At 42.9% G+C, this 114354-nt stretch overlaps 1 protein-coding gene across 1 annotated transcript; it reads right to left on the bottom strand.

Moving 5' to 3' along the window:
• Nucleotides 1-22454: 22454 nt before the first annotated feature.
• Nucleotides 22455-105142, bottom strand: LOC124616177 (cytochrome P450 6k1-like). The gene is made up of 8 exons (XM_047144463.1): nucleotides 105071-105142; nucleotides 97180-97462; nucleotides 96819-97057; nucleotides 81143-81405; nucleotides 68780-68973; nucleotides 54207-54428; nucleotides 36425-36676; nucleotides 22455-22782 (listed from the first exon to the last, which is right to left on the bottom strand). The coding sequence occupies exons 2-8, from the start codon at nucleotides 97409-97411 to the stop codon at nucleotides 22613-22615; spliced, it is 1572 nt and encodes a 523-aa protein (XP_047000419.1). The 5' UTR covers nucleotides 97412-97462; nucleotides 105071-105142; the 3' UTR covers nucleotides 22455-22612.
• Nucleotides 105143-114354: the final 9212 nt, after the last annotated feature.

The raw sequence follows: 114354 nt of genomic DNA, 5'->3' as shown, positions 1-114354 counted from the left end.
GGAACACATCAAATATGGAGCCAAGATTGGGAGACTGCATACAACACTGCATTCATAAAACAACACACAAAGAACGTTGAAACATATGCAAGAGAAAATTAACCACTACCAACCGATTCAATTTTCACCCAAAGAAGGTACGTTCGTAGCACAATCCTGTCCGTCATGTAATTACCACACACTGGTATACTAAATTCATATTAACTCTTTGTGAAATCTTCGCGAAAAGAATAGCTGAGGGCTACTTTGATGATTACACCACATGCTTCACGTGGTCAACTTGGTTTACCCAAAGAGTGTAACTCCACGATAATTTTGATAGTTAAAATAAATTAGATCGAAAAGCAATTTACAAAAGAAAAACCTCGAACTGGTTACTATCGTCTTACTATTAACCTGATGGGTCAAACAATTGTATAAGCACGTGGTACTGGTTTCACAAAGTACACCCCACGTGGTTTGAACATAAAGAAAAGTTGCTATATTGAAAAATATTGTCAAGACGAGACGTTATAATCTCACGCACATTCGCATTTAAGATTGATGAACTTAGTTAGAGTTACTGATCAACACGTGGTTCCACTTTACTCACAAAGTAGTGACAAAGCAACTACCGGAATATACTCTGAACTTCACACGAGAATTACACTGCGCTGCAATTTAAGATAACATTAGATATTTTAGAGCTAAACCTGAAATAAAGGTGATTAAATTTTCAAGTAGGCTGAACTTAAGAAATCCATTGTCCTACGGACTTAGCAGACACGCGCATAGCCGGAGATCTTACCACTTCAGACGCTCGCCACGGACCGACTGACCTGGTCCCTTCCTGAGGGCTGGCTCACAAATACAAACGGAAGTGGCCAGAGGGGCAGCTTCCTATACCAACATGACAAAGGACAGACAGGACCATACTAAGGAAAGAAACCTCTTTGCTTTTAGAAAGCGTAGCTACCTGTTCCGACGTTGGTCCTACTGTTCTCTAGCAGACAGGCTCGTCTGCTACCCTGAGGCATGCAACTAGAAATACATTTGCTCATTCATCCTCTCACACAGAAGGGAAGGGGGTTGACAGTATCTTATCATATACAGTATATAAAAGAAAGCGGATGTAGGTTCTGTATGAGACTGTGTGACATGAATTACATATAAACTGTGTTTTAAAGTGTAGTAGTGTGACAGATCGTTCTTGTTTATGTGTAAAAGTAACACGTTCCACTACTCAGTCTCCTCCCAGATAGTCAGAAACGCCACAGTAAATTTAGAAGAGTAATTTATGCCGTAAATGACAACATATTTAAGAAGTCAATCATGAAAGGAATAAAACAAAGACCTTTCATAACCCCAACGCTCCGGGAAAAGACTCTGCAGGGAATTTTCTGGCCATGCTAGGACATTCCCAAGCAGGCTTCTCACACCCAACTTAAACCAAAAATGTAAAGAAAAGGCAAAAGGTCACCAGCTACTTGCTAAAACACAATAATTTCAACACATCTTTAGAATCTACCAATTTCAAAGAGAAAAAAAAACAATCTGTGACACCAATTTAAAAGATAGTGTAGACCTAATTCGGTCAGCAAGTAAAAACAATGGTTCCTGTGTCATTTATATGAAAACAATTTCTGGTTGTTACCCTTATGGAGTTCACCAGTATTTGCTCATTGCAAGAGCCAACTGATCACAGGAAAATTTATGACTGTTTATTAACAAGCAAAATTTATGAAAATAGCAAAGGTGCCACAGCAATTAAAAAAGAACATGAAATAACATCAGTATTATAAAGCAGAACATTACAATGGACAATCCGCATAAGCAAAAAAATGATAAGAGAAAAAACATGTTTTACAAAGTGGTTATCGCAAAAAAATTCTATATCTTATAAAACTAATAAATTGTAGAATTAAAGTAACTTTGTGGAACTAATTTAATCACTCTGCTATATTTCAGTTAGTTAGCAAACAATGACCACTGTGTCATTATACTGAAACTACAATTAATTATCTGATTATTACCCTTAAGGGGTTTCTCACAATAAGTATGCCCCATGCAAAGGCTAATCGATCACAGTCCAATGAGAGTGAATAGCTATCTGACTGATAAACGAAGCAATGCCACAGGAATGAATTTACGAAACAAAATATCACAAATCTAATACATCACACAAGAACAAACATTGATCAATAAAACAGCTCTGAAAGTACCATAGTCAACATCTAAAAAAAACACCAATGAGTTAAACACCTGCAAAATACAAGAGTCAAAGTCTAAAAAAAACAATAAATAGAACACCTGCAAAATACAAGAGTCAGTCTAATAAACACCAATAAATCGAACCCCTGCAAAAACACACGAGTCAAAGTTTCTCTGACAGAAACACACATATATGCATTGAACTAAGAACTGTATAATCACTGTTCACTGACGCACTCAGTAGTTCCACTGTTCCGAGGCACAAGATAAGGGGGGGGGGGGGGGGGTCGTCGCCGCAGCTGTCACTAGGGATTATTTTGCCCATCTGTTGCGTGCAATCCCGCCGATTCTGCCCTCTCATGAAGTTTCTCTTGGTGGCCCGTGTCACGTACATCTCGATTTGGTTCCATGTTTGTGTTGTCAAATTCATGCGGTATCCTCGTTTGACACGCCAGGTTGATATTCCTGGGCAAGGATGACACTTAATGGCTCTTCTTTGTGCCACCCTTAGCTACCAGAGAGCATCGAACTATGATTTACTGTCGCTTGACAGTGGGCATCCGCCAGGAAATGTTGATAGGCGTCGTTGAAGTCTGCCAGTTTCTCTGGACAGTATGTGTCAAAAGGCTCCATGCCCCTTGTGTCGTTACACTCTTGAGTTATCCTCAAATGGCTCGCCGGTTTGATATTCCTGGGCAAGGATGACACTTAATGACTCTTCTTTGTGCCACCCTTAGCGAGCAGAGAACATCGAACCATGATTTACTGTCGCTTGACAGTGGGCATCCGTCAGGAAATGTTGATAGGCGTCGTTGAAGTCTGCCAATTTCTCTGGACAGTACGTGTCAAAAGGCTCCACGCCCCTTTATCCCCTGTCTTTGGTCGTTTCACCGCGCCCGTCTCGCCACGATCGCGTGCGTGTGGTGCGTTGCCAGCAGATGGATTTCCGCGCGGTGGACCGCTCGCCCATCTCAGGTCATCGCCTCCAGGAAGGGTCGCACGGGGCGGCCGCCCATTAGCTCCAGGTGCAAGGGCAAGTGTTTGTCGCGTGCCCTTCTTTTGTTGTCGACCGCGCTCCCGAAGTAGCCCGGTTGACAGCGTGTCCTGCTGGGAAACCCGCCACTTTACAACTAGCCCTCCTCCTCGCTGCTCCCGCTGTCTCGTAAGAGTTTAGCCGGTTCGCTTTCACGTTCTCAACTGCATTCACAGAAATTGTTCATCATACTTATGTGATTACAAAATGTCATACATAATACCACTTCGTATTGTCTTTCTCAATTTTTAAGAACGAACGTGAGACTTAATTTTTTAAAAAAAATTACATGAATCGACAATATAAAAATTAAAGTTAAATGACTTGATAATATAAAAAAAATAAAAGTGAAATGACTTAACAGTATAAAAATAAAAATTAAATGAACTGACAATATAATATTTAAATCCACATCACTAATGTGGTTCACTTACGTTTTAATAAATCAAATGCTACTTATTAATTCACTACAATGAATAGGATTATGCCTTGTGCAAGTATAGGTCAGGACAGCATAGGGTTCACATGTTATTTACACACACACATGCACACCTGTTGTCTATTCTACAAACTAACTACCCATAAACATGCATTACTCAAAATTCTACTTCTATCCACTACTAGTTAATCCACCAAGCTACTTCAATGCTACTTCAACAAAGTGTTTACACCACTACAACATTGTTCTAATTCGTCCTCTTCTTGACGCTCGCGGCATGTCTTGTTACTTGATAAATATGGAGAACTTTCCTTAAACATACACAGTAAAAAGAACAATGGTTATTTACACGCCAAAACATTTATACCAGTTGACACACCTGATAAGAGACTCGCAATAATACATTTATCATACTCATACATTCACACATGAAACAGTAAGAAAATTTCATTTAAAATTACGTTATCACAAGAATTAATCACGCAGATGACTCTGAGAACGGTAAAAATATCTGCATTATACAGGTTATGCTACATTTTCTTACCCATTTTGCTGCGATTTCTTTCCTTCTTTAAGTTACCTTTCGCTTCCAAATCAGTTATTTCGCCTGTGGTGGTTATTCTGGATTCATTTCTCATGAATGGCAAAATTGTGGTCACCTCTATTCTGTAAAACAGTTTCATCTTAACATGTTGAACTCACAACAGACACGAAAGATCCGAATCCTCCTGTAGTTTAAATGACAAATGTTTTGCTTCATCCTTATTACCTTAAACCAAGCTTTCCTTCGGTCCCATAATCAAAATTATTTACTCTTCCTCTACATTCAAGAGGGAAATTTCCTCAGTACAAATCATATAGGCTGCAGTGCATCCCGCACCAGCGAAAACAGTAAGCTGTAATGCTCACAGCATCAGCAAAACACATAAACGTCGCTTTTCTAGGACAAGTATTAACGCAGAATAATTTTTCAGGCTTTGACACAACATCAATCAAGACTACAAAAAGGATCCATATTTCCGTTCCATTCTCCATTTGCTTGAAAACTGCTCGTCATTTGATTGCCATAATAATATTTCAGGGCCACGTAAATTACACAAACCACAATTCTTCTTTCACCTTGAAGGGAATCAATACACTGACGAAATCCACAGACAGCACTTTACATACTCAGCCATAAAGAACAAAAAAGACATATATCATCAATATTAACATATTAGCGTATATTGGGAAGCCATTGGTTAAACAATCGTGTTATCGCATCCTGTTTTCAAGACTCCAAACTTACTCATTCCTTTCTCAGAGTTCTCCTATCTTAAAATATTTATACAACACGCATACTATAGTAAGAGATCCTCATTTATACTGACATATATAGAATAGTAATAGATAGATAGTAGCACTGAAAGCAGAAAATCTGAAACAAGGCTACTAACAGCTGGGGACCTGGGTTTGCCAGACCCATAATACCCACAGATCGGATATTCCCCTGAGTTTTGCATTAATTCAACACAGATCCTGCTTCCCTCAGGAGCGACTCGTTTCAATTTACACAAAAAAACATAAACAACATCTCACTCGTTCACAAAAAAACCTTTTATCTTCACATTTGAACCAAACTAAATCCTAATTGCACAAGGAAAGAAAAAAAATTAAAACATCACTTCAATCAATCACATAGAAACATCTTTATCACTATTTTTACCAACATATTATTCAAAATGCTTGTGTCACAAATGTAAACTAATCAATTCATTCTCCTCTCTATAAACCCTATGTACTCGTTTGCCATGTCGCTCATTTGTTCCGATTGGGCGCCTTCTGCGCTAATCGTTTGTCATTGCCGGTTTTGCTCATTTCCATTTGCTGGATTATGTCTAGGGTTATCCGGCCGAATTTCAACATCACGTGGTGCTCCGCCTACAGTCCTATTCCCACCGTGTTCACCGTAGTATCGATTCTGGTTGCCGTACCTGTTGCGTTCACGATCTTGTCCACGCCCTCGATCATTTCCGTTGTTCCACCTGTGTTCGCGACTGTTATCCCAGTTTCTATACGACCGGTCCCGATTACTGTTCCGTTCCCGTCGCGATGACCAGTCACGCCGTTGACTAGTACTACGGCCACGACTGCGGTCGCACTGCTGTGCCCCGTAATAACTTTGTGCCCGATTAGGCGGGCATTCTGCTGTATTATATTCCAACTCTTGGAGAAGTGTCTTAAACGTATCCACGTCCTCTTTGCATCGTCCTGCAAGAATGACGTGGCGCAAGTACATCGGTAATTTGGTGATGCATATCCTAATTAGTTCCGTAGGTCCGTATGGATCGTATAGAAATTGATTCGCCTGCAGCATGTGGTCGAATAGGCGTGCTGGGCTGCCAAAACCAGACTGGTTCAAATTTGGCAGCATAATTATGCCATGCTTGACCCTGTCTTGTGCCGCTTCCGACCAATAGGCGGTGAGAAAGGCTTGTCGCAACTCCCTAGTGGAGTTGCAGTGACGCGCTGCCGACCTCATGCGAATCGCCGGTTCGCCTTCCAAATAGCCACACATATATTCTATCTTATGTGACCTTGCCCAGTCGGGGGGAAGGCAGAACTCAAATTGCTCGAGCCACGCTCGTGGATGTATTCCTTTTTGCGAATTTCGAAATATCGCAAACTTTCTCACCATAAGGAAATGTTTGAAATCAAATCCCCGCATTTCCTCCTGGCGAGGCCCTTGAATGTTTCTATTTTTCTCATGTCTGCCCCTCAAAATACATTCTTCCCTGTCGTCAAAATCTCCCTCGGGGCCGGAGTCCCTCTCTGTACTGTCTGTATGGCTATTTTTAGTGCTATTGGCGAGTTCGTAATCACACGCCATGCGGTTTTCCAGATGCGCCACGCGTTCTTGTAATTCGCCTGTTACAGCTTTGTGCCGCCTGTTCATTTCGAACTGTCCCTTCTGAAATCTAAGAAGCGAACGCACTTCTTCGGTCTCTGCGGCCGCTACCAGTGTAGTATTGTTCTTGCTTTCCGTCACCTTTATCGTGCCTACGCTGTCCGCTAATGCCGCAATCTTATCATGTATTTGTCTGTTGTCCTCCGCCCCAGTCTGCTTCAATTGTTCTACTTGCTGTTCGAGAGCGTGAATCGCTTGACTGTTGTCCGCTACTGTGTTGCTAATGGACGCTGGACAATGCGTTTCCGCCTCCTGGAGCCTCGAGAGTACCTGTTGGTGTTCTCTTTGGCATTCTTCTCTCAGCGCTTGGAAATTCCTAAGTATCTGTTCTTCGCGCTCTTTCGATTCCACATCGCGACTCCGCTTGCCCTGTTCTAAGGCTTGCAGATGATCACCGATTTGTTCAAATGTATGGCCTAATTCTTTCATAATATCACTTTTTATTTCACTTGGCAGATTGTTTATTCTTTGTGAGATATCATCGGACACTCTCTGCATCGACTTGTCGACTTTATTTGTCTGCAGGATTAGTTTTCCGTCTATTTGTTTGCCTAGCTCACCTATCGATTTTTCAGATTTCTGCGTCATTTGTTCGCCTAGCTCACGGATCGATTTTTCAGATTTCTGCGTCATTTGCTCGCCTAGCTCGCGGATCGATTTTTCAGATTTCTGCGTCATTTGTTCGCCTAGCTCTCGGATCGATTTTTCGGATGATTCTTTTTGTTCTCGGAACGATTTTTCTTATTTCTCTGCGTTTTCTTTATTTTGTTGCAATAAGGCTTTCATGAGTTCTGCCAAATCAATTTGGGTAGTAGGAGGCAAATTAATTTCTGGCTCTGCTGTGAGCCCGTTCGTCCTGTTTTGCATTTCGTCTGAAGTATTTCCCATTGCATTTTCGGAACCGTCCGACGCGTTAATATTCGAAATCAAATTATCCCGTTGGTCCATGTTGCTTAAGTTGTCGGACCGCTTACTTTTAGCTTGGTTACGTGTCTGCATTAGTTCAATTTATACCCGGTACGCAACACACTAATCACAATAAATGTATCCCCCAAAAATTACGACAGTTACACGAAATGTACCAAACCTAGTACGCACTTTTTCACACGCAAAACAAATTTTTAACTTTGATCGAAGCAGTGCAATTTGCAAGCGAGAAAAAGAAACACACACACATATAAAAAACACAATATAGAAAACAAAACAACAAAACAAACAAGACAACGCCGCTCAACAACGCCGTGAATCATTTGAAAGTCTGCTCAGAAACAACGCAGAAGTTGTTTGAGCGCTGCAGGGAAAAAATTAAGATTATACAACGCTCGCAATCTAACGTTTCAGTGATTCCAGAACAGGGTCGCCATGTGTAACGTTGTTGCATTAATTTGATCTGCAAGCAGTGCTGCTATTCAAGACCATAAAAGTGGGTTAAAGCTGTGAGCTGTCTGGGGAAGTTAACCTTGCCTTACTGAGCAACTGTTTCACCAGATATCCAGTCTAGCTTACCAAATTCCCAACCAGACTAACATTAATTATAATCTTTTAATAGTCATACGACAACCGGTGATATGTATACAAAAAAGACAATTTAAATAAAAAGAAAGAAATCAGTTTATATTTGTAAATTTATTTTAACATTGATCATTGAAATTTCAGCATATTAAACTTGATTCCTAACTAAACTGGTGCCTTATTTAGGATTGTGAAAATGTGAGATTGTAATTTTATGGAATACATCAAATATGGAGCCAAGATTGGGAGACTGCATACAACACTGCATTCATAAAACAACACACAAAGAACGTTGAAACATATGCAAGAGAAAATTAACCACTACCAACCGATTCAATTTTCACCCAAAGAAGGTACGTTCGTAGCACAATCCTGTCCGTCATGTAATTACCACACACTGGTATACTAAATTCATATTAACTCTTTGTGAAATCTTCGCGAAAAGAATAGCTGAGGGCTACTTTGATTATTACACCACATGCTTCACGTGGTCAACTTGGTTTACCCAAAGAGTGTAACTCCACAATAATTTTGATAATTAAAATAAATTAGATCGAAAAGCAATTTACAAAAGAAAAACCTCGAACTGGTTACTATCGTCTTACTATTAACCTGATGGGCCAAACAATTGTATAAGCACGTGGTACTGGTTTCACAAAGTACACCCCACGTGGGTTGAACATAAAGAAAAGTTGCTATATTGAAAAATATTGTCAAGACGAGACGTTATAATCTCACGCACATTCGCATTTAAGATTGATGAACTTAGTTAGAGTTACTGATCAACACGTGGTTCCTCTTTACTCACAAAGTAGTGACAAAGCAACTACCGGAATATATTCTGAACTTCACACGAGAATTACACTGCGCTGCAATTTAAGATAACATTAGATATTTTAGAGCTAAACCTGAAATAAAGGTGATTAAATTTTCAGTTAAGCTGAACTTAAGAAATCCATTATCCTACGGACTTAGCAGACACGCGCTTAGCCGGAGATCTTACCACTTCAGACGCTCGCCACGGACCGACTGACCTGGTCCCTTCCTGAAGGTTGGCTCACAAATACAAACGGAAGTGGCCAGAGGGGCAGCTTCCTATACCAACATGACAAAGGACAGACAGGACCATACTAAGGATAGAAACCTCTTTGCTTTTAGAATGCGTAGCTACCTGTTCCGAAGTTGGTCCTACTGTTCTCTAGCAGACAGGCTTGTCTGCTAACCTGAGGCATGCAACTAGAAATACATTTGCTCATTCATCCTCTCACACAGAAGGGAAGGGGGTTGACAGTATCTTATCATATACAGTATATAAAAGAAAGCGGATGTAGGTTCCGTATGAGACTGTGTGACATGAATTACATATAAACTGTGTTTTAAAGTGTAGTAGTGTGACAGCTCGTTCTTGTTTATGTGTAAAAGTAACACGTTCCACTACTCAGTCTCCTCCCAGATAGTCAGAAACGCCACAGTAAATTTAGAAGAGTAATTTATGCCGTAAATGACAACAGATTTAAGAAGTCAAACATGAAAGAAATCCAATAGAGACCTTTCACATTATACCAAAAGGACAGTAATTATTCGAGACATTAAACAGGCACTTCCAGGTAGACTTCATGATTTTCATAAGCATTTGCTATTACCTAAACATTTATTATGATCCTTGTCTTCACTCACGACCCAAAACTATCCTTCGAATTATATTCTCTATGGTGGGACTTATAAGTACAGTATTATGTAAATAGTGTGCTTAAATGAAATGTGAAGTTTTATAAAAAGCAATACATACTCAAACACGGTTTTCATTTATTTTAAATGTCGTTACCATTTTTATATTACTACAATCATATTATAATTTCCTGCCAATTTATAAACGGACCAGCGTACTATAGTACGTGATATCATAGGCATATTATGCGTGGAGGTCCATCAATGGAAGGCGGTGCTGATTTTGACGTGTGTAGTGTTGGACCAACTTTCACAGATGCCCTCAACACGCCCAGTGCATCCTATAGCTGGTGTGTTTATGGTTGGCAGAAGGATGTACCTCCGGTGGACAAGAGCTGGGGGAACTGTAACCGACAGGAAGGTTACCCCTGCATATCACTCAGAGGAGAGGTGACTGGCATTGGGTTTGTTTTTTACTTACCGCGACACACAGTGTGTGAAATGATGTACCAACTGGCCATTAAAATGGAAACAGACAGATGGACACTAACGAAAAACCCGCCCATAATGTAGCAGCAAGTAAAAGACTAAATTTTGCATCCATATCAACAAGTAAACAAGTCACGGTAATACATTAAAGCGTGTCCCATCCTCTTGTCACAGAGCTAGCACCCAGCATTATGCTAGAAATAGTGATGTAACTTCCAGAAAATCATCTGAAGCTGAACCTCAAAAGATTCAAAAACCGATTCATAGAATAACAAACGACTATTCAAAAAAGTTACTGGCAGCATCTTATGTACTTACACTAACATTGTATTCTTCTATGCGTGGACGTTCTATGGCAGCTTTCGACAACTCTCAAACTGCGAAGCATATTAGCCCATTCAACGAAGACCAAGAAAAGGTCGAATAGGGAAAAAATTCATGTAGTCTCAAATTTTTGCGCTGTCTGATAGGAGGTAGTGTCCTAAACAACGTACAATGAATCCTGACCGGTGGAGTGTGAGCATGGAGCTGTGGATGCGTTTAAGTGGCACTTTTTAATGTTTTTATTGAATACCTCGAAAGTCGCGGCTTCTAACGAAAATGTTTCCCAGTGCAAAATTAAATTACATTGAATTTCCTAATAAAAGGTCAATTCATTTATTTCTCTAGGACCAATAGTGTCCGCGTTGCTTGGGCATGAAACAATCACAGATTGTTAAAAATGCTGTTTTAATGGTATAAAATTAATGTGAGTTATTAAATGAAGAGGATTAAGAACAAATATTAAATCTGTGTACCGCACCTAAGTACAGTAGAATCGTACCAAGGGATAAACTGGGGTCTGGGGCTGTGGCAGGTTTGAAAGACGGAGGGGGTGGAGATTAGAAACGTGAGGTCGTCAGATTGCAGTCATGCACCTCCCTCCTTCACAGATCTGCAGACTGAAATACCAGCAGGCGATTCCCCACGCTGTCTGATGCACCAAGTCACAAAAAGCCACTACAGGGTGTTTCACAAAGTTACACCGCCCCTTCCACAACGAGCCTTACCACTCACTTCATTTTTATAATCTGCGATTTTTCCACGCCTTGCAACGCGATAACTATTAGTCCTAGAGAAATAATGGTAGGACCCATTTTGTAGGAAATTTAATGTAGTTTAATTTTGTACTTAGTATCCGTGGTTCTCGAGGTACTCAAGTATACCGTAAGAAAGTGACGCTCACATCCCACAGGTCACGAGTTTTAGTATGTTGATCAGGAAACTCCTTACTACCACTGTACAAAAGATTGTGACCACATGAATTTTTTACCCCTAATATTCGTTCGTTGACGGGACTGTATCGAGAGGCCCCTGAAAACCAAGGGACAGCTGGTGTCTCTATCGTGTGTGGAATGATCTGTTGCACAACTTAAATGACTTTCAAAAGTAGACACATATGTTGTCGCGGAGCGTCTAAATCCCTGGAAGGTATGGTTCGCTACACCAAATGAACAGAGCCATGGATCTAGAAACCAAAAGCTAGAACGGCTTCCTGGCCAAAAATCTTCGAGGCTGTCGGGTATGTTATGTACTGATTCTCGGTATATGACTGCGACCACAACTTGGCCCTCCAGTAGAATAATTTGTATTTTAGTAGTTGTTTATGCATCCCTTGAGATTTCCAGGAGGCAACATAGCTTACAAATCTTCAGTGGTGATTGTACGCAGAGCGTCTCACATTTGACAGTAACTTAACTCGAGTCTGTTTGCAGTGTCAGAGTTTTTATTAGCTTACTCGGGTCGGAGGTTTTGTATTGAGGGTGGGTACCACACCGTTGAAGTGTAAGTGATGTGGATGACGACACGAATGCATGTGCTGAGGCTGATGTTAAAGAACAAAGATCATGTGTTCTGTGTTCTTGCGCCATTGTCCCACCACTTTCCACTGTTGGATATTCCTACACAGATGCTTGTGAAAACTTTTATGACGCTACTGGTGTGGATTTCGACATCACGGTGCTGCTATGCTAATTCACTGCCCAGGCAGAGACGCTACAATTACTGTACTTGCGAGATGATGGAGCCTTCATCAGAGACTGAGAGCCGTAATCGGAAGACAGGAAGCATCATACCAAAGATGACGATCAGCTACTGAGCCGTGGCGGCTCATATCGATAGTGCCACTCTGGTGGTTTATCTTTCCAGCTACGGTCAGGTCGGTAAGCAACGCTCTCTGGGGTCTACGCGAGGAGTAACGAGGCGAGGTCCTGTGGGGGGTGTGCTCCGGGACGTGGTGGAAGACGGTTGTTGGGTTGGCACAGCGAGTGTAGGACCGGACCTATCACATGGAGATATACAAGTTGGCTCTGAACGGAAGGCGGCGTAGCAAGCAGCGGGAAGCGGGCGTCCTGTAATTTGTGTGAAGGAGTAACGATTTTTGCATTGGATGTCCCAGAGGTTCCCGAGAGTTGCGGTGGCTGCTTTCGGGGAAGAGAATTGGTAAGAGCATGTGTCTACGCTCTTTTCCGTGCGATGTTGCTGCCTGCCGTAATAAACGGCTGAAAATAAGGCGCCTGTATTGACTATACGGGAACTGGTGATGTAAAATTACATTTGTGATTGAGTCTCACTTGTACTGCGACAATTTAGAGGCGAAAACTGTGGTGGTTTCATTAGGTCTGGTTCTTTGCTGTGCAACTAAGGGAGTCAGTTATTTGGGGTAACTGAGGGAGCACCATTATGTTGGTCTAAGTGATACGTTCTCCACGTTTTGTCTATGGCCTTGCGAATCGGGTAACTGAGGGAGCACCATTATGTTGGTCTAAGTGATACGTTCTCCACGTTTTGTCTATGGCCTTGCGAATCGAAATCGTGGGGGAGCACATGTGTGAGTAATTTGCTATTGTATTGGTGGTTGTGTTGTAAAGACTGTTCTCTGGTGTGTTAAATCACACGCTGATTTGTAGCCAATCTAAACAGAAGTTACCATTGCTACTTTCTTATGTGCTACTGTCCTTATGATTGGCGTTGTTTGTCTTTTGCTTGTGGGTGTGCTCATGTTTAAAAAAAAAAAATTACGGCTACTATTCACAAGGGTTGTCTAGTAAGGAAATTGCTTATGCTTTATCATATGCTGGTCTGTTTGCCTATCACATTGGCTTTCTATGCAGTAACTGAAGGATGTGTATGGTGGTTCAAGATTGTAGGCTGACTAGTATTTGAACTGGTGTTGAGGTTAGGGGTGAGATCAGCATCCTGCAAACCCACACACTGCGCGTGGTTAAATGTTCCACTATTGGGGGGGCCGGCTCTCTGTTCTTGGATTTTGTAAGGATACATGATGAGTGCATCGCTATAGTTTTTCGCGTGCTAAATTGCTGGGTGTTGGTGGCGTCCTAGGGCTAGACTTGTGATTTATGTTATGTTGAAAGGAATTAACTGTACCAAACTTAAGAGAGCTTTTAGTTTGTTTTAGGTCTGTACATGGAATTATGTTGATGTTTTGTCGATTGCGGCAATAACTTTCTGTGTGGGGAGATCGTCTGAGGGACTTGTATTGTACTGTTGCAGTGCAGTCCATCTGAAACGTCCTGCTTAAAATTTGGGACTGCAGCTCTCTGATGTTCTATATTACTGTTTAATCTTAAATGTCTTGGATGTAATATGGTTGTTGAGGATTATGTAATTAATTTTGATCGCTGGTTCCTTAAAGGAAGTATTTCGTTTTAAAATATGTGCTCGGTCAGAGCCTATTTAAATATGATTTTAACTCATCATTCAAATTTTCTAGTCTTGCTTTCTTAAAAGGCTTTCAGTTAAATGATTGCTATTTGCCTCTTTGAATGTTTGAGTGACTTAAAGGAAAAGAATATTATTTTGTAATTTGTACTGATTGTTCCTTTTGGGTAATACCTGACATGTGTTCAATAAATGAGCGTCTAGTCAATGGTGATGCACTGTTCTATTGCTAGCCTACCCCTTCCACTCCACAGCCTACTGAGGTGCTTTGTGTAGAAATTGTGTTCAGAAAACCCCTCTGACCTGGCACCTCAGCTACATCTATAACTTGATTTCTGTTTGTGTTATTTACAATGTGGAGCGATTAATTTGACGTCCAAAAAGGCACGGTCATTGGCTTTCAGGCAACGGTGGAAGCTGTTCGTGTGCATCCGTGGTTAAAGTACCTAATGCGTGGCAAAATGGCGCTATCCAAACAGGGCGGCCAGTCAGCTGTGGTGCAACACGGGCTATAAATGATAGGGGTAAACTTCGGCTGTGAAGATGTGTACTGGCGAGTAGACGTGCAACTGTTGAATAACTGCCTGCCCAAATGAACCAAGGGGCTTCCATCAATGTCTCCTCAACGACTGTTCAGCGAACGTTGCTGTGTATGGGCCTCTGTAGCAGAAGCCTGGTTTAGGCACCCATGCTGATTGCTGTTCATCGGTGACGAAGGCTGGAATTTTCACGTTAAAATCTCAACTGGGTGTCCACTGAGTGGCGACAGCTGGCCTTTTTTGGCTGAATAAGATTTTATACTGCATCGGACAGATGGCGTTTGGCGTTTACGACTCTCCAACGATCGTCGGAACCAGGCCTGAGAAGGAAGCAGTATGCACTGAGGAATAGCATTCCCTGGGTGATCTTGTCATTCTGGAAGAGACAATGGATCAAGACAAGTGTACATCTATCCTTGAGGCTCATGTACGACCCTAATGCGGTTTGTTTTTCCTCGGCGCAATAGTATCTACCAGTAGGACAATGCAATGTGTCACGCAGTTCGCAGTGTACTACTTGGTTCGAAGACTAGGAGGATGAATTTACCATACTCTGCTGCCCACTAAGTCCCCCCAGATTCAAGCCCAGTCGAGAACCTGTGGGAACCGCTTTCACAGGGCTGTTCGTGCCTTGGATCCTCAACCGTGAAACAAGGTCATGGCACTGGAGTTGCGTGGCTCCACGTCCCTGTCAGTAACTTCAAGAAACTCACTGACACACTTCCTACACGTCCGCATTGCTAAAGGTGGTTATTCAGGCTTTTGACAGGTGGACACATTAATGTGACTGGACGCGTAGCTAACACAGTCTCATCTATGTGGGGCTTGAGTTCCTAATTGTTCAAGGGAATTTTAAATCTCGGTATGCGTGGTATTTGCTGGCAAATAACATACACATACCCACCGCAAACATTAACGCCACCACACAACGAAATGCGACCAACATGAAAAGTTATCGATACTGAATGTTAATTATCAGCAGGTGAGTTATCATTACTTCTGTCCCTCGGTTGCCAGCCGCTGTGGCCGAGCGCTTCTAGGTGCTTCAGTCTGGAACCGCGAGACCGCTACAGTCGCAGGTTCGAATCCTGCCTCGGGCATAGATGTGTGTGATGTCCTTAGGTTAGTTAGGTTTAAGTAGTTCTAAGTTCTAGGAGACTATTGACCTGAGATGTTAAGTCCCATTGTGCTCAGAGCCATTTTTTGTCCCTCGGTTCTTTGACCAGGAAGAGGTCAGGATTCCATGCACAATTTAAGCAGAAACCTTCATAGCTATTTACGAGGGGCGTTTGAAAAGTCCGTGCAAAGTCCGAGAGGTGCCACCACCAGCGCGTATCAAGCTCTGAGCACTATGGGACTTAACATCTGAGGTCATCAGTCCCCTAGAATTTAGAAGTACTTAAACCTAACTACCCTAAGGACATCACATACATCCATGCCCGAGGCAGGATTCGACCCTGCGACCGTAGCGGTCGCGCGGTTCCAGACTGAAGCGCCTGGAACCGCTCGGCAGCGCGTATCGAGGTCATGTTTAGTTAGTAGCATCTTTGGAAAGAACGCACAGCAAGTTTCAGCCATATTGGCTTATTTCTTTGTGTTTGGCATTCGTGTGAATCAAGGAAGTCGAGTGATTGTCAAAAAATGGACGAAAAAGAATTTCGTGTGGTGATGTGGTGATTAAGCATTACTTTATGAAAGGCAAAACGCCTCACTAGACTAATGAGAAGCTTGATAAATATTATTGTGACTCTGCACCTTCTTTTAGAACAGTTTATAAGTGGTTTCAAAATTTTCGGAGTGGCCATATGGTCACAAGTGATGCTGAACGTTCTGAACGCCCTGTGGAGGTTACGACTCCAGAAATAATTGGTCAAATCCATGGATATGGTGATGGATGACAGAAGAGTTAAAGTGCGTGAGATTGCTAGTGCTGTGGGAATTCCGAATGAACGGGTACATAATATTTTGCATAAACATTTGGACATGAGAACGCTATCAGCAAGAAGGGTTCCGCGATTGCTCACGCTTGACTAAAAACGGAATCGTGTGAAGTGTCGCCAGGATGGTTTGCAACTGTTCCGGAAGAATCTGCAGGACTTTAAGCGTCGTTTCGTCACTGTGGATCAAACGTGGATACATTACTATACACTTGAGACCAAAGAACAATCTAAACAATGGGTTACCAAGGGAGAATCTGCACCAAAAAAGGCGAAGACCATTCCTTCGGCCGGAAAGGTTATGGCGACTGTCTTTTGGGACTCGCAAGGGATAATCCTCGTCACTATCTGGAACAGGTGCATATTATTCATCGTTATTAGACCGTTTGAAAACCGATCTGCAAGAAGAACGCCGGCTGATGGACCGCAGCAAAGTCCTTTTCAATCACTACAATGCAGCAGCACACACCTCAGCAGTAGTACTCGCAAAATTAGTGAAAATAGGATTCTAACTCGTGTCATACTACCCCCCCCCCCCCTCCCGGTTCCCTATTCTCCAGACTTGGCTCCCTCAGGCTACTATTTGTTCCCCAATTTGAAGAAATGACTTTCGGGACAAAGATTTTATTCAAACGAGGAGGTGGTTGCAGTAACTAATAGCTATTTTGCAGACTTGGACAATTCTTACTATTCGGAAGGGATCAGCAAATTAGAACAACGTTGGACGAAGTGTATAAGTCTAAAAGGAGACTATGTCGAAAAATAAAAAAGGTTTACCCCAAACACGTACGTAGTTTTTATTTTTGCACGGATTTTTCAAACGCCCCTCGTATAAAGTCACTTGCTAATTCAGTCTCCACTCCTTGCTGAGCGTGTGAGACGCGTATGCTCAGTTCACCGGTCCTCCACAGTCCTGATGGCCTCACCAGTGTATAACATGCCACAACTGCAAATCGTCCGCCTTACGCAAACCCTTATTATCCTTTACAGGTACTAAAAGAGCCCTAATCTACAGACCCTGGCCGAAAAACTCACGTGACGTGATGCTTCTGCACAATACGACCAATCCTGTTGAAACGCTGCCTGCATAAGGCAAAAAGGCCTCAGACTTTGGTGCCACCTCGTTATTTTCATCAATCAGGCGATTCACGTTTAGTCGATGGTGCAACGCCTGTCTGACCTGTCCTCCACCATAACCATTCTGGTGAAAGATGACTTCGAGGTGCGCTAACACTGTTGGCAAAGTTTCAGGGTCTGAGATGACGTGGGCCATATGTACCAAAGTACGAGGTACCCCTCCACGCTGAGCTGGATGGTCACAACTATCAGCTTGAACCAAAATCAGTATAAACTGGCCTCGAATAAACGGCATATCCCAATTCATCACCAATCTTCCTATTGGACAAAACTTCAAAAAAGGGAAGGCAGCCATCCTTCTCCACTTCCATCGTGAAGCGAATATTCGAGTGGATTAAATTAAGATGTTCTAAAAATGTAATTATGAGTGACTGTAGTCAGCTGAATATGGCATACTTGGGGAAACTTGTCTTTCTCGGCGAAATGAAATGTTATACGGTGTTGGCGTGATGTATCCTTGGCGGTAACAATTTTTTGTCCGATGTGCTTATTTTGTATTATTGTTTGCCTCGGCAGGTGATTGAAACGGAGATCATGGTGCTCTCGCCGATGCAAGTTCTTCCTGTGCAATATTTCAGAGTCGGTGCATTTATTCCGACGTTCCCATTGACGCACTAACATTGAACATAAAGAAAACAAACCTCCAATTTCAGCTTGCTTAGGGTAAATAATGTAGTCCAATGAAATTGTGGCTCAAATGGCTCTGAGCACTATGGGACTCAACTGCTGAGGTCATAAGTCCCCTAGAATTTAGAACTACTTAAACCTAACTAACCTAAGGACAACACACGCATCCATGCCCGAGGCAGGATTCGAACCTGCGACCGTAGCGGTCACGCGGTTCCAGACTGTAGCGCCTAGAACCGCACGACCACTCCGGCCGGCAATCAAATTAAGTCATAAATACATAGTTTATGAAACAAACGAAATAATTTTAGAGATAAAGATTGACTGCCAGCAGTAGTGGTATGAGCACCAAGACTGTCAATATCTTACGTCTTAAGGACCTTGACATAGGACCGTAGCAGCAGCTGCCTCGTAGTTACATACAATTATCATGTAGTCCATATTACTAGTATACTTACCCTATTTCAAATTCCTAAGCTCTATCGTTTATTACGAAGCGTTGCATGAAGTATGTATGGTTAATGTCTCGTTGTGCACGTGCGGGAAGGAAATAGGATTTCAAAACAAATAGGGTATGTGTGAATTGGTTGAAACCATGTACTTCCTTTTGATCATGGAATAAACTCTAATGAAACTGAGTGATTATTTTTAATATTCCAGTGAGACTTTCACATAAACTTCTGCCCATTATAGTTCATCCCACATAATAATGGCATTTCTCAGCGGAAGGCGTCCGCCCCCAGAAGCTGAGTGGCTTCGGCAGGGTAGCTTAGCGTGTTCGGTCAGAGAGTTATCAGCCCTCTGTAATAAAAAGAACTGAGTCAACGGCTCAACACTGAACTAGAACGGGTGTCCTGGGACATCCACATCGAACAAATGCAACGAACAACATCGAACAAAATTATAACAATTAAAAAAAAAGTGGTCAGCGCGCCAGAATGTCAAACTCGAAGGGCCCGGGTTCGAAATCCGGCTGGGTCGGAGATTTCCTCCGCTCAGGGACTGGGTGTTCTGTTGTCCTAATCATCATCATTTCATCCCCATCAACGCGCAAGTTGCTGAAGTGGCGTCAAATCGAAAGACTTGATCCCGGCGAACGGTCTACCCGACGGGGGGCCATAGTGACACGACATTTACACTTTAGCGCAAGGTCATATCTTACAAATAATGAGAAATTTGGACAAGGGGTTAAGGCTGATTGCTTACATTATAGAAGGTGAATGTTTGTCTTCATCAGGGTTCGTAATGCAAGTCTTTTATTTTTAGGAGCGCTTTACGAAAGATGAATGTCTTAGTTTAATCTGAGTTAGGATTACACCGAAAGAATATGACAGAGTAGATGGACGAAAGCACCTAGATGTTTAGTTCCGTTTGACCTGCTCGTTCGTTGAATAAAACGACAGATCTTTATGTATTAAAAAACAACACCTCGTGGACATTGCTTCATTTTGGACACTTTGAAGTAGAAACTTTTATTGGAAGATATCACTCGAAAAGAAATTACCAAACGTGACTCAAAATTTTTCGAAGCAAAGGTATTTAAACAGAACTAATTTTAGCCAGCTAATTTTCACAGTACTACGTTCGCTCGAGTAAGTACATGTAACGCCGTCGAGCACTCTGTGTAATATGTACACCCTTAACGATAAAGAGTAGATAAGTTCAAGTGGTCATTTCTGATCCATTTAATAAAACAACAATTTGCCTCTGAACTTTAAATCATTCTCCCTGTTCCACGCAGCGTGTCTCATAACATGACTGATTCTTTATTGTACGTAATGTTGTAATCTGACGTTTGTGTAAAGATTTGTTGTCGTTAAGATGGTGAGACATCCTTCACGGCTATTGTTGAAGACGGAAACAATGGCGGCTGATTGACGGTGCATTCGGTGACGTGAAATTATGTCCACTTTCCAGGAGCATTGGACACCCTGCCGTAGTCTATTAGGCCGCACCGTACTGTGGGTTTCCCGCGTGGGCCTCTGCCCTACTCAGTCCCCCTTTGTTATCAGATGGTGTAAGTCACTATATTCAGGTTAACAGGGTTTTATTGATGCTTTCAGAAGACAGCCTTTCTTTAGTAACAAGAGCATTGTCTGGAAACTGTTAAACACAACGAAATTTCTTTCTGACTTCAGCCACTGGAAAATGATGGCGATAGTAAATAAAAGAACTTTCAGCATTGTAGCGCGTCAGCAATCGTAAGTATCGAAATACACTCCTGCAAATTGAAATAAGAACACCGTGAATTCATTGTCCCAGGAAGGGGAAACTTTATTGACACATTCCTGGGGTCAGATACATCACATGATCACACTGACAGAACCACAGGCACATAGACACAGGCAACAGAGCATGCACAATGTCGGCACTAGTACAGTGTATATCCACCTTTCGCAGCAATGCAGGCTGCTATTCTCCCATGGAGACGATCGTAGAGATGCTGGATGTAGTCCTGTGGAACGGCTTGCCATGCCATTTCCACCTGGCGCCTCAGTTGGACCAGCGTTCGTGCTGGACGTGCAGACCGCGTGAGACGACGCTTCATCCAGTCCCAAACATGCTCAATGGGGGACAGATCCGGAGATCTTGCTGGCCAGGGTAGTTGATTTACACCTTCTAGAGCACGTTGGGTGGCACGGGATACATGCGGACGTGCATTGTTCTGTTGGAACAGCAAGTTCCCTTGCCGGTCTAGGAATGGTAGAACGATGGGTTCGATGACGGTTTGGATGTACCGTGCACTATTCAGTGTCCCCTCGACGATCACCAGTGGTGTACGGCCAGTGTAGGAGATCGCTCCCCACACCATGATGCCGGGTGTTGGCCCTGTGTGCCTCGGTCGTATGCAGTCCTGATTGTGGCGCTCACCTGCACGGCGCCAAACACGCATACGACCATCATTGGCACCAAGGCAGAAGCGACTCTCATCGCTGAAGACGACACGTCTCCATTCGTCCCTCCATTCACGCCTGTCGCGACACCACTGGAGGCGGGCTGCACGATGTTGGGGCGTGAGCGGAAGACGGCCTAACGGTGTGCGGGACCGTAGCCCAGCTTCATGGAGACGGTTGCGAATGGTCCTCGCCGATACCCCAGGAGCAACAGTGTCCCTAATTTGCTGGGAAGTGGCGGTGCGGTCCCCTACGGCACTGCGTAGGATCCTACGGTCTTGGCGTGCATCCGTGCGTCGCTACGGTCCGGTCCCAGGTCGACGGGCACGTGCACCTTCCGCCGACCCCTGGCGACAACATCGATGTACTGTGGAGACCTCACGTCCCACGTGTTGAGCGATTCGGCGGTACGTCCACCCGGCCTCCCGCATGCCCACTATACGCCCTCGCTCAAAGTCCGTCAACTGCACATACGGTTCACGTCCACGCTGTCGCGGCATGCTACCAGTGTTAAAGACTGCGATGGAGCTCCGTATGCCACGGCAAACTGGCTGACACTGACGGCGGCGGTGCACAAATGCTGCGCAGCTAGCGCCATTCGACGGCCAACACCGCGGTTCCTGGTGTGTCCGCTGTGCCGTGCGTGTGATCATTGCTTGTACAGCCCTCTCGCAATGTCCGGAGCAAGTATGGTGGGTCTGACACACGGGTGTCAATGTGTTCTTTTTTCCATTTCCAGGAGTGTAATTATGAAAAATCCGCCTCGATTGTACAAACTTCCTGGTGTTTACCTATGTTTCAACGTGGGTAACCACGCCTTCTTCAGAACAAATATATAACAAGCTCTTTTATATTTGTTCTGAAGAAGGCGTGATTACCCACGCTGAAACCTAGGTAAACACCAGGTAGTTTGTGCAATCGAGGCGGATTTTTCATAATTATTTCGATAGTAAATAACGTAACACAGCTGCCTCCTCGACAATTCTGCTGTAGTAATTGAACAATAAATGGCGTTTGGCTTGCGCCAGAGATACGATTAGAGGCAGCATGTTTGCAGTGCTTGCTACGATAACAAGTACCGCCCATATGGCGTCTCAAGGCCAAGGCAGACGACCCTTGGTACAAGGCGATTGAGTATCTAATCGCAAATTATCACGGCTTCAGTAATTATCTGTGGGTTTTTCCGCACTGCTCTGCCTGCCATACTCTATTAGGCTGCACGAGTACTGGGGATTCCCCAAGTAGGCCTCTAGTTCACGCAGTTACCTTTAGATATCAGAGGTAGGGATGAGATTTCCTTATTTCATTTTATTTTCAGACACAACCATACACACACACAATTGAAAAAGACACTGATAGATTGTTGGCTTTCATAGAAATGACGATTGTTAGAGATTTATTGACGATACACGTGGTAAACAGATATAGAGTATACGGTCTTCTCGTAAAAGTTCCTGTTAGGACAGTTAATCTTCACTCTTCACACAGATCTCTTCTTCGCTCGCAGATGAAGCCCAGTTGCGGGCATAAACACTATGGTTAGTGGATCGAATTCAATTGGAATTTCAGTCTCATCGCATTTCTGGAATTCGATCTTTGACATCAGGTGAGCGAGGCCGATTTTGGACTGCAGGAGACCCAGTCTCATGCCTGTGAAAAGAAAACGGAACAATTTATGTTTCACTGTCTTAACGTTTAATACGCAGTATAGCGATAACAGCGGGTTTTTACGATGACTGCTGTAATAAATATACAACGACGATGATACTTTGCGATAAGGGCGCACAACATTATCATACAACCAAGCTCTCACAAGATACGTATTCAAAAGAATCCACAACTGTAGATACAAGAAAGTATAAAGGAAGCAGTTCAGATTACGTGACAGACTACTTCGGATAATAAACTCCAAACTTACAATTTTCACTCCACAAATGAAACTATTGTCTAACAGTTTTAACCTTAAATTCACTCGTAGTGGAACAAGAGACGCCGAACATTTTCTCCATTCGGGCTACCACAGCAGCATATTTGCTGTAATGTTCTCGGCTCGGCTGTTGTTTACGCGTATTTACTTTATTTAATTTTTCCCGATTGCCCAATTCCGGCCTTATAGAACGTTCTCCTGCGCTGTGTGTGCCTACGCGTCGTAATATATTCGATGCCGGCTGCTAAATAATTGGATATATTATGACATGCCGACACCTACAGCACTTGTGAACGGACTATGAGGCCGAAATCGGCCAATCGTAGGAAATTAAATAAAGCACATAAGTGTGAACAGCCGAAGTGGAACAATTACAACACCAAATAGTCGCAACGGAAAAAGTAGAGTATTTCGACAATTTTTAACGCAAGAGGGGGAATCCAAATGTAATTATTAGAGCCCGGATTTCATGTAATTGCATGTTTTATTCCTTTATATGTAGTTATAAGAAAAAAAAACCAAGAACCACGGACCTTGCCGTTGGTGGGGAGGCTTGAGTGCCTCAGCGATACAGATGGCCGTACCGTAGGTGCAACCACAACGGAGGGGTATCTGTTGAGAGGCCAGACAAACGTGTGGTTCCTGAAGAGGGGCAGCAGCCTTTTCAGTAGTTGCAGGGGCAACAGTCTAAATGATTGACTGATCTGGCCTTGTAACACTAACCAAAACAGCCTTGCTGTGCTGGTACTGCGAACGGCTGAAAGCAAGGGGAAACTAAGGCCGTAATGTTTCCCGAGGGCATGCAGCTTTACTGTATGATTAAATGATGATGGCGTCCTCTTGGGTAAAATATTCCGGAGGTAAAATAGCCCCCATTCGGATCTCCGGGCGGGGACTACTCAAGAGGACGTCGTTATCAGGAAAAAGAAAACTGGCGTTCTACGGAGCGGAGCGTGGAATGTCAGATCCCTTAATCGGGCAGGGAGGTTAGAAAATTTAAAAAAGGAAATGGATAGGTTAAAGTTAGATATAGTGGGAATTAGTGAAGTTCGGTGGCAGCAGGAACAAGACTTCTGGTCAGGTGAATACAGGGTTATAAATACAAAATCAAATACGGGTAATGCAGGAGTCGGATTAATAATGAATAAAAAAATAGGAGTGTGGGTAAGCTACTACAAACAGCATGGTGAACGCATTATTGTGGCCAAGATAGACACGAAGCCCACGCCTACTACAGTAGTACAGGTTTATATGCCAACTAGCTCTGCAGGTGACGAAGTAATTGAAGAAATGTATGATGAAATAAAAGAAATTATTCAGATAGTGAAGGGAGACGAAAATTTAATAGTCATGGGTGACTGGAATTCGGTAGTAGGAAAAGGGAGAGAAGGAAACGTAGTAGGTGAATATGGATTGGGGCTAAGAAATGAAAGAGGCAGCCGCCTGGTAGAATTTTGCAGAGAACATAACTTAATCATAGCTAACACTTGGTTCAAGAATCATGAAAGAAGGTTGTATACATGGAAGAAACCTGGAGATACTAAATGGTATCAGATAGATTATATAATGGTAAGACAGAGATTTAGGAACCAGGTTTTAAATTGTAAGACATTCCCAGGGGCAGATGTGGACTCTGATCACAATCTATTGGTTATGAACTGTAGATTAAAACAACGAAACTGCAAAAACGTGGGAATTTAAGGAGATGTGACCTGGATAAACTGAAAGAACCAGAGGTTGTACAGTGTTTCAGGGAGAGAATAAGGGAACAATTGACAAGAATGAGGGAAAGAAATACAGTAGAAGAAGAATGGGTAGCTTTGAGAGATGAAGTAGTGAAGGCAGCAGAGGGTCTAGTAGGTAAAATGACGAGGGCTAGTAGAACTCCTTGGGTAACAGAAGAAATACTGAATTTAATCGATGAAAGGAGAAAATATAAAAATGCAGTAAATGAAGCAGGCAAAAAGGAATACAAACGTCTCAAAAACAAGATCGACAGGAAGTGCAAAATGGCTAGAGGACAAATGTAAGGATGTAGAGGGTTACCTCACTAGCGGTAAGATAGATACTGCCTACAGGAAAATTAAAGAGACCTTTGGAGAACAGAGAACCACTTGTATGAATATCAAGAGCTCAGATGGAAACCCAGTTCTAAGCAAAGAAGGGAAAGCAGAAAGGTGGAGTGAGTATATAGAGGGCCTATACAAGGGCAATGTACTTGAGGACAATACTATGGAAATGGAAGAGGATGTAGATGAAGATGAAATGGGAGATACGATACTGCGTGAAGAGTTTGACAGAGCACTGAAAGACCTGAGTCGAAACAAGGCCCCGGGAGTAGACAACATTCCATTAGAACTATTGACGGCCTTGGGAGAGCCAGTCCTGACAAAACTCTACCATCTGGTGAGCAAGATTTATGAGACAGGCGAAATACCCTCAGACTTCAAGAAGAATATAATAATTCTGATCCCAAAGAAAGCAGGTGCTGACAGATGTGAAAATTACCGAACAATCAGTTTAATAAGTCACGGATGCAAAATACTAACGCGTATTCTCTACAGACGAATGGAAAAACTGGTAGAAGCTGACCTCGGGGAAGATCATTTTGGATTCCGTAGAAATGTTGGAACACGTGAGGCAATACTGACCCTACGACGTATCTTAGAAGCTAGATTAAGGAAAGGCAAACCTACGTTTCTAGCATTTGTAGACTTAGAGAAAGCTTTTGACAATGTTGACTGGAATACTCTCTTTCAAATTCTGAAGGTGGGAGGGGTAAAATACAGTGAGCGAAAGGCTATTTACAATTTGTACAGAAACCAGATGGCAGTTATAAGAGTCGAGGGGCATGAAAGGGGAGCAGTGGTTGGGAAGGGAGTGAGACAGGGTTGTAGCCTATCCCCGATATTATTCAATCTGTATATTGAGCAAGCAGTGAAGGAAACAAAAGAAAAATTCGGAGTAGGTATTAAAATCCATGGGGAAGAAAAAAAGCTTTGAAGTTTGCCGATGACATTGTAATTCTGTCAGAGACAGCAAAGGACTTTGAAGAGCAGTTGAGCGGAATGGACAGTGTCATGAAAGGAGGGTATAAGATGAACATCAACATAAGCAAAACGAGGATAATGGAATGTAGTCGAATTAAGTCGGGTGATGCTGAGAGAATTAGATTAGGAAATGAGACACTTAATGTAGTAAAGGAGTTATGTTATTTGGGGAGCAAAATAACTGATGATGGTCGAAGTAGAGAGGATATAAAATGTAGGCTGGCAATGGCAAGGAAAGCGTTTCTGAAGAAGAGAAATTTGTTAACATCGAGTATTGATTTAAGTATCAGGAAGTCGTTTCTGAAAGTATTTGTATGGAGCGTAGCCATGTATGGAAGTGAAACATGGACGATAAATAGTTTGGACAAGATGCGTTCTAAATGTGGTGCTACAGAAGAATGCTGAAGATTAGATTGGTAGATCATATAACTAATGAGGAGGTATTGAATAGGATTGGGGAGAAGAGATGTATGTGGCACAACTTAACTAGAAGAAGGGATCGGTTGATAGGGCATGTTCTGAGGCATCAAAGGATCACCAATTTAGTATTGGAGGGCAGCGTGGAGGGTAAAAATCGTAGAGGGAGACCAAGAGACGAATACACTAAACAGATTCAGAATGATGTAGGTTGCAGTAGGTACTGGGAGATGTAGAAGCTTGCACAGGATAGAGTAGCATGGAGAGCTGCATCAAACCAGTCTCAGGACTGAAGACCACATCATCATCATAAGAAAAACCGAAATGTCGATGAATTACACTAAAAGGACCCTTATTTCATGGTTTTAAATTACATATTTTGTACATTTTCTGGTACAATATATATTTCACACCGTTTTACATAATTCTACTTATTTTAATATTATTGCGGGATTATTATAGATTTTCGGAAGTCCCATACATTTTCGTTGCATAGGAAGAAAGCGGAAAAAATTAAATTGTGTTATTATGTTTCTCACACAGTCGTCACAGCCTTTACATTCAAAGCTAAACTGCACAAGTACGATGCGGACAACTATGACTTGTTTTAAACCGTTTGCTTTCTTGTTATCAGACGCTTCGCTATGTGTTAACACTCACTTGCATTTACGTTAACTATGGTACCGTTTGCGTCTTCATTGTCATCAAAGCTCTAAACATGGATTTCTATTGACAGTGCCTTAACAACTGATGGCAGATTAGTTCTCTGCCAACTTTGTGATAAGCGTACGGTAACGTATCATACTGAACAACATTTACTGAGCAATCTACATATAAGGAAGAAACAATAGATTACTTCAAAGAAACAGGTCCTAATTAAATAGTTGCACGGAGAATCTACACCATCTAACAGAGAATTTGAAAAAGAAACGTGTCTTGCTATGGTTGCAGGAAACATAGCCTGGAACAAAGTTGAAGTACTTGAATTTAAACATTTCTTACAGAAATACCTGAAATGCAGAAGAACCTGAATTTAAACATTTCCTACACAATTACTACAACTGCAACATCACCGACGAGTCAACTCTCAGTAAGAATTACCTGAATTGCTGTTACGTTGACTTGTTAGAAAAAATCAGGGCTGACGTTGGCAAATCACCTACTGTAAACGGATTTCTATGAAGAGACGACGCATGCCGCAGGTTGTTTCTTCACTAATCTAACGTTGGGCAAGCTGGACTTTAAGGCTGCATCCAAACGCTATTTAATTTATTGTAAACCTTTGAATGCAACAAATAGTGCAACATTTCATTAATGATAGACTTAAGATACTACGGCCAGATGGCTTAAAAAGATAGGGTCTTACTGATATACACATATGCAGCTCCATACATGTTGAAAGCGGGGAAATCGTCTAATGTACTTTATCTAAACTTAGTGTACGTTGCGTGAACGGCTCATACAATGCAACGAGTGGCAGAGACATACATAAATTCCCAGACGTAAATTCACTGACATCAGCAATGAAGAAGGTTTTGCTGAAATGTCCTTATCGTGTAAAACGCTACAAGCAGCAGCTACTTGATGCATCTTTGCATCGGGAGCCGTGATAACAACGTGGGCAACATGGATTGAAGCTGTTGCTTTGTGCAGCAAGCACTCTGAAGCTGAGAAGTCCATGATGGAAAACTTTTCTTCTGATCCAGCAGTGTCTGTGAGTAAATCCTTGTCAGCATGCAACAGTTCTAAAGTGCTCAGTTCAGTTTCAGCTAGACAGTATCAAGAAACTGGAGACGTCAAATGTGGGTCTCCAAGAGGCAAAATGAAGTTCGGAAGGTCATTATTGTACCAGGTGAAGGGGGTGATGTAGTTTCTAGTAAACTGCAACCTGTGCTGAGTAAGAACCCTGGGTATTCAAAGTTTTTTATTTTGTCTCGCTTATTTAATGATGAAATCGTACATAGAACCTCCTGAGAACATTATACGTAGCACCATCACTCTATATAAATATGCACCGTTGATTTCTTGCGAAGGTGAGGGTTTTTCTCTTTTTATAAAGAAATGTTGTCAGACATAAGACTGTACGTGGCAACAGAACATCTGGAAAAGCGTATTATAATTAATTGTGCATCCCCTTCCATTCTGGCTCAAAAGCTTGAGTAGGAGACACTTGTACTTCAGTACTTTGTACCAGAAGTGAACTAATTAAGAAGTCGCATAGGGATATTTGTGGTAGCCTGCCTGTGGACTTACATTTTCTAGAAACAAAATAAAATTTGGGATTTTACATATAATTTTTTATTACATATTTATTTATATGTTTAGAATCTCAGTTCGATGCGCAAGTTGCCGAAGTGTCGTCAAATAGAAAGACTTGCACCCGGCGAACGGTCTGCTACGCGGGAGGCCCTAGTCCCTCGACTAATCTTGGTTGAATAATTATGCACATATTTCTTAATTTGATATTACATGAAATCCGAGGTCTAGTAATTACAATTCCCTAACCTGCCAATGGAGAGGCAATACTGACAGATTCTACTGCTGCGCCTTTATAGCGACCCAGCCATTATAATCTCGTTGTTCACCGTCTCGTAGATCTCTTCTTTCTTTCTTGTCCTAAAGCGGGATGCGGAGTGGAATAGGTGGGGAAATTGAATTTTATTGTCCGACTGATAATAGCCATTTATTCTTGCTGATAGCTTTTTCCTCTATGATAATACTTGACGAATATTATATGCCACAGTCTTCAACTGTTCTGTCTGGTCAGCAGTATAATTAAACCTTGGACCATTCCGCACGACGAACTTACATTTCAGTAAACTTCGTTATCATCCACAGACGAATCAAAGTGTCGGGACCAAAGCATACCTTTCTTTACTAAGACAGCTCGTCAACGACTCTGCCGACCCAGTCTTGCCAGTCCTCCAAAAGGAAATGAGCTAAATGCGACTCCAGTTATATGAAAAAAATTGATCAATTTTTACTCACACACAACCCAGAAGGTAATCAACGCTGACATAATTTTGATGGATTTTCTTTGTTACTTTGGAATCAAGTTCTTCAAAAAAGTTATTCGAGTTTACTCTCATCAGGTGTGTAATTCAGTTTAAAGCAACGACAGGAAATAATTATTCCACGGGATTTTGCATCATGTCTTAAATGGATGTCTGACGCTTCAATTTAATGGCTTTAAGAGCCAGCGAGAAGATGTATATTTGTTCAATAACGCAAAGCTTCCAGAATGATTTCTAGATGGACTTCTACTTCGAATGCAGTTATAACAATTTGAGATTTTATTTCCGAAACATGAATATCAAGTATCACACCATATTTAAAACCTCAATATTTTTATCCGTAAACGTATTTAAACTTCTTCGTGCCAGTTTCTTTCTCATAACTTCCTTTTTCTCACAATAAAAATCTGAATAATCTTTCTGCTAGGTGGACCAACTTAAGAATAAACTTCAAAATAATTGCACTGTAATAATACGTTATTTGTCACTCTTAGGAAACTACCGCGCTCAATAGAGATTCGATGTTCATCTCCTAAGTCAGTTGCTGGCATATTGTTTGCTGTAACTGTGAAGCGGATGGCTTCCGATTCATCGTGCATAAATTAAACTCTGCTTTGCCTAGAACAGTTTCCTTCATTATTGTGAAGTTTCGATAATTTGATGATGTCACTTTTGTTCCAAACTGTTTCTAGTAAGGCCCTCAACCGTTCACATTTCGTAGTTGTGGTTTTGGTGTTCTGTGTATGTATGCTGACAAGCCCAGAACACACGCCTATACAGTTTTAGTTTGGTTTGATGTGCTTTATAATAAAATCTAATAATAAATTTTCATGGAATATTGAAGCGGGTTTCGAAATCTTAGTTCAATGCAAACAATTTTCCTTTAATCAATATGGGTTTTAATGCTTTCCTACAATCAAGGAAAAAAGCTAGACAAGAAGTCAAATGATTGTGATAAATCCATACTTCCGGACCCCAGCATAATCACTTCTCTGCGAGCTAAACAGTGTCACAAAGAAGCCACAGTTAAGTCTTAAATCAGTTTTTTTACTGATTTGGCAGAACTATGCCGACCGACTGTTACTGCCCAATCCATTTTTATGCAAACGAACCCACTGTTGTGGCCGGAGACGCAGTTTCACTTTTCTCAATCCTCGCCAACACTGTTGCCGGCTAAGCTCGTATCTAAACATTGATATTCGGACGAGTTGTGAGAATAGCAGCCTTACGTCTTCAACTATACTCTTCCCAGCTAAATGGCGCCGTGGCAAACGCTGGACGGGAAATCGGTTCAAAAACGCCTTGCAGCCATCCAATTTGAGTTTCCGTGATTTTCCTAAACTACTTAAGCCAAAAATCGGGATGGTTGCTTGGAAAGGGCACTGCCAATTTCCTTCCCCATTCTTTCTCAGTCCGAGCTGGTGTTCCATAATTATTCAATGACTTTTTCGTCGACGGGACGTTAAGCTTCAGTCTTCTGATTTTCTACTACACACTGTTTTGTATCAGCTTACTAACGTCACCCCACCAAAAGCTTCAGCTAGGTCGGCGTGCTGGTTTTTATAAGCACTGTTTATCGTTTTCAGTACTTTTGCCGTTGCGGACTCCAAAGAACAGTGTGCTAACACGAATAAAATCAAGGGCCTAATAAGAAATTCTTGTCAAAAATCACGAGGGACGATGTGAGCTCTTACTCCTAAGACACTAAGCAACAGTACAGCAAAGGGAAGCTCCTTCGGTACGGTAAGTGTAGAAAGCAAAACAGGTGGAAACTAACACTAAATCAGATTCTGTTTTTTTTTTCGACATTAAAGACGGATCACAAGCTAGGGTTGGGAAAGAACGACAAAGCAAATCAGCCGCCCCCTGTCAAAGGAATCATCCCTGCATTTGCCTTATCCTAGCGAGGGAAATAGCGGAAAATTTGAATCTGAATGAAAGGCCGCGGATTTGGAGAGCAGGTCATCCAAATACGCGTCCAGTTACACAGAACTGTGATTCGTCCCTCGGAGAAATCAGAGATTACGTAACACGACCAACAGGGTGTTTATAGACACTATTGCTTTAAAAATGAGACTCCCCACGGCGTATCAAGAAGAGTGACTGTTTATATCCTCATAGTTTCATCTGAAGGTTCCCCGTGCATAGCTTTGACTGCCAAGGCTTTTTAACATTTACCTGTTCCGCTGGATCCCTCAGTTGAAGGAAGGGTGCTGGAGCTCTGATCGAAATCCTTTTAACTTCTTCTAATATGGGAAAACACCACCAACTAGACTGCTATGCTAACTATAGCTTCTTGTCAACGGAAAGTTAGGAGACTACTAGAAACCTCACATTGTTGGTAGCAACCTATGACGCAAAACAGAGAGAAATATTTCGTCGTGGGATCTTAGCGCACGGTTCTCTAGTTATGGATTAACCTTCCTCCTTGGATCAAACGAAATGCACTCGTAGATCGAAATATACCACCAACGAAATATTTTCCAAATCATCCTACGTCGATTATAATGAAACTGTCGTGAGCATCTACCACAGCTTCTAATACAGCTGAATGACTATTTTTATAACTGAAAACACTTGTTTTTCTGGGAGTTTTAAACAACTGTATTGCTTCCTGCTAACTTTTACTGAATAGACAGACCATTTAATGTTCTATTTGACATACATTATTACAAACGATAAAACCTACGATACAGTAAGTGGATACACATCCTCAATTAAACATTACGCTGATCGTGAAATTATAATACCATCTCTTTAATAGAATCTATAAGATACAGTAAGTCGAGCGATCACAAAAGCCAGTGCGAAATGAACAAAGTGTAAAATTCAGATCTGGGGGTGGGAGGTGTCATACAGGGGCCGGACAAAAATATGCAATACCCGCGAGAAAAGGTTGGTTCAACATAATGCTAGCCAAGCCTGCAGGTCGATCTGTTGCATTTGGCAACGAACGGCACCTGTGCAACGTCCTCAACACGTTGCAAGGGTCATTCGTGGTCACAACAGTTTTCTGAATAGTTGCGAGTGCATTACGTCGGAGAGAGGTGTATTCTAAAGTGGCAAATTGTTGGTGTTCGTTTGACGGGTGCTTGCGTAACCAAGATAGCCGAAGTGTCTGGAGTGTCAAGAGGCACCGTATCGAAGATTTATACCGCATACAGGGAAAGTCAAGATACAAAGCGGACGAAAGTATGTTTTGAGTGATCGTGACAGACGCTCAATAAAGAGGATTGTAACGAACAATTAAGGCGACAATAACTGCAAGAGTCACTGTAGATATGAATGTTGCATTCTCGAACCCTGTCAGCACCAAAACAAGACGAAGAGAGCTCCATAACCAGGGAATTGCAAGGCGAGCTGAAAGTCGAAAACCACTCATCAGTGATGCTAATGCCAGAGCAGGGAAACGTTGTGCTGAAGCCATAGAAAACCTGGACTATGGAGCAATGGAAAAAAGTTATTAGCTCGGATGAGTCTTGTTCGTTACTGCTTCTGGCCGAGTTTACGCCCCAAGAGTGAAGCACGGAAGGGGTCCGGTGATGGTTTGGGTAGCCAAACCGTCGTACACCAAGATCCCTTGGTTACTTTGTAAGATCACATTACTACCAAGGGCTATGTGACCATTTTGGCCGATCAGGTACATCTCAGTGTACAATGTTTGTTCCCCAGTGGTGATGCTATGTTCCAAGACGACAAATGCCCTCTTCACACAGCGCGCGTGCTCAGAATTGGTATTGTGAGAACGAGGATGAATTCTTGCATCTCTTTGATGACCAATCACAGTCACCAGATCCCAATATTACTGAGTCTATATCTACATCTGCATCTACATGGATACTCTGCAAATCACATTTAAGTGCCTGGCAGAGGGTTCATCGAACCACCTTCACAATTCTCTATTATTCCATTCTCGCACAGCGCGCGGAAAGAATGAACACCTATATCTTTCCGTACGAGCTCTGATTTCCCTTAGTTTATCGTGGTGATCGTTCTGCCCTATGTAGGTCGCTGTCAACAAAATATTTTCGCATTCGGACGAGAAAGTTAGTGATTGTATTTTCGTGAGAAGATTCCGTCGCAACGAAAAACGCCTTTCTTTTATGATTTCCAGCCCAAATCCTGTATCATTTCTGTGACACTCTGTCCCATATTTCGAGGTAATACAAAACGTACTGCCTTTCTTTGATCTTTTTCGATGTACTCCGTCAGTCCTATCTGGTAAGGATCCCACACCGCGCAGCAGTATTCTAAAAGAGGACGAACAAGCGTGTTGTAGGCAGTCTCCTTAGTACGTCTGTTACATTTTTTAAGTGTTCTGCCAATAAAACGCAGTCTTTGGTTAGCCTTCCCCACAACATTTTCTATGTGTTCCTTCCAATTTAAGTTGTTCGTACTTGTAATACCTAGGTATTTAGTTGAATTTACGGCTTTTAGATTAGACTGATTTATCGTGTAACCGAAGCTTAACGAGTTCCTTTTAGCACTCATGTGGATGACCTGTCACTTTTCGTTATTTAGGATCAACTGCCACTTTTCGCGCCATTCAGATATTTTTTCCAAATCGTTTTGCAGTTTGTTTTGATCTTCTGATGACTTTAGTATTCGATTAACGACAGCATCATCTGCAAACAACCGAAGGCGGCTGCTCAGATTGTCTCCCAAATCGTTAACATAGATAAGGAACAGAAAAGGGCCTATAACACTACCTTGAGGAACGCCTGAAATCACTTCTGTTTTACTCGATGACTTTCCGTCAATTACTACGAACTGTGACCTCTCTGACAGGAAATCACAAATCCAGTCACATAACTGAGACGATATTCCATAAGCACGCAATTTCACTACGAGCCGCTTGTGTGGTACAGTGATCTACTTCAGGGAGAAGACCTCGTGATCGCTCTTCACCTCCATCATCGTTACCTGAACAACCTGGCACTATTTTGCAGGAGGACAGTGTAACATTCCCTTGAAAGCAATACAGGACCACATTCAGCCATTTCGCTGAAAGCTGTTTTGAATAGCAATGGTTTTCCTCCGTATCAGGCATGATAATATGTTTTTGGTGTTTCCATAGTTTTCTGCTCTCCCTGAAAATAGGCAGGCTATGGAGGTACATTGTTCACGTTGATTAGTAAACCAGCAAAGACTTACTTTCACGAATTGTTGCGTTCTAACGATACTTTTTCACGTAGATTTAAAGTTGAGAACCATGAGATACGAGGCATGTTTGCATCAGGCAATACGACCAGGCTCGTTACACAACAAATACTCACAGTTAACGTCTACTTAAAATGTCCTATTGGTTATAAATTACGAGCTGCAACTCAGAACAAACATTAAGACACGGAAAAGGGACATTTCACAGGTTGGATCAGTGAAGAGAGAAGACGTTTTAGTTCAAAATTATTGGTAATAGCAGCGGGACAGCTACCGTCCAAGGTACCTTCTAACAGCCGTGTACCGCAAGTCTATAGAGGAACGAAAGGTTCCAAATGATTGGAAAAGAGCACAGGTAGTTCCAGTTTTCAAGAAGGGTCGTCGAGCAGATGCGCAAAACTATAGGCCTATATCTCTGACATCGATCTGTTGTAGAATTTTAGGACTTGTTTTTTGCTCGCGTATCATGTCATTTCTGGAAACCCAGAATCTACTCTGCACGAATCAACATGAATTCCGGAAACAGCGATTGTGTGAGACCCAACTCGCTTTATTTGTTCTTGAGACCCAGGAAATATTAGACACAGGATCCCAGGGAGATGCCATTTTCCTTGACTTCCGGAAGGCCTTCGATAGAGTTACGCACCGTCGTCTGATAAACAAAGTAAGAGCCTACGGAATATCAGACCAGCTGTGTGGCTGGATTGAAGAGTTTTTAGCAAACAGAACACAGCATGTTGTTATCAATGGAGAGACGTCTACAGACGTTAAAGTAACCTCTGGCGTGCCACAGGGGAGTGTTATGGGACCATTGCTTTTCACAATATATATAAATGACCTAGTAGATAGTGTCGGAAGTTCCATGCGGCTTTTCGCGGATGATGCTGTAGTATACAGAGAAGTTGCTGCATTAGAAAATTGTAGCGAAATACAGGAAGATCTGCAGCGGATAGGCACTTGGTGCAGGGAGTGGCAACTGACCCTTAACATAGACAAATGTAATGTATTGCGAATACATAGAAAGAAGGATCCTTTATTGTATGATTATATGATAGCGGAACAAACACTGGTAGCAGTTACTTCTGTAAAATATCTGGGAGTATGCTTACGGAACAATTTGAAGTGGAATGATCATATAAAATTAATTGTTGGTAAGGCGGGTTCCAGGTTGAGATTCATTGGGAGAGTTCTTAGAAAATGTAGTCCATCACCAAAGGAGGTGGCTTACAAAACACTTGTTCGACCTATACTTGAGTATTGCTCATCAGTGTGCCATCCGTACCAGGTCGGGTTGACAGAGGAGATAGAGAAGATCCAAAGAAGAGCGGCGCGTTTCGTCACAGGGATATTTGGTAAGCGTGATAGCGTTACGAAGATGTTTAGCAAACTCAAGTGGCAGACTCTGCAAGAGAGGCGCTCTGTATCGCGGTGTAGCTTATTGTCGAGGTTTCGAGAGGGTGCGTTTCTGGATGAGGTATCGAATATACTGCTTCCCCCTACTTATACCTCCCGAGGAGGTCACGAATGTAAAATTAGAGAGGTTCGAGCACGCACGGAGGCTTTCCGGCAGTCGTTCTTCCCCGCGAACCACACACGACTGGAACAGGAAAGGGAGGTAATGTTAGCGTTTACTTCGGGAAAACGTTAAATTCCTCCTGTTTCTCGACTCCAGCAATTACAGCAAAACACACCAGCCTGACAGAGGTGAGGACAGTGAGACTTACCTACGCAATTGCGTGGTCCCTCACCGAAGGGAAGATGCACGTAGGGGTGCCTCTTGGCTTTCTCCTCTTCTGAGAAGCGCTCAGGGTCAAAACGCTCCGGGTCAGGATAGTACTTGGGGTCGTGGTGCAGCGCGTAGTTGGACACCGCGACCGCCATGTCCTTGTCGATGACCACCTTCGTGCCTCGAATCTGGTAAGGGCGGGTGGTCTTACGTGGGAGGAACGCCACCGGCGGGTACTTCCTCAAGGTCTCTGTAACAAAAAGCCAATAACATTGATAAGTCTATTCTGTGACAATTAGTGACATTTTAAATTGATTATGAAAAAAAGTAATTAATCTACCTTTTCAGGATGCCACAGTGTCATTAAATTTCCAGAAGGAATGCATTCCGCCACTACTTTTCAAACTTTTACTTTCGATGATTGGCAAGTTTCGACAGAAATACCATTAGCAAGTGGCAACTGCAACGAGAGACCCTATCTGAAACTAAATTCAGTTTTCGTTCCATAGAACTAAAAATGATATGATTGTTCTGGATGAGGACCATATCAAAGTATAACATAAAAAACATAGAAGATTTTAATATAATGCTCAGTTTCCCGATCATTTTTCAGTAGAGTGTCAAGATATGCGAAGACATTACAGTAAACTAGAAATGCTAATATTTACAGAATTAGTACAATGTCAGAATGAAACAAAGTTATGCACTTTTAATGAATTTATCATAACACGAAATACCTAATCTTGACTGTTGTGACCAAGTGTTGTCAAAACTGAAATCAAACAGAAGGAGTTGCCTACCAAAGAGTCTTTCAAACTGTGCTTTAACTGGAACGAAGTTTTTAATGCTGCTGGCAATTTATTGAAAATGTGTGTTCCTGAGTATTGGACCACTTTTTGGACCAAGATAAGTGATTCTAGTTCTTTATGTAAATTGTTCTTAGTACTAGTATTGATACTATATATTGAGCTATTGGTTGGCAATAGAGACGTATTGCCGGCCACGGTGGCCGAGCGGTTCCAGGCGCTACAGTCTGGAATTGCGCGACCGCTACGGTCGCAGGTTCGAATCCTGCCTCGGGCATGGATGTGTGTGATGTCCTTAGGTTAGTTAGGTTTCCGTAGTTCTAAGTTCTAGGGGACTGATGACCTCAGAAGTTAAGTCCCATAGTGCTCAGAGCCATTTGAACCATTTGAATAGAGACGTATTATTTGCAACAAATTTCATTAAGAAATACATATACTGAGAAGCAGTTAGGATATACAAAAAGTCCATTCAACAGGTTTCTAAATAATGTTCTTGAATCTACACCTCAAATGAGTCTGATTACATGCTTCTTCATTCTAAAAACTTTTGCTCAGTTTCATGAGTTATCCCAAAATATGACCCCACATGAAATAATAAAATCAAAGTAAGTAAAGTATGCAAGACTTTTCAGAGTAATGTCTCTTGCATCTAACACAATTTACGTTGTAAATACTGACTTGTTTAGGCGCTTCAGTAATTCTATGGTATGCCCTTCCCAACTAAATTTATTATAGAGTTGTACTTCCACGAATTTAACGCTGTTAGTCTCTTCTACCTGCAAGTCTTTATATGTTATACACATGCTGGAAGGAAATGTCTTATAGGTTCCGAATTGCATATAGTGCCTTGCAGACAAACAAAAACTACACGAAGCGAAATGTAGTATGTGGAGGGCTAAGCGAGAGGCGTTCAATGAATTCGAAAGTAAAGTTCTTTGTACTGACTTGGCAGAAAATTCTAAGAAATTTTGGTCTTATGTCAAAGCGGTAAGTGGATCAAAACAAAATGCCCAGACACTCTGTGACCAAAATGGTACTCAAAGGCCGAAATACTAAATGTCTTTTTCCAAAGGTGTTTCACAGAGGAAGACTGCACTGTAGTTCCTTCTCTAGATTGTCGCACAGATGACAAAATGGTAGATATCGAAAGAGGTGACAGAGGGATAGAAAAACAATTAAAATCGCTCAAAAGAGGAAAGGCCGCTGGACCTGATGCGATACCAGTTCGATTTTACACAGAGTACGCGAAGGAACTTGCCCCCCTTCTTGCAGCGGTGTACCGTAGGTCTCTAGAAGAGCGTAGCTTCCCAAAGGATTGGAAAAGGGCACAGGTCATTCCCGTTTTCAAGAAGGGACGTCGAACAGATGTGCAGAACTATAGACCTACAACTCTAACTTCGATCAGTTGTAGAATTTTGGAACACGTTTTATGTTCGAGTATAATGACTTTTCTGGAGACTAGAAATCTACTCTGTAGCAATCAGCATGGATTTCGAAAAAGACGATCGTGTGAAACCCAGCTCGCGCTATTCGTCCACGAGACTCAGACGGCCATAGACACGGGTTCCCAGGTAGATGCGCCGGCCGCGGTGGTCTAGCGGTTCTAGGCGCTCAGTCCGGAACCGCGCGACTGCTACGGTCGCAGATTCGAATCCTGCCTCGGGCATGGATGTGTGTGATGTCCTTAGGTTAGTTAGGTTTAAGTAGTTCTAAGTTCTAGGGGACTGATGACCACAGACGTTAAGTCCCATAGTGCTCAGAGCCATTTGAACCATTTGAACCCAGGTAGATGCCGTGTTTCTTGACTTCCGCAAGGCGTTTGATACAGTTCCCCGCAGTCGTTTAATGAACAAAGTAGGAGCATATGGACTATCAGACCGTTCGCAGCTCGTGGTCGTGCGGTAGCGTTCTCGCTTCCCGCGCCCGGGTTCCCGGGTTCGATTCCCGGCGGGGTCAGGGATTTTCTCTGCCTCGTGATGACTGGGTGTTGTGTGACGTCCTTAGGTTAGTTAGGTGTAAGTAGCTCTAAGTTCTAGGGGAATGATGACCATAGATGTTAAGTCCCATAGTGCTCAGGGCCATTCGAACCATTTTTTTTACTATCGGACCAATTGTGTGATTGGATTGAAGAGCTCCTAGATAACAGAACGCAGTATGTCATTCTCAATGGAGAGAAGTCTTCCAAAGTAAGAGTGATTTCAGGTGTGCCGCAGGTGAGTGTCGTAGGACCGTTGCTATTCACTATATATATATAAATGACCTTGTAGATAACATCGGAAGTTCACTATGGCTTGTTGAGGATGATGCTGTAGTATATCGAGAGGTTGTAACAGTGGAGAATTGTACTGAAATGCAGGAGGATCTGCAGCGAATTGACGCATGGTGCAGGGAATGGCAATTGAATCTCAGTGTAGACAAGTGTAATGTGCTGCGAATACATAGAAAGAAAGATCCCTTATCATTTAGCTACAATATAGCAGGTCAGCAACTGGAAGCAGTTAATTCCATAAATAATCTGGGAGTAGGAATTAGGAGTGATTTAAAGTGGAATGATCATATAAAGTTGATCGTCGGTAAAGCAGATGCCAGACTGATATTTATTGGAAGAACCCTAAGGAAATGCAGTCCGAAAACAAAGAAGTAGGTTACAGTACATTTGTTCGCCCACTGCTTGAATACTGATCACCGGTGTGGGATCCGCACCAGACAGGGTTGGTAGAAGAGATAGAGAAGATCCAACGGGTTGGTAGAAGAGATAGAGAAGATCCAACGGAGAGCAGGGCGCTTCGTTACAGGATCATTTAGTAATCGCGAAAGCGTTACGGAGATGATAGTGGAAGACTCTGCAAGAGAGACGCTTAGTAGCTCGGCACGGGCTTTTGTTAAAGTTTCGAGAACATACCTTCACCGAGGAGTCAAGCAGTATATTGCTCCCTCCTACGTATATCTCGTGAAGAGACCATGAGGATAAAATCAGAGAGATTAGAGCCCACACAGAGGCATACCGACAATCTTTCTTTCCACAAGCAATACGAGATTGGAATAGAAGGGAGAAACGATAGAGGTACTCAAGGTACCCTCTGCCACACACTGTCAGGTGGCTTGCGGAGTATGGATGCAGATGTAGATGTAGATGTAGATGTAGTGGGTCTTTTCAAAGATTAATTTCAGTGTACTAGCTTTAAACCATTTATTAATGTCAGTGAAAATTTGATTAGCAGCCATTTCTAAATCTGTACTTGACTTGCTACGTATTTCAATGTCTGTATCATCTGCTAACAAAATAAACTTAACATGTGGCTATGCAACAGACGAGAGGTCGTAAATGTAAACAAGAAGAAACAACGGACCCAAGATGGAGTCTTGAGGAACACCACATGTAATTAATTCCCTATCAGATGAAGACTGATTGCTTACTCCACAGGTATTTTGCAACGACACCCTTTGTTTCCTATTAGTTAGGTAAGACTCGAACCATTTTGCTTCACTGCCAATGACACCATAAAATTCTGATTTACCTAAGAGAATACTGTGATTCACACAATCAAAGGCTTTTGACAAGTCACAGAAAATGCCAGTAACATCTAATTTGTTATTTAATCAATCAAGTACAGTGTTACTACATGTGTAAATAGGCTTCCCTATATCGAAACCCTGGAACATAAACTATGACTTGGACAATATGTTGGTTGCAGTAAGATGCTTAAGAATATGGTTGAACACAGCCTTTTCAAATATTTTTGAAAAAGCTGGCAAAAATGAAATTGTCAATAGTTTAATGGTATCTCACTATCCCCTGCTTGAAAGAGACTTAGCTTCAGCATATTTCAGCCAGTCTGGAATTGTTCTGCTGATAATAGATTGATTACACAAATAACTTAACATAAAACTCAACTCACATGAACATTCTTTGATTAACTTTGTTTATATATTATCATAACTACTAGAATAATTTGATTTTAAGCATTTTATGATGGATGCTACTTCTCTGGGAGAAGTGAGTGTTATTTGCATTTCACTGAAGTTATTTGTAGAGACTGGTCTCAGATCTCCCATTGCACTGTTTGCTGAACCTGATAACCCCAAGCTGTCAGTAACAGAAACAAATCTTTCTGACAAATGCATGTAGTATTATCAACACTACATACATTTCTTACCAATGCCTGATTTATTTTTAGAGCTGTCTGTTCCCCTTCCTTTCTGGCCCCATCTGTCTATGCCTTCACTGAATACCATGTAGTTTTTATCTTGTCTGCTGTAATTATGTTTTTCTCACAATAAAACTGCTTCGCTTTCTGTACTAGTTGCTTCAGTAGTTTGCAGTATTCTTTGTAATGCATTGCAGTGCTTACATCAGAGGTGTTCCTAGATAGTAGAACCAGTTTCCTTTTTGTCCCACATGATATTTGTATTCCTTGTGTAATCCATGGTCTATTTTTAGACTTCTGTTTGATTTCAGTTACCTTTAGGGAAAAACAATTTTTTTCAGATGAGGTAGTAGCTTTATTAATGAATTCCTCGTATTTGTATTTGACGCAGAAGTGTCATAAACATCTATCCAGTTCTAGTCTTCAACCAATCTCCTAAAATTCTCAGTGAGGAAGTAATTTTATTAATGAATGCCTTGAATTTTTATTTGACTCAGAAGTATCATAAACATCTACCCAGTTCATGTCTTCGAGCAATCTCCTAAAATTCCCAATTTATGACCGACTTTTACCCTTCTGTGCTCAGACTTAATAAATTTTATATCCTGACAAGTTTTAACACTTAACAGAAAATGCTGCATGTCATGATCAGATAGGCCATTTGCTATTGGTTTTGTGATATGATTTTTTCCTCTAGATTTGTCTATGAAGATATTACCGATGGCAGTCTCAGAGCCTTTACATACCATAATTGCAAGGCTCACAATAGAAATTAAACTGACTTTCAGTGCTACTGATTGCAATAATTGTTCACTGTCAGAGCTTTTCAATAAATCCACATTAAAATCATCAGCAACCACTATTTTCTTCTTTTATATTGTGAGATGAGACAATAGAGCTTTCAGATTTTTTATGAAGAGATAAAAGTTTCCTAAAGGTCCCTGTTCTCTTCAAAATCCAATATATATGACATCTGTACAATGTTTGGTTCTTGTGCTATAAATAATTGAAAGTGTTCCCAGACTTTATGTACACCCTGTACTTACTACTATAAAGAACTTATTATGAAATGCTACTTCTGTTGCACAAGCTTCTAAGTGCTGCTCTGAGCAAAACTTGTTACTATCAGTATTCTTCAAACTAAAACAGTTTAGGACAAATGTGGGAACTCAGGCTTTTCCATTTTTTCTGTACAGAAGTAACAGCCTAAGTTGAATCCTATAACATTTAACATATCTATACTATTGGTCCCATGATGTTCAGAGAGGCAGATTATATCAACTGGTTTGCTCAACTCTAATTCTTCAACATAAATAAGCAACTAATTAAGCTTACTCCTCAGTTCCCAGACATTCTGATGCAATAAGGATAAATGTTTTTATGCTCTGGCTGAATTACAACTAGATGAATCTAATTTTTCTGTCAATTCCTGAACATCTCCTGTTTCAATTAGGGGCTATTTGAATGAATTGTACGTATTAAAATGTGCTTTCTGGCTGCCTGTTTTAACATATGGATGTTATTTTCAGCCAGTCTCTGAACATCTTTTGTTTCGGCCCTCCCTACCCTAAAAAACTGTTATTCTGTCACTTGTAACCGCTGGTACTTTACCACATGTGATAGTGCCACACCCCTTCTTAAATTATTTGAAAAACTGCTTATTGATAAGAATTGTAAGGTAATGGGCATTTTGGAGGAAGTTGAAATCCAGATCAACTTCGGAAGGATTCAACAGATCTTTTAAATGAGCGAACTGATGTATGTCGTAAAAGGTATTTGGAAAAATTCGCTCATATTATACATGAGTGGCATTGATACCTTACTTTCTAAGCTAATTTATCTGTCTGATACGTAAGTTGCTCCAATCACTATTTTTAAATAGGGCCGTATTCGTATACTTTTACGTTTGAACCACAACGGTTTCCATCTAATGTCTTCTGCATTTTTTGGTTTATACACTGAAGCGGGAAAAAGGTCATGGGATACCTTTTAATATCGTGTCGGATCTCCTTTCGCCCCGTGTAGTGCAGCAACTCGACGTGGCATGGACTCAACAAGTCGTTGGAAGTGCCCTCCAGAAATACTGAACCATGTCGCCTCTACAGCCGTCCATAGTTGCCAAAGTGTTACCAGTGCAGGATTTTGTGCACGAACAGACCTCTCGATTATGTCCAACAAATGTTCGATGGCTGGCCAGATCATTCGCTTGAATTGTCCAGAATGTTCTTGCAAACAAACGCGAACAATTATAGCCCAATGACAAGGGCGCACTGTCATCCATAAATACAGGGTTATTACAAATGATTGTAGCGATTTCACAGCTCTGCAATAACTTTATTATTTGAGATATTTTCACAATGCTTTGCACACACACATACAAAAACTCAAAAAGTTTTTTTAGGCATTCACAAATGTTCTATATGTGACCCTTTAGTGATTCGGCAGACATCAAGCCGATAATCAAGTTCCTCCCACACTCGGCGCAGCATGTCCCCATCAATGAGTTCGAAAGCATCGTTGATGCGAGCTCGCAGTTCTGGCACGTTTCTTCGTAGAGGAGGTTTAAACAATGAATCTTTCACATAACCCCACAGAAAGAAACCGCATGGGGTTAAGTCGGGAGAGCGTGGAGGCCATGACATGAGTTGCTGATCATGATCTCCACCACGACCGACCCATCGGTTTTCCAATCTCCTGTTTAAGAAATGCCGAACATCATGATGGAAGTGCGGTGGAGCACCATCCTGTTGAAAGATGAAGTCGGCGCTGTCGGTCTCCAGTTGTGGCATGAGCCAATTTTCCAGTATGTCCAGATACACGTGTCCTGTAATATTTTTTTCGCAGAAGAAAAAGGGGCCGTAAACTTTAAAACGTGAGATTGCACAAAACACGTTAACTTTTGGTGAACTGCGAATTTCGTGCTGAAGTGTCGTTGCACTGTTATGACTGACGGATGTGAGTGCATTTCGAGCACGACATACGCTTTCTCGGCTCCTGTCGCCATTTTGTCTCACTGCGCTCTCGAGCGCTCTGGCGGCAGAAACCTGAAGTGCGGCTTCAGCCGAACAAAACTTTATGAGTTTTTCTACGTATCTGTAGTGTGTCGTGACCATATGTCAGTGAATGGAGCTACAGTGAATTTATGAAATCGCTTCAATCATTTGTAATAGCCCTGTATTTCATCGTTGTTTGGGAACAGTACGTCAATGGTTGACAGTGATCTCCAAGTAGCCAAATATAACCATTTCCAGTTAATGATCGGTTCAGTTGGACCAAAGGACCCAGGCCATTCAATGTAAATACAGCCGACACTTTTATGGAGCCACCACCAGCTTACACGGTGCCTTGTTGACAACTTGGGTCCTGGCTTCGTGGGATCTGCGCCACACTCGAACCCTACCGTCGGCTTTTACCGGGACTCGTCTGACCAGGCCACGGTTCTCCAGCCGTCTAGGGTCCAATCGATACGATCACGAGCCCAGGAGAGGCGCTGCAGGGGAATTCGTGTTGTTAGGAAAGGCACTCGCGTCGGTCGTCTGCTGCCCAGCCTATTAACGTCAGATTCCCTAGCACTACCCTAACGGATACGCAGATGCATTTATCGTACGTCCCAGATTGATTTCTGCGGATATTCCACGAAGTGTTCCTTGTCTGTTAGCACCAGACAACTACGCACACACCGTTGATCTCAGTCATTAAGTGAAAACCGTCGGCCACTGTGTTGCCCGTGGTGAGAGGTAATGCCTGAAATTTGGTATTCTCGGCACACTCTTGACACTGTGGATCTCGGAATATTTAAATCCTAACGATTTTCGAAATGAAATGTGCCATGCGTCCAGCTCCAGTTACCATTCAGCGATGAAAGTCTGTTAATTCCCGTCGTGGGGCCATAACCACTTCGAAAACTTTTTCACCTGAATCACCTTCCATATGACAACTTCGCCAATAAATTACCTTTTTATACCTTGTGTACTCGGTACTGTCTCCATCTATATATGTGCATATCGCTATCCCATGACTTGTGTCACCTCAGTGTATGTTGCTCACAGTCCACTAGATGGCTCATCTTAGTAATGAAAATTGCGCCTTTGCGTCATGTCTCTCTAGACTCTGTGCTTATATCACTTATCATCTGGATGGAGATGATCTCTGCCGAGCCCTACTTCTCTCTGTGAACCGCTAGCTGATGTTCATCTGTGTGCGAGACATGTGGATATCAGTGCTTGTTGGTGTTTACTATTGTCAGGCAGTGCCTGATGTTAGTTCTCAATTTTAACTGTTCCTGATTAACAACCCTATGTCAAACTTTTACTCTGTTTGAACTATCCTAAGTGAGGAAAATACGTCATTAATTTTACAATATGACGCATGTATGGGCAACCATATGATAGATAAGCACTTTTTTTTTATTTCGTTTGGCATCAAGGATACATTACTTGAATTGAACAGCAATGATGTTACTGGTAACACAATATGCATATACTACAAATAAAATAGATTACATTCGTTTATGGTAATAAAAGTCTTAGATTAGATCGATAAATCAATAATATACATATGGATAAAAACACTAGGATGAGTTACATGTAAAAGAGAAAATGTGGTTCTTATAAACAGTAATATTGACAAACAGAGCTTCAAGTTGTAATAAAAACTATAGGTTAATATCTAAAGTATCCAGCTAGGAGATTGCTTCCTCAGAGACCTCATGTAGACTGGTCAGAGTTCCAGCATATTTCCGTAGGGGACACTCTGTGACTATATGGTGTATTGTTTGTCGTTGGTGTCCGCAGTCACACTTTGCACTTTCAGCGATTCCCCACTTATGCTTCAAGTCCTGGCATCTTCCGTGCTTGGTGCGTATGCGATTTAGGGTGGTCCACGACCTCCTAGGTAGGTGGAATCCAGGAGGGACTAGTGTAGGATCAGCAATGAGACCTGCAGAATCGGGATTGGCTGCGAACCATTCTTCCCGCCATGCTGTTTCTGGTTGGAATCCTTCAGAAGTAAGCCTTTTTCCAAGTCTCCAGGAGGGTTTCCTGGACTTAAGACGTTGCCTTTGAGTGGCATCACAGTTCTGGTGTAGCGGTAGCTCGGGATTCTTGGAGCATTTCTCCCATTCCCTTTTCAACGCTGCTTGACGTCGTAACTTCGGTGGTGCAATATTAGACAGAACAGGTAGCCATTCTGTGGGTGAGGATTTTATTGTCCCGAATACGCTTCTCATGGCTACTTTTAGCTGCGTGTCTACCATGGCTGTATGAGCGCTATTCAGCCATACTGGGCTGCAGTATTCCCCAACAGAGTATACAAGTGAGAGGGCAGTTGTTTTGAGTACTGATGCCTTAGCTCCCCAGCTTCTTCCCGAGAGTTTGTGTAATATATTGTTTCTGGTTCTCATTTTTAAAGCTGTTTCAGTTAGATGTTTTCTATATGTTAGCGAACGATCCAAGGTCACGCCGAGATATTTTGGGAATGGGTTATACAACAGCAACTGATTCTAAAGGAAATTTGCGGTTTATAGCGAGCATGCCTATTACTCAGATGGAAGGTGGAGGATTCAGTTTTATTTCTGTTTACTTTGAGTCACCATCCATTAAAAAATTCGTCTAGAATTCGCAGATCCTGAGTGAGAGTCATTTCTGAAGTTGTAAAATCGTTAGTCTGCGTCACCAAGGCTATGTCATCAGCATAGATAAATGTTCTTGCTTTCGTTTCTGGCAAGTCAGCGGCATATAAATTGAAAAGTAGGGGGGCCAATACTGATCCTTGTGGTAGTCCGTCATTTAAATTGTATACCTTGCTTACTTGACCTTTTAGGTGAACTTGGAATTTCCTGTTGGACAGCATGTTATTGAGTAGTTGTGCAATTCTTTCACATGGAATTATTCTTAAGAACTTAAGAAGCATGCCTTTCCGCCACACTGTATCATATGCTGATGTTAGGCCAATAAACACGGCCATTGTTTTCTTCAGGTCTTCGAAGCCCTTCTCTATGTATGTTGCCAACGCTAGCACTTGACAGCTACAACTGCGGTCTCGTCTGAAGCCAGCCTGTTCTACAGGAATGTGTTTCAGGATAGTTGGTGCAATTCTATTATAGAGTACTCTCTCCAGCAGTTTATAGCAGACACTTAGAAGTGCAATGGGTCTATAGTCTTCAGGTTTGTTACCAGATTTTGACGGTTTCAGGATGGCAATTATTTTAGTTTTCTTAAAAAGATTTGGCAGTCTTCCTGTTGCGAGAATTTCATTAAACAGTGCAGTTAGCCACTGCACTGCACCTTGGCCAGCATGTTTAAGGAACTCCGGGTATATACCATCACAACCAGCCGCTTTACTAGATTTCAGAGTACCTAGGGCTGAAACAACTTCGGCTGCAGAGATTTTCTGTGCAAATTCAGAGGGCTGTGCTTGAGACATTTTAGACTTTAGCTCATATTTTATTTCTTTGGCTTTCTGTTTGTTGTTGTTGTTGCTTGGTGTTCTTGTTATATTAACAATCCTGGCTGCTATTTTGTTAGGATTTAATTTGTCTGATAAGATATTAACTTTTGTGGCACTGCCAAGCTTTCTTAATAAATTCCAAGCTTTCTTACTCGAGTGTTGGAAAGACATGTTTTCAGTTAGTTCCATCCATTTCCTTTGCCTAGCTGAATCTAGGGCCGAAATCAATTCATCTGCTACCTTGGTGTCTCGAGTCGTTTTAAATACGTCATACAATTCTTGACATCTAGGGCTCCATCCAGGAATGTAGTTGTCTCGGTAGCCTCTTGGAATATGTTTTCACTTATGTACACGATACAAGTCTTACGTTTAAGATTACTTTTCCTATGACGACTGAGAGTGTTTCCTCTCTTGTCTTCCCCCTTTGCACGTACGTTTGTTTTTTCGTGTGCCTTACATTTAAGTAAAAAAACTGTGATTGCTGTTGCCACTGGAAAATGGTATTTTTGTCGCATTTGACCAATTGTGGAAACGTGGTGAAAAGTATTCTTTCACGAGCTGAAAAGAAAACGTGATATAACGAAGATTTTAATATGTATGTACTGTTGTTTCCAGGCAATGAGGATGTACACTCATGTATGGTTTGCATACATCTGCAGTGGCGGCACCTAATGCTATCACACGAAGAGAGCCGCTTCATATGCACTAAAAATAACCAAACTATCCATGTATGTATGTGCTAAAATAGTTTAAATACGCACTAAAATGACTCAGATATTCAGTAAAATACCGGAAATATGCACTACATTATATCTACATCTACTCGTAAATCTATATTCAAATCCTGCAAACCAGTGTGAAGTGCAGGGCATTGTACCTTGTATTACAGTTTTATAATCAGTCTTACTTTGTCTTCCCAGTCCCCAAGGGCGCGATACATAAGGACGTGAAATAGGATATATTCCTTGATTTCTCACCTACTACTGGTGTTTGAAAATATGTGTATGGTCTTTCGCGAGCTAGTTAAATACCTTCAAGAATCTCTGTAGGCAGACAAATTAAATATCAAATATACGTCTAAGCTCTTCGACAGCTAAAACGACAGTGTCCTTCGTCAGCATTATTTTTGTCATCTTCTTCCTCATTCAGAGGCAGAGTGAGTTCAAATGGTTCAAATGGCTCTGAGCACTATGCGACTTAACTTCTGAGGTCATCAGTCGCCTAGAACTTAGAACTAATTAAACCTAACTAACCTAAAGACGTCATTCACATCCATGCCCGAGGCAGGATTCGAACCTGCGACCGTAGCGGTCACGCAGTTCCAGACTGAAGCGCCTAGAAACGCACAGCCACACCGGCCGGCGGCAGAGTGAGCAACGGAGGTACAGGGACTAAATACTTTTCTGATTCATAACAACAAGTAGCGTAATGTAGAAACGGGTACTAATCACATGAATTTAAAGGAAAGATTTCTGGTGCAAGGTAACGAGAAACTGCAAACGGAACCGGTGGAACAGATAGCCAGCCACAGTATCGCAGCAGAAACGTTAAAGCTAATACTATACGTAATGCATACGTTACCCGTCCATTGAGTCTCAGAAAGTTGTGAATGGTGAGGGATCGGAATGCCATTGCCGTGCAGCTCTTGCTCGTTAACTTGGGAATGAAATACTTGGGTTGCTCATCGCACGCAGGACATGCTCCTGCATCGCGAATGTGGATTACACACAGGGTTTGGACAAAAGTATGCAAAAACCGCGAAAAATGAGTACTTGAACATAAATCCGAATGCTAACCAAGCCTGCAGGTTGTGTAGTTCTGTCTGGCCGCGAACGACATCTGTGCAATGACCTCAATACGTTTCAAGTGTCATAAGTGGCCAGAACAGAGTTCTGTGCAGTTGTGTGTGCGTTTTGTCGGAGCTTAAGTGAATTCGAATGTGGGCAAACTGCTGGTCCTCGTACGATGGCTGCTTCCGTACGAAGGTCCCCGAAGTGTCTGGAGTTTCAAGAGGCACCGTATCGAAGATTTACACCGCATAAGGAAAAGCAAAGTCGCAACGCTGATGGAAGCGTTTTGCTCAGTGATCATGGCAGACGCTCATTGAAGAGGACTGTGACGAGAAATAAGGGGATGACAGCTGCAAAACTCACTGCAGAAATGAATGTCGGACTCGCGATCCTATGCAACACCAAAACAACACGAAGGGAGCTCCATAACCTGGGAATTGCAGGGCAATTAGGAGTTCCAAAATTACTCATCAGTGATGCAATTACCCATGACGGAAAAACATGATGCCGAAGCCATAAAACTTTGACTATGGAGTAGTGGAAGAAAGTCATCGACTAGTATGTGTCTTCTTTCAACTTCTGGCAGAGTTTGCGTCCCAAGAGTGAAACTTGGCGCGGGTTCGGTGATGGCTTGGGCTGTCATATCGTGGTATTCCATAAGCCACGTGGGTTCTGCGAAAGGTCTCTTACTGCTAAGGATTACGTGACTATTTTGGCTGATCGGGTCAATCCCATGATACAATGTTTGTTCCCCAATGGTGACGCGACGTACCAGGATGATACGGCGCCTGTTCTCACCGCTCTCATAATCCAGTACTGGTTTTGTGAACACGTGGATCAGTTGTCGCATCTCCCCTGGCCACTACCGCGACCAGATCTTAATACACTACTGTCCATTAAAATTGCTACAACACGAAGATGACGTGCTACAGACTCGAAATTTAACCGACAGGAAGAAGATGCTGTGATATGCGAATGATTAGCTTTTCAGAGCATTCACACAAGGTTAGCGCCGGTGGCGACACCTACAACGTGCTGACATGAGAAAAGTTTCCCACCGATTTCTCATACACAAACAGCAGTTGACCGGCGTTGCCTGGTGAAACGTTTTTGTGATGCCTCGTGTAAGGAGGAGAAATGCGTACCGTCACGTTTCCGACTTTGATAAAGGTCGGATTGTAGCCTATCGCGATTGCGGTTTATCGTATCGCGACATTCCTGCTCGCGTTGGTCGAGATCCAATGACTGTTGCAGAATATGGAATCGGTGGGTTCAAGAGGGTAATACAAAACGCCGCGCTGGATCCCAACGGCCTTGTATCACTAGCAGTCGAGATGACAGGCATCTTATCCGCATGGCTGTAACGGATCGTGCAGCCACGTCTCGATCCCTGAGTCAACAGATGGGGACGTTTACAAGACAACAACCATCTGCACGAACAGTTCGACGACGTTTGCAGCAGTATGGACTATCAACTCGGAGACCATGGCTGCGGTTACCCTTGACGCTGCATCACAGACAGGAGCGCCTGCGATGGTGTACTCATGATGGTCGCATCCGTGTTTGGCGACATCGCGGTGAATGCACATTGGATGCGTGTATTCGTCATCGCCATACTGGCGTATCACCTGGCGTGATGGCATGGGGTGCCATTGGCTACACGTCTCGGTCACCTCTTGTTCGCACTGACGGCACTCTGAACTGTGGACATTATATTTCAGATGTGTTACGTCCCGTGGCTCTACCCTTCATTCGATCCCTGCGAAACCGTACATTTCAGCAGGATAATTCACGAATGCACGACCGCGTGTTGCAGGTCCTGAACGGGCCTTTCTGGATACAGAAAATGTTCGACTGGTGCCCTGGCCAGCACATTCTCCAGATCTCTCACCAATTGAAAACGTCTGGTCAATGGTGGCCGAGCAACTGGCCTGACGCAATACTCCAGTCACTACTCTTGTTGAACTATGGTATCGTGTTGAAGCTGCATGGGCAGCTGTACCTGTACACGCCATCCAAGCTCTGCTTGACTCAACGCCCAGGTGTATCAATGCCGTTATTGCGGCCAGAGGTGGTTGTTCTGGGTACTGATTTCTCAGGATCTATGCACCCAAATTGTGTGAAAATGTAATCACATGTCAGTTCTAGTATAAAATATTTGTCCAATGAATACCCGTTTATCATCTGCATTTCTTCTTGGTGTAGCAATTTTAATGGCCAGTAGTGTATTATTGAGCGTTTCTGGTCTACTTTGGAGAAAAGGTTGCATTATGGCTATTCAACTTCAGATAGTTGCGTGACCCTGTCGCTGTTTTGCAGGATGATTAGAAACGAGCGATTTGGAGTGGTGCGTCACGCTATACCCTGCAGCCATCTTCTAGAATGGTTTGGATTCGTGGAATGCCTGGAGGACGCTACTTGCTAGCAGCGTACTTCCAACAGTGATATACGAAGGAGGTGGCGTTACGATATCGGAGTTTTTCGCGGTTGGGGTGTGGTTCCCTTATTGAGCTTAAGTAAACGCTAAATACGGAAGGACACAAACTTATTTTACGTCACTATGTACTACATACAGTTGAGGAACTGTTCAGAGACGATAATTGTTTGTATAAGAATAACAATGCTTTCTTTTGTAAAGCAGCACATGCGAGACAATGGTTTGTGGACAATAACGTTCCTGAAATATACTTGCCTGTCCAGAGTTCCGACCTGACCCCAACGGTACACTTTTGGGATGGGTTAGAATGTCGACTTCGCTCCAGATTTCAGCTTCCAACGTGACTACCACCTCTGGTTTCGGCTTTGGAGGAAGAATGGACTGCCATTCCTCCACGAACATTGAAACACTTCGTTGAAAGTATCCCCAACAGAGTTCAAGCTATCATAAAGTCAAAGCGTGGACACACCACACATGGAAGTGCATTAATAGGTACGCTATCAGATCGTGTACAAACGGTGCAGACACTGTCGCTAACAAGTCATGCTACCGAACCCAGATACTGCCAGTCTCGGACCATCTCTTCGAAAGCATCCAGCGAGCTCTTAGGTGGTTTCTAACGAGAAATAACTAATTCGTATTAAAATACGACACTAACAATGCCTGTAGCGAAGTGTTGTTTCAATCTCACGAACATGCGATAGCGGAACACAGAAGTCGAGTTTGATAAAATGGTTCAAATGGCTCTGAGCACTAAGGGACTTAACATCTGAGGTCATCAGTCCCATAGAACTTACAACATCTTAGACCTATCGAAGCTAAGGACATCACACACATCCATGCCCGAGGCAGGATTCGAACCTGCGACAGTAGCGGTCGTGCGGTTCCAGTAGCGCCTAGAACCGCTCGGGCACATCGGCCGGCCTAGATGAAAACCAGGCCATTTGGAGTCCTCTGAAAATTCGTGTAGATGTAGATGTAGAACATAGCACCGTTATGGTCAGTTTCCCGTGACATCGGGCTATACTACTTACGATCTAGCTACCTATACAAGCTCAACAACTCGCAGAAACCGTTAAAAAACTGTAACTTGTATGAAATCTTTAATGATTCTAATAAGAGAAATCGTGTCGAAGAGCAGTGGCCGTTGTTGAAATAAAATATCATAAGCAGAAACATCCATAAAATGCATATCTACCAATTTTCGGAAGATAGCACTGGTACCTCATTGCAAATGACAAAATCAAGACAAACGAGAAAAAACAAAATTCGTCTGTGTCCTACATCAACATCCGAGTTTTGTGGGCAGAAAATTCGGGTGCGGAAACGTCACCACAATAGTTTCATTTCTGCGTCGCAAATCGTTTATTATAGACCTAACAAATCGAAATTATATCGACATGAAGGAATTTTTTCATCCCGATTAATTTCGATACCTACACACTAAAAACAATACATCAACTTGTGTGATAGGATACACACTGACAAAATGTACATGACCACTACGCCAACCTCGACGATAATTACTGATACACCGAATGTGACAATCATGAAATAAGAACCCAGGAAAAGTATCAAGACACGTACGGTAGCATACCAAAAATTATGACTGGCCACTAACGACGCCACTATATTAAACAAAAAGGATTGCAAGAAGGTAACAACCACAGGAGTCTTTAACACCGTTCAGATTGTAGCCGACGCTGTCCGGCACCGTCGGATAGTAATGGTTTACAACGTGTCCAGTCAATTGAATACGCGACGAATTCGTTTGCCAAACACTGTCACGGATCTCCACCTACAAACTGTTGGTTGACTGTCCATGAATCTAGGATCTTCCTGAAACTAAGTATTATTTGTATTCCATGCAATCTGTATAAGAAATGCTATTCAGCAAAAGAGGGGCACAAAGAACCACCAGGGTGTGCTTAAGCAACAATGAAGCGCCGCCTGGAATATGGCACGCAAAGAAGTATTCTTATTATTATTTATGATTTGATTTGCCTCATGATTGTGCGCTAAGTGCAGAGTATCTTACTAACACATAAAGGCATACGGTAAAATGCTGAATAAATGGGTTAATGGACTGTCGTAAACTGGGGAAGTGCGTGCTGTATCCTGTGTCCTTGACTGGTGGAGCTACAGCACTGACCTGAGACGACCTTGTCGAGGTAGGGCATCCCCATGACGGCGTCGTACGTGAAGCGGCCGCCCGTCCTCTGCAGGGTTTCGTCCACCTCCTGGTGGAGCCGCCGCTGCACCTCCGGGTTGAGGGCCAGCTCGTACAGCGCGTAGCTCATCGTCGTCGACGACGTCTCGAAGCCCGCCGCGAAGAACAGCACAGCCTGAGCCGCCAAGTCTCCGTCGGATAGCTCTGCCAACGTAGAGGTCAACATGTACAGTAAGATACGATACCGTGTAAGGTAGGCATGTCGTTTTGATTTTTGTATGTTATCGATGTGCAAATCGGAGAGAGAGCAAGCTATGTTACTGTTAAACAGACTTTGGTCTTGTTGTGTGGCACAGTCTTCACCTCTGCGCAATCTGATACATTCTTAATTGAAAAGTCGTAGGTGATGCGCGTATTCAGTAGTGATGTGTTGACTTGTAATTGTATCTGTTAGCTGAAAAAACATATATCGTAAGGGACGGCAAAGATGAATACGATGTATATATTGGAAGGCGAAAATAATATAAATTTTGAATAATATTATTTTTGAAAAGAAGACGTACACCAGTGGCAAAAAAAAAAAAAAAAAAAAAAAAAAAACCAGTCAATACCTTCACTGCGCGATAGCGATGGAAATGTTACCGATTATGGTATCACTAAAGCTGAGTTACAAAATATTGTTTTCCGTAATCCCTTCACGAAAGAAGACGAAGTAAATATTCCAGAATTCGAAACCAGAACAGCTACAAGCATGAGTGACATAAAAGTAGATATCTTAGGTGTTGCGAAACAACTGAAATCACTTATGAAAGGCAAGTCTTCCGGTCCAGATGGTATACCAATCAGGTTCCTTTCAGAGTACGTAGACACAATAGCGCCTTTCTTAGCAATCATATACAGCCGTTCACTTGACGAAAGATCTGTTCCTAAAGACTGGAAAGTAGCACAGACCACACCAACATTCAAGAGAGGAAGTAGGAGTAACCCATTGAATTACAGACCCATATCACTGACCTCACTTTGCAGTACGATTTTGGAGCATATACTGTACTCGAACATTATGAATCACCTTGAAGAAAATGACTTATTGATACATAACCAACACGGATTCAGAAAATATCGTTCTTTGTGCAACACATTCCCATGAAGTAATGAGTGTTGTCGACAAGTAATGAGTTCTGTCTCAGATCGATTCCATATTCCTAGATTTCCAGAATGAGTTTGATACCGTTCCTCACAATCGACTATTAATCAAATTGCGTGCATATGGAGTATCGTCTCAGTTGTGTGACTGGATTCGTGATTTCCTCTCAGAGAGGTCACACTTCGTAGTGATGGATGGTAAATCATCGAGTAGAACAGAAAAGATATTTGGCATTCCGCAAGGTAGTGTCATAGGCACTCTGCTGATCTGATTTATATAAATGATTTAGGTGATAATCTGAGCAGCCCTCTTAGACTGTTATCAGATGACGCAGTAATTTACCGTCTCGTAAAATCATCAGTCGATCAATTCCAATTACAAAATGATCTAGAGAGAATTTCTGTATGGTGCGAAAAGTGGCAACTAGCCCTAAACAAAGAAAAGTGCGATGTCATCCACATTGGTACTAAAAGAAATCCGATAAATTTGCGTATGCGATAAATCGCACAAATCTAAGGGCTGTCAATTCGACTAAACACCTAGCAATTACAATTACGAACAACTTAAATTGGAAAGACCACATAGATAATATTGTGGGGAAGGCGAAACAAAGATTGCGCTTTGTTGGCAGAACCCTTAGAAGATGCAACAGACCCACTAAAGCGACAGCCTACATTACACTTGTCCGTCCACTGCTGGAATATTGCTGCGCAGTATGGGATCCTTAGCAGGTAGGACTGACGGAGGATATCGAAAAAGTGCAAAGAAGGGTAGCACATTACGTGTTATCGTGCAATAGGGGTGAGATTGTCACTGATATGATACGCAAGTTGGGGTGGCAGTCACTGAAACAAAGGCGGTTTTCTTTGCGGCGAGATCTATTTACGAAATATCAATCACCAACTTTCTCTTCCGAATGCAAAAATATTTTGTTGACACCCACCTACTTGAGGAGAAATGATCATCATAATAAAATAAGAGAAATCAGAGCACGAACGGAAATATTTAGGTGTTCCTTTTTCCCACGCACCATTCGATAGTGGAATGGTAGAGAAGTAGTATGAAAATGGTTCGATGAACCCTTTGCCAGGCACTTAAGGGTGAATTGCAGAGTAACCATGTAGATGTAGATGTAGTTGTAGAAGTCTGAGGTGACACTGTAGCCCTGTGCTAGTTGCTTTTCGGATTGATTATTGTCCACTAGTTGTCTTTGTTAACTTACTCACAGTTGAGAGAAAGACCACCCCACTTCCCTGAGTCATGGATTAAGATATCAAATGATTAAGCCGTTTGGTTTTATAGAAATTCTCTGTTAACATTGTACCCTTTTCAAATCATTGTTCACTTTTTTAAGCATAGTACTGTTCAGACCAATGTTATATGTGAAGATCACGCGAAATTTTTCTCTGTCTTCCTGAATACGTACTTCATTCTAAAATCGTTGTCTTGGTATATCACTTTATAGGAATAGTTTCTCTTTCCTTCCCACTGTTTAAAGAATGTTTATCGTTACGCATTACCACATTGCATCATATTGTATGCAACAGTTTGAATATTGTTTGCAAATTTTATTTAAAAATAGAAGTCTAGCTTAGCCTCTTTGTTGTTTGCTGCTGTGCTTTCGAGAAATCTACAACAATATTATGAATGTACGTCAATGTCAATGTAAGTCGAAATTTTTATTAGGGCCAGATAATTGTTTCACTTTAGTGCGCATTTAATACAAAGATAAGTTGTATTCAGACTAGCTACAGTTCAATTCAAATTCGGTTCTGTTTAGCCAAAGATTAGCATACGGGGTTACAGTTAGTAGCTGAATAGTTTTGGTAATACGTACTGGGAGGTAAATCTGAACTAAATTTCATACAAAAACACATAGTGGGGAGCTTACAACCGCACGAAACTCAAAAGGCAAGAATACGACTTTGTTAAAACTCGTATTTGAGCAAGGCAATGGCTGGTTAAAAACAATACGGAAGCATCAGTACGGAGTTTACGATGCACCAATTGTCCAAATGTAAGATTTATTTAATTTCAAAACACAGCTTGTTTCAGGGATGTAAAAGCTGAAACATAAAATCAGCACAGGTTAACATCTGAGGTCATCAGTCCTCTAGAACTTAGAACTACTTAAACCTAACTAATCAAAGGACATCACAGACATCCATGCCCGAGGCAGGATTTGAACCTGCGACCGTAGCAGCAGTGCGGTTCCGGACTGAAGCGCCTAGAACCGTTCGGTCACAACGGCTGGCTATGAAATAAGATTGTGATCAGGTATGTGGGTCATACGTGAAGAAGCTTTAAAATAAGGTCCAAAGAACATAATGATCAAGAGAATGGGTCATTGAAGTTACCAACGCACCTTAAAAATAGCCAACACTCGCTAGGAAGCATCACGGACAGCTGGAATACATTGCATTTAGAAGAAAAATGTCGGTTGCTGCCAAATTTAGAGGAGATATTAACATTTTGCGGTTTCAAAGATAAACTAGTCAGCTTGTTACACAAAAGACAGAAGTATCCTTTACGCATTTCTGGCCCACTGGCAGACAGAAGCCTGATATCCTTAGTAGTAATTAAGTTTTGTTTTGATGTTATGTTTAGAATGTTCAAAAATGGTTCAAATGGCTCTGAGCACTATGCGACTTAACTTCTGAGGTCATCAGTCGCCTAGAACTTAGAACTTATTAAACCTAACTAAGTTAAGGACATCACACACATCCATGCCCGAGGCAGGATTCGAACCTGCGACCGTAGCGGTCGCTCGGTTCCAGATTGTAGCGCCTAGAACCGCACGGCCACTCCGGCCGGCTTTAGAATGTTTCTCATTTACAATGTAAGTAGGGAACACATTTTGGAAGGCGGATTAAGCGTCAGTTGTGAGGATTCGATTGGTTACCAATGTTTGCGTATGTGATATGAATGTCAGTGAATGCCACTTTGTGCGAAATTTCAGTAGACTCAAAAATGGTGACTCAGATGTAAAATTGTTTTTAGGTTTTGATTAGAGATATACACGGATGTTGAAATGTCTTTTAGTCGAAAGCGATCGCTGACGGCGCTGATGCGTACGCAAGAAGATACGTGAATATAGGCTCTTTCGGCGTATACTGTTGGAGAAAACTTCTCGGGTATCGAGACGGGTGTCGTAGTTTAAAATACCGTGACGTTTCGACGAGTGTTATACTCATCATCTTCTGGCGAAGTGTCGAGATATGCGGATACTTTGATATTTATATTAGTGGACATGCGGATACATTGATATTTATGTTAGTGGAATACCGAGAGGGTAGGGCGGTGCAGCTGTAGTAGTGAGGGTAGCGGGTACTCCGTGTAGGCTATCGTGCCGCCTCTTGCTGGCTGGATGGTTGTTTGTGGTCGCACTCCAGTCGCACTGCCGCTAACGTCGGATGCCATGCCGCACTTACTTGGCATCATTCGTCTCTGTTGACAAGATGTCGTGAACTTATGTTTCAAAGGATCTACATCTACATCTACATTTATACTCCGCAAGCCACCCAACGGTGTGTGGCGGAGGGCACTCTACGTGCCACGGTCATTACCTCCCTTTTCTGTTCCAGTCGCGTATGGGTCGCGGGAAGAACGACTGTCTGAAAGCCTCCGTACGCGCTCGAATCTCTCTAATTTTACATTCGTGATCTCCTCGGGAGGTATAAGTAGGGGGAAGCAATATATTCGATACCTCATCCATGCGTTTAAACTGAGGTGACAAAAGTCATGTGATAGTGATATGCACATGTACAGATGGCAATAGTATCGCGTACACGAGGTATAAAAGATAGTGTATTGGAGGAGCTGTCATTTATACTCAAGCGATTCATGTGAAAAGGTTGCCGACGTGGTTATGGCCGCACGACGGGAATTAACATACGACAAGCGTTTGAAAAGTCCGTGCAAAAATAAAAAATTACTTACATGTTTGGGGTAAACCTCTTTTTAATTTTCGACATAGTCTCCTTTTAGTCTTATACACTTCGTCCAACGCTGTTCTAATTTGTTGATACCTTCCGAATAATAGAAATTGTCCAAGTCTGCAAAATAGCTATTAGTTGCTGCAGTCACCTCGTTTGAATAAAATCTTTGTCCCACCAGCCATTTCTTCTAATTGGGGAGCAAACAGTAGTCGGAGGGAGCCAAGTCTGGAGAATAGGGGGGATATGAAACGAGACGGAGTCATATTTCCATTAATTTTGCGACCACAACTGGTGAGGTGTGTGCTGGTGCATTGTTGTGATGGAAAAGGACTTTTTTGCGGTCCAATGGCTGGCGTTTTTCTTGCAGCTCGGTTTTCAAACGGTCCAATAACGATAAATAATATGCATCTGTAAACGTTTTACCCTTTTCCGGATAGTCGATGAGGATTATCCCTTCCGAATCCCAAAAGACTCGCCATAACCTTTCCAGCCGAAGGACTGGTCTTCGCCTTTTTTGGTGCAGATTCTCCCTTGGTAACCCATTGTTTAGATTGTTGTTTGGTCTCAGGAGTATAGTAATGTATCCATGCTTCATCCACAGTGACGAAACGACGCTTAAAGCCATGCGGATTCTCCCTGAACAGCTGCAAACCATCCTTGCAACACTTTACACGAGTCCGTTTTTGGTCAAGCGTGAGCAGTCGCGGAACCCATCTTGCGGATAGCTTTCTCATGTCCAAATGTTTATGCAAAATATTCGTTCATTCGAAATGCCCACAGCACTAGCAATCTCATGCACCTTAACTCTTCTGTCATCCATTAATTATTTCTGGAGTCGTAACCTCCACAGGGCGTCCAGTACGTTCAGCATCACTTGTGCCGATATGGCCACTCCGTAAGTTTTTAAACCACTGATAAACTGTTCTAATCGAAGGTGCAGAGTCACCGTAATGTTTATCAAGCTTCTCTTTAGTCTCCTGAGGTGTTTTGCCTTTCGTAAAGTAATGTTTTAATCACCACACAAAGTTCTTCTTCGTCCATTTTTTTGACAATCACTCTACTTCCTCGATTCACACGAATGCCAAACACAAAGAAATAGACCAATATGGCTGAGACTTGGTGTGCGTTCTTTCCAAAGATGCTACTAACTAAAAATGACCTCAATACGCGCCGGTGGTGCCATCTCTCGGACTTTGCACGGACTTTTCAAATGCCCCTCGTACTTTGAACGCGGACTGGTAGTTGGAGCTACACGTTTGGGATATTCTGTTTCGGAAATCTTTAGGTAATTCAATACCCCGAGATCCATAGAGTCAAGAGTGTGCCGAGAATGACAAATTTCAGCCATAACTTCTCACCACAGACGACGCAGTGGCCGACGGCCTTCATTTAACGACAGAGACCAGAGGCGTTTGCGTACAGTTGTCGGTGCTAACAGACAAGCGACAGTGCGCGAAATAGCCGCAGGAATCAGTGTGGGACGTACGACAGACGAACGTATCCGTTAGGACAGTGCGGCGAAATGTGGCGTTAATGGGCTGTGGCAGCAGACGACCGACGCGAGTGCCTTTGCCAACAGCACGACATCGCCTGCAACGCCTCTACTGGACTCATGACAATATTGGTTGGACCCTACATAACTGGAAAACTGTGAGCTGGTCAGATGAGTTCCGATTTCTGTCTATAAGAGCTGATGGTAGGGTTCGAATGCGACGCAGACCCCACGAAGCCATGGGCCAAAGTTGTCAAGAACGTACTGTGCAGGCTGATGGTGGCTCCATAATGGACTGCGTCCTCTGTTCCAACTGAACCGATCATTAAACAGAAATGGTTATATTCGGTTAATTGGAGACCATTACCGTGGAATTACTACGGACGACAATGCGCCCCATGTCACCAGGCCGCAACTGTTCGCGATCGGTTTGAAGAACATTCTGAACAGTGCGAGCGAATGATTTGGTAGCCACCCGGATCGCCCGACATGTATCCTGTCGAACATTTATGTGACACAACTGAGAGGTCAGTTCGTGCACAACTCCTGCAACGGTAACCCTTTCGCAATTATGGACGGCTATAGAGGAGCATGGCTCAGTTTTTCTGCAGGGGACTTACAGCGTCTTTTGGAATCCATACCACGTTGTGTTGCTGCACTAAGCCGGACAAGAGGAGATTTGACACGATGTTAGAGGGTATCCCATGACTGTTGTCACCTCACTGTATGAAGCTGTCTTAATAGCTGGTTACTCGGCGAAGCACCTTGGTGCTCTGGAAGTCACAGGCGTGGTTTTACTTGAGGTTATGCTGTGCTGTCGGTGATTTTTCTGTCCACCCACTCGCACATCCCCGATGTTCTTCTCACAGCGTTCCGAAATACAGCACTTCGTTTATCCAACGTATTGTTGGCCACGTTCGCAGGCAATTCTGTATATACGCAGTACTTCCATTTTTAGTGGATCTTTCACAGAGCCAAGTCATTCTTTTGTCTTCGGCGGTGGTCAGGTGACGGTTGTTTTGTTGAACTTTTCGAGTAGCCTCGCAATTTTGGCTGAGGGCGGTGCCAGGTATCGGAGGAAAGCGAGTCTCTTGTCTTCTTCTTAGTCTTCCTACTTTCCAGCATCTTACTTCTTCTATAATTCCATAATCTGCGCTTCACTGTATCCATTTTTGCGGATTACTTCCTTCATGTTTTTGGTTCGTTCTGGGGAGATTTTTACCACAGATAATGTGCACCCTTTGTTGCGGGCTGGTACAGCCTCACCCCGCCTCCCACCCCCACCCACCCACTCCGGCCCCAAGCCGGACTGTACGCGGCCGCTCACAGCCATGTGGAGGGGGGCACTCCACTAGTATAAATATCATAGCATCACCATATTTAAGCGCTTCGCCAGAAGTTGGTGAGTGTGACACTCGCCGAAATGTCGCACTATTTGTCCTAACCCTACGCACAGTCATTATGCTAGCTGGGCTGGTGGTAAGACTTTAGACCTCACGAATGATTCATTGCACTCATTTCATTCGATTTTCTACATCTGCATCTACATCTACGTGGATACTCTGCACATCACACTTAAGTCTTGGCAGACGATTCATCGAATCACCTTTCTAGTATTCCAATTTCGAACAGCGCTCGGAAAAAACGAGCACCTATGCGTTTCCGTGCGATAACTGATTTCCCTTATTTTATTATGACGATAGTTTCTCCCTATGTAGGTCGGCGTCAGCAGAACATTTTCGCATTCGGAGGAGAAAGTTGGTGATTGAAATTTCGTGAGAAAGTTCCGTCGCAACGAAAAACACCTTTGTTTTAATGATGCCCACTCCAAATACTGTATCATGTTCGTGACGCTCTCTCCCCTGTTTCGGGATAATGCAAAACGTGCTGCTCCTCTTTGAACTTTCTAGATGTACTCCGTTAATTCTATCAGATAAGGATCCCACACCGTGTAGCGGTACTCCAAAAGAGGACGGACAAGCGTAATATAGGCAGTCTCTTTAGTAGATCTGCTACATTTTCTAAGTGTTCTGTGAATGAAACGCAGTCTTTGGCTTGCCATCCCCACAAAATTTTCTGTGTGTTCTTTCCAATTTAAGTTGTTCGTAATTGCAATTCCTAAGTATTTAGTTGATAATACAGCCTTTAGTTTTGACTGATTTATCGTGTAACCGATGTTTAACGGATTCCTTTTAGCTCTCATGTGGATGACCCCACACTTTTCATTATTCAGGGTCAATTGTCAATTTTCGCATTACACAAATATCTCCTCTAAATCGTTATATAATTGGGTTTGATCTTCTGATGACTTTACGAGTCGGTAAGCGACAGTGTCATCTGCAAGCAACCTAAGACGGCTCCTCAGATTGTCTGCTAAATTATTTATATAGATAAGGAACGCCGGCCGGTGTGGCCGAGCGGTTCTAGGTGCTTCAGTCTGGAACCGCGCGCCCGCTACCGTCGCAGGTTCGAATCCTGCCTCGGGCGTGGATGTGTGTGACGTCTTTAGGTTAGTTAGGTTTAAGTAGTTCTAAGTTCTAGGGGACTGGTGATCTCACCAGTTAAGTCCCATAGTGCTCAGAGCCATTTGAACCATTTGAAGATAAGGCGCAGCAGAGGGCATGTAACACTTCCTTGTGGAACGCCAGAAATCACTTCTGTTTTACTCGATGACTTTCCTTCAGTTACTACGAACTGTGACGGCGAATCACGAATCCAATCAGATTAAAAAGTCGCTTGTGTGGTACAGTGTCAAAAGCCTTCTTGAAATGTACAAACACCCTCCACAACGCTCGACGGCCTGCCTATTCTTGGCTTAGCTGCTGTTATTCCTTCGCGTTTCCACTTCAGAATCTCTTTGTTACTCAGGTGAGATCGAATGTTGTTGTTGTTGTGGTCTTCAGTCCTGAGATTGGTTTGATGCAGCTCTCCATGCTACTCTATCCTGTGCAAGCTGCTTCATCTCCCAGTACCTACTGCAACCTACATCCTTCTGAATCTGTTTAGTGTTTTCATCTCTCGGTCTCCCTCTACGATTTTTACCCTCCACGCTGCCCTGCAATACTAAATTGGTGTTCCCTTGATGCCTCAGAACATGTCCTACCAACCGATCCCTTCTTCTAGTCAAGTTGTGCCACAAACTTCTCTTCTCCCCAATCCTATTCAATACCTCCTCATTAGTTACGTGACCTACCCACCTTATCTTCAGCATTCTTCTGTAGCACCTCATTTCGAAAGCTTCTATTCTCTTCTTGTCCAAACTAGTTATTGTCCATGTTTCACTTCCATACATGGCTACACTCCATACAAATACTTTCAGAAACGACTTCCTGACACTTAAATCTATACTCGATGTTAACGAATTTCTCTTCTTCAGAAACGATTTCCTTGCCATTGCCAGCCTACATTTTATATCCTCTCTACTTCGACCGTCATCAGTTATTTTACTCTCTAAATAGCAAAACTCCTTTACTACTTTAAGTGTCTCATTTCCTAATCTAATTCCCTCAGCATCACCCGATTTAATTTGACTACATTCCATTATCCTCGTTTTGCTTTTGTTGATGTTCATCTTATATCCTCCTTTCAAGACACTGTCCATTACGTTCAACTGCTCTTCCAAGTCCTTTGCTGTCTCTGACAGAATTACAATGTCATCGGCGAACCTCAAAGTTTTTACTTCTTCTCCATGAATTTTAATACCTACTCCGAATTTTTTTTTGTTTCCTTTACTGCTTGCTCAATATACAGATTGAATAACATCGGGGAGAGGCTACAACCCTGTCTCACTCCTTTCCCAACCACTGCTTCCCTTTCATGCACCTCGACTCTTATAACTGCCATCTGATATCTGTACAAATTGTAAATAGCTTTTCGCTCCCTGTATTTTATTCCTGCCACCTTCAGAATTTGAAAGATAGTATTCCAGTTAACATTGTCAAAAGCTTTCTCTAAGTCTACAAATGCTAGAAACGTAGGTTTGCCTTTTCTTAATCTTTCTTCTAAGATAAGCCGTAAGGTTAGTATTGCCTCACGTGTTCCAACATTTCTACGGAATCCAAACTGATCTTCCCCGAGGTCCGCTTCTACCAGTTTTTCCATTCGTCTGTAAAGAATTCGCGTTAGTATTTTGCAGCTGTGACTTATTAAACTGATAGTTCGTTAATTTTCACATCTGTCAACACCTGCTTTCTTTGGGATTGGAATTATTACATTCTTCTTGAAGTCTGAGGGTATTTCGCCTGTCTCATACATCTTGCTCACCAGATGGTAGAGTTCTGTCATGACTGGCTCTCCCAAGGCCATCAGTAGTTCTAATGGAATGTTGTCTACTCCCCGGGGCCTTGTTTCGACTCAGGTCTTTCAGTGCTCTGTCAAACTCTTCACGCAGTATCTTATCTCCCATTTCGTCTTCATCTACATCCTCTTCCATTTCCATAATATTGTCCTCAAGTACATCGCCCTTGTATAAACCCTCTATATACTCCTTCCACCTTTCTGCCTTCCCTTCTTTGCTTAGAACTGGGTTGCCATCTGAGCTCTTGATATTCATACAAGTGGTTCTCTTCTCTCCAAAGGTCTGAGATCGAATGGCGAGTCCTATTTCGAAGTCACCGAGCTCTCCTGAGCCCTGGCTGACCTGTTCTGCGCTTACCCCTTGTCCCTTCTCTACTGATAACGCACTACCCCCCACCCCTCCGCCCGCCCCCGCCTCCTCTTATATTGGTGCGTCCCTCTCACGTCGCATCCATTGGTCAATTCCGCATTGCCTGTCCATATATTTTTGATCAGGTAGTCTTGGTAAGATAGACTTCTCTTACAGATATTTGACAGCTACCACTCATTCTAGTGACAGATCGCCCTTGATGTACTCAAAGATATTGTGCCCTCTGACCTATGTACGTATATTACATTACCATTGTCTACGTTGAGAATAAGCTGCCTGCCCTTGCAGCAAGTTTTCCTGCAGTTCTTAAACCGCTACTTGGCCTCCACGTCTACAACCGCGCCTTCTGCAGACCTCCTCAGAGAGATGCGATCGTTATCTGCAGGTCGTCTATACGTGTATTGGAACAGCCACAATATTATGACACTTCCCTGAGTAACGCCAGACGCTCCCCAGCAAGGACTCCTACTGAATTCTGTTTGCTAGCTAGTTCTTAAAGTAGTCTAATAACTGTTTCGCTGTTCTGTGATCACGTATTTTGTTTGTGTTTTCGCCGCTTGTGATGCCTTAGCTAAACACTACTGTCGGCTGTGAATTCATTTCGAACTGTTTCACTGAGTAATAAACAGCGACTCACGCCATAGGACAAGATACAAATAATCGACCTGTCATTTTGTTGTAGGCTTTCCTAGTATTTGCAAATCGCTTCGTACAAATACCGTAACATTTTGTTTTTGAAGTTATATCCAGTGTCCTTTGCCACCCCTATCCAACATAATTACCGCTCCATCTCTAATACTGTCTCCTTTCTGAAACTTCACTCGTGACCTTAGTCTTCCTGACAATTTCTTTACAACTCCCACAAACTTATTCCTGCTTTTTACAATTATAAACACTATGGAGAAAGACTTCTAATGTGCACTATCGATAACTACAAAAGGGGAACAATATGAATGGAAGGGCAAGAAAGAATTACTCCGTTTAGAACGGGCGTCACGTAGAAACACTATCTTTCTCTTCTACTGTTCTACGTGTACAATAGCTCAAAAGTGTCGGGAAAGACCTACGATAATGATCACCGGATGTCAACAGAGGCGAAATCGCCTGTATTTAAGTAGACGGAGAGTACTGTGTTGTTAGTAGAGAAGTTCAATGACTTTGAAGGTCGACTAGTAACTGCGTGTCACCTGACTGGGAAATGCATCGGGGACATTTCAATCATTTTAAAGCTGCCCAAGTCGTTTGTTGTTGGTATGATCGTCAATTGGAAATGCGAAGAAAGAACCATAGCTAAACCAAGACCAGACATACCTCAAGTACTGATGGATGCCAACCTTCGAACATTGCGGGGGATGGTTGTACAAAAACCCATGATACGAACACATTTCACACCGTCTTACATTAGGTGCAGTAGAGGCACAATTCTGAGACTCTCATTGTTTTCATCAGCACGATGGACCCTGTCATAAAGCAGCATCTGTGAGGCATTAGTTTTGGGACAGTAACATTCCTGAAATTGATTTGTCAGTCCAGAGATGCTACGTGAATCCAATGGAATACTTTTTGGATGAGTTAGAACGTGGACTTCAGTCTAGATCCCAGCGTCCGACGTCAATACTTTCTCCAGTTTCGGCTCCTGAGGAGAATGGTGTGCCATTCTCCACGCTCATTCAGACACCTCATTGAATGCGTCCCCAGCAGAGTTTAAGCGTCGAAAAGACAAAGGGTCGACACAGCTCACATTAATATCCGATGATTGGTGCCCTAATACTTTTCATCAGATAATGAATGTCGATGATACAAGGGAAATAAAAGATGCGGTTCTCAGGTGAGATTATAATTTGGGGTGATGGGGTGTAAATGATAAGATTTACTGATGACACTTTTGTCCCATCTGTAGGTGGGGAAACATTACAGGACCAACTGAATAGGATAAACAGTCTATTGAATCCAGACTGTGGTTTGAGAGTAAACGAAAAGATGAAAGTATTAAGGAGAATCAGAGTGGGGAGTTCGTGGTAAGCTATGTGATGGAATTATGCTGAGTTGGAAGCAAAATAATGTTTGACAGAAGATGTAACAAGCATATTAGAAACGGACTACCAAAGGTGAAGAGAGCATCCTCACCACAAACGGAATACTCCTATCAAACATAGGCCCTAACTCGAGAATAAAATATCTAAACCTCTACATCTGGAATACAGCAATGTATGAAAATTAATCACGTACTATAGGAAAATCTGAAAAGAAGAGAATCGACGCGTTTTAAATTTGGTGTTACAAAAGGATGTCGTAAATTAAGTACACTGATACGATAAGAAATGACGTACTCCACAGAACCGATGAGGAAAGAAATGTATAGAAAAAGTTAAATAGAAGAGGGAATAGGAAGACAGAAATTGTGTCAAGACATCATGGAAAGTTTTAATGTGTTGGAGGAAACTGTAGAGTCCATGGATAGTAGGGGAAACATATTAGAATACAGAGAAGAAGTAATTGAGGCTATGGAGTGCAGGTCTACTTTGAGATGAAGCGACTGGGACAAGAGAGAAAACTGTAGTGACACGTCAAACCACTCGGAAAATTAATAACCGAATAATTAAGAAAACATTGTGAATCTCCTTCTAGGACGTTGAACTGAATGTGCACACACTACTGCAGGCAAGACGCCAACACATTAGGAGTATTTCTATGGCTGCGTCATGTAAGCTTGTGAGTGGTTAGAGTAGTATAAGAGGCAGTCAAAGGAAGACGAGGCAGATGGAAAAAAGTAAACTGTTTATTATTTCAGAATTAATAGCAATGATTTTTAATACATTTATCCTTCTTAAGGCAAAACGGTCAATGCCTTCACAGGAAAATGTTTGCGGTTGCCTACGAACCATGAGTATAATCATGCGTGCACCTTTTCGGCCGAACCAACTCCTGCAGCGTAGCCGAAGCAACCTGCGAACAAAATGCTTGCCCAAATGTTGCCGAAGTTATTGGACTATTCTCCAGAAGTTTAGCTGGAAAGCCGTCGATTTGCTTCGCACGAAGAGGCGCACTCCTGGGTACAGTCATGGTTCCGTAGGCAAACACAAACATTTTTCCGGGAAAGCATACACCGTTTTGTCTCACAGTGTGCTGCATGTATTAAAAGCTATGGCGATTACTTTTGAAACAATGAACACGTTACTTGCTTTGTTCTGTCTGTCTCGTTTTGTTTTTCGTAATACATATTTACTGAAAGAAATTCAGAGTGGATTTAGGATTAAATAACACAGTAAAAGACATCGTTCATCATTGTTGTTGCGGTGTTTACAGTTTACTTACTCCAGTTACTGTTTTCGTCGTCTTGGGCCTTTGCACTGCCGGACTTCTCGTCGTCCATGAAGCCTCTGTTCTTGAGCTGTATCAGCATGTGCATGAAATCATTGCGTTCCACCTTGTTACGCTCCCGGTAAGTCACTGTATCCCTCACCATATCCTCGAAATACTTCAGAACGTCCTTCCTCCCTATAAACGCCCTGAAATGGGGGGTAGACAGCAAACAACGTTGTTAGTAGCGTTATGACAAAACTAGTGACAGTTAGACAAAACTGTGAAGGACAGAGAATATTACATTATTTGTAGCAAAGTTTTCGTGTTTAATCCTGTGTACTGCAAGCACATACTTTTAGATGTAACGTTGACGCTTTCTTTGGATGTTTTCAACTAGACTTTCGCTCAGTGGTAACACCAGAAGTAGATAAAACATCTGGCTGTAAGTACTGGCAGCATTTTTTCAACTGGACTGTCGCTCAGTGGCAACAACGGAAGTGTACAAAACACTTGGCCGTAAGTACTGGTAGACAGATGTCGTTATTCCCGTTGTGCATACGTGACTTTCAGATGTAAGTTGAGAGGCGGCATTGTACAGCTTTCTGAAGAGAATACCACTTACTGAAATGTGTCCTCTTTTCTCAAGAGTTCCTATGGTATAGCTGCCTAACACCGCGAGGAATATTGATGCTAGTCATAGTAAAAAGACGAATGTACACTACTGGCCATTAAAATTGCTACACCACGAAGATGACGTGATACAGACGCGCAATTTAACTGACAGGAAGAAGATGCTATGATATGCAAATGATTAGCTTTTCAGAGCATTCACACAAGGTTGGCGCCGGTGGCGACATCTACAATGTGCTTACATGAGGAGAGTTTGCAACCGATTTCTCATACACAAACAGCAGTTTACCGGCGTTGCCTGGTGAAGCGTTGTTGTGATGCCTCGTGTAAGGAGGAGAAATGCTTACCATCACGTTTCCGACTTTGATAAAGGTCGGATTGTAGCCCATCGCGATTGCGGTTTATCGTATCGCGACATTGCTGCCGGTGTTGGTCGAGATCCAATGACTGATAGCAGAATATCGAATCGGTGGATTCAGGAGAGTAATACTGAACGCAATGCTGGATCCCAACGACCTCGTATCACTAGCAGTCAAGATGACAGGTATCTTATCCGCATGGCTGTAACGGATCGTGCAGCCACGTCTCAATGCCTAAGTCAACAGATGGGGACGTTTGCAAGACAACCATCTGCACGAACAGTTCGACGACGTTTGCAGCAGCATGGACTATCAGCTCGGAGACCATGACTGCAGTTACCCTTGACGCTGCATCACAGACAGGAGCGGCTGCGATGGTGTACTCAACGACGAACCTGGGTGCACGAATGGCAAAACGTCATTTTGTCGGATGAATCCAGGTTCTGTTTACAGCATCGTGATGGTCGCATCCGTGCTTGGCGACATCGCGGTGAACGCACATTGGAAGCGTGTATTCGTCATCGCCATACTGACGTATCACCCGGCGTCATGGTATGGGGTGCCATTGGTTACACGTCTCGGTCGCATTGACGGCACTTTGAACAGTGGGCGTTACATTTCAGATGTGTCACGACCCGTGGCTCTACCCTTCATTCGATCCCTGCGAAACCCTATATTTCAGCAAGATAATGCACGACCGCATGTTGCAGGTCCTGTACGGGCCTTTCTGGATACAGAAAATGTTCGACTGCTGCCCTGGCCAGCACATTCTCCAGATCTCTGCCCAATAGAAAACGTCCGGTCAATGGTGGCCGAGCAACTGGTTCGTCACAATGCGCCAGTCACTACTCTTGATGAACTGTGGTATCGTGTTGAAGCTGCATGGGCAGCTGTACCTGTACACGCCATCCAAGCTCTGTTTGACTCAATGCCCAGGCGTATCAAGGCCGTTATTACGGCCAGCGGTTGTTGTTCTGGGTGCTGATTTCTCAGGATCCATGCACCCAAATTGCGTAAAAATGTAACCTCGTGTGAGTTCTAGTATAATAAATTTGTCCAATGAATACCCGTTTATCATCTGCATTTCTTCTTGGGGTAGCAATTTTAATGGCTAGTAGTGTGCTTTATTGACACTTTCCTTTTATCCGATGTTAGAAGCTGCCACATCCAACAAGAGCGTGCTATGTTGCAAATCGAACTTGAAGATAAAAGTACGTGTTAAGTATTGAGAGTTATTGTGATGTTTTGTGAAATTATATTTTTTTAGTCAACGTGTAGAAAAGCGCAGTCATAGATAATGTAAATTATTCACTGATATGTAACCAGCAGTTAATTCAAAAGGCTGATTTGACTAAAATATTTGTTGACACCATTCTCTGTACTGTTGTACCAATTTGAACCTAGACAGTCAATTTAATTAAATTCACAAGTTTGATGTATTAAGAAGAAATGGCTATTAAAAGAATAGCCGACAGATAAGGACTTACCGCAACCGACGATATAGATTCGTGGAGAAAGCAACTGCTAAAAATTTAATACGAACCTTTTTAACCTCGCTAATGACAGAACAAAGTGTATAAGTAGCAGTTTTAATGAGCTCAGAGAAGATGTGTTGCGGATTACTTGCTTAAAGGAGCTCCGTAATATTATTCAGTATCATTATCGCTGCAAAAGGTTAGATCAAAGTCGCTGCATATCGCTTGTTTTGCGACTCGTATTACGTACTGAGCGAGAGTCAGTACATCAACGAATTGCTGGAATTAATAGATCGTAGAAAGAAACGTGTAACATGCTAATGAGCTTCGCGATGCATTTGCTTAGGAGACTTTCCCTATACCCTCGCCGTTGATAACTGATTCTGGTGATGACTTCCCGTCTTCAGCGTCGTATTTACATGTTACTGATGATAATTTTGCCTTTCGGTGTCATATCTCACATAGTATTCCGCAAATTGATCCCATATTTATTAATGATAATTGTAAACAACATTATATCATTCATCATAAACAATAAAGCTTTCCGCCATCTGTATATATGCGCATGTGCGTGGCCACGGACTCAGGGGGAGCAGGGAATCAAAGAATAAACACAGTAAATGTCAAAAAAATACCTTTACCGTCAAATAAAAACAAAGCAACAACCAAAATAAAGGCAATATTGCAACATGGCTCCTTTCGCAGTCTGGTTTTATATTACATCCGCGCCCTAAAAGTGAGTTACTTGTTCCTCAGATAATTTCGTTCGCTGCCGAATCCATCTGCTTGCGAGGCCTGTGTCTGTCTTGATCGCTGGCGAAGCTTTGGGCAGTGAAAGACAATCAGGTCACGAGCAGCCAAAATTCATTTCTTTACAGAACTTCGGATGGTCGAACAAAGCTTTACTCTTATCCCTGCCTCTTTGTCGAATAAAAGTAATAGACGCTTGTGTCCTGTGTTTCAAGGCGGACGCGTTCTACGTGCTGTGTCACAGGATTTGATGAGGTCGTGGTTTGTCTCGGGCCCGCATTTCATTAAAGTTTCTCTAATTTACATATGCTTCAAGGTTATGAAAAATCCACCTAATTTCTCGTGTCGCATTTTTATTCGTTTTATTGAGGGAACTTAGGAACTTTTTTGGTCCATTCGTTTTCACCAGAGCTCTAGAAAGCCAGTATACGGTTTTCGTTCATGCGTCTGTGGATATAAGTGACTTAAAATGTTTTTCTCTCACTCGTAATAGCACGATTTTGATCTTTACAACAATATTTTGGAATTATGTCGGGCATCAATATAGAGGTTTCTTGTTGAACCTGTTGGATATGATGTATTACATTCGCCCATGACGGGCAATTCTTTCTGTAGAATCACTTTCTTTAATAATGCTTTCCATTATTTCTGGCGTTCGTAAATTCACTGCTTTTTCTACTAGGCTTTGTCTATGATTCCGTCCACACGTCCCTAATCTGCTCTTATGCATATTTATGATTCCATGGTGGAAATCCGTCCCATTCACTCACTTTGCTTGATCTTCGTGGGCCACTGCACTTCATGTTGCAGAGCTTTTGTTGCATCTCTCTTCGAATTTTCACAGCATTGCACGTAAGGCCATATGTTGCAGTTTCTACGAGACATGCAGTTGCAAAAAAAAACGTCACCGAAATTCACTTTTTCCATGACATCAGCTCAAAGGTTACTAGATTTTTCACATATTATAGGTTACAAATGGCAAGGACATTTGCTCTGCAGAAGCGAAATGTATAAGCAAGCCTTAATACACGATGATAATGGCTGTGCAGTGTTTGTAGTCAGTGTCCAGAATCTGAAATCTTACAGTATCATTTCGTAATGACCCCTTTGTTGCGCTTGCGAGAGTTCTGGCACATCCGAAATACTATTATTCAAGTCAGATTACGCTTCCAAGAAGCTAGTTTAGATAATTTTTCTGTAAATTTCAGAGCGAACTATGTTCAGGAAATATCACGAACAACCAAGTTTAAATGTTCAAAATGTGGTAGGCTTTCAACCTGTTCGAAAGTCAGCCATTTCACACATTTGAGAGGTCAAAATCTGCTATCAACTAACTTTCAATACCAAACTGCCCCATTCCGTGCACCATCACACACTTGGATGCTCTTCAAGGTGGTCGAGACGTCGCCGCTCTAGTGTGTACCTCTGTTCGATGACGCTCCTCCAGAGGTCATCCGAAGTGTGGGGAGGGTTCTTGCGACGACGTATTGGAAGTTTCAACTGATCTCAAGGTGCTGCTTGGGATTCATGTCATCCAATGTTGCAGGCCAATCCATTCTATTGATTCCTGCCTCCTGGAGTAAGGTGTTCACGAAATGGGCACGATGTGCCCATGCGTTACCGTCTTTAAAGACGAACCCATCGCCGACTGTTGAGCTGATCAGCACGTTGAAGGAACCTGTAGTGATACTGCGTATTCTGAAGTTACCCTCGACAGCTATGAGAGACTTATGAAATTCGTACGGATATCGGCCAAAAACCTGACTGCCATCCTGTCCTCCACACTCTTCTACTACGCTCATCAGGCTTTAAAGAAATCTTGTTCTTGTCGGTGAAAATATCTCCCGACACCATTCATCCGGGATTCATTCCAGGTGCCTACCTACTTAGCACTCCACAGTGATGAAGGGTCAGCACCGTTGTTTTGTACTGGATGCCTAGAGGCAAAATTGATCAAATGGAGACGGTTGCGTACTCATAGCTAATATCCTGGTAACTCCATTGATTTATGGAGTATATAAAATCCACAAGGAAAGCTTCCTCCTCCAGCCTGTCGTTAAAGGATAGACTCCCCTACTTACAATCTGGTGAAAACTAGGTCACCTCGTAGGACACACAGAATCGTATGCGAAGGATTCTACTCACTTCGTTCACAGGAGCAGTACGTACAGGATATTGATGTATTGGGCAGCTTCGACATAAAATCTCTCTTCTTCAACTTTCCAACTATCGGCTCCATTCAAGAACGAATACCTCTTGTTAACGGTGACCTGGTGCGGCTATGTTTATCGTCCAACTATTTCATCTGGTGCGATATATATTACATAATGAACAAACGTAGGGAGTGACAATCGAATCAACACTCTCTCCGACAGCAGAGGACATCTTTATGCAAGCATTTGAAAAAACTGCCTTAATCCACGCGTAATTCCGCCAACATTGTTGAGTGCGACACTTCAGCGACACATTCTTCATTTGGCCGCATGGAGAAGCTGAGTTCCTTCAGAATATCAATTACTTGGAATGCAGGTGGACGGCGTAGGTTATCTTCAAGCAGAAACTTTCCAACAGTTAGTAATAAAATGATATTTATTAGATATGGACGGCCAGGGTGGCCGAGCGGTTCTAGGCGCTATAGTCTGGAACCGCGTGACCGCTACGATCGCAGGTTCGAATCCTGCCTAAGGCATGGATTTATGTGATGTCCTTAGATTAGTTAGGTTTAAGTAGTTATAAGTTATACGGGACTGATGACCTCAGAAGTTAAGTCTCATAGTGCTCAGAGCCATTTGGACCATTTTTATTAGATATGAAGAAATAATGAACTTCACAAGTCCCCTAAAATACTAAAGTCCAGTCACTGTACCTCTGAGTGAGGCATACGTAAAGCCCAGAGCTGGCCTACGATGCCTAAGAGCCTGTGTCTCGGAGACGACGGACGAACACTGCAGCTTGTAGACTCGGTCGAAACTGGAGACAGTACGCTACTCGGAGCACTGAAGAGAATTGTCTGCTGTTGCTCAGTGCTCCGGTTTAACGAGGCACCGAGCAGTCGCTATCCACGCAAGTGATGGCCAGGGACTAGTAGCTGCGGCCCATGGCGGACCTCGGTGTAGTTGGAACTGCCAACCCATACCGCTGCTGCGCTACGATTGTTTCGAGGGTGGCTTATCGATTGTGGAGGGGTACTCTCTGACGTCACGAGTACCGTCACCGCATCAACAATATACATAAGAACATCCATTTCACACTAGAATAAGAAAGTAACAGTGAGATTCTGTTCCTGCTCGTGAAGGCCTACAGCACTCCCATCGACAAACTGGAACACTAGATCTACCGGAAACCTGTCTACGCAAACCAGTACCCACACTCCGAATCCCATCATCTTCCGGCTCAGAGGTATCCCATCTTACATACGCTAACAGGTCAAGCCCATCGCGTCAGTGATAAAAATAGTATCAAATAATAATTGAAAGCGTTGCATTACACCTACCGAGGCATCGGGTACGACAACAAAGCAATAAGAATTCTAACAAGGGAACCTCCCCATCGCACCCCCCTCAGATTTAGTTATAAGTTGGCACAGTGGATAGGCCTTGAAAAACTGAACACAGATCTATCGAGAAAACAGGAAGAAGTTGTGTGGAAGTATGAAAAAATAAGCAAAATATACAAACTGAGTAGTGCATGCGCAAGATAGACAATATCAAGGAGAATGTGATCTCAGGAGCGCCGTGGTCTCGTGGTTAGCGTGACCAGCTGCGGACTGAGAAGTCCTTGGTTCAAGTCCTCCCTCCAGAGAAAAGTTTAACTTTTCATTTTCAGTTTATGTGACAAACTTATGTTTTCATCACTTTTTTGGGAGTGACTATCACATCCACAAGAAAACCTAAATCGGGCAAGGTAGAAGAATCTTTTTACCCATTCGCCAAGTGTACTAGTTAGGTGGGTCGACGACATATTCCTGTCATGTGACGCACATGCTGTCACCAGTGTCGTATTGAATATATCAGACGTGTTTTCCTGTGGAGGAATCGGTTGACCTATGACCTTGCGATCAAATGTTTTCGGTTCCCATTGGAGAGGGACGTCCTTTCGTCAACTAATCGCACGGTTTTGAACTATCCTATAAATTCTTCCAATCCATATGTGGCATACAGCAAACCAGTGCTTAACAGTATTGGTTAAAACCAGTCTTGGTTCCAATTTTTAGTTTTTTATTTTTCAACGACGTGTCTCGCCTTATTTAGGCATCTTCAGGTTATGTTTTCTAGATGGACGCGAGAGACACCAAGATTTGCACAACGCGTTCCCGTTCACAGGAGCGAGTAACAGAATAAGATGAGGGCTCAGGTAGTAAGCATAAGGCGAAACGCGTCGTTGAAAAATAAAAAACTAAAAATTGCAACCAAGACTGTTTTTAATCAATACTATCCTATAAATTGTTTTTAACACGTTTCTGGGGTATCGAGTAGTGTAGCGTCCTGGTACGTTTAGGACGAGAACACGAAATGTGAGAGATTCAGGCTGCTTATAATTAAACTGATTGTGCCGTTGTGCGGCCTTTTTACATTGCAAGACGCAGAAACGATGTAACTATCTTCATTAATCGATGCCCTCGCAGAGTATGCTGAAAAAATAATAGTTTCACTTTATGCCAAAATGTCAGAAAAAGAGCGCTGTAAGCAGCCATAATGTGACATGTTTCCTGTTTTGACGTCAGTGTGCAGTTTGCCGCTTGGTGATGCGTGTTGATTCCTTTTGTGAAGTGAGTATTGGTTTAAAGGCTTAAGAGTACGAAACGGAATGGCTATTGAGAAAAAAGACCGTGTACTGCTGAAGTTGTTTTACCAGTATGTCGGCAATAGCAGCGTTGTATTGCGGGAGTATCTCCGAAAGAAACAGCTACAAAGAGGCCCTATGCCAATAAGTGGGCGGAAGAATACGATCAAGAAATATGGAGAAACAGGTGAATTAGGTGGTGCAGCAGGGAGAGGGAGGCGGCCCCTTCCCACGGCAGTTGTTGTATATATATCTGACCGTACGGTAAAAGGCTCAAATTCTATAGCCAGTGCTGGAGCTGTGTCACGGTAATTCTCTCTCCCCTGGTCAACAGTTCGGAAGATTTTGCGGCGAATTTTACTCTGGTATTCCTACAGGATTCAGAATGTGCACCAAAGGAAGCCCACATCGCCTTCACTTCGCCCTTTGCTTTTTTGGCACACAAGAAAATGGATGTCATGTGGCCCGCGGATGTTCTTTGGTCGGACGAGGCACATTTTAGTCTGCCGGGTGCCATGAATTCGTAGAACTGACGCATATGAGATTCTGCTACGCCAAATGTTGCGCAGGAACATTCACTGCACTCAGTTTGTTTGACAATGGTGTGATTTCACAAGCTCCGTCGTTCTCGGCACGTTTTTCTTCAAGAATATAACACCTCACGGGCGTGTTAGTTGTACAGTGACACCTTGTGCTACTCATGATCCCATCTTTGTCAGCACGCGACTGTGTCCACACCACTATTTTCATGTAAGATGGGGCGACACCACTTGTCGCTTGCCAGTTGACCGATTTGCTTTGAAAGCCTTCCGTAAAGACAGCCTCATCTCTAAGCAATTTCAAGATGTGTGGCCTTCCAGATCCCCCGACCAAAATCCACGTGCCTTCTGGTTCTTGGAATATCTGAAAGACTGTGTATGTCACGGGTGTATCTGAACTCTTCCTGACCTGAAGGATAGCATACGACAACATATCGCTCTGATTACATCGATATGCTGCGAGCAACTGTCGACGACGCTGTGCTAGGGAGCCGAGAGATCATATTGAACACATCTCGTAACTTGTGACCATGCCCTAATAAACATGTCAAAAACACCGTTATCATGTATTTGACCGTTCCTTCCCTTCTCCTGCACCCAGACCACATTATAACTGGTTAAAACGGCATCTTTTCACCTGGTGGCAGAAAGTGGAACTATTATTTTTTTCAGCAGACACAGCGAGCGCACAGATTAATGAACAGAAATAGGATGTTTCAGCCTTCTGCGATGTGCTGCCAAAGCAGAGTTACTAAACATAGCCTTCCGAAATGCCTTCGCAAAAGAAGACGAAGTAAATATTCCAGAATTAGAATCGAGAACAGCTGCCAACATGAATAACGTAGAAGTAAATATCCTCGGAGTAGTGAAGCAACTTAAATCATTTAACATAAGCAAGTCTTCTGGTCCAGACTGTATACCAATTAGGTTCCTTTCGGAGTATGCTGATGCTTTAGCTTCAATCATATACAACCGTTCGCTCGACGAAAGATACGTACCCAAAGGCTGGAAAGTTGCACGGGTCACACCAATACTCAAGAAAGGTAGTAGGAGTAATCCACTAAATTACAGGCCCATGTCGTTAACGTCGATATGCAGCAGGATTTTAGAACATACATTGTATTCGAACATAATGAATTACCTCGAAGAAAACGGTCTATTGACAGACCGTCAAGATGGGTTTAGAAAACATCGTTCATGTGAAACACAACTAGCTCTTTTTTCACGTGAAGTACTGAGTGCTATTGACAAGGGATTTCTGAACGATTCCGTATTTCAGGATTTCCGGAAGGCTTTTAACACTGTCCCACACAAGCGGCTCGTACTGAAATACCGTGCTTATGGAATATCGTCTCAGTTATGTGATTGGATTTGTGATTTCCTGTCAGAGAGGTCACAGCTCGTAGTAATTGACGGAAAGTCATACAGTAAAACAGGAAGTGATTTCTGGTGTTCCCCAAGGTAGTGTTATAGGCCATTTGTTGTTCCTTATCTATTATAAACGATTTGGGAGACAATCTGAGCAGCCGTCTTCGGTTGTTTGCAGATGACGCTGTCGTTTATAGACTAATAAAGTCATCAGAAGATAAAAAACAAACTGCAAAACGATTTAGAAGAAATATCGGAATGGTGCGAAAAGTGGCAGTTGACCTTAAATAACGAAAAGTCTGAGGTCATCCACATGAGTGCTAAAAGGAACTCTTTAAACTTCGGTTACACGATAAATCAGTCTAATCTAAAAGCTGTAAATTCAACTAAATACCTAGGTATTACAATTACGAACAACTTAAATTGGAAGGAACACATAGAAAATGTTGTGGGGAAGGCTAACCAAAGACTGCGTTTTATTGGCAGGACACTTATAAAATGTAACAGACCTACTAAAGAGACTGCCTACACTACGCTTGTCCGCCCTCTTTTAGAATACTGCTGCGCGGTGTGGGATCCTTAGCCGGCCGAAGTGGCCGTGCGGTTAAAGGCGCTGTAGTCTGGAACCGCAAGACCGCTACGGTCGCAGGTTCGAATCCTGCCTCGGGCATGGATGTTTGTGATGTCCTTAGGTTAGTTAGGTTTAAGTAGTTCTAAGTTCTAGGGGACTAATGACCTCAGAAGTTGAGTCCATTGTGCTCAGAGCCATTTGAACCATTTGTGGGATCCTTACCAGATAGGACTGACGGAATACATCGAAAAAGTCTAAGAATGGCAGCACATTTTGCATTATCGCGAAATATAGGAGAGAGTATCACAGAAATGACACAGGATTTGGGATAGACATCATTAAAAGAAAGGTGCTTTTCGTTGCGACGGAGACTTCTCACGAAACTCCAATCACCAACTTTCTCCTCCAAATGCGAAAATATTTTGTTGACATCGACCCACATAGGGACGAACGATCACCAAGATAAAATAAGGGAAATCAGAGCCCGTACGGAAATATATAGGTGTTCATTCTTTTCAAAATGGTTCAAATGGCTCTGAGCACTATGGAACTTAACTTCTGAGGTCATCAGTCCCCTAGAACTTAGAACTACTTAAACCTAACTAACCTAAGGACATCACACACATCCATGCCCGAGGCAGGATTCGAACCTGCGACCGTAGCGGTCGCGCGGTTCCAGACTGTAGCGCCTAGAACGCTCGGCCACTCCGGCCAGCTGTTCATTCTTTCCGCATGTAGATGTAGATGTAAACAGCCCGTACTGCAGCACTCGGAACACCGTCCGTTTGATTATAACCGCCCAGTAAGTCGGTAAACTTCTAGGTTACCTTCTCTATAATAAAGAGTCGTCCATGTATATTGTAAGTAGCCTGTTTATATGTTTGTATGTTGGCAGCGCTATAGACTGTAATTAATGCCACTGACAGCGCTCTACGCCTTAGGTAAGAGACTGCTAGTCCGTCCACCCACAGAGTCTCTTACCTAGGGTGCAGAGTGCTGTCAGCGATATTAATTACAGTCTATAGCGCTGCCAACATACAAACATATAAACAGGCTACTTACAATACCAACAGACGTATGAGGTTATCTATGAGTGACATACTTTTTGACGGAGTCTGACTCAACACATTTGAAAATGTACCGCGCTTTGATAGACAGGGAATCTTTCACAATCACGTAGTGATGCACAGACTGATCGATTCAGAAACGGAAGATATGTTGTCGGTATAAGGGTTTATTCATAAGCACCTCCATAGTTTCACAAGAGGACTGCTCGAAAGCTGCAAGACACACAAAAAATGACACATTTCAGTGGCTAGAGCATGTTTCCAAGTTCCAATTCGGCGTATGCACCAAGGTGTAATTGCACTAGGGAAAAAGGTATGTGAGAATATGTAAAAAGATCATACGATCCATCCTGGCGTTCCGGTTTAGCTCGGAACTCAATGAAAAGGTTTCCAAAAGCAGCCTGCTGTTGCGCCTTTCCAGGCAATTTTTGTCAGTGTCTTCAATGAACAACATGCTCGTATTGACACTTGTCATGTCACAAGCAGTGCCCACATTGGCCACCTCTTACGTGAGTTATAAATTGGGGAGACGCTCTATCCACTGATGTGCTGCTGTTTCCTGTATGTCATCTACTTTTCTAGCAGTCGTCATCCGAAACCCCAGAGATACTTATGAATAACCATGTATATTGACAGAAAGCGGAGTGACGTGGGGAAAATATAATCGGCCTACAAGTTTGTGAGTGATATGACGTAAACACAGGGATTAAAATCAGAGCAGAATGTCCGCACACACACTTTTTCTTTAAAGAGAATCATTGTTTCACATTTTATATACTTCGTTAGGTACCGACAGTTTCCAAAGTGTCTAGCAATCATGCTGCTATTACTCACCTGAAGAGTTTCGCAGTAGGTGGATGGACAGCAAGTAACAGCTGTTCCACCCTGTCCGACGTGTAGAACTCGAACAGTTTGCGGCCCCACACCCGAAACTCGGCGTCCGGATTGCGCTGGCAGTTGCACTCAACGCCGAAGGCGACGCTCCCGATGACGTCTATCGTGAACCTGGCCGAAACGTCGCGAATCTCTACTACTTGTTCCCTCCTCGCTGCATCGTCCAGAACTTCCACCATCTCGCGGCCGCATCTGTCTATCGTCTGCAAGCGTCAAATGTGCAACCATATAAAGCTCTAGACTACACTTCATCTCGTAGTAAATAAAGTATATGTGCAAAGATGTCCAGGAATAAATTTAGCTTCGAATGAGGAAAAAACAATAGATGCTGTCCACAGTAAGAATATGTAGGACACCCATGAGCATTTGATGGCTATGAGCGCTATGGGACTTAACTGCTGTGGTCTTTAGTCCCCTAGAACTTAGAACGACTTAAACCTAACTAACCTAAGGACATTACGCACATCCATGCCCGAGGCATGCGGTCGCGCGGTTCCAGACTGTAGCGCCTACAACCGCTCGGCCAACTCGGCCGGCAACCCATGAGCAACTGAACTACATTTAGTTACTGTATTGGAGAAAGAGTGCTTCTGTCACAAAGGCAATTTTAATATTTCATGACGAATAAATACACTCCAGTTGTATTTGACAAATTATTTATTTGGATAAAGTAGTACACATGACCCAGGTGTCAGGATGTAAATCCCATCTTCAGGCGCTTGATTGGGGACGGGAAAGTGCCAGTGAGGTAAAATGTCCAGCAAAGTTATCAAATCCATTGACCGATCTTGTAAGGCGTCCGCGACATGCTGCGGGCTGGGCATTTATGTGGTCCCGTTTTCCCAGTGTGGTATGGTTGACCCAAAGAACCTTTTCATGCCTCACCCACACGGGATCTTGCCCGCTACTAGATAAATTTTGCTGGATTTTTTAGATGACTGGGCGATCTTCTCCTATTCAATGAAGCGCCTGAAGACAGGATTTAATTTACATCCTGAAACCTGGGACGTGTACACGATTTTATCCAAGTAAAGGATTCGTTAAACGTAACTGGAGCGGATTTATTGATCATAAAAAAATTTAGCAGCAGTTGTGGATGTTGCCCAAACAGTATGTTATTATTTTAATAGTCGGGGAGTCGGCCGCTGTGACCGATCGGTTCTAGGCGCTTCAGTCCGGAACCCCGCTGCTGCTACGGTCGCAGGTTCGAATCCTGCCTCGGGCATGGATGTGTGTGATGTCCTTAGGTTAGTTAGGTTTAAGTAGTTCTAAGTCTAGGGGACTGATGACCTCAAATGTTAAGTCCCATAGTGCTTAGAGTTATTTGAACCATAATAGTCGGGGATCAAGTAACCACGAATTCGACAAATGTACTGGTCATCGGCGCGACAAAAGAGTGCAGAATAAGCAAAATGGTTGGTATCAGCTCACTTGACAATGGACAGATTGCGAATGCCCGACTGTGGGACACTGCATCTCCGAGGATGTTTAAGCACCGAACTTTACATGTGTCACTGTGTTAATTTTGTGTCTTGCATACTTCGATTTCGGGACAACTCACGCTGCCAGAAGAAACCATGGTGGCCGAAAAGGTCTTCAAGAGGTATTCTCGTACCGAGGATGTCTATGCGGGAAGAAGTGAACACATATTAGTGTTCCATTTTGCCTCAGCAGCGAAATTTGTAGCATTCTATTTCTGTATCGTGCCCATCCGTGTTTTCGCCTACAATATCTGCTGATAATGGAGGGCTCAGTCGCACTCGAATTGTATCAAAATCATTTAACCAATTCAGCATCACTTCAATATTAGGACTGATAAATAAACAGAGAAGCAACTCGTTAAAAGAGAATAGAGTTTTCCCTGAGATTTATTACAGTTAGAGAAGGGACGTGTTCAAGAAAGGAATATAGATTAACGACGAGGTCATTAGAGAAAGAGCTCTAGATTATATTGGGGCAGGATATTTGTAGTGTTCTATTACACACAATATGGTACAACACACTCTGTATTAAGCAAGAAACATGGATTAAATGTAATCACTTGATAGTTCACAATTCCAGTCCACGCCGGACCGCTGTAAATTGTGAAACACACCGGGGGGAATAATACCGACAGTCCAGGGCAAAGTAAATCCGTCAATAAACCGTAGCATCGCAATCCGAAACACGGTTCAGTGGAGGCTCCAGTAAACAGCCAGGTTACATAAGCACAGTGTAAGCGAGGTAGAGACTTTAGCACAGCACGATTCGAAGTCTCTTTCAGCCACCCAGAGGCTGGGCTTTATCTCAGAGCTGCATCTTCAGCAGGAGCCCCGTGCTGACCGCCAGATGAGTCACTGATAGCGGACACGGCAAGCTATTGACTTCGCCCTCGGATGACAGAGATACAGCAACCACTTTATCGGAAAGGTCCTGATAGTCATGTGAAGTGTGTTATATTAGCCACTGAAAACACAAATCAGGATGTCAGGATGGGTAACTTCTGCCCTTCTAACGTAAAATTTAACATAGTCGGGAAAAGATAACATATAACTTCAACAGTGTACTGGAAGTGTCACAGAACTAGATAAATCTTAATCACGAGATCTTTCTTACACAAGAGTGTTAAAAGTATGTATTTAGAAAAGGTACATATTTTTAAAAGAAGTACTAAAATTAGAATCCTTGTTGCGACCTCCCAGACGTGCTTGACAAAGCTGTGGTTCCTATACTCTTGTAGTGACTGTTCTTGTTGCTCCCAAGCTGGGCTCAAAATTACACTACTGGCCATTAAATTTGCTACACCACGAAGATGACGTGATACAGACGCGAAATTTAACCGACAGGAAGAAGATGCTGTGATATGCAAATCATTAGCTTTTCAGAGCACTCACACAAGGTTGGCGCCGGTGGCGACACCTACAACGTACTGACATGAATAAAGTTTCCAACCGATTTCTCATAAACAAACAGCAGTTGACTGGCGTTGCCTGGTGAAAAGGTTGTTGTGATGCCTCGTGTAAGGAGGAGAAATGCGTACCATCACGTTTCCGACTTTGATAAAGGTTGGATTGTAGCCTGTCGCGATTGCGGTTAATCATATCGCAACATTGCTGCTCGCGTTGGTCGAGATCCAATGACTGTTAGCAGAATATGGAATCGGTGGGTTCAGGAGGGTAATACGGAACGCCGTGCTGGATCCCAACGGCCTCGAATCACTAGCAGTCGAGAAGACAGGCATCTTATCTCTATGGCTGTAACGGATCGTGCAGCCACGTCTCGGTCCCTGAGTCAGCCGATGGGGACGTTTGCAAGACAACAACCATCTGCACGAACAGTTCGACGACGTTTGCAGCAGCATGGACTATCAGCTCGGAGACCTTGGCTGCGGCTACCCTTGACGCTGCATCTCAGACAGGAGCGCCTGCGATGGTGTATTCAACGACGAACCTGGGTGCACGAATGGCAAAACGTCATTTTGTCGGATGAATCTAGGTTCTGTTTACAGCATCATGATGATCTCATCCGTGTTTGGAGACATCGCGGTGAACTCACATTGGAAGCGTGTATTCGTCATCGCCATACTGGCGTATCACCCGGCGTGATGGTATGGGGTGCCATTGATTACACGTCTCGGTCACTTCTTGTTGTCATTGACGGCACTTTGAACAGTGGACGTTAAATTTCAGATGTGTTACGACCCGTGGCTCTACCCTTCATTCGATCCCTGTGAAACCCTACATTTCGGCAGGATAATGCCCGACTGCATGTTGCAGGTCCTGTACGGGCCTTTCTGGATACAGAAAATGTTCGACTGCTGCCCTGGCCAGCACATTCTCCAGACCTCTCACCAATTGAAAACGTCTGGTCAATGGTGGCCGAGCAACTGGCTCGTCATAATACGCCAATCACTACTTTTGATGAACTGCGGTATCGTGTTGAAGCTGCGTGAGCAGCTGTACCTGTCAAGCTCTGTTTGACTCAATGCCCAGGCGTATCAAGACCGTTATTACGGCCAGAGGTGGTTGTTCTGGGTACTGATTTCTCAGGATCTATGCACCCAAACTGTGTGAAAATGTAACCACATGTCAGTTCTAGTATAATATATTTGTCCAGTGAATATCCGTTTATCATCTGCATTTCTTCTAGGTGTAGCAATTTTAATGGCCAGTAGTGTATGTAGGGATCGAACAGGCTTGTCGGTCTGTTAAATGGCTGATGTGCGCCGGGCTGCTGGAAGTAAATAAGTCTCATACACCTCTCCCTTGAGAGGTAGGTATCGATTTGTTATTTTTATTATTATTACAATTTTTGTAGAATTTATTTAGTTATCATAAACATTCATGTTCGACCAATTAGTCACCTGTGTCTTTTTCATCCAGAGAAATTCTTGTCACTGGCGCAAAGTAGTCTCATATGATGCAATTGAAAAAAAGAAGAATGTATGAACTTTTTCTCTATCATTTAGCGAAGCTGACGTATTTGTAGTAAGATTTTGTGTTGTGTGCAGGCAACTCTACCCCGATTTAAATCGGCGTCGGCGTGGTTGGTATCCATAAAGGGTGTGGGCCGTAGATGTGAACGAATAAATTTTTATTCCTTGGCTGCCACTTCGTCTCTGGTGCTAGCGAAGCGATACCGGCTAGGCAGTACAACTTGCGAGTCACTATAGCCCTCAAACAGCTTGCGATGAAGCGGCATCATTAACTGAGTGGTACGTCCGCTTCATTGCCATGGCGGGGGTTCTATCACTCCACGTATTCCGCAGCTGAGAAGCGTAAGGCTAAAGCTATAGTCCTTACTGCCCCGAATTCCGCGCCCCAACTGGTGCCTGTTAGTCTCAGTACAATGTAACTTCTAGCAGTTACTTAATGCTTCGTGTTCGTTCCTGTAAGTTAATGCGCTATCTAATGTTACACACAAGTATTTTGGAATTGTGTAGTTCTCGAGCCTTACTTCCTTCCATGCTTCTTCAGGTGAAAAATACAGGTTTGCGTCTTTGAGCGGTTAGGTTTGAGTTGGTTTTCTTGTAGTAGAGACCCAGTTGTTCAGGAGCTTCTGATACTTTCTTTTCTCCCGTCTCAAAGTGATTTGCTTGAGCTGCGATGGCAAAATCTGTTGCACGTGCGAAAATACACTAGTCGGTACAAATGTGGGTTCTTTACTTTACTCCAGAAGAAGACCGAGTGGATAATGTAACATGTAAGATATTAGTTCACATTATTATAATTACATAGGTAAGAAGAATTACTTAACTTTGCACAATCTATTTTCACAGGAATGTCATGAGTGTTTACAACTGTCTCTGAACATTAACGTATGACTTCAAAACATAGCTCTCTCACTCATAGTACATTAAAAAATAACTTTCACGTAAAGTTCTGCCTAATTCATTGATCGCACAGCTGTCCTACAGGAAGAAGATTCTATCGTCTTAATCGACGATCGCATACTGTGGCCGAGCGGTCCCGTGCTCGGCCGTAAGTAGTACAGAAGTTGCTGCGGCGTAGCGAAACTTTTACCGGTGTGGCTACGTCGTTGTCGTTCATTCGTCTGTGTGGCTTGCAGCGACTACCTTCTCTGTATTTGAGTTACGACATACCAACCTTTCTTTGGCATCTCATTCTTTGGACGACACCACACAATCATCTGCCGGTGTATAACTTCGTGTGCTCTCATACAATGCGGTGGTTCGTTCTTTTGTTTTCTTCACTGGCTTCTTTGCCGTTGAAAATTCTGAAGGAGATTTCCAATCGTTTGTGTCATGCCACTATTTTTACTTAGTTTCTACATTTTCCGTTACAGCTGTTCGTGGTTCACTGTGTCGCAAGCAGGTGATAAGTGTATGAAAACAGCCCCAGTGACTCTTCTCTTCTCGAATTCATCCTTCATGTGTTGTGTTAGTTTCAGTACCTGCGACGTGTCACATCTGCCTGTTCTGATGCCGGCTTTTTGCAGTCTCAGGAGAGGCTCCAGTACGGACTCAGTTTAACGCCCTTCACACATGGTTCGCAGGACATTGTGCGAGAAAAGGGCAAGCTCAGTTTCGCATAGGAAGTTTACTATATTCGAATTAAAGGCATTATTTCGATTATAATAAATTTCATTGCGGCAGGAAAGCTTTCCCCCACAAATCAACACGCATTTACAATGTATCGCTTGTGTGAAATAGGTTTCGGCTCATGATACCCTGTTATCCGTGGATGATGGACAACACGAACATTCCACATTTCTAGATTACCGGAAAGAGTTTAACACAGTGCCCCGTTGCACAGTGTTAACGAAGTTCCGAGTATACGAAATAGCTGCCCAGACAGTGAGTGACTTGAAGACTTATTAAATAGCGGAACCCAGTATGTTGTACTGGACGGTGTGTGTTCGCCAGAGAAAAGTGTACCGTCAGAGGTGCCACTGGGAAGTGTGATCGAACCATTCTTGTTCTCCATGTACAACAAATGTTTCGACAGGTAGAGTGACGAGCAGTCTGCAGCTGTTTGCCGATGACGTTGTTGTGCTCTGGAAACTGTCGTCTTTTGCAACTGTAGAGCATTCAGGATGACTTAGACAGAATTTCTGTTCGGAGTGATGAATGACAGCTTGCTCTAAATATAGAAAAATGTAAGATATGACGGATGAGTGGGAAAAACAACCCTATAATATTCAAATACAGTACTGGTGTTGCGGAGCTTAACCCAGTCATGGCGATTGAATATCCAGGCGTCACGTTGCAAAGCGACATAAAATGGAACGATTAGGTGAGGATTGTGTTATTTCTATTTATTGGGAGAATTCTGGGAAAATATGGTTCCTCTGTAAAGGACACCGCACGTAAGACGCAGCTAGTGTAACCTACTGCCGAGTACCGTTACTACTGGAGTGTTTTGGATTCTCGCCAGGTCGAATTAAAGGAAGACAAAGAAGCAATTCAGGGGCATGCTGCTAGATTTGTTACCGGCAGGTTCGATCAGTACGCGAGTGTCACGGAGACGCTTTGTGCAATGAAATTGGAATACCCGGAGGAAAGGCGACGTTCTTTTCACGAAACACTACTAAGAAAATTTATAAGACCGGTAAAAAATGAAATGAGCGTGTGGCATTGTTGGCCGGGATGCCCCATCTGAAGAAGTTCGGCCGCCGAGTGCAATTCTTATTTCAGTCGACGCCACATTGGGCGACTTGTATGCCGGTGATGAGGAAGAAATTATGATGAGGACAACACAACACCCAGTCCACGAGCGGAGAAAACCTTCAACCTGGCCGGGAATCGAAACCGGGCCCGCTGCGTGGGAGGCAAGCACGTAACCACTTTTTTAAAATTTTGTTCGACATAGTTCGTTGCGTTTTTTGGTCTGGGCGGACGTCACAAGACATCCGTTCAACTTAATCGTTGATTCCTTGTCTTCAGTTTTTTTTTATTACAGAGAGCACGCAGCCCTCTGACCGAACACGCTGAGCTACCGTGCCGGTGTCAGCTAAGCAGCAGGACTATAAAACCGGTATTTGTGGCTGACTGCAGAGTGATTCTAATGTTGCCAAACTATATTTCGTGTAAGGACATCTAAGATATGATAAGAGGAACTAGGGCTCGTACAGAGACGTATAGATAGCAGTTGTTTCTTCGATCGTTTACGAGTCGAATAAGAAAGAAAGTGACTAGCAATGATACACAGTGTCCTCCGCCATGCACCATTTGGTAGCTTGCGGAGTTTGTGTGTAGATGTAGATGCAAATTAAATGAATCGCATGCTTTGCGAAGACGACAGGCAGTAAACCGCTTGCTGCAAGTGATTAAGTGATCGAATCTAAACCTCAACGATAACTAAATAAATTCTTCTAAAATGATAATAATAATAATAAAAAGAGTAACAAATAGATTCCTGCCGTAAGGAGATAGGTGTATGAGAAATTGCAGCGCCTCCGTCAGCGATTGGTTTACTTGCAGCAGCCTGGCGCACATCAACCATTTAACGGATAGACAAGACAGTTTGATCACTAGATAATTTTGAGCCCAGCTTGGGAGCAACAAGAACAATCACTGTACATCATTATCAAGCATGTCTGGCAGGAACGGAACAAGGATTATAATGTTAGTACTTCTTTCCTAAAATGTGTAATTTTTCTAGTTACGTTTTTTTGACACTGTTGTGTGAGAAAGGTCTCGTGATTAAGTTTTATCTAGTTCTGTAACTCTTCGGATACACTGTTACACTGTCGGCCGAAGTGGCCGTGCGGTTAAAGGTGCTGCAGTCCGGAACCGCAGGACCGCTACGGTCGCAGGTTCGAATCCTGCTTCGGGCGTGGATGTTTGTGATGTCCTTAGGTTAGTTAGGTTTAACTAGTTCTAAGTTCTATGGGACTAATGACCTCAGCAGTTGAGTCCCATAGTGCTCAGAGCCATTTGAACCATTTTTGAAATGTTACACTAAGATGCTCTCATTTCCCAGCCACGCTGAATTATAAGTCAGATGGGCACACGTTACCCATCCTGACATACTAATTTGTGTTTTCAGTGGCTGCTATAACTCACATTACTTGAATACCAGGATTTTTCCATTAAAGAAATTGCTGTATTCCTGTTATCTGACGACAATTTTGGTACACACTGTCAAGTCAGAAACACTGTTGTTTCTTTCCAGTCATCACAGTTAACCATTAGTGAGTAGTATATGGAAAGTTTTCTGTGCGCGCCTGACGTCGGAGAAACCAGTGCCTATATTCGACGTAGAGCAGGTGTCATTGTGAAAGTGCAGAGAAGACAAGTTCTGTGGGACACTTCCGTATCTGATTGTACTAACAAATCAAAAAAATGCTAAAGCAATAAATGAAACCCGTAAATTATATGACAGAGATTTTTATCCCTTACCATCACAGGAGACGGATTTTATAGGTAAGCACATGCCAAACAACTGATTAACTGTAGCACGGTATTTCCTGTTCAAACAATGTCATAAGACACTCTGTTGCACTAACTAGGGAGCATTGTCAAGAGTAAATGTACGATCTTGATGAAACTTGGCGGGTGCGCAGAGGGGGCAGAATAATGTAATACGTATTTTTTGTTTGTGCTCAGTTTCACTTTTAAAAGGTAAAACACACCCCGAAAGGTAATTTGACATATTAAGTTTGGAGGGAACATGTTTGAAACACTGATATATAACAAATGTTTTTCATATAAAAGTTGATAACTAATTAAAGTTCTTGAAAACTGTTTTGTCGAATTTTGTAGTAGTCAGAAATTTTGTAAACTACCCCACCACCATTAATTAATTTTAAAAATTGAAAACCTTCGTTACAATAAAATTAAAGAAGTTTTCAAGCTACGTACATCCACGTGTAATAAAGCTAGTTTCAAAAATGTCATTTTTGTAAAATAAGCTGTACACAATGTGCTTGCAGAGTATTTTCAGCATAACTAATTAAAATACCAGAACATTCATTGTTATTCTAGTTACTGTACATATTTTACTTGTATTTGTTTTATGTTTCAAACTGCTATTTTACGTTTTACTTTCTTTTTTTTGTTTTTTAGTTTACCGTTTCATGTAAGTGTATTTTCTCAATTGAAAATAAAAGGTAAATCATTATTATGACACAAAATCATTACAGTAGTGATAATCTATAGATAAATAGTTATAAAATTTTCTTACACAATGCACATAAAATGAACGATTGTACTTCTGCCTTCAAGCCCTTTGGGTTCACCAGATGAACAAATAAGAAAACATCTATCAAACATCTTTTGTCGTACTCAGGCGTATTTTTACCAGATTTCAGTGCCGGCGCAAGGACATTTGAGGCTTCGAAAAGAGATTCTCGAATTCTCGGTCCAAACTGACCATTAGTTTCTTTCAAAACTATGAAAAGGTGAGTGGTCAATATGAAAACACCCGGGGACAAAGAACTCGTTCATCAGCTGATCCCAAAAGGCTCGAGAGCACAGGTACAGACGTGAGATGTATACGGCTTTCGATCCTGGAAAAACATTGTGAATAGATTTTCAGGTGTAGTTCTTTTGAATGATTGTGATGTCACTCTCCGCTTGAGAAACGACATAATCAAGCAGCACTCACTAGTGCACAATCAATGCTCTTCGCCAAGGCTTATCAACGTACTGAAATATGCCTGATACAAATCACAATATTTAGAGGGTCACCCGTGACAGTTTGGAATCCTGTAGATTTTGTTTTACTTTGGGTTCTCCGTCGTGTATATTATGTGAAGGAATTTCGTTCATTTTATGGGCATGGTGCAAGGAAACTTCATGTCTTAAGTATTTATTTACAGACTTGCTGTTACCCGCTGCGTCGCTCGCATATCAGCAGGTTTGTTACGATGAGCGATGGTAGTAAGTAAGCCAGTAATTTTACAAGATGTCTGTGTATTTAGTGGCGTAGAGACGCAAGTACAAAAAATGTATTCAGTGCCGGTATGTAGTTACATAATGAATGTGTTCCTATTATTTTGCTGCATGTCGAACCAGAAATCATGCATTATATTTTTCTATTTATATTTAAAGAACGTCTCGATTCCTTACATTCATGGAGAAGCAAAGTTTTCAGCAGTTTCTCTAGCTCACCTAGTACTGGATGCGAAATTTTGTCACCAGAGCAGCACATACCAACCGTTTCTCTCTTCCATTTTAATACGTTATGGTGCCTTCATTTTTGATTTGTCCCCCTATGATGATTAATTTATGATTGACAGAGTCAGTTAATGTCCGCAGCTCGTGGTCTCGCTGTAGCGTTCTCGATTCCCAACCACGGGGTCCCGGGTTCGATTCCCGGCGGGGTCAGGTATTTTCACCTAGCTCGAGATGTGTTGTTGTGTCAACCCCATTACGGTCGGAGGACCTCCACTAGGACCTTGCCTAGTACGGCGGTGCGGGTCTCCCGCATCGTTCCCCTACGCTCTGCCAAGGAGTATGGGACTTCATCACCATCGTCATCATCATAGTCGGTTAATAGATCAGAATCAAATGCAGCCCACCAAAAGGCTCCCGCATTCCATATGTAAAGGTACGGCCCTCTCTTAGCCTTTAAGTGACGCTATCGATGTGATTATTCAAGCCTCTTGGAAGCTGTATAAAATGCGAGTTTGTGACTGTTCTGATGTCTCTGTAGCTGTTACGGCCGCCTGACGTTCTGCATCCAAGTTCCGGCGGATATGAAATTGCTCTGAGGTTTGTTGGATTCGAGGAACTCTCGCAGCTTGAGCTCTCTTAGAACTACGCGCTAAATCAGATGTACATTTACGAAGCTCATAGTAATAGTTTTAAATATAGTTCTCCGGCTTGCTGTTTTATCTTATTGTTATATCTCACACAAAAGTCTCCAGCTAAGCCAGATGGGGTAGGAATTCAATAGCATAAAGTATGCGCACAGTAACATTGGATTTGCAACGTCACGGAATAACCTACAGACACTAACAGTCGCCGACCATCGCAATAGCGTCGTCTGCATGTCAGTCAAGTAGACCGTATTTAAAAATGTTAATAATACTAAAAAAATACGATTTCCTAAACTCGTAGCCTATGGTATTCCTAAGGTTCAACCCATCCCCACGCTAAATACGGTTCAGTAGTAGAGTCGTGAAAACTTAGCAGTGTGAGTTACTCGTATGTATGAAACACGTTGAGAATTGAATAAGCATTGTATTAACGACGTTGAACCATATTACGTAGAACATATCAACCAACAAAAGCATTTGCACAAATATGGTAAAGCTCAAAAGTGAAACAGAAAATAGTTTTTTCAAAAAGTAAATATTTTTCCTTAGTTTGCGTAATATTCTTCAAATTAATAAATATCTTGTAATACATACTTTGTAAAGTAACCTACCTTCTTCATCAGGGTTCAAGCTATCTCACGGCAGATTTCATGGATTCAGCGATTTAGTCGTGGAAACGTAACAGGGCTACTTTCGCATTTATAATATTAGTAAGCATTATCATTACTGTAATGATTTTGTATCATAATAATGAGTTACACATTATTTTCAATTGACAGAATTCGTATAGAAATGGTAAACTAAAAAACAAGCCAAAAATTAATGTAAAACGTAAAATAACAATTTAAAACATAAAAGAAATATAAGTAAAATATATACAATAACTAGGCTAATGGTGAATGTCTAGATATTTTAATTGTGTATGCTGAAAATACTCGGACTCCACATAGTATACAGTTTCTTTTTCAAAAGTGGAATTTCAGAAACCAGGTTTATTACATATGAATGTTCGAATATGTAGCTTGGAAGTTTCTTTAATTTCAGTTGTAACAAAAGTTTATTTATTTCCAAGTCCGTATCGATCTTAGTGCTGAGTTTTCACTCAGACGGCGCTTTGGCGTTAAGCGGTTATTTCCGTGTGTGGTCGCTGGCCGGCGCTTAGCTGGAGGCGTGTGAGGAGGTAAGAGGTGGCTGCCTTGGCGCGAAGACAGTTCGGCTCGGCTGGGGTTGTTTGCGTCTGGACGCCGAGTGGGGCCCGATGGGAAGACCGGACCGTGATTTTACGGTTAATAGTGTGGACAGCGGCGTGGTGTGCCGTTTAACTTGATTCGCAAGGGGAGCAAAATCCCGCCTGTTGTAGTTTGTCGAGCCTGAGTTTGAAATGCCTTCTATGTGCGGCGGGATGCCATTTCGTCTTACTGTCTCTCCGTCGCTGGGATTGTTATCCTCGTTTACCGTCCCATGGATGTATATCGATGGGGTACGCTGCTCTCCGTACTCTGCTAGACGCTGGTGATGGAAGTGCGTCGTTCAGCGGCACCTTAGTCTGGGTGCTTTATGTTTGATCTTCAAGTGCATAGTCTTCGAGTGGCACTCCTTAGAGTTTGCCTTGCGCGGTTAGATTGGAGTTTATTTTGTCTTGTGGTGCTTCCGCTTTCCGTTAACGAAGGTTAAGCTTGATTCGGCACTCCGTACGACGCTTGGCACCTCAGCAGGCGGGTCGTAGCCACCTTCGCGACTAAACGGAAGCCTTTGGACTGAGATGTCTTGTGTTTTGCATATTGTTCATAAATTGTTGTTTTGGTATTAAGTTGGCTGAGGTTTCCTATGGATTTCCAGGCATTTGATCTGTTATCCGGCCCGGGCTAGGTCTCGTTATTTTGAAGGTCGGTCCTTGTTTTGGCTTAGTACGATTTTGGTTTACTGCCTGGTGGCTCTGGTAGTACGCCGGGTCGCTGTGGTTGTGTTGCATTTTGTATGGGGCTGTGTGCTCGTTGCCGTGGAGTACCATTGTGCGAACTGCTTCACTGGGGAGTACTGATCGGGCCATTCTTGGCCCTCTGCTGTATGAAATGATTTTATTATTATTTTAAAGTAACATTATCACTTAAATGATTTAATTCTTGTTGCATTAATTGCAACTTGGGTAGTGAGAAATTTAGTAGTGTAATTACGTAAGATTTAATAGGGGCACATGCCCCTTTACCTGTTTCGTAATCTGTTAATTACCGAAAGATCTTAAGCTTATAGTCATATGATGTGATTTTCTTAAATTATTGTATTTTTATGTCATGTTATTGTTTTTTTTTTAATTTGCTGATCACTGGTCTACTGTTCCAAGTATTAAAATGCTTCAGGTAGCTATCACTTGGGTGTAACGCGCGGAACCGCAACGCAGAGAGTGCCTTACGTGTCCGTTGTTTGTTTTGGTGCAACTGAGTTAAGTATTGTGTTGCCTCCTCCCTTGCGGCCCCGTCGTGTTCTTTTCATAAACATTTCCTTCAAGGCATTTTAGTTAATTTTATTCTAGTATTATTTTAATTTCTTACATTGGAAAAATTGTGCGGCCTTCATTATACACACTGTTCGTCATAGCGGAGTTGATGTGCCACTGTAATTTCTTAAACTCCATTGTGTGTGCCCTTCGTGATACATATTGTTTGTCATAATAGATTTGAGTATGGCAATTATAATGTCTCATATATCATGATGTGCGTGTGTAATGGTGCAATAAATGGATGATTGTTATTTCCGTTTTTGGCGCCCTTCATGCCTCCTTTCTTGTCCCTATTGGTACGCTATCCTTGTACTTGTGTTGGTAAACCACATCAGTTTTCCTTTTTCAAAATTAATTGATGGTGATAGGATAATTTGCAAAATTTCAAACTATTACAAAACTCAATTATGCAGTTTTCAAGAACTTTAATAGAATGGCGTGTGACGAGGACCTCCCGTCGAGTAGACCGCTCGCCTGGTGCAAGTCTTTCGATTTGACGCCACTTCGGCGACTTGCGGGTCGAAAGAACTTTAATTACATGTCGACTTCCACATGCGAAATATTTGTATACCTCATCGTTTTTAAGGTATTCCCACCAAACTTAATATGCCAGATTTCCTTTCGGAGCGTGTTTTAGCACTTAAATGTGACACTGGGCACAAGCAAAAATATTCGTGTTGCATTATTGTGCCCCTCTACACACCCGCCAGGTTTCATCAAGATCGTTTTTTTTTACTCTGGGGCACGTTCCTTTGTAAGTGATAACAATAAGTTACCAGTTGGTCAAAATGCGTCAGTGACATACGATATAACGTCAAATACTTCTCAGGTTCCAGGGGACCGATGACCTCGCTGTCCCTTCCCCAAAACACTGGTAGCAGTTACTTCTGTAAAATATCTGGGAGTATGCGTGCGGAACGATTTGAAGTGGAATGATCATATAAAATTAATTGTTGGTAAGGCGGGTACCAGGTTGAGATTCATTGGGAGAGTGCTTAGAAAATGTAGTCCATCAACAAAGGAGGTGGCTTACAAAACACTCGTTCGACCTATACTTGAGTATTGCTCATCAGTGTGGGATCCGTACCAGATCGGTTTGACGGAGGAGATAGAGAAGATCCAAAGAAGAGCGGCGCGTTTCGTCACAGGGTTATTTGGTAACCGTGATAGCGTTACGGAGATGTTTAATAAACTCAAGTGGCAGACTCTGCAAGAGAGGCGCTCTGCATCGCGGGGTAGCTTGCTCGCCAGGTTTCGAGAGGGTGCGTTTCTGGATGAGGTATCGAAATATATTGCTTCCCCCTACTTATACCTCCCGAGGAGATCACGATTGTAAAATTAGAGAGATTAGAGCGCGCACGGAGGCTTTCAGACAGTCGTTCTTCCCGCGAACCATACGCGACTGGAACAGGAAAGGGAGGTAATGACAGTGGCACGTAAAGTGCCCTCCGCAATAACCCCTTGGGTGGCTTGCGGAGTATAAATGTAGATGTAGATGTAGAAAATCAGCCAACCATTAGGTTCCACTTGAGGTATCTCGTAAAGGCAAGTGAACGTACCCAAACCTTAGTCTAACTAATTGCTATCGCCAATTCTTTATTTTTTATATACTGCGTTTCTTCATCAAGAGCACACAATTAATTTCTCTGTGAGACTTGAGCTCTGTGCGCCAAAGACAGATTGGAGGAACATGTATAAAGTTACTACATCATTCACATGCAAATACGTCAGCTAATGAAATTCACACGGCGAAGAAACAAAACTTAACCTCACTTTGATTCCATTTCATTCTTACAGTGCGCTGATAAAAGTTGATATCATACCAGAAATTGTATCATTACATTGTACTGACATTGTATAGTCGCTGTTTGCTATCAGACGTCGCCATGTTTTAAAAATTTAATTTCTGCTCACCTCGAACATCATTTTTAATTTCCCCGAGGTAAACGCCGGGGTCAGCTTGGAGCGCAGCCTCTTCCACTTGCTGCCGTTAAGGAACAGCAGGTGGTGGTTGAGCGGCTCGCTGTCATCGAACGGTATGCACCTGTCCTGGAATGCGTCGAAGTCCTTGACCAGAACGTCGCGAATGATATCTGGGTCGAAGACCAGGAAGGCTGGTGCGAAGAGTACGTAAATCCCGAGGAAGGGCTTGTCTATGACAAGAGAAAGCTGTGGAGGAGCGCAGTTCAGCGGAAAAGCATCATGGAAACAAAAACAATAACAAAAAGCAATAAGCACAGCGATGCAGAAAACAGTAGAGAATGCACATACGTACCTCGGTATCGTTTGTAGATTTCGTGTAGATGAAGTTCAACTCGCTTCTTTCCGAATAAAGCCTCTTTTTCCACACTCCCGAAAGGGAAAACTGCTTCGGCCTGTGGAACGCCCCTTTTCGTCCAGTAGGAATACCAGGAGAGGAAATAGAGGTAGACAGCGACGGACAGTACTAAGAACAGGCCCGTTGTAGCTCCCCACCACGATTCCAGCACAATCGCCATGACGCTCATGATGGAGCTAGCGGTGCCCACCTGTTATCACGTAGCCTTGCTGACGTCGGCCTGAAATGAAAGACATTGGAACAGAAACAGGAAGTTTACAATAATGCTTCTACTACAATATTTACTAGCAACTATTGGCTACCTGCCATATAGGATGCTCCGAAAAAACCGTTTACGCATTAAGAGACCATTCTAATGTGCAATATTTGCTCATGAATGATGACGCAATTGCTGTAACGTTACTCAGTAACCCCCACAGGTTGGATTCACCTTCTCTGTTAAAACATTTTTTTGTTTTATCTCAGAAATTGTACGACAAAAGTGTAAAAAACATACTTGAAAGTCTCTTCGGGTTTGCTGCTGGATCCTAAAATCAACTCGATTCAATATTTCGGCGATCCAACATCTTCAGGAGAACGCTGCTTCTGCTGATGAGATTCGCTGCGAACTCCGGTAGCAAACCGAAAAAGACTTTCAGGACTTACTACGCCGGGAATGCCTACGAAGTCGCATGTAGGAAACGTGACACTAAATGGTGTGGAGTCGCACTAAATCTAAAATCGTCGACCCTCTGTAACAACTGCATGCTATCTCGTCCAAACCACTCTTATAAAAGCAAAGCTAAGTTTCCTTAAACCGAAGCTAAATATATCGTCCTCTTCCGCAAGAACGTTACATCAGTTAACCTAAACAAACCCATACGTGTCGCAGCCACAAGAGAAACCATAATCCGTTTCATAACCACAGGTCTCCAATATATCATCACTTTCGACGACGTCGTATCCTCCAACAAGTAATAGCTGCTTCTTCCGTATTCCATCTTAGTGCCACATAGACATGCACTCTAACAGTCACTCCCATTTCACCTACCCCCCTTCTACAAACGCGTTTGTAATCTCAGTCCCTTCTCAGGCTGCGCACCATCACTGCCATCAAGTACTGGCTCCCCATCACAATCACAGCTTCATCTTATTCCTTTATTCCAACCCTTGCAGTACACACATCACACATGCAGAATTCACTTCTCCAGTCCACTCGCGTACTTTAGCCACACATGTCGAGCCTCCTTCTGCAGTACTACACTTCCATTCCATCCGGTGTTTTTTAGCTACAGTTCTTCATATAGCCACTGGAAACGACCCTCAGTCTAAACGCAGCACCTCCTGCATCAACACCATCAGCTGTATAACAGCTCCAAATGCATCATTCTCGAAGACATACATCACTACATCTTAACTACCCCACTGTTATCGTTGTTGTGTGGCCTTCAGTCCGAAGACTGGTTTGATGCAGGTCTCCATGCTGCTCTAGCCTGTGCGAATCTTTTCATCTCTGCGACCCATAGTTTTCCGAATCTGCTTACTGTGTACATCTCTTGGTCTCCTCTAAGATTTCCCCCCCCCTCCCCCCCCCCCCCCACGTTTCCCACCAGTACTAAATTGGCGATTCCTTGATGTTACAGAATGTGTCCTAGCAATTGAGCCCTTCTTTTGGTCAAGTTGTCCCACAAATTTCTTGACTCTCCAGTTCTATTTAGTAATTCCTCACTAGTTACTTGATCGACCCATCTAATCTTCGACATTCTTCTTTAGCACCACGTTTCTAAAGCTTATATTCTCTTTTCATCTGAACTTCAACTGACTCCTGTGAATGTCTTACAATTTAAAATCTGGTTCCTAAATCTCTGTCCAGCCATTATACGGGGTGGTCCATTGATCGTGACCGGGCCAAATATCTCACGAAATAAGCGTCAAACGAAAAAACTACAAAGAACGAAATGTGTCTAGCTTGAAGGGGGAAACCAGATGGCGCTAAGTTGGCCCGCTAGATGGCGCTGCCATAGGTCAAACGGATATCAACTGCATTTTTTAAAATAGGAACCTCCATTTTTATTATATATTCGTGTAGTACGTAAAGAAATATGAATGTTTTAGTTGAACCACTTTTTTCGCTTTGTGACAGATGGCGCTGTAATAGTCACAAACATATGGCTCACACTTTTAGACGAACAGTTGGTAACAGGTAGGTTTTTTAAATTAAAATACAGAACGTAGGTATGTTTGAACATTTTATTTCAGTTGTTCCAATGCGATACATGTACCTTTGTGAATTCATCGTTTCTGAGAACGCATGCTGTTACAGCATGATTACCTGTTAATACCACATTAATGCAATAAATGCTCAAAATGATGTCCGTCAACCTCAATGCTTTTGGCCGTACGTGTAACGACATTCCTCTCATCATCAAGAAGTTCGCCTTCCGTAATGTTCGCACATGCTTTGACAATGCGCTGACTCATGTTGTCAGGCGTTGCCGGTGGATCACGATAGCAAATACCCTTCAACTTTCACCACTGAAAGAAATCCGGGGCCGTCAGATCCGGTGAACGTGCGGGCCATGGTATGGTGCTTTGACGACCAGTCCACCTGTCATGAAATATACTATTCAATACCGCTCCAACCGCGCGCGAGCTATGTGCCGGACATCCATCATGCTGGAAGTACATCGAGATTCCGTCATGCAGTGAAACATCAAGTAGTACCATCGGTAAAACATTACGTAGGAAATCAGCATACATTGCACCATTTAGATTTCCATCGATAAAATGGGGGCCAATTATCCTTCCTCCCATAATGCCGCCATACATTAACCCGCCAAGGTCGCTGATGTTCCACTTGTCACAGCCATCGTGGATTTTCCGTTGCACAATAGTGCATATTATGCCGGTTTACGTTACCACTGTTGGTGCATGACGCTTCGTCGCTAAATAGAACGCGTGCAAAGAATCTGTCATCGTCCCGTAATTTCTCTTGTGTCCAATGGCAGAACTGTACACGACGTTCAAAGTCGTCGCCATGCAATTCCTGGTTCCTAGAAATATGGTAGTGGTGCAATCGATGTTGATGTAGCATTCTCAACACCGACGTTTTTGAGATTCGCGATTCTCGTGCAATTTGTCTGCTACTGATGTGCGGATTAGCCGCGACAGCAGCTAAAACATGTACTTGGGTATCGTCATTTGTTGCAGGTCGTGGTTGACGTTTCACATGTGGCTGAACACTTCCTGTTTCCTTAAATAACCTAACTATCCGGTGAACGGTCCGGACACTTGAATGATGTCGTCCAGGATTCCGAGCAGCATACATAGCACACGCCCGTTGGGCATTTTGAACACAATAGATATACATCAACACGATATCGTCCTTTTCCGCTGTTGGTAAACGGTCCATTTTAACACGGGTAATGTATCACGAAGCAAATAACGTCCGCACTGGCGGAATGTTACGTGATACCAGGTACTTATACGTTTGTGACTATTACAGCGCCATCTATCACAACTACGTACTACACGAATAAATAATAAAAAAAATGGGGGTTCCTATCCAAAAAAAAAAACGCACTTGATATCCGTTTGACATATGGCAGCGCCAACTAGCGAGCCAACCATAGCGCCATCTGGTTTCCCCCTTCAAGCTAGACGAGTCTCGTTCTTTGTAGTTTTTTCGGTTGATGCTTATTTCGCGAGATATGTGGCCCGGTCACTATCAATGGACCACCATGTATAATCAATCTGAACCCTACTGCCGGCCGAAGTGGCCGTGCGGTTAAAGGCGCTGCAGTCTGGAACCGCCAGACCGCTACGGTCGCAGGTTCAAATCCTGCCTCGGGCATGGATGTTTGTGATGTCCTTAGGTTAGTTAGGTTTAACTAGTTCTAAGTTCTAGGGGACTAATGACCTCAGCAGTTGAGTCCCATAGTGCTCAGAGCCATTTGAACCATTTGAACCCTACTGGTGTCTCCAGGTCTCTTCCACGTATACAAACCTCTTTCATAATTCTTAAACCAATTGTTAGCGAAGCTTAAATTATGCCCTCCTGACCGGCCATCGTGCTGTTACCGCTTCTACACTGACAACACGATATTTTTATATTGGCGCATCCGCTTCTCGTGATGTCTGAGCAGCAGTCAGGTTGTCTGCAGATGACGCTGTCGTTTATCGCCTAGTAAAGTCATCAGACGATCAAAACAAATTGCAAAACGATTTAGATAAGATATGTGTATGGTGTGGAAATTGGCATGTGACCCTAAATAATGAAAAGTGGCCGGCCGGGGTGGCCGAGCGGTTCTAGGCGCTACAGTCTGGAACCGCGCGACCGCTACGGTCGCAGGTTCGAATCCTGCCTCGGGCATGGATGTGTGTGATGTCCTTAGGTTAGTTAGGTTTAAGTAGTTCTATGTTCTAGGGGACTGATGACCTTAGAAGTTAAGTCCCATAGGGCTCAGACCCATTTGAACCAATGAAAAGTGTGTGATCATCCACATGAGTGCTAAAAGGAACCCGTTAAACTTCGCTTACACGATAAATCAGTCAAGCCTAAAGGCCGTAAATTCAACTAAGTACCTAGGGATTATAATTACAAATAACTTAAATTGGAAAGAATGCATAGAAAATGTTGTGGGCTAGGCAAACCAAAGACTGCGTTTTTGGCAGAACACTTGTAATAGATCTACTAAAGAGACGGTTGTCCGTTCTCTTTTGGAGTACTGCTGCGCGGTCTGGGATCCTTACCATGTAGTATCAACGGAGTACCTCGAGAAAGTTCAAAGAAGAGCACCATGTTTCGTATTATCGCGAACTAGGGGAGGGAGTGTCACTGACATGATACAGGATTTGGAGTGGACATTATTAAAAGAAAGGCGTTTTTAGTTGTGGCGGCGGTATCTTGTTACGAAATTTCAATCACCTGCTTTTTCCTCGGAATGCGAAAATATTTTGTTAACGCTGGCCTACGTAGGGAAAAACTATCATCATAATAAAATAAGGGACTTCAGAGCTCGCACAGAAATATATAGATGTTCGATTTTTCCGCGCGCTGTTCGAGATTGGAATAATAGAGAATTATTTTGAAGGCAGTTCGATGAACCCTCTGCGAGGAACTTAAGTGTAATTTGCGGAGTATCCATGTAGATAGTGTACATGTTGAACAGCAGAAGAAGAAGACTGCGTTCTTGCCTTATTCCCTTTCTAATCGAAGCACCTACACTTTGCTCTTCCACGCTTATTGTTCCTTTTGGTCTTGTCGATATTCTATATTACTTGTCTTTATCAGTAGGTATACAATTATAATAAGCTGACAAGCAATTGTGAAGATGATTATGACTGAAGTTTAAAGGGAGAGAGTATCTGGATCGAGCAGTATCTCAACTGACATTGGTAGGAAAGAAAACTGGATGTGACATTAATGAAAGATACAAAACGGTATGGTATTTTCAAGAAGCGATTTACAAATACTTGTAAACATACATCGGAAAGGTCGGTAGATTATTTGTATCTTTTTCTTTGACGTGGGACGCAGTTTATTACATCATTAACAGTTCCAAATGAAATCACGGCCTCCAGCACAAAACATAGTATTTATCTGAGTTTAGTAAGCAACGATAAACATAATCAAAACACGTGATCACAGAATACCTGAACAGTTACGAGGCACTCGCTCGGATACTCCGACTCCCGGTGTCCGGAAAATTTTGATCAGAAGGAGCGTTTACCTGCTGCCGATTCGCTTTCTGTCACGTAATGAATCAACAATAAAGAAGAAAAGGAAAAGAAGAATTGTACTAGTAATGGCATACGAATTGTGAATCTGTGCTCAATCCTGTGTGCTCAATCCTGGAAACAGTGAAGAACTGACAGTTCAGTCCTTTCCTGTTTTTGTCCGTGAGCACCTGCTACTTTGAGGGCGCATGCAAACTGGTGAGCATCATACACCATTTTTAATAACCGATGTCCCTTTGATCATAGATGACTGATGCAGACACTACATACAACAGCTTAGAGAGTTTTATAGAAGATGCTGTTAGTTTATACTGTTGTATCACGTCTTTTAGAAATATTTCATACGGCGTCAGTAATGTGACACCACGTAACTCACGGTTATATTTACTTAACGTTCGTCCCTTGAAAAAAATCAGTTTCCAGCCTGAGTTAATATACCATTTTGGGCTTCATACAGTCATTACAAAGGGAAGACGTCATATTTCTGAAAGTGTTTCAGATATTTTATAGCGACGATACGCGAGGACTGCTGTTGCCAGTATCGCCTCGAGAGTGTGTAGCTCCTTAAGAAAGGAAACAGTAACAGGCGGCAGAAATGTAGTGAATGCGTAAATGCTAATGGCAAACTTATTCTGCAGATAACATTTGCCGAGGAATCGACAGGTTTTGCACACTGGAACCAACAACAATTCAAATGTTCGTATGTGGGCGGCTGAAGAACCTAATACTTTTGTTGAAAGAAATACTGAGTGTGCTATCTCAGTTAATAAGTAAGGGAGGCCTCACTGACAGCCAACATACAGATCCAGTTACAGTGGATGACTTTAGTGCATTTAGTAGGATACGTACCGTAATCGTTATTAACACTCATAAATAAGTCAGATAAATGTAAAGTACTTGTTGACAGTGGTGGTAAGTTCACTACAAGTGGGATAAATAGAGCCATTAACTCATATTTACTCAATCCGAGCAGACTCACCTTGAGGCAAACATTTGATTCAATATTTCAAATTGCCGTTATTGGATACGAAATTGCGTAAGGCACTTATATCTGATGATTTTGAAAATTCGTTCCTAAGCAGCACAAATTATGAAGAAGTGTTTAAACAGCTTCTGGAAACGGCTGCTGACTAATAGAGTTTCTAAAAACAAGTACTTGTGGTAAAGACGTGAATGATATCACTTCAAAACATGTGACTTTTCGGTAAATATTTTTCACAAACAGTTTCTCTAAAACAAGGAACAAACACTGTGTAAACTACAGTAGACGGGAGTTACTCACATTTTCAAAATACATGTAGATTTTTAAGTAATGGTGTGTCTCCTTCTAACGTTTACCTTACTGGGTGTAGTTTTTTCTGTACCGTGTAACACAAAAGCTGCATTTTTGACATTGGATCAAGCTCTAAATCTGTATATTTCACAAAACCATGAAAATGATGCACGAAGGTAAGTTGTGTTTAAAGTAACACCGTTGAAGAGTAATTATAGCTCTATTCTCCCTTCTTAGCTGCTCTACATCGCAATGTAATCTGCGTGAAATGCTCAATACACGACAGGTCATATGTTAGCATCGCAATTTCACACTGGAAGAAACGACTAGAATTACCACCGCTGTCGCGCCCGTGACTACACATAGCACTCAGGTTGGGACGTCACTACATCTACATCTACATCCATACTCCGCAAGCCACCTGACGGTGTGTGGTGGATGGTACTTTGAGTACTTCTATCGGTTCTCCCTTCTATTCCAGTCTTGTATTGTTGCAGGCCCGCTCTCACAGAGGCCTCGGGTAAACTCGCCAAATCCCTTACTGCTATTCGAGAGGAATACACAGTGTTCCAATACCGGCTGTCACTCTGTCCTTCTCTCTCGTCAACATAAATAACTGAAATATGACACAGTGTTCTTCACGTACTCACCTCACCCATCGAAACGATGCAGGAATGTATCGGAAACGAAGCCCAATTGAATCAGTTTTTCGAGGCAGTACACCAAAAGAAAAGTAAAGGCAACAAGCAAAAGACAGTTTGTCAGAATAAAACCAGTAAAGGCAGTAACAAAGCGAATGCGTCGCCCGGGAAATTTACTCCAGCTGCACGTACTCACCACTAGGCTGCTGGAGTCGACCAGGTCTCCGGTAGAATGGTGACGACTAGGCCTCTGATGAGGCCGACCAGCAACTTCGCAGTCAGAATTACTTGTCGTTTACGTACGTATCTCCGAATCAATCTGATACGAAGGCGTCAAGGTCAGTTTTTGTATTCTTATCAAACACTCTTCTACGGTTATCACGAATACCTCTCACATCAAGCACTCTCCATATGAAAAGATATTCAAATTATTATCTAGCTCTAACGCTGCGCTATTTTGTGCAAGTGTGTTAACAATGGTTACAGATTTCGCTGAAGCCTAACAAATTGCACCATGATATTGAAAAGTCAGCGGATTTCAGCGTTGTGGAAACAGTCCCTATTCAGGCGCTCAGTCCGGAACCGCGCGACTGCTACGGTCGCAGGTTCGAATCCTGCCTCGGGCATGGATGTGTGTGATGTCCTTAGGTTAGTTAGGTTTAAGTAGTTCTAAGTTCTAGGGGACTGATGACAGCAGATGTTGAGTCCCATAGTGCTCAGAGCCATTTTTTGAAACAGTCCCTATGACGAAACTTCCTGGCAGATTAAAACTGTGTGCCCGACCGAGACTCGAACTCGGGACCTTTGCCTTTCGCGGGCAAGTGCTCTACCATCTGAGCTACCGAAGCACGACTCACGCCCGGTCTCACAGCTTTACTTCTGCCAGTATCTCGTCTCCTACCTTCCAAACTTTACAGAAGCTCTCCTGCGAACCTGCATATCAGCGCACACTCCGCTGCAGAGTGAAAATCTCATTCTAGTCCCTATGACAATTAGGTACACATTATGTAGGCTGTTGAATTTATTGACATCAGTTTATGTGAAAAAAGGGGCTGCAGGCTTGGGATTCTAAATTATCCGTAGTGACGAATTAGTTTCCTACTCCACATTACTGATGTAAGCTAATCCCGCAGGTACACAATGTAGACCATAGCAGTACTGTTTGTTTGCCTCTTCACCTCCATACTCTGCAATGAATTCCAAGCGAGATTGCGTTGATGGTTACGACTCAGCGCGGGATTAGCCGAGCGGTCTACAGGCGCTGTTAGTCATGGACTGTGCGGCTGATCCCGGCGGAGGTTCGAATCCTCCCTCGGGCATGGATGTGCGTGTTTGTCCTTAGGATAATTTAGGTTAAGTAGTGTGTAAGCTTAGGGACTGATGACCTTAGTAGTTAAGCCCCATAAGATTTCACACACATTTGAACATTTTTTGGTTACGACACAGGACTCGCATTCGCGGGATTGGGTTTCACGTAACGTTCCGGTAAAGAGATTTAGAGTTTCGTTGGTTTCCCTAAATCGCTTAAGACGAGTGCCGGGATGCTTCCTTTGAGAAGGACAAGACCTATTTCTTTCCACATCCTTCTAATAACGGACCTCGAGCTCCGCCCTTAAAGAGCTCATCGTCGAAGGGGCATTAAATGTTAATGTTCCTTTCTTTGATGTTTCCTTACTTCTTTACAATGGTTTGGACAGGCAATTAACCCAGGCTCTTGTCTTTGTGGGCAATGCACCTACCGACAGAGCCTCTCTCCGAATGCTAGTTTAAAAAATCGTGGAATACCCACTACTCCATTTCGAGTTTCAGCATTTTGTTGATGCAGGAGCAGCAATCTTTTTAATATTTCATGAAGCCCTTAATAATGAATCTGTCACAGATGCAGTTCGTATGTTTGTGCGACTAGTTTCGAACTAACTGGTTCAGTCTCAAACCTGGCCTACCGAATCTGCACTGAAAGTGCCTGAATTTAAAAACGAACATCAAAATGGCAATGCGTGCTTTGTAAAGAAAGTGTTCGCAGATGATTGTCACAATCAACATGCGCCTCCGTAGCAAGTCAGAATCTATGTTCCCGTATTTGGTGTTTCCTTACGTAAGTTTGATTCGGACTCACAAAGTAGGCACATGTTGATTGTGACAGTCAGCTGCGATCACTTTACAAACCATGTATTGCCATTTTGACGTCTGTTATTAAGATAAGGCGCTTTCAGTGCAGCCTCAGCAGGGCAGGCTTCAGAATGAACCAGTTAGTTCGAAACTAGTCTGTGGTATCGATAGCTACGATGCCACGGCGTAGGTGCAAGTTCATAGGTTGGCACTACGACACCGACACCGACGACAGCACTCTCTAGCAGGCGCTGTCCAGATCTACGAGTTCCACTCCAGATTCTACCCATTTGATCAAGAGCAGACGGCCGGGACAGTTCGCTTCAACTTCAGAGGGTGTTGGCTTGTTATTGAGACTTTGCACTATTTGCGACGGGTCTAAGGCTTTGCTCATCATTGCAAAGTTATGTAACCATTTATTAACTTGTTTTTGCCTACAGTAAACATCTATAATTCATACTGCAGTACCGAGAGATTTTCACGTTTTCCTGCTCCTACTCTCTTTCTTCATTCGGCCAACCTTTCAGTTTTCAGAAGCAGACCCACGCGCCGCCTTCCATACGGGATACAAAATAGTCACCAAACATATGTACTGCAACTGTGACAGATTTCCAACATCCCCCAGGCTGTGGCTAAGCCATGTCTCCGCAATATCCTTTCTTCCAGGAGTTTGGTTCTGCGTGGTTCGCAGAAGAGCTTCCGTGAAGTTTGGATGTTAGGAGACGAGGTACTGGTAGAATTGAAGCTGTGAGGGCGGGTGGTGAGTCGTGCTTGGGTAGCTCAGATGGTAGAGCACTTGCCCGCGAAAGGCAAAGGTCCCGAGTTCGAGTCTCGGCCCGGCACACAGTTTTAATCTCCCAGGAAGTTGCTTATGACAGATTTGTTAATAAAAGCCTCATGAAACGTACTACTCCAAAAATAGGAAACAACCTCTGTTACAAGTGTGTTGTTAGTACTGATGCGTTTCACGCGGTTAGCGCATCTGTTGATTATCTTGAACAGCGGAGGCCGGATTAGTCACATTAAAAAGCCATTGAAATGATGCTGTTAAAGTGGAAACCGCAGTCGCCAAATACGGAAGCAGGAAAGCCAAACTGTGGCAATATGAGGTGCGAAAATAGGTTAGCAGTCATAGCCATGTATCACAGTGGTAAAAAAATACTGCTCTAGACAACGTATATGCTGAATCCACTGGTCGGACCGTGGACTGATGCGAGAACGAGTACAAAGATCGTCGGCTTGAACTAGTATGGAGGATGAAAACGGCGGGGTCCTTTTGAAAGCAGCATTCCAGGTGTCTGCCTTAGTACACCGACGGAAGTAGGAAAATCTTACACCATGAAGGACCAATCCGATATCTATCAAACATTGTGAAGATGTTTATAATACAGCGGGTTCTAAATGGTTGGCTTCTCGTTCCATTCGAATCTAAACACCCCACCTATAGGGTGACAATTATTGAACTACATGAAAAAAACGTAAACTAGTTACAAACTGCGGCTTGTATATACTTAATTCAACATGTAAACGTCATTACAGATATTCAGATTTATGTTGTGACATGTTCAATATGCCTGCCATCGTTGGCGATGATGTGGCGCAGACGAATAGCAAAATTCTGCATGGCCCGCTGAAGTGGCGGAACGTCGATGACTTCCTGAGTGGTTGTTTTCAGCTCATCGATGGTTTTGGGGTTATTCGTTCATATGCCTCTGAGCACTATAGCACTTAACTTCTGAGGTCACCAGTCCCCTAGAACTTAGAACTACTTAAACCTAACTAACCTAAGGACATCACACACAGCCATGCCCGAGGCAGGATTCGAACCTGCGACCGTAGCGGTCTCGCGATTCCAGACTGTAGCGCCTAGAACCGCTCGGCCACCCCGGCCGGCTTTGGGGTTATTGCTGTACACCTTGTCTTTAATATAGCCACTGTACACCTTGTCTTTAATATAGCCACACAAAAAGGAGTCACATGTGTTCAGATCCGGAGAATAAGGCGGCCGATCGCGGTACAGGCCTCTGGGTACCCCAGAGCAAGAATGATGTCCCCAACGTGTTCCTTCAAGACATGAAACACTCTCCTGCTCCGATGGCGTCGAGCTTCGTCCGGCATGAACCACATCTTGTCGAAATCAGTGTCACTTTGGATAACGGGTACGAAAAACCTTCGCGTACCATTCGCTTTCACCGTGCCATCAAGGAATATCGCCCCGATTATTCCGTGACTGGACTTTGTGCACTACACAGTCACCCGTTGAGGGTGAAGAGGCTTCTCGATCGAGCAGTGCGGATTCTCAGTCCCGCAAATGCGCCGATTTTGCTTATTGGCGAGCCCATTTAAATGAAAGCTGGCTTCGTCGCTAAACCAGATTCAACGTCCTAACACAAACCGTTCAGAAGTTATGGCGGCTTTATTTCTTATAAATCGATAAATGTTACCCTGTAAATAGAGTATGAAATGAAACAAACTGTCTGAAATGTTAAACTTTTCTCATTTGAAGAAGCATCATCAGTTACGAGTGACGGCTACATCTCTCTAGCTTTGCTTCTTTTGCCAACACACAGTATAATTTGCACAAACTCACCTTGCAATAGCTATAACAGCAGAATCCTGAAAGAGACGTCTTATTACTCAAGCAACTGGCCACGAGACAGGACAGTAACTCACAGAAAACCTCACTGTGTCCGTTGACAGTACCCCAACAGAAGAATTTCAAATTGTTCCTATAGAAAAATTCTCTTTTCACTAGCTGTCGAAGACTCTTAACAAATTACCCAGTAATGGTTTGAAAAATAAAATAAAATGTATAGCTACTGCTATATCATTGTAGATAACAAAGTTCTGTATGTTAAACAAATGCGTATGATCATTTGCCAAAACCTCGTTTCGGTATCCCAAACGGTTTACGAGGTGTGAGGGGTATTATGAATATTTCATTCTCGCGCAGATGCAACCGGAAGCGAACGCCCTTCATAAAATCCATTATCTCGAGATTGGAGGCTGATGTCGAAACGCATTGTGGATGTAAATAGTCACCGCAAACCCTAACCTAAAATGTTCGTACTTAAAAAAGTAGAAAAAAAGAGACTGTTACAGTATAGTACATAAGGCAACTGAAAGTTTAAAGAAAGTTTCAGTGTTAGCAACATTTCATACACTAGACACCAGACACCACCTTTGTTTACCAAATATGACAATTTACATGTGATGTGTTTTGACGGAGAAAGGAGCCTGTGACCACTGGAGACCGTGCCACAAGTTACGCCAAAATCGTACACATTACATACATGCGTCATATGAACAGTCGTAAATCCGTATGATGATGAAGATTTAAACCGTCGAAACGCATTGTGGATGTAAATAGTCACCGCAAACCCTAACCTAAAATGTTCGTACTTAAAAAAGTAGAAAAAAAGAGACTGTTACAGTATAGTACATAAGGCAACTGAAAGAAAGACACTATGAGACAAACAGAAATTACGCTGACGTCACCGTGATTTATCATGGTTCCGTGGACATTACAAAAGGAGGGACATGGCTCTTAATACGATATGTGATTACCAATGACAACAATGCTTGCTCTGCAACGTGTTCCCACGCTGGTCACAAGTTTGGTGAGGTGTTCTTGTACCAGGGCGTTCCATCCCTCCACGGAAGCGAATGACATGTGGACGAATTGCAGTACGTCTCCCCAAGGCATGCACATGCGGTCGATGGGATTTATGTCGCCGCAAAGGACAACTCAGTCCATTCGCCGAATATCCTCTCGTTCTCGGAGCTCCTCCAAGTGCGCTATTCAGTGTAATCGCACATTGGCATCCATAAAAGTGAAGTCAGGGCCGAATGCACTCTTGAAAAAGACGCATGAAGGGAAGAAGTACAGTGCCACAGTAATGTTGACCGGCGAGTGTGCCGTATTCAAATATTTGTAGGTCAGTACGCCTAAGCAATATTACGCCTCCCCACGTCATAGCAGCTCGACCACCAAAACGATCATGCTCGACAATGTTCCTGGGTGCATTACGTGTTCCCACTTCTCGCCATTTGAGGGTACGTCCAGAGTTATTACCGAGCCTGAGTCTGCTCTCATCCGAGAGGAGCACGTGACCCTGCTCCTGGTAGATTTAGTCCCTATGCTCTTGATACCATCGCAAACAGTGCCGCAGACGTGCAGGTATCAACGGAACACAACGTAATGGTCGCCGAGCAAAGAGACCACCCCCCTGCAGTCACCGTGCCCTGCAGTCCTGGTTTCAATTGCAACCAGTGTTTGTCGTGGGTCTCTTCTTGGTTGTTGGACAATGTAGAAGCCATCTGCTGCTTTAGTTGACCGTGGTCGACTGCGTCCTCTCCTTCGGGCAGCAGTACTCGTGGTTTGGAACGCTCCCCAAGAGCCTGAAACAGTGCTGGGAGCAGTACCAAACTCCAGGGCTACACTCGTAACACTTCGTCCTTCTTCTAGTTTCCCTATGATTCTTTCCCGTGTGAAGTCGTCCAGATGTTTTCCCCGGATCGTGTTGTAAAGAATAACAGCACCGCATTGCACCATTACCGCTCGTTGACTGACACACACTACCTTTTCTCGTTCTTTTAGGTGGTGTTGTGTCAGACCCATTTGATGCTACAGTCACGCTGACACCACACCCTGTGGCTTCCAGTCTCCTGTGAACGACTATGGGAGCTCTGGAAACATGGTACCGAACTTTCAACCATTTCTACCACGTTTTTAATATATTATGTTACTTTATCTACACTCATGCTTATAAATAATGGATAATTGCAGAATGTGGTGCCACACAACGTGGCACTTCCCTAAACTGGTGCTAATAGCATAGGCACATAGGGAACACACACGACACAGATCTGTAAGTCCACGGTATTGGTGATAAGTTGAGAAAACCGTCCAGAAACACACGTACTACAAAACGCCACTGTTTCCTGCACATGTACCCCGACATCAATATGGGATATGATCACCATGCACAGTACACAGGCCGCACAACGCGTTGGCATACTCTGGATCAGGTGGTGGAGCAGCTGCTGGGGTATAGCCTCCCATTCTTGCACCAGTGCCTGTCGGGACTCCTGAAGTGTCGTAGGGGTTTGAAGACGTGCAGCGATACGTCGACCGAGAGCATCCCAGACGTGCTTGATAGGGTTTAGGTCTGGAGAACAGGCAGGCCACTCCATTCGCCTGATATCTTCTGTTTCAAGATACTCCTCCACGATGGCAGCTCGGTGGGGTCGTGCGTTATCATAGATCAGGAGGAAGGTGGGACCCACTGCACCCCTGAAAAGGCGGACATATTGGAGCAAAACGACGTCCCCATACATCTGACCTGTTACAGTTCCACTGTCAAAGACATGCAGGAGTGTACGTGCACCAATCGTAAACCCAACCCACACCATCAAACCACTACCTCCATTCAGGACATTAAGGGGTTGGTATCTGGTTTCTGGTTCACACCAGATGAAAACCCGGCGAGAATCGCTGTTCAGACTATACCGAGACTCGTCTGTGAACATAACCTGGGACCACTGTTCCAATGACCATGTACTCTGTTCTTGACACCAAGCTTTACGGGCTCTTCTGTGACCAGGAGTCAGTGGAATGCAACTTGCAGGTCTCTGGGCGAATAAACCATGTCTGTTCAGTCGTCTGTAGACTGTGTGTCTGGAGACAGCTGTTCCAGTGGCTGCGGTAACGTCCCGAGCAAGGCTACCTGCAGTACTCAGTGGCCGTCTGCGGGCACTGATGGTGAGATATCGGTATTCTTGTGGTGTTGTACGCTGTGGACATCCCGTACTGTAGCGCCTGGACACGTTTCCTGTCTGCTGGAATCGTTGCCATAATCTTGAGATCACACTTAGTGGCAGACGGAGGGCCCGTGCTACGACCTGCTGTGTTTGACCAGCCGCCAGTCGCCCTAGTATTCTACCCCTCATAACGTCACCAATATGTGTTCTTTGAGCCATTTTCAACACAGTCACGATTAGCACGTCTGGAAACGCCTGCACACTTACTCGCTGCACCGTACTCTGACATGCCTCAACACACCTCTGCGTATGTGGACTGCTGCCAGCGCCACCGTGCGACGATCGCAGGTCAAATGCACCGCGTGGTCATACCCCGAGGTGATTTAAACCCGCAAACCGACCACCAGAGAGTTGTTTCACCATGTATCAGCATTATTTATGAGCATGAGTGTATTTCGACCTTCAGACCTGAAGAGCAGTGTACTTCTGAGAGCAAACGAGCGATACGTCGCTTGACGCAAATGCCGGGATGGTTTCTTTGAAACTTGCTATATTCTGATCTTTACATTTTTTTCTCTCAGTTAATGCTATATTCCGGGCTATTATGCCGTGGTCAAATGGATTTCACAGTAAAACCCATCGTTTCGTCCCCATCCGGAGAGGAAATTTTCGAGAGGGATCGTAGCTTCTTGCAGCGTCCGATTCACACCCTTGCTCGTGCTGTCTGCAGCTAAATTCCGTTTAGCGTGATACCACTCAATGGCGTGACGTCACCGTTCTTTGAACACCCGTGTGCAGTTGCCCGTTTCAGTTGCTGTCACCCGCAGCTGCTATTGCCCGGTGCTGGAAGATTGGTACACATCTTCTTCTGCGCCGGGATCCAAATGTTATTCAATTCAACGCCCACCTCTTTCCTAACGAAGGAGTCAGGATGTGAATTGGACACTCAAAGAAGCTACGATCTTTCTTGGAAATGTCTTTACCTGACAGGGACGAGACGTTGAATTTTAATGCTAAATTCATCCGACCGTGGCATTATAGCCGGGAATATTTTAATAATTATGGCATTTCCTGCCGTGGAAGTTTATATTTTACATTTTTTTGCTCTTACGAACTATGTTTATCAGAACCTTAAGAACGTCAATGAACTTTAAGTCTACAAATGGATTCTTGTCTGCCAGAAAAACGTGTCGGATTTGGTATTCTTTGCATTACCTTGAAAGTACACGCGGAACAAGTTTTTTAATTCTACCACCGTACCATGCTAAGACCAATAAAACTGTAAACGTTATCTGCTATATCGAAATATGTAACTGTTTCTTGATTAGTCTCTTAGCCCCTGCAGCGCCTTTAAGGACTAAGTTTAAATTGTGATTTGATTCCTCTTTGTCTACACCACTCATGACGGTTGCCCCTCATTGCTTTGGACGAAACTCTGACTCACATCCAGTCCTATTCTTTCTACAGATTCAATTAGATTAGCGCCTGCTGCTTCGAAAGCATAGACTGTGTGGTCTACACAGATTTTTTCCGTTTTCCTTTAACCGAATTTATATGTTGTTATGCCCATTGATCTTGTGTAAATCCGCTTACTATAAAAGAATTAGT

The sequence above is a fragment of the Schistocerca americana genome, chromosome 5 (genome assembly GCF_021461395.2).
Source record: "Schistocerca americana isolate TAMUIC-IGC-003095 chromosome 5, iqSchAmer2.1, whole genome shotgun sequence".
NCBI lineage: Eukaryota > Metazoa > Arthropoda > Insecta > Orthoptera > Acrididae > Schistocerca > Schistocerca americana.
Note: the sequence above shows the minus strand (reverse complement) of the source record. Positions and strands in the feature narration are given on the sequence as shown.

Coding starts and splice junctions, on each gene's coding strand:
- LOC124616177 (XM_047144463.1), bottom strand. CDS start 97,411: ATGAGCGTCATGGCGATTGTGCTGGAATCGTGGTGGGGAGCTACAACG. Junction 81,406..96,818: donor AATTAAAAATGATGTTCGAG/GTGAGCAGAAAT, acceptor TGACGCTTGCAG/ACGATAGACAGATGCGGCCG. Junction 68,974..81,142: donor CCTACTGCGAAACTCTTCAG/GTGAGTAATAGC, acceptor CCCCCATTTCAG/GGCGTTTATAGGGAGGAAGG.